The 144,179-nt window shown below is 37.4% G+C and overlaps 2 protein-coding genes and 2 pseudogenes across 7 annotated transcripts; 3 read left to right on the top strand and 1 right to left on the bottom strand.

The window, feature by feature from the left end:
• Nucleotides 1-7,523: 7,523 nt before the first annotated feature.
• On the bottom strand, nucleotides 7,524-8,978 carry LOC102917061 (fumarate hydratase, mitochondrial pseudogene; annotated as a pseudogene).
• A 49,138-nt stretch (nucleotides 8,979-58,116) lies between these two features.
• Nucleotides 58,117-61,423, top strand: LOC143270660 (uncharacterized). 6 transcript variants are annotated; one of them, XR_013047904.1, is made up of 3 exons: nucleotides 58,117-58,633; nucleotides 59,448-59,798; nucleotides 60,206-61,423. XR_013047904.1 is itself a non-coding variant. In XM_076561432.1 (2 exons), the coding sequence occupies exons 1-2, from the start codon at nucleotides 58,569-58,571 to the stop codon at nucleotides 59,701-59,703; spliced, it is 321 nt and encodes a 106-aa protein (XP_076417547.1). In that variant the 5' UTR covers nucleotides 58,117-58,568; the 3' UTR covers nucleotides 59,704-61,423. The 6 variants fall into 6 exon arrangements, 1 of the variants encoding a protein (XP_076417547.1); XR_013047903.1 differs by having other exon boundaries at nucleotides 59,448-59,834; XR_013047902.1 differs by having other exon boundaries at nucleotides 59,448-59,834; nucleotides 60,180-61,423.
• A 15,392-nt stretch (nucleotides 61,424-76,815) lies between these two features.
• LOC102916754 (melanoma-associated antigen B5-like) lies at nucleotides 76,816-78,058 on the top strand. The gene has a single exon (XM_006990131.4). The coding sequence runs from the start codon at nucleotides 76,861-76,863 to the stop codon at nucleotides 77,896-77,898; it is 1,038 nt and encodes a 345-aa protein (XP_006990193.1). The 5' UTR covers nucleotides 76,816-76,860; the 3' UTR covers nucleotides 77,899-78,058.
• On the top strand, nucleotides 77,915-115,488 carry LOC107402840 (fructose-bisphosphate aldolase A pseudogene; annotated as a pseudogene).
• Nucleotides 115,489-144,179: the final 28,691 nt, after the last annotated feature.

Genomic DNA, 144,179 nt, shown 5'->3' with positions numbered 1-144,179 from the left:
GGAAAAAATCAGATCTAGGGCATAAGCCCAAAAGGATATGAAAAGTTAATGTTCAGAAAATTAGAGTTTTAAAGTTATTATTTCTCAGTTCAAATCCATCATTTTATTTTTCTTCAGTTTATTGAAAATAGTTTTTTTCTTATATAATATAACCAGTTTATAGTTTCCTTATTTTATTGCAATTTCTTTTCTTTTCTTTTTTTTTGGGGGGGGGGCGGAGGGAAGTGGAATCAGTAGTATTTGGTTTTACCCTAGGTCCCTGGGTTATCAAGTCTTTGGTTCTTGGTCACCTAAGCACTCTCAAGTTTAGGTTCTACCACGTGGAATGAGCCTTAAGTCAAATCAGATATTGATTGGTTACCATGCAGGTAGGACACTAATGTAGATTGAAGGGTTTGTGGCTGGGTTGGTGTCTACATTTCTGTTTTGGTAGTGTGCAGAGTACATTCCTATACCAAATACACTAAAACATAAGGGTGAGGCTCTATGTAGGCACCAGCTCAACTGCTGAATATTCAATGAGTTGTGTAGATGTTGTTTTCAACAATGACGTCTTGCTGTCAATTTGAGCAAAACAGTCTACAGTCTTGGCAACAGCTTAGGTAGTTTGGGGGTTCCCATGGGACCCCTTTGGTCAACATCTATATTAGACATAACCCAATTGCAGTACTATAAGCTACATTTGGTGAAAAGAGATGGCCTGTTGGGATTCTATCTCCCCAATTATTTGATGATTTCATTAGAAAGAAATTGAAGAAGATACCCATAAAATTGCTCGTGGATCAGTAAAATTAATACAGTAAAAATGGCTACTCTATCAAAAACAATCTACAGATTCAAAGCATTTTTGGTGGAAATTCTAACATCACTCTTCATAGATCTTGAAAAGACAATTTTCAGTTTCTTATGCAAACACACACAAAAAACAGTGTAGTTAAAACAATCTTGAATAATAAGTATTGAAGTATTGAATTCTCTCATTATCAGTGTATGTGGATCAATATGTGATTTAAGCTATGGAAGTGTTTCTTTTATGAATTTAAGAACCCTTGTATTTGGTGCGTAGATGTTAAGAATTGCAATGACTTCCTGGTGGATTTTTCCGTTGATGAGTATGTAGTGTTCTTCCCTACATCCTCTGATTAGCTTTGGTTTGAAGTCTATTTTGTCAGCTATTAAAATGGCTGCAGCAGCTTGTTTCTTAGGTCCATTTGCTCAGAATATCTCTTTCCATCCTTTTACCCTGAGGTGATGTTTATTCTTGATGTTAAGGTGTGTTTCTTGGATGCAGCAGAAGGATGGATCTAGTTTTTTCCATCCATTTTGTTAGTCTGTGTCTTTTATTGGGGGAATTGAGTCCATTGAGGTTGAGCATTGCTTTTTATTTCTGTTATTTTGTTGGTGTTGGTGTTGTGTGTGTGGTGTGTGTGCATGTCTCCCCTCTTTAATTTGCAGATCTGGAATTAACTATTACTTGTGTTTTCTTGAGTATGGTTAAACTCCTTAGGTTGGACTTTTACTTCTAGTGCTTTCTGCAGCAGTAGATTTGTAGATGAATTTCAGTTATGTTTAGTTTTTTTCATCTTATTTTCTCCATTTTTAGTGATAAATTTTCCCTGAGCATAATAATCTAGGCTGGCATCTGTGTTCCCTTAGAGTCTGCAGGACATCTGTCCAGGCAATTCTGGCTTTTAGAGTCTCCATTGAGAAGTTAGGTGTATTTCTAATAGATGTACCTTTATATGTTATTTAGTCTTTTTTCACTGCTGTTCTTAATGTTTTTTGTTCTGTGTATTTAGAGTTTCGATAATTAGGTGCTGAGATAACCTCATTTTCTGGGCCAGCCTACTTGGTGTCCTGTATTTTTCTTGTATCTGGATAGACATCTTCTTAGGTTAGGTAAATTTTCTTCTTTAATTTTGTTGAAAATATATTCTGTGGCTTTGACCTGGGTTTCTTATCCTTCTTCCATTCCTGTTATTCTTATATTTGGTATTTTCATAGTCTCCCAAATCTTCTGGATGTTTCGTGTCACAATTTTATTAGATTTAAGATTTTCTTTGACTGGGGTATTAATTTCTTCTATCAGGTCATCAGTGCCTGAAATTCTCTTTTCTATCTCTTGTAATCTGTTGGCGAGGCTTGCCTCTGAGGTTCCTGTTCAAGTTCCTAAATTTTTCAGTTCCAGATTTCCCCCACTTCAGATTTTCTTTATTGATTTTATTTCTACTTTGGGGTCTCGAACTATATTATTCATTCCCTTCCACTGTTTGCGTTATCATAGATTTCTTTAAGGGATTTATCCATTTCATCTTGAAGGTGCTGTATCATATTCATAAAGGATATCTTAAGAGCTTTGTCTTGTGTTTTATCTTTAGCCATATTGCAATACTCTGCCTACTATGGTAGGTTACCAGGCTCTAGCAGAGACATATTATCCTGGCTGTTATTGATTGTGTTATTGATTGTGTTTATGCTGGCATCCATTTATCTGGGTTTGGGATAATTGTAATCCTAGGTGCTGGTATCTGGTCTTCTTTGTTGAGTGTGTGTTTTGTGCCTTGTATTCTGATTTACTCTCTTTCTTAGAAGAACAGTGTGTGTTGCCTGGTAAGAAATTCTTCTGGGATCCTGCTAGGTGTGGTCAGTCAGGAATTTAGGCAAAATGTGATTCTAGGTACTGGGAGCTACAAATTAGGAATGGGGATGGTCTAGGAGGGGAGGGCTGAGGACATTTGGGAGGGGGATGAGAGCAAGGTGTTCCACCAGGATCTAATTAGTCCCTTGGGAATGGGGGCATAGAGTGAGGAGAGGCTGAAGTAAATGGTTTGCTACAGAAGTGGAATGAGACTGGAGGATTTTGTTTAGGATCTGAGGAAAAGGTGAAGAGTTGCAGTTAGCCTACCTACTTCCCTGGCCTGTGGGTTCCGGAGAATGCTTGCTGGAGTTGGGGGCTAGAATAAAGCAATGAGCTGGAGGAGGGAAGTTAAGAGTAGATCTGTAACACAAATCTTAAAATGTTTTATTAATTAAAAAACCCAGAGCCAGATATTGGGGTGTGTGGTATTGTATTCCCCCAAATATTATGCATGCTAATAAACTTATCTGGGGTCAGAGACAGAGCAGCCACAATATTAAACATAAAGGATAGGCAGTGGTAGCACACACCTTTAATCCTAGTATTCCAGAGGCAGAAATCCATGTGTTCAAGGATACAGACAGTCATGGTGACTCATCACACCTTTAATCCCAAAAAGCAAGCCTTTAATCCCAGGGAGTGGTAGTAGAAAGCAGAAAGGTATATAAGGCAAGAGGACCAGAAACTAGAAGCATTTGGCTGGTTAAGAATTCAGGCTTCTAGCACAGTTTAGCTGAGACCCATTCTGGATGAGAACTCAGAAGCCTCCAGTCTGAGGAAGCAAGACCAGCTGAGGATCTGACGAGGTGAGGTAGCTGTGCCTTGTTCTGGCTCTCTGATCTACCAGCATTGACCCCAGTAACTGGCCTCAGGTTTGATTTTATTAATAAGAACTTTTAAGATCCATGCTACAGGGGTGAAAGCTGAAAGGACAAGCCAGCCACAAGTTCTCACTGCTAGGAAATCCTCAGCCCAAGAGAGCTACTTCCTGTATACTCATGCCTTATATAACTTTCTGTGCCCTGCCATCTTACTTCCTCTCTCTGCCCAGCTACATCACTTCCTCTTTCCACCCAGCTCCATTACTTCCTGTATGTATAGACCTCCAGAGCTCTATGGATAACTAGTGCTGGAATTAAAGGCATGTGCCACCACACCTGGCTCTGTTCTCAGTGTGGCCTTGAACTCACAGAGATCCACATGAATCTCTGCCTCCCGATTGCTAGGATTAAAGGCATGTACTATCACTGCCTGGCCTCTACGTTTAATTTTAGTGGCTGGCTTTGTCCTCTGATCCCCAGGCAAGCTTCATTTGTTAGAGTACAAATAAAATATCACCACAAAAATCTGTGTGATCTACTGGATATAGGGGCAGGGGAGGAAGGGAGGGTGGATGGAGGCAGGTGTTCTGTTGCAAAGATGAGGATGTGACTGGGGAAACCAATTTGGAGGAGCAGAGGGGGAGGTAAAGATCTGCAGTTAAGACCTACTTGCTTCCATGGCTAGACTGGCCCAAGGGTTCCCAGAGCCAATCCTTTTTTAAGCTTTGTTTTCTTATTTACTTTCTGTATAATAGTGTTTGCCTCTATGTATGTGTATGACTTACTGAATGCCTATTGCTTGTAGCAACCAGAAGAGGATATTGGATACCCTAGAACTGGAGTTATGGACAGGTATGACTGCCCTGTGTGTTTTGGGAACAGAACGTTGGTCCCTTTCAGGAATAATGAATGTACTTCAATGCTGAGCTATTTCTCCAGGCCACCTGTATCTATCATTTTATAATCTTCTCTGTGTTCTGTGATGCAGGATCTGAGGCTTTTTTTCTTTTATTGAAAATAGATCTTTTCTCATGCAATATATACTAATTAATTTCCTCTCCCTCTAGTTTTGTGTACATGTCTAGGATTCATTCCAACCTTTGATTCTGGGCTTCTATGGCTGCTGGCCATTTCCTGCAGTTACTAACTCTGTGAGTTTTCTTATTACTCTTTCATTTGCTTTGCCATCAGACCTCTGTCTAGTTAATGCTTTTTATATTAAATTCTCATTATTTAAAGCAATGGAAATAACTTTTGTCTCTTTAAAGAACTCTGTCTAAACACTACATAATAAGAAATACCAAAATCTAAGTAGAGTTATTAGAAGATGGAATGGAACACATTTCTAATCATGGAGCAAATAATTAAGAAATTTGGAACAAGTTTTGATGTAGCCTATTAGTGAAAATAAGAAAACAGAGGAAATAAGTACAACTTTCTCAAAAACTGAAATACACAAATTTTCATGCTTAAAGATTCCTTGGGATATCCAGTATAATACATAAGAATAGGTTAATTTTAAGTAACATGATTATGAATCTTAGGAAAACTGGTGACTCAAAAATGTTGTTACAAGCTTTTCTAAAAAAATGAATGGATCTATAATCATGATAGCTTGGACATCATAATAGAAACATAAATGGACATTAGAAAATATTGTAAAATGTAACTATCAAGCATGTGAAGAAAATAAAAGTAAAAAAAATATTTTTCAGGCCATAAAAATTCTTTAATATAAATTACCCAAGGATATTTTTCAGTAACCTCAGCCAAAGGAAATTTCCAGTAGTAGGATTATATAGGTGAAAAAAATCACAATGTGCAAAAAGATTACCCATTCATATTAAAATATGCTATTCATATTTGATTTAGCTAAGATTTGTGATAACTAACAAACATTTGTAACAATAGAAATACAAGAAATGAACTATAAAGGAAGTACTCTATTATCAGATATAGCCAATTAATGATATAAACAGGGCTATCATATGAGCTGTGTGTGTAAATATATGTATCCTCTCTGCATTTATTGCCACAGTTTCTAATAGGAAACATAAAAATTTAGAACTGAATGACTAGCAAATGTCTACTGAAGCTGAAATTTGGTGATAATTAGGTTATGAATAAAAATGACTATATATCTATATATACCATATTGAATTATAGACATATATTCACATGCATACATATTCTACCCCCTTTCTGCTTCTGCTCTCTCCAGACAAAGCAGTTTAATGAGTGCACTATATTTACCTTTAGGCCAGAAGAATGGGGAAAATGGAGAGGAATGTAATATCTCTATATTTTTGTTTCTGACTTTGCCAATGCATTTAATTTGTTATGCATGTCAATGATAAAATTCCTTAAAAGTAACAGTAGCTGATCAGCCATTAATTACCTTACAAAGCATATGTGCTTTAAGGAGAAAACCTTAGGCCTTTTCCACAAGCAAGATGTCCAACTGAAGAATACCTAACTACTAAGATCATTTCTCAGCAATTATAGCAACGGACAGAAGCTCTAAAACATGAGTGGTGCAATCTCTGATACAAACTAGCCACACAGTAAAAGTCAAGTACACTAATGAAGAATGTTACTCTTTTTTCACAGCTTTTGCTAGTGATGCAGAACACATATGAGGTTTGAGTATGGCTTATCATTCAGCTCAATATCCTTCAAGTAAGCAGAAATATGACTTACTTGGATATCAAAGAATACTTATTCTTCTTGTAGGCATATTTATTACATTTTAAAAATTCCTGTTTGCAAGTACATGAAAAAGAAACATTAAGCTTTGCTAAAAGACTCATTTTTCAGAATGCATAGATTAAGAATGTTAGCATTATAATAGTACCATACATTATTCTAAGATGAAAGGATGAGACAAGAAAGCGACAGCCCTTGGTCTTCATCAATTCACAGTATATTGTTCAATGACAAACAATTGCATCTCATTTTCTTTTGCCTATAGAAAACGGTTCCATTATCTTCACATGGCAGAATATGAGGGACTTATGAATTTGTCTAAAATAGAACGATTTTTAAGTGACAACAATGAGATTTAAACATAAATTTACCTCACCTAGTAGTGTAGGTTCAGGTGGTAGAGATTACATAAATTGTTTTCAGAAATAATTGTTTCAAGGTTTTAAGGGCATAAAATGTTAATAGACATTATTCTAAGATTATCTGTATATATATGTATATATTACAATTTGACATTTCAGCATAGTTAATGAAACTAAGTGTGATGATTTGATTATGTCTGAAATCTAAGACATATTTCTCTGAAGAATGCTGTTAATGTCAGTGGTTGTAGCACACCTTGATTCCTCTGTCCAGCAGGTTCAAAATGCTATTAGACAAAATTTTTATTTTCTGATCATTCTATTGAAAGTACTAATAAAAAGAAAAACTTAGAATTTTAGAGTCAAAAGGAATATTTGATATCAAATAGTCCAACTGCAAATTGTACTAGTAAATAACAAAACAAGCTCTAAAAAAAATAAAGTGACTAATGAAAGATCAGCGTTCATGTGAAAGCAGAAGCTGTAGCTTAAATGTACTTGCTTTCCATATTGTTGTATAAGAATGCACAAGGAAAAGTGAAGAATCACCATGCAGACTCAGTTTTCACTGTTTTCCTGGATTTTGTTTCATAATTACTTTTTGTTGTTGGTTTTTGGTTTTTGGTTTTTTGAGATAGGGTTTCTCTGTGTAGCTTTGTGCCTTTCCTGGATCTCGCTCTGTAGACCAGGCTGGCCTCGAACTCACAAAGATCCAACTGGCTCTGCCTCCCAAGTGCTGGTATGAAAGGCATGCACCACCACCACCGCCCAGCCATAATTACTTTTTAATGCTGTGTTTTTTAATTTTTCATGCAATTTTATTTTAACATAAATTTATTTAAATCACTTTGGAACCAGGTTGTCCTTGGGTTTCACCCCCTCTTCAAACTGCTCTGCCATGAAACAGCCAAGTTCAAAGCCATTTCCTTTAAGGTTAATCCTTTGTGTGTGTGTGTGTGTGTGTGTGTGTGTGTGTGTGTGTGTGTGTGTGTGTATCTTTGATATTTTGCCATATCCTATATAAGGATTAATAGTTCACATTAAAGACTGGTTACTTAGCTTGCAGATCCTTTCTGTGTTGGACTATATCCCCATTCTACAGTTTTCTGTGAAAGAAAGTGAAGCATCCCACAGTAGCTTTGCTGAGTATAACACATTATTATTATTATTATTATTATTATTATTATTATTATGGTTTTTTTTGAGACAGGGTTTCTCTGTGTAGCTTTGTGCCTTTCCTGAAATGCACTTTGAAGACCAGGCTAGCTTCAAACTTACAGAGATCTGCCTGCCTCTGTCTCCCTAGTTATGGGATTAAAGATGTGTGCCACCACTGCCCGGCTGTATAACACATTCTTAATCATTATGGGTTTAAAAATATTCAAATCAAAATGTCTGTTGCTATTTCCAACACTAACAGCAATGTGATTCCCTGTGACATGAGTTGTAACCATAGTCATCACTTCACATTGAGTAGATCTAACCTTACTGGCATGATACTGCTCCCCGGCTCATTTTCAGCCAAGATCACCTCTCTCAGACCTTACCAAGGACCAGAATGCAGAAAATAAGTATCATTTCCTATCTTCATCCGACTGCTGGCAGAAGTGTTCCAGGCCTTACTAAACTTTTCCAGAGCATCATGAGAAGCCAGAGTCTCAAATTTACTTAAAGCAGGGACAGGCCTGTTAGTGTAGCCATTTTTGCAGCCTTTTCTGTGAAGTGAATCCTGGTGTTTAAACCAGTTCCAACAGCAATGCCTCCAGCTGTGAGTTCAGAGATTCTTGCCATGGCAGTTTTTATCCTTGCCACTGCATATGAGACTTGTTACAAATAAACACTGAATCCTGGTCAAAGACTAAGTGGAACAGTATCCTGTGTGTGAGAGTTCACCCATTTTTGATGACCTGTGCAAACTATGGATTTTGCACGGAGCACATCATGCAGCTTTTGTAGTCCTGGTAACAGGACCTTGTAAACTTCCACCATAGCAGCAATATGCATGGCTCTGGAAAAAGTGTCATTGGAGTTCTGGCTTGTATTAGCATGCTCATTGAGATGCACTTGCTTGTTGTTGCCAAGTTGACATGCTAGGGTCTCAATTGCTCTATTGCTAATGACTTCATTTACATTTATATTTGTCTAGGTTCCTGATCCACTCTGCCATACCATAAGAGGAAAGTGATCATTTAATTTACCTTCAGCTACCTCAGGTGATGCCTCATTATTGCACTAGCAATTTTTGGATCAAGACTATAATCCTGATTTACTTCAACAGCAGCAGCTTGCTTTAAGATGCCAAGAGTTTTAATGATTGAAATTGGCATCTGTCCCATCTCCAATCTCCAAGTTCATTGTAGAACTCACTGTCTTGGCACCATAATACTTACCACTTGTGACCTTCATTTCTCTGATGGTATAGTCAATATGGAAGGAATTTTAGCTTGCCATTTGAGTAGTGTTCAGGGCCCAGCACAGAAGAATATCCATGGTCCCTGAACCCACGTCTGAGGTCTATCTGCCTGCAGAAGGTAGAAGAGTGTGTTCTGAGGAATGTGGGTGGAAAACTGAGCCTAAAGCCACATCTCACATAGATTTACGATGTGTTTTTAAGAATAACTAGTGAGAAACCAGAAAAATATTCTATGAGAAAATATGTATGGTAAGATAAGTGACACCTGAGTAGAAATAAATTAATTTTAAATTTTAATAACCATTAAAAGCACTATGGGATGCCAGGCGGTGGTGGCGCATGCCTTTAATCCCAGCACTCGGGAGGCAGAGCCAGGCAGATCTCTGTGAGTTCGAGGCCAGCCTGGGCTACTAAGTGAGTTCCAGGAAAGGCACAAAGCTACACAGAGAAACCCTGTCTCGAAAAAACCAAAAAAAAAAAAAAAAGCACTATGGGACATTGAAAAACAGTTAATTAGCTGTACATAAATTTCTATGACGAATCATTAAGATGGGCTTATGGAAAGAAGAAACATGAGAACCATAGCATTTGAGAATCTTAAAACACACAAAAATATATTTTAAAGATAACATTATAGAATGTAACACATCATTGTTACCCATGGTGGTATGTGAAAAAAGAGAATGGGAGTGTATATTGAAGTAAATACTCATGTAATAACATTTTGAATTAAAGTGAAACAAGAGTGAGGCATTGTACAGCCCAGTTATCTGTGAAGTACCTTTGACGTTCCTGTATGAGTTCCAAAAGCCAATCAAACCATACAAATACCTTTTGATATCCCTTAATATAATAAATGTTTTACTGGAAGGTAATTGTGAGCAATGAATGACAGATTGATAGGGAGACAATGGGAGAAATTATCATACCTTTGGTATAGGCTGGTATTATTGTCTTTGACTTTCCAATCTGTTAAGCCATGAGCCCAAATAAAGTCCTATCCTTTATAAATTGCTCAACCTCTGATGTTCTGTTACAGAATCAGAACACAATCTCAGACACATGAGGAGTCAGATTTCTTGTCTTAGGTTCCCATGGAAACCCTTAAAGAAATTAGGCAATTGTCAAAACTATTGTTTGTTCTCCCAAAACTGATGGTAAGACCCTGTTGCTAAAGACAATGCCTACATATCTCATTGAACATGGAGCAGTTGTGCTGGTGCCTAACTAGAGCCTTCACTACTACTAACTAGTGGAAGGTTCTCTGTATGTTACTGGAGGAGAAAGGTAAGCCCCAACTGAGCTACAAACTCTTACATCTAGAATGTTAAACTGCTTGCACGATACACTGGTGCAATAGTGGCAAAAATGGTATGGGAGTAACTACTGTCTGGCAAGATTTAAGGTATACTCCATGAGATGAAACACATGCTTGACATTTTTCCATGGCCAAGAACCTGAAACTAAAGGCATTCACAAGCTTGCCTGATGTCGTGCTGCTCAGGTGGGCAAAAGACACCCATGAGGCAGGCTGGGTCCTCACAGACTCGCTTGCCTGAATGTGTCCATAATCCTACCATGTACCTAGCATTACTAGGTCTTGTGGGCTGCAAGAATATATTATAGAGATTCAGTTGTGTGTTAAAGCTATACTTTTACTGACCGAGGGTCCGTCAAATGGGAACCCATTTATCACGGAATATTTGGTGTTATACAGCTTTAATATTCAGCTGTACCTTATTATGAATTTCTTGTGGGCCTCCATATTACTAGACCATTTGGCAAATAGTTCAGCTTCTCAGACTTGCTGAACCTCTAAGTAACTCCTCCACTGAGCCTAGGAGATAAGCAGGCTGTAGATGTGTAACTTTGCTTCTTGTGCAAATGAATCTCAGACCATCCATTGCCTTCAGTCCTAATGGCTTTCCAGAGCAATTGACTGAGAACAAAGGAGTTTTTTGCATAACCAGGTGCAGTAAGGACTGGAGCAGAATTCCAGAGGCAGGCACAGAACTTCACAGCCAGAGAGAAGTGAGGAAGACAAAGATTCGGTAGAGTTTAAAGCAGATCTCTTGTAGAGTTTTCTGAGAGCCTGTAGTAAGAAGCTAGAAAGGATAGATGGATGACAATGAAGGAACAGAGGACAAAAGTCAGGTCAAAAGCATAGGAGTTTACTAAAACTATGAGGACAAGAAAACTGGGCACAGAGAGGAGCTGAATGTGAGGACAGAGCTGAAGCTGTATAGATAGATAGAATTTTGTCATAGAGGAATAAAGTTAATGGACAAAAGAGATTGGTGTATCTAGATTTCCCATGCCATTGATAGTGTCTCTCCTGGGGCCCTGGGAAGGAAATTAAGAGGCTGGACCTCAAAATCCCAAAAACCAGACAGGTAGGTGCCATTATGATGAACAAGTATATGGCAGAGAAAGAAAGGCAGAATGGTTCATATGCAGTTCTGAAGAAGTAAGGGCAGTGAGGAATGGGCTGATGTTGGTGGCTTGCTTCCCACCCTGACCAGGCCTGAGCTGCTGCCTAGGACCATGTCTGGGTCTGTGGTCCTACACAGCTGGTGTCTGTTAACATCCATAACCCATGTTGCCACCAGCGCCACAGGGATGCCAAGCGTCTGGGCCATCATCATTTGGTGTCCAAACGTAATGCTGCCCATTGTGCCATGTTGATCGAGTGACCTGTGCTGCCACCAGGGAACATGATTGTGTCTGGGCCTGAGCTGCTACAGAGGGCTATGTCTGGGTCTGTGGCCTTCCAGAAGCCAGGATCTCTGTTGATTTTCTTGGCTTCAGTGATCAATGAAGACCATGTGGATGACCTGGATCTGATCAGACACCTGAGTCCATGTTGTTGTATGAGGACCATGTTGGCACCAGGGCTATGCTAATCTGGATGGTCTGTGCTGCCACCCAGGGCCACTGTGAACATGAAGCCTGAGATGCAGGGTGGAGCCATGTCTGTGTCTGTGGCCCTACCACAGCCAGGGTCTGTGGTAAAATCTGTGGCTCCTGATACCAATGAAGACCATGATGATACCAGGGGTCTGGGCTACCACTTGGAGGCATGTTAGTGTCTGAGGGCCATGCTGCCACCGGAGTCATGCCAATCTGAGTGACCTGTGCTGCCACCTGGACCAGGGTGACATCCAAGCCTAGGCTGTTACCAAGGACCATGTCTGGGTCTGTGGTCCTACCATAGGCAGGTTCTGGGTTGATGTCCATGGCCCATAATACCACCAAAGGCCATATGGATGCCCATGGTCTGGGCCACAACCTGCAGCCATATTGGTGTTGGAGGGCCATGATGCCACCAGGGCCATGCCAATCTGGGTGGTCTGTGTTGCCACATGGGGGCCATGGTACTGACTGGGCCCAGACTGCTGCTGTGGGCCATGTCTGGGTCTGTGGCCCAGCAAAAGCCATGGTCTGGGTTGATCTGTGGCTCTTGTTGGTCTGGGTTGATCTGTGGCTCTTGTTGCCACCATGGGCTGTGAGCTTATCCAGGTTGGTTTCTTCGGGCCTTGCTGTCACCAGGGCCATCCTGATCTGGGTGGCCTATGTTGCCAACAGGGCAATGTTGACGTTCTGTCTGGACTTTCTGCCAAGGGCCATGTCTGGGTCTGTAGTCCTGCTGTAGCTGGGGTTCTGTGATGATGTCCATGGCCTGTGTTGCCCCAGGGGGATATAGGAACCATGCATGTTGAAATAAGAGGACTGTGCTGAGCCAGCTAAGCCCCTTACTGGCCCTGAGACAGCTGTCCCCACCACTTGGGAGGGAGGGTCTCACCCCTCACAACAGCCTAGGAGAGCTGGCTCTGTCCTTGTCTGAGGGGGCTGGTTCCAGTGGCCTAGACCAACCAGCTCAGGTACCACCCAGACCCACATCCTGGGCCTTGGATTGGCCTACCCTAATATCTATCCCAAATGTGACAAACAGAGGAATGATAACCACAGGATCTCCAGGACTGGGGCAATAGCAGGATATTAAATAAAACTACTGTTTTGGTGAGGGTCCAGTACTGATGGTGTACCAGAAGCTTTGAACCAGACCAATGACCGTTGTAGAATATTATTTTAAGGTGTGTTACTTTTGTTTATGATCTGGAACATTTGTTTACTGATGCAAAGATGTGTTTGATTAAATAAAATTCACCTGTGGTCAGGAGGCTGCGTCATCTACTAGCTGACAGGAAGTGGTAGGGAGGAGCCAGGTGGAGAAAGGTTTTCAAGGAGGAGTGAGGAGAAGCTCGGGGGCTTTTTGGAAGATGTGAGCAAGGAGAGAAGATGAGCAACTTGCTATTTAGCCTCTCTGAAGAGCAGAATTTCATCTTAACCTTTGAATTTTAAGTTCTTTAGAGGGAAAGAGGCTTAGTTAAGTTCCCTTCACGGCTTTGAAAGAGTTGGAGCCTGAGAGAACAGAATTCCCTCACTTCCAGGCTGCAGCTTGCCTGCCTAACTGCAACAGAGTTGCAGTTGCTGATTCAGACAGCAGTGACTTAAATGACAGCAACAATTAAATAAAAAGGACAACAAATGACTCATTGCAATGATTTTTTTGTGGGTGGCGCTGAATGGACAAAAAGGTATACTGTATGACACAATGCAGCTCCTGATGCCACTTGGATGAGTGAAGAGGTCAGAAAGACAAGAGGAGAGAGGTGGTTTTTGTTTGTTCTGTTCTGTTTTGTTTTTAATTAATTGGAGAGGTTTCTTTGGGGGACATGCTGCAGAGATGAGGGACAGATATGAAGGAACTGGGAAATGAGTGCAGTTGGGTTACATGATGTGAAACTCCCAAAGAACAAATAAAGAATTATGTTGTTGGTGTGTTTTGTTGTTTTGTTTTGTTTTGTTTTGTTTTTTGATTTTTCGAGACAGGGTTTCTCTGTGTAGCTTTGTGCCTTTCCTGGGATTCACTTGGTAGCCCAGGCTGGCCTTGAACTCACAGAGATCCGCCTGGCTCTGCCTCCCGAGTGCTGGGATTAAAGGCGTGCGCCACCAGCGCCCGGCCTTGTTTTGTTTTTAAAGAAAAGTACCTGAGACTATACAGGCCATGGACCTAATGGAAAACCAGCTACTACTGTTCTGCTAAGGGAGTACAGCAATAAAATGACTGCTAATGACATTCTGGTATACACATAGATCAGTGTCTTGGTCAGCCAGCATTTGTGAAGCTTCCTCCTACAGGAGATGGGTACTAATAAAGGGACCCACAAAAGGACAATGTGCAGAAAGTGAGAGACCTTGGAACACTCAGTTCTACGTGGGATGTCTTTATAAACCCCCTCCCCTTAGGGTTCAGGGAGCCATGTGGAAGAGGAGGTAAAAAGATTGTAAAAACCAGTGGGGATAAACAACACTAAAGAAAAAGTGCCTTCCAGATATAACCGGACTGGCATGCATATGAACTCACAGAGGATATGGCAGCATGAACAGTGCCTGCACGGGTCTAAGCAGATGGAGTCCCAGCACAGAGAAGGGAAGTAGACACAGGCTCTTACTTGGTTAGGATCCTAGCCCTAAACAAGAAACTATCTCCAAGTGTCAACCATTCTCAAAGGAAAAATTAATTTTCTGCAATATGATCTCACCAAGTATACAAACCACACTTAAGGGCATGCCCAGCAGTAGCTGGCCAATGCAAAATAAACTCAGTGGTATATTTTGTATAGTTTTCTTTGTTTCTTAATGATTTATTTGGGCTTTTTAGAAACATTACCAGTCTTTTGCTTAAGTATTATGGTTTCTGATTCTGTGTTTTTATGACGTGTGTGTGTGTGTGTGTGTGTGTGTGTGCATTTCTGAGTGTGTGTTTTTCATGCTTTTTATTCTTTTTGTTTGTTTTATTTTTAGTTTGTTTGGGTTTTATTTGCATATTTGTTTTCTAAAAAGAGAGAGAAAGAAGGCATAGAGTTGGAGGGGTTGAGAGGTGGGAATATTCTGAGAGGAGATGGTGGAGGGGAAACTGATTAGAATATATTGTATAAAAATACTTACAAAAAACCAAACTTTAGTACAAAAATATATATGTATATATGAATAAATTTATTTAATATTTTCTATTTCAATGTACAGCCTATGTGAGGAAAAACTTTACTATGTGTTTTTTTCTATTATTTTATACTTGTTGGAATAAGACAAGTTTGTTTTAAATGATTAATCATTTCCCACATGCTCATACATTGATACCAGATTGATTGCCAAATAGTAAATATCATTATTTCAATATTATAGCATTTATTACCTGAATGATTTTGAAAGAATTAACTTCAAAATCATATCTCTTTATTCTGACCATTGATCAGTAAATATATTTAGAAATATTTATAAACTTATATCTTCCATTTTGAAATGGAATATCCAAAGGTTTTATAGGTTGACAGCAATGAAGAATAAAGATAGATAAATTTAGAGACATAAAAGTATTCCACATTCTTTATTCTCCTTTCTATTTATGGCTGCTAAATTAATCTCATCTTTTAGTCCTATTACTAAGTCATAAGGAAATACACCTTTTTAAAGAAAAAAAATGTAGCTAATGTTAATCTATTTACAGAATGCTAGTTACAGAGTACTTGGAAATGACCAGTTTTAACAAGTGAAATATACTTTGGATTCTAAGGAAACACATACACACACGTTATGTTAGTTGAGTAGATGAGACTTCTAGGTCTTGAACCACATGTTGTAATGATGGATTTAATGCTTTATAATGTGCTAAGTAATATTTACTGTGTATACTCATTTGCATTAAATTGCTTTATGTTAGAGTAATAAAGACCTTATGTTAAGTTTATTGGAGTAGTATTAGGATTAAGACCTCCAGACTTTTCTCCATCTGTTAACTGAAATAACATTTCCTTGTGAAGGCAGAGTAAAATAAATGTATTTCAATTAAGCTACTTGTTTCATAGCCATAGGATTTATTTTTTCATTATATATTTTCAGTGTCTGTGGGAGTTGGAGACTATGCAAGGTAATGATGCTTTTATTAAAATGCTTGACTCTACTCAAGAAAAAGTAAATATTGTTAATGGAAAATATTTTGCAAATTAAAGTCAAGGCACAAAACTAGAATATATATTCAAACATATCATTAAAAAATCTCATATTGCACCAACTTATCATTTTTTATATATCTAAACATTAAAGGAAACAAGAATCAGGCTAGTATGTCTGTTCTGAACTAATTTTTGTCGTTTTTGTTACTTATTTACTTCAATTGTAGTTATGGACAATTGCCAAATCTACTTGAGGATAGGAGTGAGATCCTACATTGAAGATAACCTTAATTAAAAAATATTTTTTGTATGTATTAGTATTTTGCCAGAATGTGTCTCTCCCATGTGCTTGTAGTACTGATGAAGGCCAGAAAAGGACAATAGATACACCAGCTGGTTGTGAGCTACTGTATAGGTGCTGGGAACTGAAACCAAGTCCTCTGCAAGAGCAGCAAGTGCTCTTAACTCCTACACCTTCTCCCTAGCCCCTGATAATCTTAATTTTACATACATGCATGTTCAGCTAAATGAGGAAAATACCTGGCATCACAATTGAATTTGCATTATTTCTTGGCTGTTACTCTTATCACAAAATGATCTTATATGATCAAATACTTCATCAATAAATGTTGTATATCCATTGATTCTGTAATTATTTTTGTTTATCATTTATATTGAATAAAAAACATTTTCCTTGGTAGATTCAGTCCAGGCAGGTCCAGTCCCCTCCTCCCAGGCTGAGCCAAGTGTCCCTGCATAAGCCCCAGATTCCAAACAGCCAGATCATGCACTGAGGTCACTGCCTGGATGTCTCCCAAACAGATCAAACTAATCAACTCTCACTTATCCAGAGGGCCTGATCCAGATGGAGGCTCCTCAGCTTTGGTTCATAGTTCATGTGTTTCCATTCGTTTGGCTATTTGTCCCTGTGCTTTTTCCAAACTTGGTGGCAACAATTCTCGCTCATACAAACCCCCCTCTTTCTCGCCAATTGGACTCCTGGAGCTCCACCTGGGGGAGTCTTTGCCATGGAGGAGATGGGAATGGGTGGGCTGGGGGAAAGGTGGGGGGGGCGGGGGAAGGGTTCGGGAGGGGAAGAACAAGGGAATCTGTGGCTGATATGTAAAATTAAAATAATTATAAAATAAAATTTTTTAAAAAATTCCTGTAATAGTGTAGCTTGAGTTTTCCTGCCTTGCCACAGTCAGGACAAATTTCTGTCACCTGCCAGTCCCACAGCTGCTCAGACCCAACCAAGCAAACACAGAGACTTATATTGCTTACAAACTGTATGGCCATGGCACACTTCTTGCTAACTGTTCTTACAGCTTAAATTAATCCATTTCCATAAATCTATACCTTGCCACGTGGCTCGTGGCTTAGCGGCATCTTCACATGCTGCTTGTCCTGGGGGTGGCTGGCAGTGTCTCTTCCCACCTTCCTGTTCTTTCTTTTCTCTTCTCTGTTATTCCCGCCTATACTTCCTGCCTAGCAACTAGCCAATCAGTATTTTATATATTGACCAATCAGAGCAACACATTTGCCATACAGAACATCCCACAGCATAATAGCTATAAAAATGTTTCTCACACTTCTTTTTGTATTTGTTTTTTTCTGCTAAATGGTCCTTTGACCTCAACATTTGTTGCTATCATTCCTACAATCCATATTTCTTATAGTCAGTATAAATTTTTTAAATACAAAACTAAGCAGCTGCCCATAACTTAGGGAGGCACATGAAGTAAATAATTCAATATTGATTGTTTTCTTTTCTGATCTACATGTCCACAATATTCTTTTTATTTTACTTCCAACAAAATCTACCATAATATCACATCTGTACTTTAAATAGAACAACAGCTATGAGATTAAAATAATGATATTTGAAGTTTAAGAGAACAGTAAATTAAAATTCAGTCATTATGCTCAAATAAGCTATAGCCAGATTATTTTAAAATCATGGAATGCAAGAGAAAGTTCTTCATTTCCAATAGAAAGACACAAAAAGCAGAATCAATTGAAAAGAATATAACTTATTTTAAAGGGAATAGTATTAAATTTTACCTATGATTTAAGTAAATCGTGTGTAAATAATTAAATGTATTTATTTTAAGAAACAAGACTAAAATAATTTGCATTATAATAAAGATTATATAAAGCTCATCTCTGACAAAGTTTCCTTTATTAATACTTTGAATATATCCAGGTAATTGCTTTTTTGCATTTGGTTTTTATATTAAGAAAGGTGGTGACTGTATCTTTTCCCCACTGGCTGAGGTCCAACCTCACAATCTTATTCAACTTGAAAAACATAGGACAAAGGAAATAAAGGAGGATGGGTGAAGAAGAAAACTGTAACTGGTCCAGGCCATCAAATTTGGAATATAGAGCCTTGACTATCTGAGTAAACAAAGATATTCCTAGGTGAAGAGGATAAAATACTTCCAAGTCTTATAAGACAAGTGAGAAAAAATATTTAAATTCCTAGTTTTATATTTGATTATTTCTACAAATCACTCTACTTTTTATCTTAAACACTATTTTCTTCAAGCCCATTAAGAAGCTGGCTCCTTTTCTGTCCTATCTTGGAGTATGAAACTGCAATGGGGAGAGAGTACTCCAAGTAATATTCTTAAAGAGTTTTTAAAATGACTTCAACTTTATAAATGTATTCGCTTTAAAATCTGCTTGCTATTCATGGCTGTCTAGTTTCTTTTTCTCTCTCTCTCCTATTTATTTATTTATTTATTTATTTATTTATTTATTTATTTATTTATTTATCTCTCATACATTATTCTCTGACTGAAGGTTCCACTCCCTCCTCTTCTCCCAGTCACTTGGTCCCACATCCTTTCCTCCCCAGATCCTCCACTCCTCCTTGCCCTTCAGAAAAGGTCAGACCTTCCAGGGATAACAAGTTATAATAAAACTAGGCACATCCTTTTCATGTTAAACCTGGACAAGGCAACCCAATAGGAGGAAAAAGATCCTAAAAACAGGCAAAAGAGTCAGAGACAGCCCTTCCCCCACTGTTAGAAGTCCCACAGGAACACCAAGCTATACAACCATAGCATATATGCAGAGAATGTAGTTCAGACCCATACAGGCTTAATGGTGGTCAGTTCAGTCTCTGGGAGCCCCTATGAGCTAAGATTAGTTAATTCTGTGGGCCATGTTCTTATGGTGTCCTCAACCCCTCTGGCTCCTACAATTCTTTCTCCCCATATTCTACAGGATTCCTGTGATCTGACTAGTGTTTGGCTGTGTGTCTTTGCATCTGCTCCCATCAGCTGCTGGATGAAGACTCTCTGATAACAATTGGGCTGGGCACCAATCTATGAGTATAGCAGAATATCATTAGGAATATTTTTTTATTTTTATTTTTATATTTGGCCAGTTGTGTTCGATTGTATCCTAGGCTACCCAAGCTCTGGGTCCTGGCCCTCCAAGCAGTGTTAGAGATAGACTCCCTCTCATGGCATGGGTCTCAATTTGGACCACTCATTTCTCGGTTACTCCCACAAGTTCTGTGCCACCTTTATCCCAGCATATCTTGCAGGCAGGACCAATTGTAGGTCAAAGTTTTTGTGGCTGGTGTCTGAATCTCTCCACTGGAAGCCTTGCCTGGATACAGAAAATGCCCCCCCCCCATTTTTAGTTTTATGTCCACCTTTACTAGGAGTCTTTGATAGGATCACCATCCTAGATTCCTGTGAGTTTCTATTGCATTAGGTTTCTACCTCGACCCCCAAACTCCCCCAATTCCAGTTGTCTCTCCTAGTAGTCTCTCTCTTGACTGCTTCCCCGACCTAATCTCTCCAGTTCCCATCCCCAGTATCCCTCAGTCTACCCACGAAAACTATTGTATTTCCCTTTCCCAGGGAGATCCATGAGCCCACCCCCACCCCCAGTAGAGCCCTCCTTGGGTCTGTGGATTGTAGCCTGAGCCTGGTTGTCCTTTACTTTACATCTAGTATCCACTTATGAGTAAATACATACCATGTTTGTCTTTCTGAGTCTGGGTTACCTCACTCAGGATGATATTTTCTAGTTTGATGCATTTGCCTGCAAATTTCCTGATGTTATTCATTTAAAAGCTGAGCAATACTCCATTGTGTAAATGTAACACAATTTCTTTATTCTTTGGTTGAAGAACATCTAGGTTGTTTCCAGGTTCTGGCTATTACAAATAAAGCTGCTCTGAACATGATTGAGCAGTGTCCTTGTGGTAGGATGGAGTGCCATTTGGGTATACACCAGCAGATGATGATCCACCACTTATCACTGAGGAATTTAAGGGAAAGAGGATAATTAGATCAAAATCAAATATCTTTCAACATTATACTTATTTTATTTACTTTTTATTAAGAATTTTTTTTTATTTTTTTACATACCAATCACAGATCCCCCTCTTTCTCCTCCTGCCCCTCCAGCCTCCCCCACAACCCACCCCCAATTTCCACCTCTTCCAAAAGGGTAAGGCCTCCCATGGGGAGTCAGCAGAGCCTGGTACATTCAGTAGAGGTAGAAGGGGCTTAGATCAACATTATACTTTTAATTTTCGCTTCCAATTGTCCTCAATGGGAAGAATCTTAAAATATGTACCAGTCTACAGAACTCTGTAAACATGTAGATCCTTCATTGTATGAGAAACTATTTATACTTTGCTCAAAAATGCCAAGTGGGATATGAAATCCAAGTGAATTTCTAGGAGCATTACACATTAGTAAATAAGTACCCTGACCATTTTCCTCAGCATCTTTAAGAGTACCAGAACTATTTTGGTAATGTAAACCCACTACTATATAATAATATCCAGAATGGATTATAGCACATTAGAATGTAGAGCATCAGTGAAGTTGGGTACATGAAAATTGTGAAAATGAATTATTGTCTTATCTTTTCAAAACCATGTGCTTTTTCTAATAATCACTCCTTCTTATTTTGCTTTTCTATCCTTGGAAATGAAAAATGAGAAAACAATCATGGAAAATGATAAGTTAGGCAATAGTCATACTATTGAAGTCTTAGAAATACATGTTTTTTTGGTTCATATTAAAGGGTGATTTGCTATTCTTGGTCAGATGAACAAATGATCTTCAAATGACAACCATTATTGAAAGGGAGCAGTCATAAACAAAAATTTAATGTATTTTATCACATTATTTTCTCATTCCAATGCTTTTCTTTAGGTGTTCTAAATCTGAAATACATATTTGTGTGTATATGTGTAAATTCTGATTGCAAAATTTGGTGTAAATCTCAGTTTCAGCAATGCATTGCACAAATATATGAGTTTAATAATCCTAAGAAGTGCATTTGTTTCAGAGCTAAAGTACTGGAAACATTATTAAAAAATATAGAAATATGACTTTAGATAATAAAGTTAAGATAGAAAGTAATTTAAATTATTACTCTTACCTATATGTGTTATTTAATCTACTTGTTTGTAATTTGAAAGTTTCCCAATTTATGTACAAATAAACTAAGATAATTTATGATTGGTGTATTCTAAGTTTAATGATGCATATTTCAGAAAGACCTTGATTTGATGATATTGCCAATGGCTGGTTACATATTTCCAGGTAAGAATGATTTCTTCCCATAAAGCAAAAGCACACTAAAATTGCTTTGAATCTATGCACAAGTTTTGTACTCCTTTGATTTCTAAATCTAATGAGAGAAATTGCATAAGTCACCTTTGTCTTGGGATAAGTATACCTTCTACTTTATTGTTATATTATATGTGACAATACACTTATGTCTTCCTCAAAGGCTTATCGTGGTGTGTAGTAGAATGATAACTAATATGAGAATTATGTGGTAAAGATATCTAGAAAACAAAATAAAATAATGGAAAAAACATGCATTTAATACTTGTCTCATTGATCTCAGCTTGCTTATAATGCTATAGATCTCTTTAAAACAATATTATACTAAATTATCACAATACTTGAAAAGTAGTTTGAAAGATAAAATAAGCCAATTATTGGTTATCCAGTTCCAAGTGGTCACCCATAATATATATATATATATATATATATATATATATATATATATATCATTATAATTATAAGGACTGAGCAGATTACATTTCTATATTCAGAAATATATATTTGGAAGGAGGAAAGAGAAGGACAAAATTATGCAATTATATTTTAATTTAAAAAAATATGAAACAAACAAAATGGTATACATCAGTGTATCAACTCAAAGATTCAAGTTTTAATGGACTGAAAACATACTGTACTCATGAGCTAACATATGTGTACTATGATAATATGCCCATTTTTTTCCCGAGGAAAATATCCATTGTAGTTATTATAATAACAAAAAGACACTGCCTCTCAAAGTAATATCACCTTTGACATTATAATTATGTTGTTTTTTAAAGAAAGGGTTTCTTTATGCTCATAGTTTGAGACTTCACCTTATTGAGCTAAGGAAGGCATAATAGCAAGAGCTTAAAGCAAACTGGTTACAACGTGTCCCAGTTATAATGCAGAGAGAGCCATGCTTGTACTCAGCTCTCTTTCTGTCATTTACTCAGCTCAAGACCCTAGTCTATGGGATGGTACAACCCACATTCAGGATAGATTTCCCTCCCTCAATTAAATCTTTCTGGAAATACCCTCATAGATAGACTCAGATGTATTTTTCTCTAATGACTATAAATATAGTCAAGCTGACAAGATTAACTCTCTTAGCTACCAACCATCACTAGAAGACTTTCAAAGTCACCTTACCTTTATTATATCTTCTGATCCTAAATATCAAAGTTGTTCTTTAAAAAAAGTATCATTCTTATTTCCATGCACAGAAAGAAACATAGGAATACTGCACAACTAGCCAGTTATAAAGTTAATCGTTTTGAAAGTCAAGCTGAGATTCCCAGTAAATCTGAAAATTATCTTTCACAGGAATGATAAAATTAGTTTTAAATTCATTGGATTTTCCCCTTAACCTATAACTATCCTTTCTTTTAATTCTTATAAATTTATTTTTCCTTTCTATTGAAAATAAATATTTTTTTCTGTCACATAACATGTCCTAATTATGGTTTTCCTTCCTTCTACCCCACCTAGTTACTTCCCACATCCCTAGCAAACCTGATCCACTGTTTTTTTGTTTTTGTTGTTGTTGTTTTATTTTGTTCTTTGTTTTCTTACTGTTTTTCATCTCTCGCATTAGAAAAAAAACATGATTCTATGGAATAAAAATAAAAATATAATAAGATAAAACAAAAACTATCACATCAGAATTCAACAAGAGAAAGTGATGGAAAAAAAGCATAAGAGAAAGCACAAGAATCAGAGACCCACTTATTTGCATACTCGGGAATCCAATAAAAACACTAAACTGGAAGCCATAACCTGCAAAGGACCTGGTGCAAACCTATGTAGGTCCAGTGCTTGCTGGTTCAGTCTCTGTGAGTTCATGTAAGCTTTGACAATGTTGATTTATAGTCTCCTGGTTTCCTCCATCCCTACTGGCTCTTACACTCATTCCACCTCCCCTTCCACAGGACTCCTAGAGCACTGAGGGAAGGGATTACATGGAGACATCCCATTTCGAGCTGACTATTCCAAGCTCTCTCTCTCTCTCTCTCTCTCTCTCTCTCTCTCTCTCTCTCTCTCTCTCTCTCTCTCTCCATAATATCTGGCTGTGGGTCTCTGTATCTGTTCTCATCTGCTGCAGGAGGATGCTTCTCTGATTGTAGCTGAATAAGACACTGATATATGAGAATAGCAGAATGCCACTAGGAGTCATTTTATTGTTTTTTTTTTTTTGGAATGGTATTATTTGGTTTTATAACAATACTTTCAAATGTATTTACCCATAAAATTAAAGAATGAATTTTCTGTTTAGAATATCACTTCTACTGTTAAATAGATCTTTGGTTTTCCTACTATAGGCCAATCTTTGCAGTGTTACATTTTGGATTCTGGGAGGTAAAACTGATACAGTAATTAGTCTGTGAATATTGACATCAGTAAAGGAACAGAAACTTAATTGTAAAGCAGAAGACTTGAGAGAATAATGTCATGATTTTTGTCCTTCAATGATAGCAGGAAGGTTATTTGATGAGAAAAATCAAAAGGACAGTCTTTGTTTCAAATTAAAGAAAATAAAATATTACACAAACCACAAAAGAATTTATAGTTTTGTTTCCTATTTTCATTTACTTTGACTTGCCCTCTACTAACTAAACCTCTGATGTTACTAATAACTTTAACAGTACATTTTGTCTACAAAGAAAAGTAAATCTTTGAATGTCACAGCGTTGTTAGGGAAAACATAGTGTATTTTTGTGAGGAAAGTAATTTAGGTTACTATGAAGTTGTCCATGGCAGCACTCAAGTAAGAAGAAATAGGTGTTGTGTAAGGATTAAAATAGGTAACATAGTAAAAAATTGTTTTAATGTCATTCTGATTTTATTGGGTAAAAAAAAATTGTAATACTGCTGCCCCTATAGCCTCGTACAAGTTGAATTTTTTATGTGTTTTAATAATACTTCCTATAAAAGAAAATGAACATCTTTATTAAAATGAGTTTTAATATTTTTTGAGTCACTAAGACGTGTGAATCAGCCACAGCTCAACCAGTCACAGGACTATTCAGAAATATAAAAATTGCCCCATGTGTCTGTAGGGGTTGATAAATAAAAAAACTAAATAAAAAATAAACTACCTACTGTTTCTTGACTCTGGATTTAAATGCTGTAGAATACCTCCATAGCACCATCTGTTCTGATGGTAGATTGAGCAATGGTATATCCTATTCAATTTGACATATAAAACCTACCACCACCACAATAAGTTAGCATTTTATGCAATAAGTGCTATTTGAACTCAGTTTATGCATTTTGTTCCTAATTATGCTTGTTTCCACAATAGGATTGGTGCTGATTTTTCCTAACTAGTGATCATCAGATTATTACAATGTAGATCCATACAGTAAACAGTTTAGGCCTGAGAACAGTATAGTTAATGTGAGAAAGAACACATATGAGGATGGGCGTGGATGTCTTTCACAAAAATATCACTTAAAAATGACTTATCAGCTCTTAGGTTGCAGTTTGCTCTAAGTTAACATTTAAGTTGTTAATATCATCACATAATTACTATTCTAAAGACTTGTGTACAGGAGGTGTATAAGATACAGTATTGAAACTTAGTCATGCTCACAAAATCAGAGTATTTCAAGATCCTGTGGGAGGCATGAATGGCCTTGCAGCTAAAGAAATACAGGTAGAAATCAAAGAGAATGTATAACGGAGGTCTTCAAAGTGCTTTGAGAAGATACATAGGGATATCCTTAAGCCTCTAGGGAACAAGAAGATTACCTAAAATAGTTAATCCATCAAGAAATGTTTCAATAGAGGTTTGGGGGTTTGAGGGAAAGAAGAGAATTGGGAGATTTTCAGTTAATCCACAAAACTCTATATAGACTCATTATAAAATATATAGGGGCTGGAGAGGTGGCTCAGCAGTTAAGAGCATTTGTTATTCTTACAGAGTTCAGTTCCCAGTGCCCATATACAGCAGCTCACAACCACCTGTAACTCCAGCTCTAGGGGATCTGTTACCATCTTTAGGTCTTTATGGGTACAAACACACACACACAGAGAGAGAGAGAGAGAGAGAGAGAGAGAGAGAGAGAGAGAGAGAGAGAGAGAGAGAGAGAGAGAGAGAGAGAGAGAGAGAACATATATATTTCTTCCTTTTAGTGTATTCAAGTTCTTGCAGAGTATCTGAATTTGATTCCCAGCATCCACATGGCAGTTCACAACCCTATGTAACTCTGGTTCCAGGACAGCCAAACCTCCCTTTCGGCTTCCCCATGCACTGCATGGATGTGGTGCACAGATGTTCATGCAGGCATGGCACTCATACACATAAAATAAAAAAAATACATAAATATTTTTTAAATGTCTAAATAATTTACATTTTTGTCAAATAGTGAGTTCTATATACTCATAACATTGAAAAATAGTGTTAAAACAGATAAAATATCTATGAAAACAACCTTGTTAAAGTGGGGTGAAGCTTAAACAGTAGTGAGGAAAGAATTTTGTTCTGTACTCCTTATAATTTTAATTTGTTCTGCTATAACTCTGATATATATTTTAAAAAATACTTAGGATCTCATGTAAAGCAACCAATGGGAACATATCCACAGATGAGACTTATTTTCAGTTGATAAACATACACCATGGTTCTTTTCTCTCCACTTTTTCTTTCTCCTTTTGACTACAGGGAATGAGTGTTGTTTGCCCAAGAAAAATAAAGTATGCTGCTAGAAACTATGTGTAGAAAATTATTTATTTAGTTACATTCAATGTGTACACAAAATGCTAAAAAGACAAATAACTATAAAAAATGACTTAGTATCGTCTCACAAGAAATTCTGTATCTTGTAACTTTAGTGTACCTGCTGGTGTCTGTTTGCAGTTTATATTTAGCTTCCCCCCCTACTGAGATGCTTTTGATCTGCTAACATTGGTAATTATCTTTAATTATAGGAAGAGTTCTCTGTGTGTATGTCAAACAACCCACAATTTTATATTTCTGTTGGTTGCATAAATTAACTTGCACTGTGCTTCCAAGCATCTGTTGGATTTAGATCATTAACATCTCTACCAACATAGCAATCAATGAGACCACAAGAGTGTCTGCTTGCAGATAACCATGAGGAAAAACACAAAGTACAACAGAATACAGAAAGATGTTTGTTTTATCATTTTCATTTAGAAGCTTATGGGTGAAACTAAGCTAAATGTTCAGCCACAGAGTATCCAGTTATAAAGCAAGTGCAAAGGCAAATTTCAGGATTAATCCTATAGATTCTGGGTGTGTTTTTTCAAGATATACTCCTTTGCACACCACAAAATTTGTATTACATATTTGATCAGCAGATGCACATTTTATTGATACCTCAAAATTAAGGAAATGTAAAGCTTTCAGTATAGAATGGCCAGCTTTTATGGTTCATAAAAAATTCATGCAGAGCTTACTATAATAGAGCCAAGAGAAACTTGTGTAGGTCTTAGAGGTTGACTGAACACTCTCAAATGCACTGATTTCACACTTTAACTCCGTTCATATTGACTCAAAAAATGAACCTGCAACTACTTATGCCTAATGACTTTTCCACACCAGTTTCTGGAGTGGAATTTCTTTGCTATTATAAGAATTCTAAAACTATTCCCTTTGACTTAACATTGTTGATACATTCAAAATAGAACCATGCTGAACTGGAGAGATGGCTTGGAGTTTAAGAATACTTGTTGTTCTTGCAGAGAACTCAAGCATGACTCCCAGTACCCATAAAGTAGTTCAAAACTGCCTATAACTCAAGTTTCAGGTGATCTGATGTCCTCTTCTTACCTCCTCAGTACCACACATGGTGCACATACATACATATAAAAATATAAGTATTTTTATAAAATAAATACATATAAAAATAAATCTCTGGAAAAATGTTACTTTATGAAGCAATAATACTATTTAGTCTTAAATATCAAAAATAAAATAAGTATACACACCATGAAAAATAAATGAGCACTTGAGATTACCCCTGGTAACTTGTCTTCTAATCATCAGTTGACCTGGTTATATACACTCTATGTGTCTTATAATTATTGAATTGGTTGCCCACTTTATTCACCCTTTCGTTTGTCTCTTTATCCTGAACTGTTTTGATTTTTAACATTGGATTGAGTCATGCATTTTTCAATGTTTGCAAATATTATTTAATAAAAGATTTGATAGGAAGGTTCTAAGTCATGAGTCTGTGTAAGAACCTCTTGTCTGTGATATCTTACTGCATGATGTAGTATGGATCAAAAGTTGTTCCCATTGTACTAGCCAAGGCGCTCCTAATGTGACTCAACAGCCAGCCAACATTTTAAAAATAGGAAGAACCTAACCAAAATCAGCATAGCAACTTATATAACTTGGAGTTTACCATAGATAGTTCAAGAGGTTCAAAAAGATCAGTTGAGTGCAATACATGTCAGTTTATTCTTCTAGATGCTTATGTTAAATTAACCTTCATTTTTGTTTGACACTGAATCGTTATTACTGTAGTGTATTACACACAATATTGTAGTAATAGACACATTGTGTATTAAAGCAAAAATAATAATTCTCAAAAGACTTCCTGCATCTTGAAATCTATATCTCTGGTCGAGGCAAATACTCTTTACAGGAATTCTGTTTGAATTTAGTAAAATAAATAAATGTATAAATAACAACGTGCAGGCATGCCTGGATATCATACTTGAATCCTGTGATATCATACGTTAGAAGGATTTTTCAGTGGAAGATGTATTGTATTTTCTTTAATTTATTCTGTAAAGACTTACCATACCAAAGGAATAACAAAACTAATAACACAATTTCTTGCACTTAAGATTTGAAAGTCTAATTTAGAGACAAATTGAAAAACTTTTTGTGAAGTATCTTGAAAATTGAATGAAGTACCTTGGAAAACAAGAATGAGCAACAAAGCTATGTTGGCATAAAGGTACAGGTAATACCCATGAAAAACTTCAGAAACCTTCATTTTACTTTCTTACAATATAGTCCAGGATTGCATGGATTTACTAGATAGCTCAGGCTGGACTTGAAGTTGTTATTCTCCTGCTGAAGCTTCCCAAATGCTGGAATCATAAGCATGCTTTTTAAAAAATGAGTAGTTACATATACCTTAAAGAGAAACATAAAAAAAGAAAGATGGATAGCTGGATATAAAGATTAGCAAGAGCATTTGAAGAATTGCAAAGACATGAAGAAAACTAATGAATTCAATGGTAACCTGAGTAGAGGCTTCAAAAAAGATGATAGGGACATGAGGGCAAGCTAGAAGAACAAAGAGTATTATAGGAGACATTATCATAAAAGCCACATACAAATGTATGAATTGGAGATATATCAAGGTCAGATTGGAATTTAAAAATATCACCCTGGTAATAGTGGATGGTGAACTTGGAATGTGAGAGCCCAATGGCATTTATTCAGAGACTGTACTGTTCAGATGATAGCCACTACCCATGTGTGCCTACTGAGTATTTGACAGAACAGACATGAGCTGTCATTGTAAAATATATGGTGATTGCTGACAAAAATAATAATGAAGTAACATTAAATATCTTAGTAATGTTTGTTACTGACTACCTTTTCATAATGATGGTATTCTGATAAATTCAGTTAAATATTGTATACCATTAAAATGATTTCATACTCCCTTATAATTTGCTTAATGAGTTATTTTAAAAATTTGAATTAAGAATGTGGCTAATCTTATGTTACATAATTGAGGACCTAGGTTTTAACTATAAGCAATAGTACAGGCAGAAGTTTTGGCAGTTATTCAAGGAGGTGAAATGCAGAAGGATCTGTATGACATTGTGGAGGATGGAGAGTACAGCATTGTTCTAAGAAATGGAACACTGTTGAACAAATAAAGTAGAATATACAACTCAAACAGAAATGTTCAAGATGAAAAGAAGGTATTTTGGAAATAGTATGTTAAGTGTGGAATGTGGCTAGAGTTTTCCGGCCTTGCCCACAGTCAGGACAAATCTCTGTCACCCGCCAGCCCCACAGCCGCTCAGACCTAACCAAGTAAACACAGAGACTTATATTGCTTACAAACTGTACGGCCGTGACAGGCTTCTTGCTCACTGTTCTTATATCTTTAATTAACCTATTTCCATAAATCTATACCTTGCCACGTGGCTCGTGGCTTACTGGCATCTTCACATGCTGCTTGTCATGGCAGCAGCTGGCAGTGACTCCTTCACTCAGCCTTCCACTTCCCAGAATTTTCCTCTCCTTGTCCCGCCTACTTCCTGCCTGGCCACTGGCCAATCAGTGTTTTATTATACAGAAAGATATCCACAGCAGTGGAATTCTATTTTCTATCAGATGACAGTAGCAAATAACATTCCTATTTCCAACCCAACAAATATGACATAGAGTTTGCCCATGGAAGAGAAAGGAAATCATAAACAGTGGTGATATCATTTCAATAAGTATCATGGAGAAAAAGATATAAACAATGGGATTTAGAGAACACATGTGTTTATAAGAGAAATGGAAGTTAAGAATGCATTAAAATCAATAATACAAAGGAGGAGGCTGCACACACAGAAGTTTATGAAGTAATGTGATAATACATCAATAATATAAGAAACTGATAGTCATTAGTTTTTTTTAAAAACTAATAGCATGTCACATAGCATTAAGACATGGTCCAGAAATTTAAAAATTAGCACTTCATTGCTGAACTTTTTCTGGTTCTGATAGTTTTCCAGGATTAAAAAAGTTCTGTTAATACATTCATAGTTATTGCTTCAATCTTCTATCACTTTCAATCAATTTATTTTCCTATGAATTGCTATGATCAAACTAGAATTTGAAAACACAATTTCTAATATCAAATTGCATTATTGACTTGATTGACTTGATTTAAAGGTATGGCATGCAAAGATTCCTGACAATTTTGTTTCTTTCAATCATCAAATTGCTTGAGTATTTCACTGGATATATTTCATTAGGTTGGAATTTCATTCAATTCCGTATAGACTGGATTGTCATTTTATGACTTAATTAGACTTGTTGCTGGATGTCCTTTTTCTAAGGCTATCCTTTATAGGCACAGCATTGCTTTAGCTTGTGTTTATGTCCTTTTTTCTTGGGAGGACCTCTTAGAATGGATTAATTTAAAATTTCTTCTCACGATAAGCAAGAGTATCTAAATGTTTATAAAGTAGTCATTCATAAGAGAAAAATGTGAAGAAGAGAACACAGGATCATATAAGGAATAGAACAAAGCCAAGCAAGGTGAAGTTCCATAGGACTTCAGTCTTATCTCATTGGGGGACTTCAGTGTGTTAGTCAAACTTCAGTATCACTTTGAGCATTGGCTACTCCAGGAGAGTGTAAAGTGCCATATACTTCTACTCTATGATGGTAAAGTGGACCTAGAAGACCATAGCATATGTGCACACCAAAAGCCACAGGTGCTAAGAAGCAGAAGTAAAAACTCACAGAAAAAGCTCACAATTAAGTACAAACATGACCCTTATATGAGGGGGTTGTCTTTCACTTTTAATTTTTCTTTTTACATCACTAATTTTTAAGTTAGTATACAAGGTAAGAGATTTTCTTGTGGAATTTCATGTATGTGTATTATTGTGCTTTGTTCATATTCATCCTTGCCCCACCATTCCCTACTCCACAGCCCCTACCTCATCTCTTGCTGGGTCTCCTTTTCCCCAAAGTAGTTTCCTCTCTACTTTCAAGTCACACAGATTCCACTAAGCTTTCTCTTCTTTTCCTTCCAGATTTTGCATATATCATTTTTTGTAAGTCTAATATCATGATTTCATTTTACTTTAACTGAATAAAAATCCATTTTTGTATATGTAACCAAATTTCTTTATTCATTTGTTGATACACATCTAAGGTGGTTGGATTTTGTAGCTATTATAAATAGTACAGTAATAAATGAATGAATGTGACTGTACAAATAGCTCTGAGCTATATTGATTTTGAATCCTTTGAGTATATGCCCAAGAGTGATATAGCTGTGTCATATAGTTGTTTTATTTGATGTCTATTTTGACTGCACAAGTCGAATTTCCTGCTAAAAGTGACAGACATATACAACTAGATAACAACATAACATCACCATCTACAAAGTTCATGTCACAGAGCCATACAATTAATTTACAAAGTGTCTCATAATGTTTTAACTAAGTTTAAGATTTTGTGTTGCGTCACATTCATAGCCATCCTGGGCTGCATGAGGCCACACAGACCAATGGGTTGTAGGGTAGATGTGAAGATTTCCTCTTTCCTCACATGCTGTGTAGCAATTGTCATATGTTTTCTTGATACTACCCATTCTGACTGGAATCTCAAGCAGTTTGAATTTCTATTTCTATAGTGGCTAAGGATGTTGAAATTTTTAAACAAATATTGATTGGTCATTTGTATTTCTTCTTTTGTAAACTGTCTGTTTAGTTCATTTACTAATTGGATAACTATTTTTTAACTTGTATTGATTTTTTTTTTTTTGTGGATTTCACATCATGCATCCCCATCCTATTTATTTCCTTTTCCCCTTGCATCCACATTCTGGCCTTGCAACCTCTCCTCCAAAATAAAACAAAATTAAGAAGAAAATCCAAAAACAAAACCAAACAAACAAACAAACAAGAACAACAACAAAAAAGAAACACTCATTGTGGAGGCTGTATTGTGGCCCGGTGAGTCACACAGTTTACCCACTTGTGCATAAATTTTCATTTGTAAGTGTTCACCTCAATGAGTCATTGTATTGGTTCAAGGCCTCTGGCTTCTGTTACTCATCATTGACAATGGGCTCCCATAAGACTCCTCGTGGATATCCCACCACAGCTGCTACCCTGTGTCACAGAGATCCTGCAGGTCTGGATCTGCAGGTTTGTCCCCTTCACAGAGTCCAGGAGTCCATAGGAGGTGGATGCTGTGGTGGGCAAACCCACAACCCTGGCTCTGCCCTGGGTGGCAGCTGGGCTGGGCAGCCTGCCAGACTTATTTTTCTGGTGTTTAACTTTTACAGTACTGATACTAAACTGCTGTTGTACATTTAGCAAACATTTCTTCCTAGTTTTCAAGCCATCCCTTCACATTATGATTGTTTACTTCACTGTGTAAAAGCTTTTAAACTTTGTGTGATACCAGCACTAAAGTACTTTAGGGGAAAATGCACTTTATAGTATTTTTAGGGCTAAAGGTTCTAATAAGTAAGAAGTTGAAGTGAAATCAACAGGAAGAGAGGCAGTAAAGTATGAGTGAGAGGGACATGTGAGATCTAATAGAGAATATTATGGAATAGGATTTGAAGAAAGGACAGTCATAAAAGCCTATTCAGATACAACACAAGTAAAAAGTATACAGTGATACAGTGACATCTCAAAATTGTGAGTCAGAAAGAAAAAAAACAAGGATTTAAAATAAGAAGGAAAATGAAATAGAAATTATTAGAATATTCATCAATATTTCTTCCTGCTTGGGTTAAATGTGCTTTTCCTCACCTGCTCAATTGTCTTCTGTAGTTGGTTCTGCATGTGTAGAGATGACTGCTAATATTAGTAATTAAGACAGATTAGGTCACTATGTCTTCCCTGCTAACAAATGTTACTCTGCCATACTTAGCTATCTGTATGAGTTTGCCCATATGAGATCCATTGCCTGCCTGTAACAATCTTGTATCTGGAATGGTGATACCCATGTCAATGATAGAAAAGCATCTCACTAGTGACTACTGACTCGAGGCCTGCTTATATCCGTGTATCATTTGGAAGTTGCTCCTTCCTGCTTCTCCTGTGAAAGATTTTTATATCTAGTCACAGCTGCTTTCCTTTATGTTTTTTTTTTTAGGTTTCTTTGCGTGTGTGTGTATGTATGTGTGTGTGTGTGTGTGTGTGTGTGTGTGCGCGCGCGCGCGTGCGCGTGCGCGTGCGAGCTTGCGTGTGCCCCGTACACACACACATGTAGGGAATTGTTAATTTTTGTTTTGTTTCGTTTGAGGCAGGTATTTCTGTGTAACATTGGCTGAGTTGGTATTTGATATGTTGTCCAGCCAGCCCCAAACTCAAGAGATCCACCAACCTCTATCTCCTGAATGCTGAAATAAAAGGCATGAGCCACCATACCCAGTACAGCTTTTCTTAACTCTGCATTGCCCTACTCTTTTCTTCAGTTTTAAAACATCCATACTACCACTACTTTTGTGTGTTTCTGATGTTCTGCTCTTTGTTTCTAACAATTCTAACATGACTCTTATCTTTAGCAGGATACACAGTGGTAGCTTCATATGCCATCCTATCCAGAACTCTATTGGAACTTCAAATTCATTACATGGAAATCTTCAGTATCTAGCACAGATCTAATACCCAACCCTAAGACCAGGAATATCAATGTGGGTCTGAGTGTACATTATCTAGCTTCCAGAAAAGGAAATCTCTGAATTCCAAAGTGTCTCTTTGTCATTCAACCTATGCTACTTTTTTGAGCCAGGGGTTATATTTTTTTGCTTGTTGTTAAAGATCTAGATCTTTTTTTTGAAAAAATGGATATCAAAATGCTTTGGTCATCACTTATGAATATAAATCTCTACTGTCCATTTGGGGCCTGTAATTCCTAGTTCCATCTGCAACCAGTAATTTGATTAACACAAATAGCTGCTTCCTCACTATTCTTTAGCGAAGGAAAACTAGCTTATTATAAATAAATTTATGGGACATTTTTACAACTATCCATGGCTAATTACTGTGTTCCTTCAAGATTATTAGATAATATAGAAGAATAAAATGAGTATGCACAAAAAATAATGTGATCATCTACTATTTAAGAGAAGTTTAGAAAGTGGAAAGTGAATGTGGAAAGTCGAGAGCTTAAGACTTCTTAATATACATAGTAGTTTTTTTCTTTTTTCTTTTTAATCAGTGATTTCACTACAGCTGAAATATCAGTGAGTAGAAAAGCCTTTTCAGGACATCAAACCATTTATGCAAAGGCAAGAAAGATAAAGGAGTTAGAGGACACTGCACTCACAGGCTACAAGACTTTTCCTCTTAAAATTCTATAATATGTATAGTTCATTTCTTCACAGTTCAAAATGCTCACTTTCTCCAATATCATTTAATCTCTATATCATTATTTCACTTTCTCAGAACAAACAATGCTCTTTGTTGACACTTACCTGCCACCTCATTATTTTCTCCCACGCATAAGTATTAATCCTGAACCACAATCTCCCTCTCACCTTCTAGGTCTGTGATTATTCTGGAAAAATTTGAGGATCTACCCAATACACTAGCCTACATCTATTATTAATGCCCCAATCTTTCTTTTTATAAACTATGCAATTAAAAGAGCTTTGTTACTAATTCCAAGAATAATAACTCCCCAAATTGTGGAAATTCTATTTCTCAAGCAGTATCTGACAAATCTGTCCTCTTTCCTTTCTTATTCTTGGTTCCTAATCAGAACATTTATTGCAGTGTAAAGTTGCTTAAATTTTGACATCAGGTCATTCACTCTACCCTTTTTCACAGTCTCTCTTTTTAATAGAGAGGAACTGACTCAAAGACAAGAAATTCATTGCCAGTCGGCAGGCAATCAGAGTGCCTGTTATGATTCTGAATTAGGCACAGTCATTTGTAGCTGAAGCACATCCTGGAATTTGAAAGATCTGCTAAAGTAAAATCCAGAGTTAGTACTGTGACAAGCCAAAAGCTGTTTGTATGCCAAAGTTATGAAGGAGCAAACATTGAAGCCTTTTCAAACATGGGAAGTTTTCTGAAAACACAATGAATCTGATAAAAATAAGCATGGCTAGAAAACACTATGTAAATAAAATATGATGTAGAAATGTAATATATAGAAATGATAGGATAAAATGGTAGATTATTGAATATACTCTGAAAAAAAGAGATATAGAAATACTAGGATAAAAGAGTAGATTATTGAATATACTCTGAAAAGAAAAGAGGGAGGATATGGATATTATAAGAGAGATATAGAAATGGAAAAAGAGAGATATAGAAATACTAGGATAAAAGAGTAGATTATTGAATATACTCTGAAAAGAAAAGAGGGAGGATATGGATATTATAAGATAAAAAGGTAGATTTTTGAATCTACTTTTAAAAACAACTACTTGTTTTAAATATTAACATTGGATTGGATTTTTGCATACTGTATACAAATTTTGTATATTGATACAAATTTCAGATTAATTTTGTTAGAAAATACTGTAATAAATTTCTAATCTTGGTCAAGATATTGTACCTATACAACCCATTTAACAATATAATGCGAATTTCTAGTCCTCGAAAGTTATTATTACCAACTATTATGATGATGAAGAAATGTAAGTTAGTAGTTAATCATTACAATCAAACTTGTAATCAGGTTAGATATGTTTTCAAGGTCAAACAGAGACATATTTTAGATAAACAGGCCATCATCAAACACTTCAGAGATCTACAGAACATGGCATTTAAGATGTTTTAATAACATAGATTCTTTTTCATGATAATGAGACATGTCTGCTCCTGGCAGATCCAATCTACTTCAGAAAAGATAATGGCCATCAAAGAAACTCCACATGGAATTTACTTTCTTTGTGGCAAATGTTAACCACTGGACAAGAAATTGCCCTTGCCTCAACTACTGACAGTATGCTGTCCAAAATGGACAAGCAGGACACAAAATAAAGGTCAGCTGAATCTTGCCAAGACAAAATAGAAAGACCCTATAGAAAATCTTGTTTCACAGATGAGTCTGTCATATATTCTAGGGCAATAGGCTGAAGATGGATGTCCCAATGTTACAGAGGAACATTGGGTGACTGTCCAGGCAGCCATCTGTTTCTGTCATTCCTCACATTTTTTGGAAGTCACTTGTTTGCACTTCCTATTATTTCCTTCTTGGATCTCTGAGGAAGTTTATGACTAGGTAGTTATCATATCCTTGTTAACAGATTCAGAAAAGAAATTCATTAAAGAGGTATAAATTGTATAAGTTTGAAAGGCAACAAAAGATAGTTTTTGATTGGTAATACAAGTAAAGATAGAAACTGAATTAGGCACAACATTTTGGACTCACCAAAATAGGATAGATAATGAAGTATTTTCTCTGAATTTCTCAAATGTTTATGGACTGGACATTGTTAATGTAATTCTTGACTATATATATTGTATATACTTATTGAACTTAAGGCAAAATTTTCTTTCCTTCTTAAACATTCTTTCTAAAGTATCTACATTTGAATTGGCTAGTAAAATGTCATCCATGTAATAGTAAACTATAAATTGAGGAGATTGTTTATATATTACTTCCAACAGCTATTTGCAAAATATTAGCTCAGTGTTGGGCTGTTTAACATTCCCTGTGGGAGAACCCTCCATTTATATCTCTTAACAGCCTGAGAATTATTATAAGTAGGTACCATGAAGGCACATTTTTCTGTCTTTTTTCTTGTAAGGTCATTGAAAAGAAATAGTCTTTTAAATTGATAACTATAAAAGGTCATCCTTTAGGTAATGAAGTAGGCAAAGGAATTCTAGATTGTAGAGAGACAATTGGCTAAATTTCCTTGTTAATAGCTCTTAGATTTCTTACCATACTCCACTTACCAGATTTCTTTTTAATAACAAACACAGGAGAATTCTAAGGGCTGGTTGATTCTTCAATATGCTGATCATTTAACTGCTCTTGTACCAGTTGTCCTAAGGCCTGTAGTTTCTCTGTTGTTAAAGGCGATTGCTGAATCCATACTGGCTTGTCTGTTAACCATTTTAAAGGTAGGACTGTTGGTGTCTTTGAAAGATCAGCAGCTGTTGTGCTCTGTTCTTGTACAGTCTGAATGGTCAGTGAATGTTCTTTGTAATACCTTCTAATATTTTTCTCGAGAAACATATGTTAGTTTATGTTTTGTTTCTGAGATTGTAGGAATGTTAAACTGGGTATTCCATTGTTGTAATAAATCATGGCTCCATAAATTCTTAGCTATATTAGCTACATGTGGCTTTAATTTTCCTCTTTGTCCTTCTGCCCCTATACATTTGACCCATCTCGTACTCTGGATCACTAGGGATAATGTCCCAATCCCTAAAAGCTGAACATTTTATTTACCTTCTCAAGAGGCCAATTTGGATGTCAAGATTATAGTGCAATTATTGTTATATAAGCACTGGTGTCTACAAGACCTTCAATGACAACATCATTTATTCGTATTTTTAATTTTGGTCTTTGTTGATTTATAGAAGTTCCAAAAAATTAGCTTTATGGTTTCTCCTGAATTTTTTGTTCTCTCTTCTGCAGCCATTCTATCACCATGAGATGTATTTTTTTTAACATAGGCATTAGGTCCTTTAATTGCTCTGGGAAGGAGTTTCTTCCATGGTTACCGGAAAGGATTGAACCAAATTTGACATAGGGGCCTGTGAGAGGCCCCTCAGGGAGTTTCCCAATGGCAAAGGCAAGGGATTACATTTTCTGTCCCTTATTGATCTACATTCCTTAGTCCAATGTCTGCCTTTACTACACCTTCTGCATAATCCAGAAGGGAGGGGCTTCTGTTGGAATTATTCCTTGATAAAACATTGTTTCTAGGAACGCTATGTTTGCATTCCCTTCTTAGGTGACCTTGTTTACTGCAATTAAAACATTTGACATTACTATTTTTCTTCAAACTTCTGGAAATCACCTCTCCTATCCAAGCATCATCATGATCATGAGATTCAATATTAATTGTATCATGAATCCATTTCTCCAGTGGGGCTGATCTTGCCTTTAATGGCTGAATTATCATTTTGCATTGTGCATCAGCATTTTTCAAAGCCAGAGATTCAATTATTATCTGTATAGCTTCTGAATTTGGTATCACTCTATTTACTGCTGAAGTCAATCTTTGTATAAAATCAGTGGTTTCTTTTGGGCCCTGTGTAACTTTAGAAAATGACTCAATTTTCTTTCCTACTTCTTCAATTATGTCCCAAACATTCAAGGCTGCCATGCAGCATAAAGCTAGGGTATGGTCATCATATAAAGATTATCTTTGTATATCAGCGTAATTGCCTTCTCCAAGAAGTTGATCTTAGGAGATTTCCATACTTCTAACCCTACTTTGTTGTTCAATGGTCTTAGATTCATCCCTCCACCAGATTCTCCATTGTAATTGGGGACCAGCCTCTAAGACTGCTGTAACTAAATCTCTCTAGTCTTGAGGGATAATTCTATTACAATTTGATCATGAGTCAAATTACAATTTAACATCTGATTCATGAGAGATCAGTGGATGCCATATGAGACTATTGCTTCTTTGAATCTCCTCAAATCTAACATTTGCACAGGACTCTACTCAGCTCATATAAAGCCTTGATGCTATCTATCATGTGGCAGTTACTGTATGGTTACTAGATAGATTAAGGTTGACTGTTAGAAAAAATTGGGCTGCTTCTCTTTAAATTTATAATACAATGCTGAGATTGGTTCACCTTTAAATTCTTCTGTCTGGGTCTGAATATCTTTATGATTTGTTTTCACAAGTTTTTCTAAAACTTTTATCTTGGCACTCATATTAGCCAACATTTTTAATGAAAAAAACCAGAAATGATCAAACAAATAATATTTATAATTGACATTACATCTATCCCATCAGCATTAATTATCCTCTCATTTAATTGTTCCATTTTTAGACTGTTTAATATATAGTCAAACAGAGACCAAATGCCTTCCATTGTAAAAATGTTCCCCATTTTTTAATGTGGGAAATAACTTTCTTTTAACTAATTCCTCCATTTAAGAAATTCCAATTAACTCATCAAATCTGCTGACAATGACAATTCAGATGACAGTGTGGCAGCAGCCTGAGGAGGTGGCCCAGAGAAAGCCAGAACCTAACAAGAGAGGAAATAAGTGGAAGATCCAGCCATCTGCATGAGGGAAGTGTGCAAAAGTGGCTAACTCCGATGGTTTTTGGAGCCAAAAAACCTATAGATTTTTCTGCAGAGAGGCTACAACAAAAACTTAGCCAGCAGGTTAGGGACTCTGGCCCAGGTAGGGTGGAGATTCTGGCCATGTGTAGCTCAAGCCTTAGCCAGGGACTGCAAGGCCACAGGTAAGTGGATTTTTGTGAATTTGTGCCCCACAAGTTGGACACTAGATGTTGCTCAAATTTCTAAAGGTCTTTTAATTAAAAAATAAATTAAAAAAAAAACAGAGCCAGTAATAGGGATAAATGCTGAAAGATCAGAGAGACAAAGGAACAAGCCACCTCTTACCTCTAGGACTCCTCAGCCAAGGAAAGCTTCTAGTTCCTGTCTCCTTATGGCTTATATAACTTTCTCCACCCAGCTATCACTTCCTGGAATTAAAGATGTGTGCCCTTTCCAAGCAAAGGCACGAGATCTCAAGTGCTGGGATTAATGATGTGTGCCTAGCTCTGTTTCTTTCCTAGACTGAGTCAATCTCACAGAGATCCAGATGAATCTCTGCCTCCCAAGAGCTAGAATTAAAGATGTGTGCCACCACTGCCTGGCATCTATGTTTAATCTAGTGGCTTGTTCTGTTCTCTGATCTTCAGGCAAATTTTATTAGGGTATACAGTATATCACCACAAAATGTGAAAAATAAGAGTGTACATATTTGATGACTCTTTTATTACTGTAAAGTTCAGTAGTATTTTCTGTTTTGGAATTCACTGAGAATCATTTATTTTTTTTCTATTAAACTTTTTCTTGACTTTAACTTGCCTAAGAAGGACTGCTGCATTTTCTCCATTGATAATCTCTAACAAAGATAGACTCTCTGTCCTTAGACTTGTGAGGCACCAAGATTGGTGATGCAGAGGCTTTCTCAATCTTTTCCATGATAAAAGGGAAAAGCAATGTAGTTAGTCATATGATTTTAGCTTTACAATCCCTAAACAAATTGAGTTCTTTCCTATTAACTACTAAAGCTATAGAGGGACATTTTTCATTTTGGTTATCTATAAAGCAGTGGTTTTCAACCTTCCTAGTGCTATGACCCTTTAATGCATTTCCTCATATTATGGTGACTACCATCTATAAAATTTCATTATTACTTCATAACTGTAATTTTGCTACTCTTATGAATCTTAATGCAAATATCTGATACACAGAATATCTGATATTAGGATCCATGACAGAGCATTCCTATTCCAGAGGTCATGATCCACAGGTTGAGAAACACTGCTATAGAGTAACATTATCTTACACAACTTTAAATATTCTTGAAAAAGTGGAGTGTATTTGTATTTTGCATATTTCTGGTATATGAGTTTGCTAAATTGAAGATAGCAATATAACTTCCAGCTTTATATTGCAAAAATATTACTAATATTCATAATTTAATTTCAATACTGGGAATTATACAGAGAAATTTATCAAGTATTTGATGTTCTATAACTGATGTACAAATGGGGTCTTCAAAATATGCTGTTTGGAGATGGTTCAATGGGTAAGAATGTTTATCGCACAAGCATGAGGATCTGAGTTCAAACCCTGCAACCCATGTAAGATGCTAGTAGTTGTAGATGAATTTCTAAAAGGTCTTATTAAATAAAAAACACAGAGCTAGATATAGGGGTGAAAGCCTGAGAGAGATCAGGGAAATAGGGAAAGCCGCAGCTAACCTTACCTCACCAACTCTGCAGCTTCCAAATGTGACTACTTCCTGTCTACCCACACCTATATGCCTTGCTGTTCTGCCATCTGATTTGCTCTCTCTGTCAAGGTACATCACTTCCTCTTCCTGCCCAGCTTTGTCACTTCCTGTCTGTCTATACAGACTTCCAGACCTCCATGGTTAACTAGTATTGGAATTTAAGGCTTGTGTCACCACACCTGGCTCTGTTTCCAGAGTGGCCTTGAACTCACAGAGATCCAGACAGATCCCTGCCTGCCAAGTGATAGGATTAAAGGCATGTGCTACCATTACATGACTTCTTTGTTTACTTATAATGGCTGTTTCTATTCCTCTGATCTTCAGGCAAGCTTTATTTATTAAAGCACAAATAAAATATCACCACATTTCATCACAAATAAAATATCACCACAAGTAGTGGTCACATATGCCTATAACCTCAGCTCTGTGAGATATATGAGACAGATACATCCTTGAAGCTTGTATGCCCCCAGCCTACTTTCAGAATTAGATCCTGTGTCAAGAGAATAAAAAAGTTACTGATGGTTAGGAAACCTATGGTCTTTGTCTGAACTCTACCTGTGCTTACACACACACACACACACACACACACACACACACACACACACACACACACATATAACCCATGGACTAGATCCAGTCTGGTGTCTTTTTGTAAATAATATTATATTGAAATAAAGTCAGAGCCACTCTGTGAATTATTCGTGGCTACATTCATGATATGATAGTTGAGCTGAGCCATTGCTTCAGAGATTTCATGGGTAACATGCTTCCTGTCTACTCCTATGCAGAAAAAAAGGCTTATCTCTGATGTAGAAAAACTTGTCAGCCTCAGAAAATATTCTAAAAAAAGACAGAAAACACATAAAACTTAAATTTCTATATGTTCCTTCAGTTATACACTTGATGCTCAACTTCTACTAAAGGAAAATTAAAATGAATTGTTTTTCCTTTGTGAATCCATTATAAGCAGAGAAGAACTGACTGATAGTCTTACATAGAATATATCTTTAATAAAAATGATCACAAGAGATGGTATTTTTGTATCTAGGATAAATAAAGTTATCAAAACAAAGGAATCAGTTCAAAGAAATGGAATTCATTAGGGAAAACAAGAAATGGAAGAATGAAGTTGTATTTAAAGGTGCCAGTTGTCTTCAAAGAACTTAATAATAAGCCAACAGTCATCTAAAATTAAAATGGACCTATCAGTTGAATAGAAAGTAAGCTAGGGTATTAAAAAGAGGACAAAGCTATTTTAGGATTAAAATTAAAATTAAGGTCAACTTGTTTAAAAATATGAAGTTTTAGAACTGAAGAAACAAACTAAAATATCAAGTTTATGTTTCTAAAGTCAAAAGTAGTATAAAATGAATGAAGTAATTTGTACATAAAAGTACATGAACATGATGGTAAATAAAACAGTCATTATAAATTCTATAGTTAATTAATATTACAATATTCTAATAATTATTCTCTTTGCCGTCAGGCTCCTTCTCCAATGTCCAAACTATTTGCTATTTACTATTTTTGTCAGTCTTCCCCTCAAAACCTTTAATGACTTCCTGTTCAGCCACCATATTTTAGAACTGAAAGTACCGTTAAGTGTCATGAATTGTATGATAACCATATCTTCCTGCTGAGATTGTGCAGTTAAAACACATAAGATAAAATCATCTATATGATGTTTCTCAACAACAGATAATAGTTGAATACCAAGCACCCTGACAACCACACCTGTTGTATTCTGCAGCACGGACATGACTGAACATAACCTCCATAGTATTTTCATAATGCCCAAACTATCAGGTTCCTTTTTCTCTCATCTTTGCCAAAACATCTTACCTTTTATCTTTTTTAGGAACCATACTAATGTGTGATGTTTTAACACACTGTTATTTTGATTTTTATTTCTAGGATGATTAGTGAGATTGGGTATATTTTTATATGCTTATTGATAATTTCTTAGCATTCATTAAAAGTTATGTAGGACACAAATAATAAATATATTGTATTTGGGATAATCTGAATAATGAATATTTGTAGATCATATTTTACCAAAGTAATCTACAGTTCTAGTTCAAGTTATACTAAAATTATAATTCAAATGTTTACTATAGATTAAATCCTAACATTTATATGAAAGCACAAATGCTCTCAGTAGATACCAAAGCAACATTGAGAATAAATTAAGCAAGAAGTAATATTGATTCCAAAATATATTACAAAACCATAGTAGTCAATACAATATGGTACTAAAATTAGACTTATTTACCAATGAAACACAAACCAGAAATTAACAATTGCATAAATAATCAATTTTGCACACAATACTGCCCCAAATAAATGAAATGACAATCTCTTCAACAAATGATATGGGAATTGAAAAATCAATAAATTATTTTTTAATGAATGACTTCCTGATATTTGTAATGACATAGAAAATGGAGGATGGTATGCCCAATGAAATAAGCCAGAATAAAGGTAAATAATACACAATCTCACTTAATATGTGGAATGCATTGTTCTCATAAGGAGGCCTTGCAAAGTTCTTTAGGACCTTCTGCCATGTAATGGTACATGGGAGAAGAAAAACTGGAATTGAGACCTTATCAGACACTGAAATTTCTGAACCTTTTGGATTCCCCAGCCTCCAGAACATCAATAATAAATTCCCATTGCTTGTATACCACTGAGACTATGGAGACTTCCTTATCACAACCTGTAGAATGAATCCTAATTGGTCTTAATAATAAAAACCCGGGGTCAAATATAGGGCTAAATTCAGAAAGGTCAGAGAGACAAAAGAGCAAGCAATAGCCATCACCTCTTACCATGACAACCCTTCAGCCTGAATAAACCATGCTCCTGTCTCCACTCCACCTAATCACTTTTCTGCACCCAGCCATATCACTTCCTGTTTCTTCCTCCCAAGTGCTGGAATTAAAGGTATGTGCCACCAGTGCCTGGCCATTAGTGGCTAGTTCCAAACACTGATCTTCAGGAAAGCTTTATTTGTGAGAACACAACAAAATATCACCACAACAACCCAAACTGTACTCATGATAACTACAGGTAATACTACTTTACCATTTATGTGGCATTTTTAAAAATAAGGACAATTATGTCAGCTTCCTTCTCCTTTTCTTGAGACAGTATTCCCTTCTATTTCAAAACTTTACTGTGTTCTCCTTCTTTTGCATTCTCAGAACCCTTTCCATGTTTTAATTAGTATGAAATGCTGGCCATGAATCAATTTTTCATCAGTATTAAAAGATTAAAAAGAAATCGTTTGGATCTGGCATGTTGGCACATACCTTTTATCTAAGCACTAGAAAGGCAGAGTTGGGTGGATCTCTATGAGTTCAAGGTCAGCCTGGTTTACATAGTGAATTTGAGGCCAGCACACACAGTAAGAACCTGTATCCAAAAAAGCCATTTCAGATTATAATGATGACATGGAAATGGGCTGATCTATTTTCCCCTCCACTTTAGTAACAAGCAGCTAAGAGGATCTGGAGTACTGGAACATGATAAAGAAAACTTTCTTCAAAAGGTTAATTTAATACATTTTCTGGACATATAACTATATGTTTAGCAAAAATTATTGTGGAAATTGTTGTAATTACACTGTAAATGTGTTTATAGTACAAAATACACACTTGATCTTGCATGCCCTAAGAATATTTCTACCCTGTATTTTCTAAAAATATGGATATTCTCATACATAACAATCATATTAGTATCACACCCAACAAACTCAACAGTGATGCAATTATACTCAATGGAGTCTCTAATCAATTTCCCTAAAATTGTTTCAAATATTCTACATCAGGTATTTTGGGGGAACATTTCTCGAATTTTATTGTCATACTCCTTCCAATTTCTTTAATTTCAAAAACTTTATATTCTTTTTGTCTCGCTTTCATGATGGAAATATTTTAAACCATTCACATCAATTACCTTGTAGAATGCTACATGTTCTGATTCATCTAAGTGCTTACTAATAATTAGGCTTATGTGAATTTTGCTTTACAAGAATTTCATACTTTTAATATCAGTATTTTATATTATAATATATAAAAATGTACATAATGTACTCTATCCTATTGTGATCATACCATTTGAAGACTGTGTTGAAATGGTATTTCCTACCTTTCTTCACTAGAGTGGTATTTTCCCATTGTTATTAATAATAAACACCTTGTGACTTCATACAATGAAAAGTTAATTTATGGTCTTCCTATATTTTCACATAATGTATTGTTGCATTTGAATTTATTAACTAACACTTTCTGCCACAAATAGCTTCCTGTTATCTTTTTGAGTATTAATATAAGTTCAATGAATATTTTTATATTAAATATGAATTGAAACATATCTCTTAAAAATTAGAACAAAATTTATTATTGCAGTTAAAAGCTGTCAATTGCTTTGGTATTGCCTATAATAAGTGAAAAATGATAGACCTAAAATATTTCTTAATTTAATGCAACATAATGTGTAAAATAAAAAAGAATTTATTGAGTTGCTTTATGTACAATAAACTATTCTGGACAAACCAAACATCAAGCACCTGTGTCTCAGCTGTTCTCAGCTGCATTTATGCCATTTTAAATTCTTTTGACAAAGCTACAGCCTCTTAATGAGGGCTAATTATAAAGGGAGAAATTGTCACAGAGCACTTGAGAAGACTACTAACGTTCTTGAATAATATCAGGTTGTGAGTAATGGTGATTTATCACTTGACATAGTGCTGATAAGCCATTTCTTACTAAAGCCTTGACAACTTGTTTTCATTTATATAAAGCACAATATTTTTAATTGGCCATGTCTTCCATCACTGACAAGCAAGTCACACTATCAAGTAGAAACTTTGTTTAAGATTGATGCTGTATGCTGTACTATTTGCTTAATCTTTAGTTTTCTGTGCCCATTGAAATTGGCTATTTCACTACTTATATGAAGAAAAACAAAGAAAAAAAACAGACAAAACATGTTCTTCATTCTTCTTGTTTGAGATAGGGCTTCACTATGTAGCACAGGCTGAACTCAAAGTCTTGATCCTTCAATCTCTATCACCATACTGAGCCAAAGAAGTTGGTCATCATTTCAAGCAGCTGTTTTTGTTGGTATGTTGTATAACTATATTGAATATTTACTTCCACATGCTTAGCTACCTGAAATTACTTTTGCCACTTTGGTATTAATTTTTCAACTAAATAAATAATTTCCAGTTCCATTTTCATGCATGGCATCCCCAGATATTCAATAAGGATTTACATAAGAAAATAGATGAAGAATTAAAGAAAGGTAGCAAAAGGTGTAATATAGTATTATAGTTTCTAACAGAGATGTCCCTTGTATTCTTGGCTCATCTTGTCTCATAGCCAGAGAGGTGGATCTCCTTTCCTCATTTCTTTGTTGTAAAGCTTGACTTTTTTGTTGTTGTTTTTGTTTGTTTCGAGACAGGGTTGCTCTGTGTAGCTTTGCGTCTTTCCTGGAACTCACTTGGTAGCCCAGGCTGGCCTCGAACTCACAGAGATTCGCCTGGCTCTGCCTCCTGAGTGCTGGGATTAAAGGTGTGCACCACCACTGCCTGGCTAAGCTTGACTTTCATTAAGCTATAGTAGTCTAGTAGATAGTAAGGGAGATTTGGCAGTTAATCAGATAAGACCTTGACCTAATGTGAAAGGGATGGGGTCTGGATATAGGCGATGTGAAAAATAATTACTTAATTTTCCTAAGTAAAGAATATCATAGTCAAGGAGACAAAGTATACCAATCTAGAGTTAATGGATTTAATGTTGGAAATTAGCCTTTCTGAAATATTAATGATCTAAAGTCAAGTATTTTTCAGTGTTTTCTGTACTGCTTTTCTCCTCCTGTCTTTGGCTGAAGATATGTCCTTGCTGACTCAATTTCTATAAAGTCTAAACTTTATCATTATTCTACTGGGCAAAACAACTTAGAATATCAGGGTGATTAATTTCTAAATATGTTTTAATCTTTTAATCATAGCTATGCCCATAGTAGGAACCACAGATAAAGATGACTCACAGTATTATGAAAGATGGAAATGCCCACTGGAAATTAAGTACCCTGGGTTTTCTCTTACATGCTGGGACAGCAGAGGTAGAGTGTTAGAAGTTAAAAACTATCTACATAGTGAATTTGTGGGCAGTCTGGGCTTTAGGAGAATCTGTCTAAAATGATATAAACAGCTTTTAAGATTTCTAACAGTGCCTTCTCTCAGGTATATTTCACTACTTCATTTTCATTTTAAACCCCATTTGTCTTTGTGATAATCTTGATATAAAATTATAGAGATATATACCTAAAAGCTTTTAAAAATATTTTTTCTTTGAGAAAATCAATAAGATCGACAAATCCTTAGACAAAATTAACCAAAACACACACACACACAAACACACACACACACACACACACACACACACACACACACACAAACACACACAACATATATATTACATCTATACATACATATATATATAACATATACATTACATATATACATATATATATAGAGAGAGAGAAAATCAAAGTTAATAAAATTAGAAAAAAAAGGGTAGACATTACAATAAATACCAAGGAAATTCAGAGAATCCCAAGGACATATTTTAAAAGCCTATTCTCCACCAAACTGGAAAATATAAAAGAAATGAATGAATTTGATATATATGCCCTACCAAAGTTAAATCAAGATTAAATAAACAATTTAAATAAACACATAGTTCCTAGTGAAATAGAAGCAGCAATTTAAAAATATCTCCCAACCAAAAGAAGCCTAGGGCCCAGGTACACATAGATTCAGTTTACATTTCTACCAGAGATGCAAAGTGCAAAAAAGAGCTAATTCCAATATTCCTTATCTTAGTTAGGGTATCTGTTGCTGTGAAGAGACATCATGACCATAGAAGCTCTTATTAAGGAAAGCATTAATTGAGGCTGACATACAGTTTAAGAGGTTTAGTCCATTATCCTCATGATGGGAAGATGGCAGCATGCAGGCAAACATGCTACTGGAGAGATAACTAGGAATTCTACATCTAAATCAGCAGGCAGCAGGAAGTGAAAGTGACACTGGTCCTGGCTTAAAAATCTGAAACCTCAAAGACTACCTGCAGTGGCATACTTCCTCTCACAATTTCACAAGGCTTCACCTCCTAATTGTGCCACTCATTATGGGCCTATGGGGGCTATTTTCATTCAAACCTCCACCTTCCATTCCCTGGCCCCCAAGGGCTTGTAACCATATCATATTGAAAAATGCATTTAGTCCAGCTTCAAAAGTCCCCATAGTCTATTACAGTATCAGAACTGTTTAAAAGTCCAAAGTTCAAAGTCTCTTCTGACACTCATACAAACTCTTAACTGTAACACCTGTAAAATCAAAATAAAAAAATCATCAAATACTTTCAACATACAATGGCACAACATATACATTACTGTTCCAAAAGAGAGGAAAGGGAGCATAGTAAGGAAATACTGGACCAAAGTAAGACTGAAAACCAGCTGGGCAAACTCCAACCTCTGCATCTCCATGTCTGATGTCAAAGCCCCCTTCAGACCTCCAACTCCATTCAACTTTTTTGACTTCAACAAAATTCTTTCTCTTGGGCTGTATCCACGCCTTGTTAGCAGCTTTCCTTAACAGGTATTCTAAGGCTCTGGCATCTCCAAAATCTTGGGGTCTCCAAGGTATCCAGGCTTCACTTTCACAGCTTCACACAATGGCCTCTCTAGGCCTCCATGCAGAGATACCTCTGACATATGCCTGCCGTTAGTGGCTTTTCTTAGCAGAGGAGGGAGAATCGATAACCCCTTTCTTTTAACCTTGTAATCTTCAGCCAGAACCATATGACTGAAGCTGCCAAGTTCTGCCACTTACTGGAGATGGAACATTCCCTCCTCATTCAAGTAACTCTTCACCAGCTTTCTCTTTTTTGATGTTTTCCTTCATTGCATAAGCTTGAATGTGTTAAAACTTGATCTGTATACAAGGCTGGCCTCAATCTCAGAGATCCCCCAGCCTCTGCCTTCTCAGTGCTGGGATTAAAAGTGTGTGTCACCATACCTGGATGTAAGCTTGTCTTTAATTCCTTTTCATTTTTCTTTAATTATTTTCACAAGTTGGAAGCTTAACTGGATGGGGTCTTTTCATGAGGTCACCACTCCCTTTATTCCATCTGGCACCACACTGTTCTTTTAATCTTTTTATTTCTGTGAACACAGGATTTAGTTCCATTAAATTTCCTGGTGCCCCCTTTCTCCTCAAATTGTACAGCTTCTATTTTTCCTTGCCCAACTTGTTCCTTTTCATTATAGATCTGCATAAATGTGAACACTAATAATCACAGTGCACAGTCCTAGATTGTTTTGTAATTTTCTCTACTAAGGCAATTAATCCAAAACTTTTCAAGTTAGCCTCGGCCAGGATTTTTGGACAAGGGTAAAAAGCAGTCACATTCTTTGCTGGAATATCACAAGAACAGTCTATACTCCACATGCTAAAATTCTTCTCCTCTGAAACCTCTTGAGCTGGGGCCCCCACAGCTCAAATCATGCTCAGTACCACTGTCTTCTATGCTCCTATTATTATGGCACATTAAATTTGGCTTAAAGCAGCTGGGTGCTGGTGGCACACACCTTTAATCCCAGCACTCGGGATGTAGAGGCAGGCAGATCTCTGTGAGTTTGAGGTCAGCCTGGTCTATAGAGTGAGTTCCAGGACAGCTAGAGTTGTTACACAGAGAAACCCTGTCTCAAAAACAAACAAACAAACAAACAAACAACAACAACAAAAATCGGCGTAAAGCATTCCACCGCTTTTCTAACCCAAAGTCCCAAAGTTGTTCACATTCCTCCAAACAAAAACGTGGTCAGGCCTATCATAACAATACCCCAGTTCCTGGTACCACCTTCTTAGGGTTTCTATTGCTGTGAAGAAATACCATAATTATGGGAATTATTACAAAGGAGAACATTTAATTAGGGCTGGCTCATAGTACAGAGGTTTAGTCCATTGTCATCATGGCAGAAAGCATGGCCACATGAAGGTAGACATGGTACTAGAGAAGAAGCTGAGAGTTCTATATCCTAGTCTGTAGGCAGGAGGAAAAAATAATGAACCACTGGGCCTGGCTTGAGCTTCTGAAACTGGAAAGCCCTCCACCAGTGACATACTTCCTCCAAGGCTACACCTACTCCAACAAAGCCACACTTCCTAGTAGTGCCACTACCTATGGGCCTAGGTAGCTATTTTCCTCCAGCCAACACACTTTTCAAAATATTATGCAAAAGAGTACCTGAAGGAACATTTCTTATGTTTTTATAAAGCCACAATTGCACTGATACCAAATCACACAAAGACACCCCAAATTATAGACCAGTATCCTTTATGAACATAAATGCAAAACTTCTTATCAAAAAGATCATCCACCTTGCTAGAGTAAGCTTCATCCAGAGATGCAGGGAATATATATATATATATATATATATATATATATATATATATTCATAATTTATAATATATACATATTATATTATATATATTCATAATTTATAATATATACATATTATATTATATATACATATGTTATATATGATAGATGATTAGTATCTAGAATATACAAAAAACTAAATATAAAAAACTAAAAAAAAGCAAAAAATCTGAACATCAAGAAAACAATCCAATTTAAAAATGAAGTACAGACCTAAACAAAGAGTTCTCAAAAGATTAAACACAAATGGCTAAGAAACAAAAGTTCAACTTCCTCAGTCATCAAGGAAATGCAAATTAAAATTACCTTGAAATTTTACCTTACCCCAGTCAGAATGGCTAAGATCAATAAAACGAGTGACAGCACATGCTGGTAAGCCTGCAAGGAAAGGAGAACACTTATTTATTGCTGGTGGAGGTGCAAACTGGGACAGCAACTATTGAAATCAGTGTGGCAGTTCCCTAAGAAGCTGGAAATTGATTTTCCCCAAGATCCAGCTATACCACACTTTGCCATATACCCAAAGTACTCTACGTCCTACTACAGCGATACTTGTTCATCCAGTGATAATTTATTTATCAGAGACAAAAATTGGAAAGAGCTTAGATGCTTATCAACTGATGAATGAATACATAAAATGTGGTACATTTACATAGTGGAGTATTATTGAGTCATAAAGAAAAATGAAGTTTACAAGTAAATGTTTAGAGCCAGAAATAGTCATCCTGTGTGAAATAACCCAGAACCAATAAGACAAATAATGGTTTCTCTTATATACGCATGTTAGCTTTTAAGATTTTGGTATGTATGCTAAAATGCAAATAACCACAGAGATTTGGTACTGAGTAAGGTTGAAAGGAAAGGAGAGGTTCTTCTAAGAAAGAAGAAATTAAATAGAGTGCTATAAAGAGATAAAAGAGAAACTAAGAGGATTAACTAGGTAAGAGGTTGGGAGAAAGGGGAAAGGGAGAGAATATGGTGAGGGACAATTAATAATAAAGACCCTTTAAAAAATACATGGAAACCTACCACTGTATAAGCTTCCTAAAATATATACACATATGAAAGGAATTAAACATAATCACCATGTAATTGGAGAGACAAAGCCCCAAATAGACATCTTATACTACCCAGTAAAACCTCACAAGTAATATCTTGTTGAGTCATTGCCCAAAGAGGTTATGTACCTCTACCCCAAAAATCACAAGCTATTTCTAAGGCTATTGGTTGCTCTCCACAACCAAATGGTAAGGTCCTATTGCTGTGGATAATGCTTACTTATGTCATCAATCAAGGAAAATTCCAACTAGTGCCCAACTAGAAGCCTCATTTCTACTAATTGGCACTCATGGTACTGGAAGGTAATCTTCACACTGCTGAAGGAGAATAACAATCAATGTCATCAAGCTACAAACCTGTGACCTACAACAATGACTTGCCTGCAAGATGTACTGGAACAATAATGGCATATATAGCCAAGAGTATGAGATTGGATAGACTGTGAGCCTAAGGGAAAACTTATTTACTTACATTCCGCTAATGGAACATAGCAATAAAATGACTCTTAATGACATTTTGCTATACCCACAGATCAGTGCATCATTCAACCCTCATCAGAGAGTTTTATTGCAATAGATGATAATTAACACATAGATCCAAAACCGAACAATGTGCAGAGAGTGCGAGACTTTAGAGCACTCAATAGGATGTCTTTATAAAACCCTCCCCTCAAGGATTAATAATCTTGGCAGAAGAGAAAGTGGAAAATTATAAGAGTCAGAGGTGGTGAATAACTACAGGGCAACCCTGTTTTCTAGACACAAAAGGACTGATGTACATATGAACTCTCAGAATCTGTGGCAGCATGCACAAGACCTGCATACTTTAAGCCAGACAAAACTGCAGCACTGAAAAGGGGAAGTGGACACCAAGAAGTGATTGGCAACTGATACCTATAGGGACAGAGAAAATCAGTTTTATCCAATGGAATGTTACTATGTATATAAGAGTCCAGGGCAGGACCCATGCCTGAAAACACAAACTGAACTCCATGTTTTTTTTGTGTGTGTGGAGGGGGATTTTTGTTTCATTTTTGTTTTTTTCCCTTTTAGAATTTTTTGTCTTACTGAGTTTTTGTTTGTTTCTTTGTTACTTTGTTTCGATTTTTGTTTTGGGGGTTGTTGTTTTTGAGAGAGAAAGAAAGAATTTGAAGTTGAGTGAGTAAGTAGGTAGGAAGGATCTGGGAGGATTTGAGGGAGGATAAAAATCATGATCAAGGTTGGGTAGTGGTGGCACACACCTTTACTCTCAGCTCTCAGGAGACAGAGACAGGTGGATCTCTGTGAGTTTGAGGCTACCTGATTTACAGAATAAGTTCCAAGACATCCAGTGTTGTTACATAGAGAAACTCTGTTTCGAACAACAACAACAACAACAACAACAACAAAAATGACCAAAATTAATTGTTTGAAAAATTTAATTAAACATTTTATTTCAATGTAACAATTATACATTATTAGTGGGCTTCATAATAAAATTTGTATATGGAGTTTGAAAGAAATTAATATTAAAACAAATGAGCACAAAGTTTAAAGAAGGAGGAGACTCAAAGTTACAAAAACATACTATACTTGTGCACATATGTATATATATACACATGTGTCACACACAACACAATAAATTTTAAAAATATTCTAAATAACAGAAAATCTTGAAGATGTTCTTGATGACAGTTACAGATTTTCACATCCTGTAAAAGCTTTTATAATCTAATATAAAATTTTTATATGGGGGGATAAAGAGATGGTTCAGTGTTTAAGAGTACTCATTGCTCTTGCAGAGGACCCAAGTTTGGTTCTCAGAACCCACGTGGCAGCTCACAATTGTTTGTAATTCCAGTTTCATGGTATCTGATGGCTTCCTCTAGCCTCTGCAGCCATCAGCCATCCACATGGTGAACATGCAAAGACACACACACACACACACACACACACACACACACACACACACACACGTAAATTAAAATAAATAAATCTTTGATGATTTTTTCATAAGAACCTCATTGCCCCAGTTATATTTTAGATTATTTTAAATATGCTCATTTATGCCTATTGACACTTCCAAACTATATTCCCTCTATCAGAATTCTTTCCTGTATTTACTTTCTTTTGTGAAATCATTATATTGAAATTTATATGAAGTACTTATTAATGTCTATTCATGTATGCATGTAATACATAAAGGTAACAAACAAGTCTTTTCTATCAATTTAATAATAGTTATTAGTAAGTCTCCAACAGCATAAAATAAAATGATGAACTTATCTAATGATAGAATAGGCATTTCTGTTTCTTAATTTCATTTGTTTCTAAGGCCTTTTTCAATCCTTTTTCCCTAAGGTGATATTTGTCTTTGATGGTGAAGTGTGTTTCTTAGTGGCATCAAAAATATGGATCCTGTTTTATAACCCAAACATTTAATATGTGTCTTCTTTTGAAAATAAATATTGAGAATTAATATTGAGAGTTACTGAAAATGTTTATTATTATTTCCTATATTTTTCTTTTTATGGGATTACTTTCATAGTCTTCTTTTGTTTAACTGTTCTGGTATTATTAATTCCTTGTGTCCCCTTGGATATTTAATATTTTTTTCAGAGTAAAGTATTTTCTTCATTATACTCTAAGGAGTTGAATTAGTGACCATATGTTCTTGCAGTCTATTTTTATCACGAAAAGTTTTATTTCTCCTTTGATTATGGATGATAGTTTTGCTGTGTATAATATTCTAGGCTGGTATACATGGCCTTTTAGGACTTGGATAACATCAGTCCAGGCTCTTCTGGGTTTTGAAGTCTCCATTTAAAAGTAAGGAGCTATTCTGATGGGTCTGACTTTATATATGACTGGTCTTTCTCTCTTGCAGATTTTAATATACTTTCTTTGTTCTGTTCATTCAGTGTTTTATTATGTGTAGCAACAAATTTCTTTTCCTTTTTCTGTATAATGGGTGTTCTGTATGGTTCTTGCACCTTGATAGGGATCTTTACTTTAAAAGATAGGTGCAAATTCCTAGCCTATGTATAAACCTTAAAAGGATAGGTACAGCATTCTAATCTGTGAGTAACCCTTCTATAGTTTTTAAAAATTCTTTTTACCAGTCTTAACAAGACTGTAGAATGCTTACTGGGTTATATAGATATTCTTTGGTTAGCAAGGGAGTGGGAATGGGCAGTGTTCCATAGCAGTGAGTACAGGATGGTATACCATCTCAGGTAGTGAGATCTGACTTGGGGTCCTTATTTGCCTTTCAGTCCCAGGGAAGCTTGGTGGGTATGGTTGTTTGAATGAGAATGACTCTCATAGTATCCTATCTTTGGGTTCCTGGTCCCTATGTGGTGGAACTATTTTAGGAAGGATTAGGAGGTACTGGTTTGTTTTAGGAGGATTGGGATTGGCTTTCAAGTTTCCAAAGCCCACTCCAGGCCAGTCTCTCTTTCTGCCTCCCAGTTGTGGTTCAGGATGTAAGTTATTAGGTATTGTCCCAATGCCATGCCTCCTTGCTGCCATGCTTCCTGCTATAATGGTTTTGGATTATCCTCTGAAATTATAAGCAATCCCCAAATTAAATGTTTTCTTAATAAGTCACCTTGGATATGATATCTCCTCACAGCAATAGAGAAGTAATTAAGACACTGGTTGTTGGTTTTGAGAGCTCAAAGACTTTCACCATTTCCAGTTTGTTCTCTGCTTCCTATTGGCTGGAACAAGAACTATCTCTAATGTGAGTTTAGATGTAAGTTCTTAGCTTGCTGTCCCAGTCACCATACCTACCTGCTATTAGACTTCTCTGCCATGATGATAAACAGCTGCTGCAAATGTGATTCATTGGTTCCAGGGTCCATGTGATGCTGGCTTTAGAGTCATGAAGGATACAAGAGTAAAGGAGTCATTCAATGTCCATCCTAGGTCTTAGAGAGCTGCTGATCCTGGGTGTGTGGCAAAGGAGTCCCTGCATGAAGGCTGTGAGAGCATAAGAGGACTCAAAATATGATTGCATGGATCTGTGGAAATGAAGCCTGGCTTACAATGGTGACTCTAGGATGTTGGCATGGTATATCTGACATGGAGAATACACACAGGGAGTAAAGCCAGCTCAGGGCAGTGATGTATCTTGTGGGCAACAAAGCTAGAGGGGGAAAACCATTTAAGACCCTTTACACTGGAGCCTTGCAATTTAGTGTTTGCCTGTTGGATCCATGTCCCATTTTTGTCCAGAATGTCCTCACTATGTCCTCATTCCTCCATTTTGGAATGGTAATGTATATTCTGTGTTATTAAATGTTAGAAGTATGTAACTTTCTTTTTTATTTTACAGGGGACTGCCATTAAGAGATTGTCTGGGGCTGGAGAGATGGCTCAGAGGTTAAGAGCACCGACTGCTCTTCCAGAGGTCCTGAGTTCAATTCCCAGCAACCACATGGTGGCTCACAACCATCTGTAATGAGATCTGGTGCCCTCTTCTGTATACATAATAAATAAATAAATCTTTAAAAAAAAAGAGATTGTCTGGATGCTGAGGAGAGTCTTGAGACTGGATTTTTAAACAGTGTTGGAAATGAAAGAGTGTAGGAAATTTTAAAGCTGGGCTAAATCCTTTTTATAAACATTACAATGTGGCCATGAACCTTTGGAGGCCAGAGTGTGCAAAGTGGTGCTGTTGGGGAAGATATTTGGGTAGGTTTAAGAGATGTGGTATTGTTGAAGAAAGTATGTCACTGGAAATGGGATTTGAGAGTTCAAAGACTTGCATCATTCTTATTCTGTGCTCTGCCTTCTGCTCGAAGTTTATGATGTAAGTTCTCAGCTTCCTGTTCCAGTTGACATGTCTGCCTGTTACCACACCTCTCAACCATGCTTATGATAGGTGATAGACTCTTATTCCTCTGGAACTTTGAGCCCAAATTTGTAAGTTACTCTGGCCATGGTTTTTACCATAGCAATAGAAAGTAACTAATAGATGAAACGATATGGTGAGCTGGATTTAGGGGTCTTTATCTGGGGCCATTTGCTTGACTCCAACCTTAACTATTGTTAAATTATCAGTTCATTAGGTTAAGAAAATCCAAGATTCCACATAGTTCCTTGGAAGAATTGTGAGGTTTGGTGTTGGAATGTGGGAAGAATTGGAGTCCTTAATCTAGTATACAGTTCAAAGGACACTATGCCAGGCCAGAATTGTGTGGTGGATGGGGTGGATGGCAGGCTGGCAGGTAGGTGGGTTTGGCTCTCCCTACTAGAGATTCCTTTTTGGGATCTCTATGCCATCCCATAGTGGCATAGTGAGCATAGTCAAAATGTTCAATTTAGACGTATTTCTCAATAGAGAAGCTCTGCTCAAGAAAATGATAATTATTATTCATGAGATTGAAAGACCCCCGCTCCATTATGAGGACATGGGGCTTTGGGCCAATAAAATGCGCCCCCCCCATAACTTAGCCTAAGAAACGCCATTCTAAAGGAATCAGAAAAACAGGAGTTCACAGCCATAGCCAGCCACCCGGCCTTGACAGAGATAACTATGGCCAGCCTTGAGAGAGATAACTGTGGTCGGCGGCCTTGAGAGAAAGACAGTTGAGTCGAATCAGGATATTTTATGGCTGGCCCCCTGGCCTTGAGAATAAGCAGCTGGCCTGGACAAGGCCAAATCAGCCACACACATATGACCCCAAGTTCACCCTGGCCTTCTTTAAAACAACCAATAGGGACCCTGTAACTATGCTTCTCGCTTCTGTAACCGCGCCTCTGCCCCTGGGATCCCATAAAAAGTCCCCCTTGCCCTAGGAAGGCGCGCAAGTCCTCCAAGAGACTTCGCCCCAGGTACCTGGTCTAAATAAACCCTCTTGCTGTTTGCATCTGATCTGTGGTTTCGGTGTGTTTCCCGGGTCTGGGGTCTCTCCCTGAGGGAAGATCTCCCCTGGGGGTCTTTCATTTGGTGGCCCGTACGGGGATTGAGACCCCTCCCTGGGACCACCGACCCACCATCAGGAGGTAAGCCGGCCGGCCTTGGTTTATGTCATCCCTGTCCAGTCTGAGTGTTGTCTGTTTGTCTGAATGTTAAATGTTGTTTATTTGTCTCCGCGCCTGCGTCTGATAATCTGTCTGTGTCAGTGGATCTGAAAGAGGGGGCCGACGGGCCTGGACTTCGCCACTGAACCCTGGGAGACGTCCCAGGGGAATCTGGGAACCTGGAAGACGTTCCACGGTTCATCTGTAGTGCCCTCTGAGGCACGATCTGAAGACCCCTCTGGGGGCACGGTTTAAAGACCCCTCTGGGGGCACGGTTTTTCTGGTTTTGCTTTCGGTTTGGAACCGAAGCCGCCCAGCGAGTGTTAGTCTTATTTATATTGGTCTATCGTTTTTTGTTTTCTGTTTAACCGTTCTCCTCCTAGAAACAGCCATAGGACAGACTGTCACCACCCCCTTGAGCCTCATGCTTAAACACTGGTCAGACGTAAAGACACGAGCCAACAACAAAGGAGTCGTAAAAAAAAAAAATAGATCACTCTTTGCGAGGCCGATTGGGTTAAAATGAATATAGGATGGCCTCGTCAGAGAACCTTTAACCTCAGTCTTATTTCACAGGTGGAGGGAAAAATTTTTGCTTCCAGTCCCCATGGCCACCCGGACCAGGTCCCATACATTGCCATGTGGAGACTCCTGACAACAGAACCTCCCCCATGGGTTAAGCCGTTTCTCTTCCCCTCAGCCCCCCCCCCCCGACAGCGCCGGAGGGACCGGCGGCTCCTGCAGCGGCCCCCAAACAGCGGAGGATGAGGTTCCTGCTTCCTCCCCAATTGCCGGTCGCCTACGAGGAAGGCGGGACAAACCAGCGAAGGTAGGGAACACCTACGTCTCTATCGCCAGTTGCTCTTAGCGGGTCTCCAAGGGGCTCTAGACCCCCTACCGATTCGGCTCAGGTTACCAGAAAGAGACGCCGGCAGCGCGTTTTTAAAAAAAAAAACTTAGAGAGACACGGAGGGAAAAAAAAAAAAAAAAAAAGTCCTGGCCACTGTAATGTCTCAGGGACAGGTCAGAGAGGGAGTTAGAAAGTTAGGACGGGAGATCAAAAAAGAACACTGCTTGACAAAGACAAAGTGCTTACTGTAAACAGAGAGGACATTGGGCTCATGACTGATCAAAAAAAAGCCTCAAGGGTCTCGGAGACCTAAGCCAAGGGTCCTCAATCTGGAAGATTGGGAAGGTCACGGCCAGGAGCGCCCCCCCCCCAGCCCAGGCTAACTCTCAAGATGGGGGGGCAGCCAATGACCTTCCTAGTGGACACCGGGGCTCAACATTCAGTCCTGACCCATACCGGAGGCTCTCTCAGTGACCGCACAGCTTTGGTCCAGGGGGCCACAGGTAACAGGAGGTATCGAAGGACCACCGAGAAAAAGGTTCAGCTGGCATCTGGACAGGACCCAAAGGGACCCCCCTACAAGTCCTAGCCCTTTAAACTGTTCGTGAACGAGAACTCAGGCTTTGCAAAAGAAATGTTGGTACAGAGATTGGGGCCATAAAAGCCCGGTAGCTGCAGGATGGCCCGCCCCCTGTCTGCGCGGGGGTAGCCGCCATTGCTGTTTTGCTCAAGGATGCAGGGAAACTAACTTTGAGACAGCCATTAACTGTGTTATCCTCCCATGCGGTAAAAGCTCTGGTCCAGCAGCCCCCAGATCGAGTGGTGTGCAGACCAGTTGTCTCCCTCAACCCCGCAACCCTGCTGCCTGGTACACGGATGGGAGCAGCTTCCTCCAAGAAGGAGAACGGAGGGCCGGAGCAGCCGTCACCACCGAATCGGAGATAGTTTGGACCTCACCACTGCCACCTGGAACATCGGCCCAAAAGACAGAGCTGATCGCGCGGACCCAGGCCCTCCGGATGGCGGAAGCCCGGAGGACCAGGAACTAACAAAAGAAAATGGGGGCGGAATGGAGCCCCGAGCGACAAGCTTACATCATAGATGGACAGAGGCCTTGCCTACCAAGAAAAAGACCGCTAACGTGGTAACCAAAAAAACTCCTAGATGACATCTTTCCCAGGTATAAAATACCCCAGATATTGGGGTCAGACAATGGGCCCGCCTTCGTCTCCCAGGTAAGTCAGGAGGTGGCCAGGCTACTGGGGATTGATTGGAAACTTCATTGTGCATACAGCCCCCAGAGCTCAGGACAGGTAGAACGTGCAAATAAAACCATTAAGGAGACTTTAACCAAATTAACGCTTGCAACTGGCACTAGAGATTGGGTGCTCCTACTCCCCCTAGCCCTTTACCGAGCCCAGAATACTCCTAGGCCTCATGGCCTAACCCCGTTTGAGACCATATATGGGGCTCCCCCACCAATTGTAAATTTCCTTCACTCTGATATCTCCTCTTTTGCCACTAGCCCTACCCTAGAGGCACACCTCCAAGCCCTCCAATTGATGCAAAAGACGGTGTAAAAACCCCTGCCTGCCGGGAGCAACTGAACCGCCCGGTGGTGCCTCACCCATTCAAGATTGGGGACTCTGTCTGGGTCCGACGCCATCAATCTAGGAACCTAGAGCCGAGGTTGACGGGACAGCGGCTTGGGTCCACACGTCGCATGTAAAGGCTGCCAAGGAACCCGACGAAGCTGAGGGCACCGAGACATCTAGTTCAACGCTCTCCAAACCCACTAAAGATAAGACTCACCCGGGGGTCCCCTTGATCCCCCTAATAGTCCTCCTGACATAAGGAGGGACATCACCAGAGAGCCTGTTTCCCTGACGCTGGCCCTGTTACTGGAAAAAAATTACCATGGGCGGAATAGCTGCTGGGGTAGATACAAGACTGCAGCCCTTATAGAGACCGGCCAATTCAGACAGCTCCAAGTAGCCATGCTCAACAGAAATGATTTAAAAGATAGTTCCAAAGGTCACCATGGTTTACGACCCTTGTCTCCACCATTATGGGCCCCCTAATCATCCTTCTGCTCATTTTATTGTTTGGGTCATACATCCTCAACAGATTGGTGCAATTCATCAAGGATAAGGTTTCTGTTGCCCAGGCTTTGATCCTAACCCAGCAATATCAGAGGCTCAGACAGTCAGAGATAGAGCTAACCCCTTATTCTCCATCCTAAAATGAAAGATTTCATTTGGTACAAAAGAAAATGGGGGAATGAAAGACCCCCGCTCCATTATGAGGACATGGGGCTTTGGGCCAATAAAATGCGCCCCCCCCCATAACTTAGCCTAAGAAACGCCATTCTAAAGGAATCAGAAAAACAGGAGTTCACAGCCATAGCCAGCCACCCGGCCTTGACAGAGATAGCTATGGCCAGCCTTGAGAGAGATAACTGTGGTCGGCGGCCTTGAGAGAAAGACAGTTGAGTCGAATCAGGATATTTTATGGCTGGCCCCCTGGCCTTGAGAATAAGCAGCTGGCCTGGACAAGGCCAAATCAGCCACACACATATGACCCCAAGTTCACCCTGGCCTTCTTTAAAACAACCAATAGGGACCCTGTAACTATGCTTCTCGCTTCTGTAACCGCGCCTCTGCCCCTGGGATCCCATAAAAAGTCCCCCTTGCCCTAGGAAGGCGCGCAAGTCCTCCAAGAGACTTCGCCCCAGGTACCTGGTCTAAATAAACCCTCTTGCTGTTTGCATCTGATCTGTGGTTTCGGTGTGTTTCCCGGGTCTGGGGTCTCTCCCTGAGGGAAGATCTCCCCTGGGGGTCTTTCAAGATATACTTTTTACTTAACTTTATAATGGGCTTTGTATTAATAAAATGAGCATGAATAAGAATGAAGAGTGATCTTTTCTCTATTGCTTTACTCCAACCTTAACTATTGTTAAATTATCAGTTCATTAGGTTTAGAAAATGCAGATGCAGGTAAAATACAGTGAATCCTATGTACACTGGGGTCCTCTGTTTTCTCTTAACTTATTCAATCCACCTACTTTTATTGTGTGAGTGTTGTTTGGTTTTGTTGTGCTTTTTGCTTGACCTTTGTCAGTTGCTGCTAAAAACAAGAATAAATTATGCCCAGTATTATGCCATGGTTTACATTTACCCCCTTCCATGGGGGGGAAATAACACTCAAATAAAAGCAAATTGACAATCAATGAAGCTGATGAGAATAACTTCAGTCTAATAAAATGATACTCAATAAAATATGCACAAAATTTCCTCATTCTGAGGTTATTATCTTTCTCATTTCCTTTTAATGTTAAAGAGAACTCTCTTTGAATGACATTTACCTTTTGTGAAACTGAATGTTTTTTCTCTATTACAACAAGCCAAGCATAATTTAGGAAAGTAAAACCTTAGAAATTACTTTAAAATGGTGAAATTAGTTTTTCTTTTAAATAATGACTTTATTTGAAGTACAATTGACAGTTTATAAATGAATAATAGTCATGTCACAATGAAACAGTGCATTTAAACAAAGATGAGCATGCTACCCAAATAGAACTTCATCCAAAAAAATTTAATTGTAAGGAAATTAACATTTAACCTATTTATTCTAAAGTGATCTTGTGTTATTTTTTCCATCAACTATTATTATGCTCATGTTTCCTATTGACAAAAGCTGACTAAATATTATCCCAGTGTAATTTTCCTGTAGCATTAATTATAAATGTCTCACTAGAATAATGTGAAAGCAAAATCTCATTTGGAAAGCTGATCACATTGACTGCATACTAATAAATTAAAATCAACAGCTGAGAAACCAACCCCTTTCTCACAAATGGAAATATCTTTCTTCATCCACTTGAACTGACATGTCACAAATTCACAGTATAGGGTTTCATTTCTGCAACACATTAATATTATTAATATATTAAACGCACTGTTCCAAACAGTATAGGGTAATGTAGCATATTATCTCCATATCAAAACTGTTAAATTATTTCTGTAATTTAGATAACATACATCTATGTTTGATGTTCAGTACGTAACTAAGTTTGAAGGAAGGAGAAAAGATGGATACAACACACATTCAAATAAAACTTGGAAAAATGAACAAAATTAATGTATTATATCAAGATAAATTTTCTGGTTTTGTTTTTCAAGATTCTGTCTTTGAAGGAACCTAGGGAACAGGTTTAGAAGCTCTTTCTGTATTGTTTCTTACAGCTACATGTGACTCTAAAATTATTTCAAGAAAAAATGTTTTTAAAAATGTAATAATGACCCCAGGACACTTATCCTGGGTGGGCAAAAATAAGCACCACCTGCCCAGCACCATGAGGCCAGGGTGCATGTAGGACAACTTCATCTCTGCCCCAGGACACTTGCTCTCAATGGGCAAAGATCAACCATGAACCTGCCCAGTGTCTGTGGTACTGGGTTATTGGGTACCATGATGGTGAGCAAGTATATGGTGAGGAAATGGTAGATAAAGAGACAGAAAGGTTCATTTGCTGAGGAGAAAGGCAGGTCTGAAGAGTCAAGGGCAGTGAGGAAAACAGCTGATTAGGTGTCCTGCTTTCCACCTGGGGCCATGGTTGTGTCCGAGCCTGGGTTGCTGCCAAAGGCCATGTCTGGGTCCATGGCCCTGACATAGCTGTGGTGGTTTGTATTGATGTCAGTGGCTGCCTTTAACACTGAGGTCCCTGTAGATACCTGGAGGCTGGGCCCCCATCTGTGACTATGCATGTGTCCAAAGTATGTGCCCCTAGAGGGACCATGCTATTCTAAGAGACCTGGACAGCCACCCACGGCCATGGTAACATCAAGCCTGGACTGCTACAGAGGGCTATGTCTGGGTCTGTGGTCCTGCTGCAACAGAGCTCTGTCTTGATGTCAGTGGCTTCTGTTGACACTGAGGGCTATTCAGAAACCCATAGTCTGGGCCGACACCTGAGGCCATGTTGGTGTTTGAGGGCTATGCTTCCACCAGTGCCATACAGATCTGGGTGATCTGTGCTTCCACCCAGGGCCATGGTGATGTCTGGACCCAAACTGCAGCCAAGGCCAGCCACATCTGGATCCATGGTCCTGCTGCAACTGAGCTCTGTGTTGATGTCAGTAACTCTTGTTACTATCAAAGGATGAGCAGATGTCTGGGGGCAGGGCTGCCACCTGGGGACATGTTTGGACTCAGGTGCTATGCTACCACTGGGACCATGTCAGTCTGGGTGACCTGCAATGCCAGCTAGGGCCATGATGACATCTGGACCTGACTGCTGCCAGGGACCATGTCTGGGTCTATAATCCTACTGCAGCCTGAGTCTATGTTGATGTCCATAGTCTATGTTGCCACCAAGGGGCACATGAATGCCCAGGATCTGGGATGCTACCTGTGGCAGAGTTGGTGTCTGAGGGCTGTGCTATTGCAGGGCCATACAGACATGCACTGTCAACCAGGGCAGTGGTGTCATACAGGCCAAGCCTACTGCTGAGGGCCCATGCCTGTGTCCATGGGCCAGGTGAAGCCAGGGTCTGTGTTGATGTCCCAAGCTCCTACTGCCGTCTGGGCTACCACCTGAAGCCATGTTGGTGTTCAAAGGCCATGAAGCTGCTGTGTCTATGCTGATCTGAGCAATTGACACTGTCAAGTGGGGCCATGGTGATGTCTGGGCCTGGGGTTGTGACATATGGTCCAAATGCAGTCAGGGTCTGTGTTGATATCCATGGTGGCCCATGTTGCCACCAGGGACCATGAAGATGACCAGAGTCTCAGTCACCACCTAGGGCCATGTTAGTGTCTGCTGCTGCTGGGGCCATATAGATCTGAGAGGCCTGTGCTGCCACCCAGGACCATAGTATCATCCTGGCCTGGGCTGCTGCTAAGGGCCGTGTTTGGGTCCATGGCCCTGACACAGCCTCTGTCCGTGTTAATATCCATGACTCCTGTTACCACCCAAGACAGTGAGAATAGGGCCACACAGAGTTGGCCACGCCCCTCACTAGCTACAGCACTAGGAGAAAATGGTCCTTCCCTCCACCAACTGCAGCACTTGGGAGAGTGGCCCTGTACCTCACCTGAGCAGCACAGTAAAGCTGACCCCATTGGCAGGAGTGTAGGTAAGCCAGCCCCGAAGGTATGAGAGTGAGAGAGCTAGCCCACTCTGTCACACGGTAGTGTGGGTCAGGGAGAGATGCTCCCCTCACCCCTTGCCACCTACTGCAGATAGAAAAGCCTGTCTTGGCTGCACGAGAGTGGGAGAGCTGACCCTGCCTATCATCGGCTGCACCACTCAAGAGAGTGGGCCTTGCACCTTTCCTGGGCATCACAATAGAGCTGACTCTATTAATGGGGGTGCAGGTGATCTGGCCTGCAATAGGGTGTGAGAGACCTGGTCTCACCTCTCATCTACCATATGGTGGAATGGGTGAGCAAGAGATGCCCTCCCCATTCTCCTAGCCACCTGTGGTGTTGGGAGAGCTGAGCCTGAGTGCTGGGGGATGTCTTTCTTTATGCTGTGAATATATGTTATTTCCACTGGTTAGTAAATAAGCTGCTTTGGCCTATGGCAAGGCAGCTTAGAGGCAGGCGAGTAATTCAAGGAGAGAGAAAGGAAGGAGAAAGGCAGAGTCTAGGGAGATGCCAGCCCTGCCAGGAGAAGCAAGATGTGAAAATATCAGTAAGCCACAGCCACATGACAATTTATAGATAAATTGAAATGGGTTAAGTTATAAGAGCTAGCTAGCAAGAAGCCTGCCATAGGCTATACAATTTATAGCTAATATAAGCCTCTGTGTATTTACTTGAGTCCGAGCAGCTGCGGGACCTCAGGTGAGAGAGATTCACCTGGACTGTGGGGGCCGGGCAGATCGAGAAATTTATGGCTAAACCTAATGTCATGAGTGTGGGAAAGCTGGCTCTGCCACTCACAAGCTATAGCACATGGGAGAGCAGACCCTGCACCTCACCTGGGCAGCACACTAGAGCTGACCCTATGGGCAGGAGTTCAGGTGAGCTGGTCTTGAGGGCATGAGAGCAGGAGAGATGACCCTTCCCCCGCCTGTTATGTGGTAGGATGGGTTAGGGAAAGATGCCCTCCCTTACTCTGCTCTTTGTCACCTATGGCAGATAAGAAAGCTGGCCTCAAGGGCACAAGAGTGGGAGAGCTGGACCCACATCCCACTAATAACAGCACTCACTCAAGAGAGCAGGTCCTGCACTTCATCTGGGCAAAACAGTAGAGCTGGCCCTGGTGGTGTAGGTGCAGGTGAGCTAGCACCGAGGGTGTGAGACAAGAGAACTGGCCCTACTCCTTGCTTCCTACTGCAGTGGGTAAGCTAGCCAGGGTAGTGCTGGAGAGCTCGCCTGGGTGGTGATGATGAGGGAAAGCTGGCAGGCTGACCAATTCAGCTACCACCCAGGCCCAGAAACAGGGCTATGAGTTAGCCACCCCCAACATCCACCTCATCTATAAACTTCTGAAGCATGTGAAGGGGCTGGACCTGCAGATACAAAGCTTCAGGATCTCTGTGACATAGGGCAACAACAGGAGCCTCAGTGAGAGCCCATTATCAGTGATGTATTGGAAAACAGAAACCTTGAGCTAGATCAATGACTCTGCAATGAACACCTATAAGTAAAAATGTATGAACTAAAGAGTATACAGTGTGACTCACTGCATCACACTACAGCTTCTACACCAAGACTTTTTGTTTGTTTATTCTTTTTCTTGTATGTTAGTTTTTGTTTTTCTTTTAAATTTTATTTTGTTTTTTGGGGGGGAAGTTGCAAGGCCAGAGGGTAGATATGAAGGGGTGGGGAGATGAATGGGATCAGGATGCATTATGGGAAATCCACAAAGAATCAATAAAAAGTCTGAAAAATCAAATTCAATAATAAATATATCTTGTAGTTGATGAAAACAGTGAAAGAGCTAGCAAGAGCTGGGATATAAGGGAAACCAAAATTGCACAATTTAACAATACCTGACATGCATAGTTTCATTCATAAGCCAAGATTGCTCTGTCAAAAGTAGTTTACAAGATCTTGAAAAATTTAATTCCACTCTAGCATGAAGTTCTAAAGGCTTGAGTTCATGGTGTTCATTATAATTTCAGTAATATACCTATGAATTTCTTGTTTTAGTTTTTGTTAAGGCATAAGAAGACTAGCCAATAAAAGCGTAGTCTAAAACACTCATGTTACTTTGTACTTCAGTGTCTGTGGAGATTTCAATGAGAATAACTGCCATAGGCTCAGCTATTTGATGGTTAATTTCCCAGTTGGTGGGCTGTTTAGGAAGGATTCAGAAGTGCAGCCTTGTTGGAAGAGGTATGTCACTGATGGTGAACTTTGAGGTTTCAAATGTGCATACCAGGCCTAGTCTTTCCATATGCCTGTAACTTTGGAATCAGATGTGATTCTCAGCTATTGTTCCATTCAGTACATGCTTGCATTCCTGCCACCATGCTCCCTGCCATTATGAGCATGGACTAACAACCTGAAACTGTAAACCTGCCCTCAATTAAATACTGTCTTTTTTTAAGTTTCCTTAGACATGGTGTCTTGTATCAGAAATACAACAGTAAAGACAATGTCCATGTCAGGAAATAAAAATTAATAATTATATTATTAATTTAAAACATTGTATGATATAAAACATTGTATGATATTAATAATATAATATATAATTATATAATATAAATTAATAATATATATATAACTATATATAACAATGCATGTGAAAACAAATTTGGTTATTATATACTTTCTCATCTTGCCAATACATTTTAATTTTATAATTGCTTAATAAAAAATATTAATTCAAACTAAGTATATAGCTTACTGTTAGAGAAACTGCCTAGGATGATAAAGATTTAGATTCTATACTCAGTGGCACAAAACTATGATACTAATTTTATAAAGATATGCTTTTATTGTAATATTAATTAAAAATATGAAGGTTATCTATTAGAGAAATTATCCAACTATGTGTATCAAAATTCTATTTGGAAAGAGAGGAAAAGATGTGAGAAGTGACAAAAAATTTAAAGAGAACAATATAGGAAAAGTTATTTAAAGTGTGTTGTAAACCATGCATGTTGGACCATGCCCATTATCATATTACATAGGAAATGGAGGCAGGATGATCAGGAGTTCAAAGTGAGTCTCAGCTAAATAACAATTAGTTCAAGGTCAGAAGAAAGAAGAAGAAAGGAGGAAGGAAGAAAAAGATGTCATGTTAAAAGTGAATTTGAAATAAGTAAATGGTATACTATAAAGCAATTTAATTATTTTGAAAGACAATTCTCATTTGAATGATTTTAATCAATAAATAATAATTATCATATACGAAATAATTAAATTTCTATTTATTTATTTAATTATTCATTTTTTCTGAAGCAGAGTCTTATATAGGCCAACCTGATATCAAACTTTCTATATAGCACCTCCTGAGCCTTCTGCCTCTTCTTCTAAGTGCTGGAATTATAGATATACATGCACTAGGATGCCCAGATCAATGCTGTAAGTTGGTTGGCCTTGAATATGTGATCCTCCTGATTCATCCTCTTCAGTATTTTGCATACCAGTATGTACTACCCCCATAGGCCCAAACTATGTTTCTAATGCATTAGTTAAATATACAAATAGAACCGTGGAGATTGCTTAGTAAGTAAAGTTCTTCTCTTTTAAACATGAGAACCTGAAATTGAGCCCCAGAACCCACATTTTTAAGAAAGTCAGTGTATAATAAGTAAATACATTTTCCCATTTTATACTAAGTCTATTCACTTGGATTATGGTGTCATTTGCTGTACAAAAGCCTTTGTTGTTATTGTTTCAGGTAATTCTGTTTGTTAGCTGTTGGTGTTAATGCCTATGCAATCAGGGTCCTGTTCAGAAAGTCTTGTCCTGTGCTCTAAGTTCAAGCATACTCCCTTGCTGTGGGATGTTCTATATGTTAAATGTGTTGCTCTGATTGGTTAATAAATAAAGACTGATTGGCCAGTAGCCAGGCAGGAAGTATAGGCAGGACAAGGAGAGAGGAGAATTCTGAGAAGTGGAAGGCTGAGGCAGAGAGAGGATGCCAGACGCTGCCATGAGCAGATGTTAGGATACCAGTAAGCCACGAGCCACGTGGCAACTTATAGATGAATAGATATGGGTTAATTTAAGATAGAAGAACTATATAACAAAAGCCTGCATGGCCATACAGTCTGTAAGCAATATAAGTCTCTGTGTGTTTACTTGGTTGGGTCTGAGCAGCTGTGGAACTGGTGGGTGAGAGAGATTTGTCCTGACCATGGGCCAGGCAGGTAAACTCTAGCTACAGTCCCTATTTTCTCCTCTATCAGATTCAGGGTATCTGGTCTTATGTTGAGCTCTTTGACACTGTCAGCAAGGCCAAAGACTGGAGGCCCTAGAGGAAAACTTACTACTATTATTTTGCTAAATGAACATAGCAATAAAATGACTCCTAAAGACATTGTTATACATATAGATCAGAGTATAACTCAACCCTTATTACAAAGAATCATCTTGCAGTTTGTGGCAATTAACACAAACCAAAAGCTGCTCGACATGCAGAAAATTGTACCCAGTGCTAATTGGTATGTCTATATACACCTCTCTTATCAAGCAGGCTCAGGGATCTTCACTGAAGAGGGAAGGGAAAGACTGTATGATACAGAGGTGATAGATGACTTCAAGGAAACATGATTTTACAGACACAACAGGGGAAAATGTACATATGAACTCACTGAGACTATGACAGAATGCAGAAGACCTGCACAAACTCAAACTAGACAACATTGCAGCATAACAGAGAGGAGATGGGCACCAAGTCACACCCATAGCCAAGGAGTTATTGGTATTTGGTTGCTGCCAGAAGAGGAAAAATCAGTTTTCTTCAATAAAAGTAACACCTGGTTACTGCCCATAATCCAGGCGGGCCCCAATCCAGGAATAGTTGAACAACAAAAACTGAACTCCATGGTTTTGCTTTAGGTATTTTGTTAATTTGTTTTGTTTTTAAAAAGAGGGAACATGGAGTTTGGTGAGTACCGAGGTGAGGGAAGACCTGTGAGGAGTTGGAGGAGGGGATGAATATAATCAAAATATGTTGTAGGAAATTCACAAGGAATAAATAAAAAGTATTATTTTTTTAAAGTCTGGTATTAGGCTAGCACATGCTTATAATCTCAGTTCTAAGGAAGTAGAAATGGGAAGATTCCTAGGGCTCCAGACCAGCATGCCTGTGTTACTAAGAGAGCTCCAGGCCAAAGAAAGACTGTTTACAAAAAGTGGATGGACCTAAAGAATTACTGTTGAGGTAGTCCTCTGCCCTCAGCATGTCTATCCATGTTGACATGTACTGGCACACACACACACACACACACACACACACACACACACACACACACACACCAATACCATTTTTTTAAATGCTAAGTACAAGAAAAATACTGATTAACATTCTGAATGTACTTACTCATCTTCACTAAGCAAAACTCAGTTAACAGAGTCACACAGAAGAAAAGAGATTATCACGATATAAGTTTTAGAAGAACATAAACATTCATTGAAAACTAAAGCATAAAATACAGAACTAGTTGATAAAATTCTCATATTCTTAAGTAGTGAATTATAGAGAGAAGGTAGTTTTCTGGTGGTGATTTGAACATGCAGATCCATTACCTCAACAGTGAAGCTGACATTTCAGATTTGTGAGTGTGTAACATGTATGCTAATATGTGCATGTATTTGTGCATGGATATATGTGTTTGCATACTGAGGACAAAGATGAACATCAGGTGTCTTCCTCAACCACCCCACCCTTTTTGATTGAAAACACTGTCTTTCTCAGATCCTAGAGCTCTCTGATTCAGCTAGAAATCTCCGGGGATCCTGCTATCTCTGAGTCCCCAGTGTACTCTGCTATGTGCAGTTTTTTACTTGAGTGCTAGGAGTCCAAACACGGCTTTAGTTACCCCCCAGTCAGTCTGGCCTTTACAATCTGTATTGAATCTTTTTCCTCACTCCTCCTAAGTATATCTGAAATTATTTTTTCAAATGTACACAAAGTGCTGGGGGGTATACTTTGCCAGAACAATAAGAACCAAAATAAATGAAACATTTTAAAAACAAAATGCCAAAAAGAATATGCCATAACAACATGAACACATACATGTGCAATGTGCAATGAAAGTATCCAAAGTATTCAAATGATTGGCATCTGTAAACTCTTATATTTCTACTCTTTGCCTGCAATATTTAAATATTTCAGAACTGGGATGTCTAGATGGCTCAGAGTGTAAAGATGCTTGCTGCTAAGCCTGAGGACCTGAATTTAAATCCCCCATGGGTCCCACATGGTGGAAAGAAAAAAAACCTGATTCCTGAGCGTTGTTGTCTGAGTGGCACACACACCACCTCCCCGCCCCCCTCTCTTTCTCTCTCTAATCTTTCAGCAGTAACAAAAAACTGAGTCTGCAAGATGAGGAAATGTAATATATCACCATTTGCTATGAAAGCCACTTCCCAGTCTATGCTCTCTGCCTTGTTAGCCTGCCTTTTTACCCCATCACTCTGAAGACACAGAATTACGTTTTCTAGTATTTGAAGGCACAACTCACGAGTTTGCAGGAATGTGGCATTTGCCAGGAAATTTCTTAAGAGATGGGAACCATTGTGTAGACTCAAATAATTATGACCTGAGAACACCATATCCCTTTTTGCAGTCTTTTCTTCAAGTATGCTTATGGATGAGGTGCCTCCATCAGGTAGCCTTCTATGAGAAAGCTCTCAGAGACTAAATATCTTGCAGTAACCAGGAATGACTAAGGGCATGGACCAAAACGCTACAATGTACCCAATGAAGTCTTCTGCTGGCCTGAGAGAATTATACATCCCATGCCCAAGGAGGCGCCAGAGATGTGGGGCTGCCCGTGGGCCTCTCTCCAGGACTCTCTCATTGGTCTTAGTGTTTGTTCGTGTTTCGGACTTACTGCTTCAGATGCCCGTGGGGTGAGGCGCGGCAGTATCGCGCTCTGTCCAAGGCTGGTTGCTGTCCTAGCAGAATCAAGGAACAAGGCCAAGAATCTTCCAGAGTCAAGGTAAGTGAATGAAAATGAGTGTGATGCCCACCCTAGAACAGAAACCGCTCTAAAAGGCGCATCTTTGTTCTCAGTCTATTGTCTCCAAGAAAGCGGCTCTCCTCAACCCTGGGGCCATAAAATGGCGAATGGTGACTTCAGTATCTTTCCTCTTACCCCTCGAGCCCACTCACAATGAAGGGAACCCTCTGCAGGGAGATAGTGGCACACGCCTTTAATCCCAGCACTTGGGAGGCAGAGCCAGGCGGATTTCTGTGAGTTCGAGGCCAGCCTGGTCTACAGAGCGAGTTCCAGGACAGCCAGGACTACACAGAAAAACCCTGTCTCAGAAATAAAAAATGGCGGGGGAAGGCGGCTCCTTGTTCCCCTGCACTCCCACGCCCAAGCTAAGCATTGTAGTCATCTAAGAGAAGGTCTTCCTCCCAGATGGGGGCACCACTATTTCTTGTATAGAATAACCTCGGGAGGGAAGATGCCCCTCTCTCCTCCTAATCATCTCACTTACCCCAACTCCTCCTCGTCGTCCCCTTTACCTCCTTCCCTTATCCCATCCTCTGCTTCCCTCACACCCTCGCTCCCTCACTCCCCATCCAGTTCTTCACATCTGTCCAGCCTTCATTTTCCTTTGTTGCTCCCCAATCTTTCCCACTAACAAACCCCGCCTTTTGCCAGATGCAGCACTTTCCCTATTTTTGTCTACTCCCGCTTCTCCGGTCTCTCCTACCTCATCTTTTCTTCCCACTCCTCATCTTCCTTGCCTCTTTCTTCCACTATGCACCCCTGCAATTTTTCTCAGATTTCCTTTCATTTCTCCCTCCCTTCCTTCCTTCCTTCCTTCCTTCCTTCCTTCCTTCCTTCCTTCCTTCCTTCCTTCCTTCCTTCCTCCCTCCCTTCCCTCCTTCCTCCCTTTCCTCCTCCCTCTCTTTTCTATTTCCTCCTCCCTCTGCTCTCTATTACCCCTCCTCCCTTTCCCCTTTTCTCCTCCTAACCTTCCCATTCTCCATTCTCACCCATCCTCCCTCCCTCCCTCATCCCTTCCAACTTCCACCTCCTCTTATCCTTCCCTATCACCCCCTTTCTTTCCAGTTTCTCCCTCCTCCTTTTCCCCATGCTCCCTCTTCCTCTCCTTCCCTATTGTCCCTCCTTTCCGTCCTCCTTTCCTCCCCTCTCCTCTTCCCTTATCCCTTCCTTCCTTCCTCCCATCTCCTCCTTTTCCTTATTCCTCCTCTCTTACCAATCATCTCTCCCTTCCCCTCCACCCCTTCTCTCTTCCCTCCTCTATTTCTCTCTCCTCCCACTTCCTCTCTTTCTCTCTTCTCCCTCCCTTTCCTCCTCCTCTCTCCTCTCTTCCCTCCACCCTCCCACCCCAATTTCCCTTGTAGGTGGAGTTTTTGTTAGCTCATTTCCATTTATTTACTTGCTCCCACGTGGCTCCTGGCTCCTTACTTCATTTTGTACATGCCCTGCTTCCTCTGCATCTGGCTGGCAACTCCTCCCTCTGCCCTTCCCCTTCCCATCATCCTTAGTTTGTTCACCCTGCCCATACTTCCTGCCTGGCTACTGGCGAATGAGCATTTTATTAAACCAGTTCAAGTGACCAAATTTTACAGTGTGCAAGAGGATCATTCCACAGTACTCCATCCTTTCCTTTCTCTGTTCTTTCTTCCTTCATCTCTCACTTCTCTCCTCTATCTTTTCCCTTTCCCTCTTCTCCCTTCCTCTTGCTCTTTTTTCTCTCACTCTTTCCTTTTCCATCACTTTGCTCTCACCCATCACAGAAGAGAGCCCTACTGCCATACAAGGTGCACCTTTGTGCTCAGTCTTCCTAAGTCCTAAGAACAATGGGAGAGCTGGCTCTGTAGTCTCAGGGAGGTGAAGGCAAATAGAAATGGCGAGCTTCATTCAGTAGATCAAAAAGAAGCCTACCATAACAACAGGAAATGGGAAGAAATATAGGTAGAGATAACAAACAAGACCCTGTTTTGATTTTCAGAAGCCCCCAAATGGCACTGGAATGTACATGAGTCCTCTGCTCCTTTTTTTATGGTATTACCAACCTGAGCACCTAGGAGGCAAAGGACAGGGGACTTAGTTCAGCAAAAGGAGTAACACATTGTGCACAGAATTAGAAAAGGAATGCTACATGAGTGGTGAGGGAATCAACCTGACTTGCCATAGGCCAAATGGCTTTATTTATTAACCAATCAGAGCAACACTTATTCACAGTGTACAGAAAGCCATCCCACAGCACTTCCCCTTTCCTGTCTAACCAAAAAGGAAGGTTTTAACTTTAATGTAGTAAAATTACATATAATAGAACAGTTATCAAACAAGAATTACAGTTATAATATCTAGTCTATTTATATTTGGCAAATTCAAAGAAAATCTTCTATTTATCCTATATTTGTGAGTCTAAGGTTTCATACCTAGCATTTTATCATAACCAAGGAAAATTATAATTATAACTACTTATTCTTCAACTACATCAAAGACCCCAGAAGGATATAATATTACCTAAGTAAATAGGAAGTGAGTTGTAAGCAACTTCCAAAAATTCTGGAAATGACAGAGACAGCTGCCTGCCTGGACAGTCATCCAAAGTTCCTCTGTAATGTTGAGGCATCAATTTTCAGCCTATAAGCCTAGGGTTTTTCAGTTGCTTCTCTCTGTCCTTTAGAATATCTGGCAGTCTCCTCTGTGAAGCAGGATCCCGAAGAACCCATTTTGCCTTGCAAAGTACAGTGGTCACCTATGAGTCCTGCATGTCAATTTTATATAACATATCAGCAGTCCAGGCAAAAGCACTTTCTTTCCCAAATAGCTATTTTTGCCAAGAGGATAAACTCCATATGGATTGTCTTCGATGCTCAGCTTTCTCTTTGAAGTAAATTGGTGCTGCCAGGAGAAGACATGTCTCATTGTCCAGAAAGTCTAAGTTTTTGAAACATTTTAAATGCCATATTCTGTAGGTCTTTGAAGTGTTTGAACATTACCTACCAAATTGAATTATATCTTTGTATATCTAGAAAACAACTAACATGACTATAAGTTTGAATATTATAGAAGACTAATTATTAATCTGTGTTTCTTAATTATCCATTGCAATTTAAATGAGTTACAAAAACATAATACCTTAAGTGAGAGTAGAAATATAGATACAATATAACAAAATTAATTTTAAATTTGTAATAAACTAAAATCTATAGCAGTGTAAAATACTTTAAACAAGTTGTTGCTGTTTAAAAGTAGTTTAATAATGTACCCTTTTATTCTATCATATTTATATTATCCTTTTTTCTTTTTTAGAAAGAGATTATATCTATAATCAAGCCCCTTTAAATAAAAATAAACATTTATGAACAATATTTTGAAAATTTGGTCGTAGCTTCTCATACTACTTCCTGCTGGATGGGGGTGCTGGCAATCTTATAGGGATCCTGAGAAAATTAAGAATTGTGGTCAAGTCATGATTGGAATAGTCTGTGAAGCTGCATTGTCTGAGCCAGTTGCCTTGAAGCCATTCTGGATGTTGGATCATCTTGGCCATGATATAATTGGAGACCTTTCAGGGGGGTCTTGGCTGATAAAACCATATTAGCCTGGAAGCAATCCACAGGTTCTCATCCTCTGTGGAAACAAAAGCAGAACCTCTTTTCCAAAGCAACGTATCCTTAGCCATAAATTTTGAAGTTAAGATACCTTTAAAAAAAAAAAATATATATATATATATATATATGTTTAACTGAGCAGCCTTTACAATCAAATGTCTTTCTGCAGTTAAAAATCCCAAAGACAATATAATCCAGACTTTTTGTGTAATATCCATCTTTATGTGACTTATTTTTTATATTATTCTTATTGTCTCGTTAAAGACTTTATTTTTTAAAACTATTTCTTTATATAACTGTCTATCCTCCTTTTCTTCTCTCTTCCAAGCCTACGTACATTTTTACACATACTGTAAACAGTTTAGAGTTTTATTCCATCTGAATCTTTGTCGTTGTGAATCTATAATCTTTCTCTGACCAGGAGAGATTTTAAACTGTTAAATTGTGTGGCTAAGATAAAAGCAGAAGCCCTGGCTGCTGACTCCACCTGCTTCAGCTTTCCAACATGGCTGTAGTATGTTTACTGCCAACTCTGGGAAGCAGTGGGTCTATGCCTCCTTCCAGCAGTGTGTAGCCCAGAAACCTCTTTTTTTTTTGTCTGTACTAGCAAAAGCTAAATCCATCATGCAGCACACTGTGAAGCTTGGAGACACCACTGTTTATCGCTGTGGGAATCCACCATGCTATTTAGCTCAAGCCTATACGCCGTAAACCTGCCATAGTGCAGCTCACGGCTTGTCTGAGCAACACATTTAGGAAGCTGTTTTTAGCTCCATTTTAGAATCTTTTTTAAGATCTCTCAAGTTTTAGGTGGAAAGTCGAGCAGAACACTTTGGGCTGGCAAATATAGCCAGAAGTTTTCTCTGGTCTCATCTGGTCCCAGGGTCCCACAACCACTTATAAAATAATCATTTAGAGGCTTAATATTAATTACCAATTGCATGGCCTAGGGCAGGCTTCTTGCTAGCTAGCTCTTATAACTTGACCCATTTCTATTAATCTGTAAGTTGCCATGTGGCCATGGCTTATGGGTATTTTCACATCTTGCTTCTCCTGGTGGCAGCTGGTGTTTATCCCCTCTCCTTTCTTCTTCCAGTCTCCCTCTTCAATTCCCCACCTAGCTATAACCTGACTTGTCATAGGCCAAATGGCTTTATTTATTAGCCAATCAGAGCAACACTTATTCGCAGTGTACAGAAAGATATCCCACAGCAGATAAGCTTTGTCACTGCCCAAGCAACAGCCTAAGATGCACTTTATCTTACTCCACTGAGTATGAGCGAATTATAACAGAAGCCCTCTATGTTCCTAGAGCAGTATTTTCATAAAAGCCGTAGAAGAAGAATTAAACACGAGGAGGTCTCCTCCTAGTGAAGCTGCTCATATTATTTTCTTCTGTCTCCATTAGGTACCTGAATCTCCAAAATCCTGCTATTATCCTTGCTCTTGTTCTTAATCAGTCATCATGCCTCGAGGTCAGAAGAGTAAACTAAATGCCCGTAGGAGACGACGCAGAGCTCGAAATGATGCTCAGGCTTCTGAAGGTGCACAGAAAGCAGTAGAGGCAACAGAAGAATCCTCTCCTGAATCATGTGGTGCCTCTGAGATGCCAGAGAAACAATCAGTTTCCAGCATAACTACTGGTGTCCTTTCTTTCAGTATATCAGATGAAAGTTCCATTGATGATCTAGATGATGAAGAAAACCTTTTGAGGAATTACCATTCCATTAATCTCCACCAAGATATTCTAGCCAGAAAGGTCTTCGTGCTGTCGCAGATTCTCCTTGACAACTACAAAATGAGGAAGCTTACTACAATGGAAGATATGATGCAGGTTATTGATAAGGAAGAAATCAATGCCTTTCCTGAGATCCTCAAGAAAGCTGCTGAGAGACTTTCAGATTTCTTTGCAGTTGAAGTGAGGGAAGTTGAATCAAGCAGGCAAGTATATGATCTTATCAGCAAGCTGAAACTCCCCAACAATGGGAGGGTTCGTCCTGGCCAGGGCTTACCCAAAACCGCTTTCGTGATGACTGTCCTAGGCATGATCTTCATGAATGGCAACTGTGTGCGTGAAGAAGATATTTGGAGAATGCTGAGATCTATGGAAGTGTATCCTGGGAAGAAGCACCGCATCTTTGGTGAGCCCCGGAAGCTCATGACCCAGTATTTGGTGAAGCTGGAGTACCTGGAGTACAGGCAGGTGGCCGGCAGTGATCCTCCACACTATGAGTTCTTGTGGGGTCCCAAAGCATATGCTGAAACCAACAAGATAACTGTCCTCAAGTTTGTCGCCAAGATCTATAAAATCCCACCCCGTTACTTCTCAGATCTTTATGAACAGGCTTTAAAAGAGGATAAAGAGAAGGATCAAGGCAACCATGAAATCATCCCTGACACTCCTGCCAAAGCTTTTTTCCAAAGTCATATCGCCAGAGTTTTCTCCCCTGCCCAAGTCTGGAGATATTTTATTTTCCATAAAGAAAATGTAGCAGCAAAATAAGGATTTTCTTGAAAGCATGAAAGAAGCCCGTAGTAAACAAGGTAATGCAGGGAAGGAATAGAACTTAAAACACGAGTAAGATTTGTTTTCTGTAATTGCTTTTGTTCTATTTGATAAAGTTAACTGTTTGAAAACTTTCTCCTTGGCTGTTGTAAAAAAATTAGAAGAAATTAAATGTTTATTAATTAGATTTCATTTGTGGACTCTCATTCACTAAACATTCCTGTTACCATGTTTTATTTTTGTGACAGGGTCTCATGTAGTTCAAACTGGCCTCAAACTTGCCGGGTACCTGTGCCTGGGCTTAAACTTTTGATATTCCTGCCTTCCCATCCCATGTATTGGGATTATAGGTATGAGCTGCTACACCTGGCTCACTAAACACTCCTTGAACATGTGCTCTTTGTAGCAGTATTGAAATGCTAAGATGAAAAACCCAGATTCTCATAGAATTTGTTTTTTATTGAAAATAGATTCTTTTTTTTTTTTGCTTGTTTCACTCAGTATTTTATTTGTGAGATTCCTGCATATGTTTCTTATGGTAACGAGAATGCATTTTTTTAAATTTATTTTATAATTTAATTTAATTTTACATATCAGCCACGGATTCCCCTGTCCTCCTCCCTCCCTCTCCCCCCCCCGCCCCCCGTATTCCCCCCAGCCCACCACCCCATTCTCTGGAGGAGATGAGAATAGATTCTTTCTTATACAAGGTATCCTGATTAATTACATTTCCCCTCACTCAACCCCTCCCATTCAGATCCACTCCCTTTCTGTCTCTCATTAGAAAATGAAAAGGATCCCTTGATATTCCTGGAAAACCTGTTCTTTTTATTTTTTTAAGGGAAAGAAGAGAGGTGGATCTGGGGTATAGGGAAAGTGGTGAGTTGTGGAAGAACTAGGAGAAGTAGAGGGAGGGGAAACTGCAATTGGATCGAGATGTAATGTATGAGAGAAAAATAAAACAAAAACCAATGGGAAGAAACTGATGAAGCTTCTATTAGATTATAATATAATATGATAAAAACAAAAACTAATGCATCAGAATTGGAGAAAACAAACAGAACAAAAAGATCCCAAAGGACAGCACAAGAAATAGAGACTCATTTGTTTGCACACTCAGTAATCCTATAAAAACACTGATACTGAAAGTCATAATGTACACAAAGAGGAGCTGGAGTATAAAATGAGAGTATAGATAGATAGATAGATAGATAGATAGATAGATAGATAGATAGATAGATAGATAGACAGGTAGATATAGATATAGATATACACATATATATGTTATAAATTTAAAATATATTTTTTAAAGAAGAGCCATGATATGACATTATGAAACAAGGAACCTCCAAAGATGCCACTGATTCTGTTTTTTGTTGGTCATCTACTGCTGGTCATGCAGTCTTCCCCGAAGAGTGTTTTATTTCCCCAGTGAGACTCCCTTGAAGAAAATTTGTTTTCATTTCCTAGTGCTTATCAATTTCACCTCATAGAATTTTTGAATGTCTGAACCAGTTTTATCAGTAAGATGATGTAGATCCTTATGCCTTAAGATAACGTGAAAAGAGGGAGTAATGATGAAGGTGTTTCTAATGAGTATTATCAAGTAGAAAGTCTCAAAGGAAAGTATTTTGGATGTTTGTGAAAGAAAAAGTCCCCAATGGAAGGCCAATTCCATTTATCCTGGGTCATGGGATAATTATGCTTGTAGAAATGGTGTGTAACTGTCAAGTCTTCAGATACTGTGCCGCACAGTTGACAGACAAATCCCCTAAAGTCTGTGCTGGCTGCTCTAGCAAAGTGGGGCAGGTATGGTGTTGGTGGGGACCATAGCCTTAACAGAAATTTCATTTTCACAGTCTGATGGAGTACAAGATGAATGGGGTAACAAGTCCAGTTCCTGAGGAAGCTATTCTCCTGTGCTGGCAGACAGTTGCATTCAAGTTTTTGCCTCAGTAGGAGACAGGAAGCAACAGGGGGGAAGGTCAGAGATGAAGGAAATAATATATTTTATAATATTCTACAAGTTCAACTTTCTGAAAAAAATTAAAGGTTGGTTAATGGAAAGAAAATGTGTGAAACTATATTTGCACCATATATAAGAGATAAGGTCCTTATAACGTCCTTAGTAGTTTAAATCAAGCAAAAGCTCACACAGACATGGCAAAAGCCGAGTACAATGCAAACTGTAAAACAGTAAATGGAAAAGGGAAAGAGACCTAATTCTAGAAGTTAGTAAAACACAAGCTGCTCCATTTGCTCTGCAGAGGCATTTTAGTTTGATAAGCTACATTTGTTTACTTCCACTTTTGTTGCGTCTGCTTTTCTTGTCATATTCAAATGACCATCACTATGCATAATGTTAAGTTCAGTTTTCTCTGTATTTTCTGAAAGGTTTTCCCCAGTGGGACTTTAAAATTTAAGTAAATTGTTTTGATAATTTTTATATAGTGTAAGACAAGGACTCAGTATCACCCTTTTGCATGTATATACACTTACAAAATAGCTCTTATTTAAAAGACTTCAGAATTTGCCTATTCTTGTCACCTTTGTTAAAAATTATTTGACCACATATGCTGGTGAGTTTTTGTCAATCTGATACAAACTAGAGTCACTTGGAAAGAGGGAACTAGACTGAGGAATTGCCTAAGACATTGGTCTAAGGACATGTCTATCTGTGGGGCATTTTGTTGATTAATGATAGATATGGGAGTACCCAGTTTACTATGTACGGTGGCATCCCTGGGTAGGTGGTCCTGAGGTGTATAAGAAAGCAGACTGGACAAGCCATGGAAAGCAAGCTAGTAAGCAGTGATATCCCATGGTTCCTGCCTGTTTCTGCTTGAGTTCCTGTCCTGACTTGCCTCAATGATGGACTGTGACCAAACGTGTGAGCCAAATAAATCCTTTTCTCCCTCAAGCTGATTTTGGTAAATGTTTTAACAGAGGAACAAAAAGCACACTAGGGCACCACGTATAGGTGGATTTATTTCTAGGTTATGTTCTAAGGCAATTTATAAGTGGACAAATAACTTGAGTGCTTATCTTTCCAATAAAAACATACAAATGAGTCGCTGCTATATGAAAAGATACTCAATGTCAGTAATTGTCAAATAAATGTAAATGAAACCCACCATGAATTTTAGACATGTTAGAATGCCTATAATGAAAAAGCAAGATAGCAACTATGCTCAAGGGTATGGAGAATAGTGGCAAATACACTAATACACTGTTGGTGGGAATGCAAATCAGTACAGTTAATATGGAAAACATCACAGTTTCTTCAAAGTAGAACTATCACTAGTAATACCCATCTTAGGAGTATATATTTTAGAAATGTTGTCAGGGCCAATGTCAGGACTAAGTAGGTAAAGGTGTCTGACAAGACTGACAACCCGAGTTATATCCCCAGGACCCAAATAATGGAAGGAGGTACTCTGACTTCTAAAACGCCATGGCACACACCCTTTCACCCTGAAAGATGCATACAAAATAAATAAATAAATAAATAAATAAATAAATAAATAAATAAATAAAATGAACAACACATTTTTAATATGGTCTGTATATTGAAGAATTTAACACTCCCATGTTTAATTAATATAGCATTATTTACAATAATGAAGAGGTGAAACAGGTCATTGAGAAGTTATAGACTGCACATGTTCACGTTTACTTTCTGTTGCTATGATAAACTCCAAGACCAACAGCAACTTGGAAGAAAGATTTTATTTCATCTTACAGGTTACAGTAAATTTTTGAGAAACGGCAAGATGGGAACTCAAGGCAGGAATCTGGGACAGAAACCTCGAACAGATACTATGAGTAAGCCCTGTTTACTGCCTTCCTTCTGAACTTTTACTCAGCTATATAGCTATTTTATACAGCACAGGATCTCCTGCCTAAAGGTGGTACCACCCACAAGGGGCTTCTGCATCACACTCCTGTATCAATTAGCAATTAAGAAAATGCCCCACAGATATGCCCACAGACCAGCTAATCTCATCAAGGCAAATCTGAAATTGATTCTATCTCAGATAATTCTGAATTGTGTCAAGTTGACAGCTGACACAAATTATAATACTGTTATTTTCATTGTGTATATACATGCATTGTGTATACATATACATTGCTTATATGTATGCATTGTGTATGTGTATTCAGTATATATATATAGTGTTTATGCATGTATGTATATAGTGAAACATTATTTTACTATAAAATTTAAACAGTAATATCAAAAACCAAATAGAAAATAACGCTAAGAGAAATAAGCCAAGCAAATATTGTACAATCTCATTTGTATATGAAACCTAAAAATATTGAGAACTCAGAACCAGAGTAGAAAGGTAGGTGATTACCAAGAAGGGCATGTGAGACAGGAGTGGGGTGTTGGAGAGAGATTTGTGTTAAAACAGGAACTCAGTTCTAAAGAATAATTTGAATTCTAATGGTATATGGATAGGAATTAATATGCTAACATCACTGTATTAATCATTGTAATATACATGAGATTATTTAATATAGCTTGACCATATCCAATCTTTATCATTTAACTGTTCTCAAATAGAATAAATTCTAGTACAAGTATCATTTATTTACTCTTTTCATCCAATCCCTTCCCCATGGTTTCCCAAACTATTAACACCTGGTATTAGTGTGGTACATTTGATACAACTTATGAGAAAACATTTATACATAATCTGTAGCTAAATTCAATGGTGTGCATTAGGGTTCATTTTGTGTTATATAGTTCTATGTCTTTTGACAAATGTATATTGCTAATATACATGTCTACCATCATGATGTCACCTAGTTTTACTATCCCTAAATTGCCCGGAGTCTACCTGTGCATCCTTCTCTGATTTTCACCACAATATATAATCAGAATCATACAATATGGAGCCTTTCAGGTTTGCGTCTCTCCTGAGTAATGCACATTTTAGGTGCCATTGTTTTATTTAATGACTTTATTGCTCATTTTTAATTATTTATGTTCCACTGCCTGGAAATAGTATTGCTTGTTTATACACTCACCTACTCAATGTATTCTGTGTTGCATTCCATTTGGAGCAGTTATGAGTAAAACTGCTGTAAATGGCCATGCATTTACATAGATGTTTACACAAGTACTGAGCATCATCACTGTTAAGTCATATGATAAAACTATGTTCGGCCTATAAGGAAATGCCGAACTTCTCCAAAGTGCCTGCAATTTCGCATTCCAAACAGCAGTAATTAGAAGCTTTTAAATAATTATTTTATTTTTTATTTATGTGTCTACATGCATGTGGGTAACCATAGAGTAAAGAAGAGGGCACCATATACCCTGGATCTGGATTAACAGATATTCGTCAGACATGGGTGCTTAGAACCAAACTGGAGTCCTCTACAAGAGCAGTGGGTGCTCTTAACTACTAAGCCATCTCTTTGGCCTTAGAATTAGAACTTTTCGTGATCCATATAAAGATAGGATTTTATTTATGTTTCAGATTTTAGCAATTCTAAAAAATTTTACAAGTGTATATTTGAAATAATAAATTATAGTTATAGAATTTGCCGGGCGATGGTGGCTCATGCCTTTAATTCCAGCGCTCGGGAGGCAGAGGCAGGCAGATCTCTGTGAGCTTGAGGCTTGCCTGGGCTACAAAGTGAGTTCCAGGAAAGGTGCAAAGCTACACAGAGAAACCCTGCCTCGGGAAAAAAAAAGAATTTAACAATGATGTTTTGAAATTGAACAGAATGTTTTCAGTTTCAAATTAAGAACATTTATTAATTATGTCATACAAAGGAGAAATTCCAGAGGCACACATGCATATACACTAAAGAATACCTAGTGGAGAACAGAATAAGAAGAGTGTTCAGTGGAAGCACAAGGGTTAGGATTTCAAGGCTAACCTTGGAAATACAGTGAATTTGAAACCAAAATGTGATACATGTGAATTTGTCTCACAAAACAAAACAAAATACCAAAAACAAATGAAAAAAAATGTCAGTATTTGTAGATTCCCATTGATTGTCATTGGATGAGAGTGTTTCATACATAAAGACAATTATATACAAATCAGACATATTTTTTTTTCTACACAGGGTTTCTCTGTGTAGCTTTGTGCCTTTCCTGGAACTCACTCTGTAGCCCAGGCTGGCCTCGAACTCATAGAGATCCGTCTGCCTCTGCCTCCTGAGTGCTGGGATTAAAGGCATGCGCCACCACCGTCCAGCCAGACATAAAATTTTGTTCCAGCGCCTGGAGAGATGACTCAGCAGTTAAGAGCAGTCTGTTCTTCCAGAGGATTGGAGTTCAATTCCCAGCACTCATATGAATGCTCATAAAGGGCTGTAACTCCAGTTCCAGGGAAACTGATGCCCTCTTCTAACCTTAGTAGAGTCTGCATGCATGTGGTGCTCATACATACATGCAGGTAAAACATCCATACACATAAAATACATTTAAAAACTGTTTCATATTTCCACCCACACTGAAAGTCAAAATATGTTAATTTGAGCTTAGCCACATTATGATTATGGCATGTATTTCTTTCTTCTTATATTCTTTTCATTCATATTTCCCATTCTGAATCACTGGCTTAAAGACTGATGTCTAAGACACAGGGTAATAAGCATCTATGCACTGTGGTGGTATTGTGTTCCCAAAAATATTGTGTACTCTAATAAATTTATCTGGGGTCAGAGAACAGACAGCCACTAGATACAAAGGCTAGAAAATGGTGGCACTCACACCTTTAATCCTAGCATTCCAGAGATAGAAATCCCTCTGGATCTCTGTGAGTTCAAGGCCACATTGGAAATAGCCAAGCATGGTGACACGCCTTTAATCCCAGAAAGCCAGCCTTTAATCCCAGGGAGTGGTGGTAGAAAGCAGAAAGATATATATAAGGCGTGAGGACCAGAAACTAGAAGAATTTGGCCTGGTTAAGCTTCAGGTTTTGAGCAGTAATTCAGCTGAGACCCATTCCGGATGAAGACTCAGAGGCCTCCAGTCTGAGGAGACAAGACCAGCTGAGGATCCAGCGAGGTGAGATAGCTGTGGCTTGTTCTGTCTCTCTGATCTACCAGCATGGACCCCAATAACTCGCCTCAGGTTTGATTTTATTAATAAGAACTTTTAAGATTCCTGCTACAATGCACAATAACCCTAGGGCTTTATATTTCCTGATATTGAATTATTCTTATATCCACAATACAAATCTACAAAGAAAAATAAAACCACAGAACTTTCTGAATAAAAGCTTCAAAATGTCTGTTAAATAGACAAAGCCAGCCATATTATGAAATATATTAGAGAAAAATCTTGGTTGAAAATGGGAAAGATGTGGTGGTTCACACCTTAAGTCCCAGCACGTGGGAGGAAAAGGCAGGCAGATCTGTGAGTTTAAGGTCAGCCTGGTCTCCCTAGTTCCAGCACACCCAGGACTACACAGCAAGATCCTGTCTCAAAACAAGAAAATAAAAAATACAAAGCAAAACCATAAAACTTGGTCTTTGATCTAGAGAGATGATTTCATCAGTTAAGAGTGCTTGGTGCTAGTGCAGAGAACCCACATTCAGTTCTCAGTTCTCCTATCTGGGTAGCTTAGAGCTGCCTGTAACTAGCTCCAGTGGATTCAACATCAGTTTCTGGCCACTAAGGCACCGAACTCATGGCCACATACCCCTCTCCGCATATTTAAACATAAATAAAAAGAAAAGATGAAGTGCTAAAAGAGAAGAAGCAAATATTCACAAATATAAACTAAATATAACCTGAGCCCTTTAGTCCAGTTCTCCCTCAGCCATCAATTGTTAAGTATAAGTGTTTTCATATTTTTCAGATCTCAGGATTTTAAACCATGGTAAAGGGTCAACTGTCATAATTAATGCTATTAAAAAGACTGAACTCTGTTTAAAGAAGTGAACAGTGTTACTAATGTGAGAACTTTAGCACTAAAATTGCATCATTCATGTAAATAACTATAGTATATATGAGAAGGGAAAGTGATTTAAAATCTTTGATATTTCATAGTATAGCCAGTTTGTGTGTTTATTGTAAAATACGTGACTAAAATTAATAGCTAATTCAGGATAGATGTTGGAGGGATTAGGGGATTAGATAGGAGTATGACAAAAAATCTATAAGATATATATATATATATATACATACATACACACATAGTGTACACTTAAATGAAAGAGCACAAAATGCATGTATGTCTATATTATACAATCTATATAATTATAAAGATGTAATGTATGTTTATAAAAAGTAATTAATATAATCATGCATAAATACAATATATAATAGTATATTCACATATATTCTTTATATAATTAAAGATACTCATTTAAAATGTACAAGCAACATATGGAAGAATAGAAATAAAACAATTAATTTCAGTACTAGCTAAAAATTATAAAAACCTAATAAAAGTGATGCATATAACTAAGTTGATCCTATTGAAGTAAATCAATTGAAAATCAAACATGTTATTAATTATGAATAAATATTGTAGGGAGAATAGTTAACATAAAACATACTAAACCCATGCTGATCATTTCTTTAAAAAGATTTAGTTTTATTTATATGCATGAATGTTTTGCCATCATGCCTGTATGTAAAATATGTGTGCGTGTGGTGCTCCAGTCTCCTGAAACTATAATTACAGATGATTCTGAGCTCCCATTTGGGTTCTGTAAACCAAACATGAGTCCTCTGCAAAAGCAGCAAGTGATCTTTACAGCTGAGTCATCTTGTCAGTGGCCATGTTTGTTAATATCTTAGAAGTCAGATCTTCATATTTGTTTTTTAAGTTTTTTATTAATTTTTTTGTTTGAGAAATTCACATATGTTTATGACATTATATATATATATATATATACATTATATGGTATATGTACATACATATAATGCATTCTGACTCCTATTACTCTCATCCTCTATTTCCCTTCTATCTTTATTATCAGCCCAGATTTTCATATTTAATTAAAAAATTAATATTTTAACACAATTTTTTAAAATGTGAAAGTAAATGAATGCGTTTAATTTCCTTTTCTTTTTAAATTGCATAATTATATGGAATGTATGGTTCACTTTTCTACTTCACTCATGTTATTGTTGACATTAGTTCAGAAAAAAAGGGATGTCCTGGATTAATGATTACAAAAGCACTTCCATTCAGTTTCCTTTGTTGTGGGGACCTGCCCCCCTGGGAACTTAGGTCACCTGTGAAGAGGTGCCCTGGAACCCAGGAAAGGCAAGTGCATGCTGCTGGCCCATTCCCCAGCCTCCCTCTTACAGGGGGACAATCAGAAGCATCAGGGAGTCAAGTCAAACAAGAACTCCTTTATTGATAGGCAGTAAGCTTCTTTTATACCAGAAAACCTCCAAACCCTAGAAGGGGGTGAAGGAACAAACCAATCATTTTAAAGGGTACCCTATTTACAAGTTGTTTATGTCCTGACACTATCTCTTGTTTTTTAGTATCTTATCTTAGCATAAATAACTTGAGCTAACTTCTTTTCTCACCATTCGTACAAACAACCCAAGCTAACCTTCTTTTAGCCATCCTTTGTATCTATTCTCTGTCCTCTGGTACCATTTGTATCCACTCTCTGCACAAACAGCTTCTAGATTTCTTTTGGCACTCTCTCTTTGCAGCCCATGTATGTCCCAAACTTTGTGTGCTTTATGTTGTCTTTGGGACCCTAATAAGAATGTGACTAACATGTATTCATTTATTTTTATATTCTTTGTCTTTCCCACTAGTGTGTATCTCCATAAAGCAGTGCTTAATATGATTCTTATGGAGGGAGGATGACTTCCTTCTGAGGGATACAAACAGCAGGCTGTAGCATCTTTTAGGTCCTCTGCAATCTGCAATCTAGGGATTGATCTTCCTATTGGGTCCCATGCCACTTCCTGAGTCCTAACTGAAGAAATTTTGAGTACTGATATCCAATTCTTACTACCAAGTTGATATTAAATAGTACACAGATTTAAATTACCAGTCTTTCCTCTAGAAACTTGGAAAAGTATAAATTTCAGTGGATTCATAGAGAATATTTTATCTTCAAATGGGAAAGAGGTAGCCCCCCTTGATACTAAAATAGTGGCCACCACTGCTTGGTATATGGTCCTGGAGGGCTGTTATATATTGTTTTCACAGAAAATTCCTCCAGTTATCCATTTCTTGCCATTCATCCAAGATGACATCTATTACTCTCCAGTGCTGAGAAATCCATGGACTCAAATTCATTTCTCACCATTGTTAGTTATTTGGCTGCGTTGTGTTCTTGCCCTGCAAGGAAATGTCACGAAACATGACAGAATCTACTAATAAGAGTTTTATTAGAGATAAAGGGACAGAGAGTGAGCAGGCCTGCAGGAGAGACACGTGTGTGGAGAAGAAGAAGGAACCAGGAACATGGCACTCATTTTTTAAAGGCTGGGTGTGGCCAGGTCACGTCACTACTCCACGCATGTGCGTAGATCACATGGCCATGTTGTGTGCTTATGTTGCCATGAAATGTCACAGATCCTGGTCACGCGAGACACCTTGACCTGGAAATGGCTATCTTGACCTGGAACTGGCTAGGCAGAAGTGTCCAGGTCCACCAGCATCCTGGTTACAAGAGACACCCTGACCCCGGAAATGCCTATCCTGACCTGGAACTGGCTAGGTGGAAGTGTCCGCCTGGCATATGCGACTGTGGGGGTGTGTTGTGAACCCTTCAATCATGAATGCCAATTAATTGGTCTCTTAATCCTCTTCATAAATTTATTAAATATTTGATTTTCTTTGCATTTGTCACATTGATGAGACTACAACAGTGTGTACCTTTACTAAGGTCTAATTGATATTCAAGATATTGACCTAAAATATGTTGAAGATAAAGCTAATCACATATGCTTACAGAGGTATACAACAAATACATACCACAAAAGAAAACTAGTTTTGCATCTACAGTTATTCATATCTTCTAGCTCTGCTTTTTTCATCATTTTTGTAACTTCTAATATATCAGGCATTTTATGTTTTTAGATTTGAGTTTGACAAGGAGCTTAAGAAAATATATGTGCTTGTAGATGACAGTCTTGAATAAAACATATCTTGCATTGGGCAAAGGGACTGTTCTTGTCTGCAGATTTATATTCTACCATATTGTGATGTCTTAAAGTAAGAATGGGCCTCATAGGCTGATATGTTTGAATATTTGGTCTCTAGTTGGAACTGTTTAGGAAGGATTAGGAGGTATGGCCTTGTTGGAGGAGGTATGTTACTAGGGATGGGCTTTGAGGTTTCAAAATCCCGAGCCAGGACAAGGCCTGCCCCTACACATCCAGCTTGCAGATCAGTATGTAAGCTCTTAGCTGCTGCTCCATCACCATGCTTGCCTGTTTGCTGTCATGATCCTTGCCAGGATGGTCATATATTCACCCTCTGAAACTGTAAACAAGGCCTAATTAAATGCTTTCTTTTGTAAGTTGTCTTACTCAGTATCTCTACACAGTGGTAGAAAAGTAACTAACACATTTTTGCACATCTTTGTGCTTATTGCATTCTAAAATATACTAGAAAAGAGTGAATACTACTAGTAAAATGTATTTAAAACATTCTTGAGAATTACATGCAAAACTCTGGTCAGTGCTGCACAACCACATTCCCAGGACTCTGGAGACTAAAGCAGGAAGATCACAAATTTGAGGCCAGTCTCAGCTACACAGTGACACCTAGCCTTACACAAGTAAACCTAAGAACAACAGGAAGAAAGGAAATTCACTTTAAAAATAAATTTTGGCTTATATTAAAATAATTTCAGATATAATTAAGTTAAAAATATTGGAATTGTGTTTTCTGAGATAAATAATATGTCATAATTTCTCAAGAGGAAATGTACATAATGTATACGTTCAACCTAAACTGAACTACCAACCATTACATAATATTAATAAAAAGAATATTTTGGGGGAAAAAGGAACTCAAAATTTTAGAACCTTTGGGAAATAAATAAAGATAATGACACCCTTACTGTGTTGTGATGTTTTTCTCTTTTTGGGGGCCTGCCACCCAGCTCCGAAAATAAATCACACACGGAGGCTTATTCTTAGTTATAAACACTCAGCATTAGCTTGGCTTAGTTTATAGCCAGCTTTCTTAACTTTAAATTATCCGATCTGTCTTTTGGCCTCTGGGCTTTTCCCTTTTTTTACTTATGTAAATCTTACTCTTACTCCATGGCTTGCTATGTAGTTGGGTATGTGACCCCTGGAGTCCTCTTCTTTCTCTGGCTACTTCTCCCTTTTTTCCATCTCCCAGATTTCTCCTTCTATATGCTCTCTCTGCCTGCTAGGCCCACCTGTCCTTTCTCCTGCCTTGCATTTGGCTGTTCAGTTCTTTATTAGGCCATCGGGTGTTTTGGACAGGCAAAGTATCACAGCTTCATAGAGTTAAACAAATGCAGCATAAACAAAAGTAACATAATATTCTATAACATTGCCATCTAAATTAGTATCGTAATTTTTATACAGCTTCCCATGCTTCTAAGTATGTATGTGTTTGCTATTAAGGAGTAAATAATGGACATAGTTTAATGCCTTCAACTCTAGAGTAGTAAACATTTCTGTGATATCACAGAAACAACTTAAGGGAAGAGAGATTTATTTTGGTCACATTTTCAGAGGTTTTGTCCATCATGGCAAGGAGGTCATGGTGCAGCCAAGAAGTTCAACTAATAGCAACCAGGAAGCAGAGCAGACAGAAAGGGATCAGGGCATGCCCTTCAAAGACATGTCATCCAGTGACTTAATTCCTCAAACCAGTCTTTCTTTCCCAAACTTTCATCACCTAATCTAGAGTTGCAATTCGACTGTAGGCTGCTGCAGAATCTCTGTGGGGTTTGAATCTGAAACTGCAGCTCTGTAGCTCGGACTTGAGGACCTCGAAACCACCTGATTCAGCAGCGCCACCTGTATCTCCATGAACATTGCAGCACCACACAGGAGGCCTTTAAGGAGCCTGACTCTAAGCAGAGGCACTGGCAAACCCAAGCCAGGCTGCAGCTAATCAGCTGAATTTACAAGACCAAGAAAGACAAACATGGTATGTATTCACTCATAAGTAGATATTAGCACCAGGCAGTGGCCAAGAAGCAACTATTTCAAAGTTGGAAGAAAAATATGATTCTAGTCTCTCTGGATCTGTGGATTGTAGAATAGTTATCCTTTATTTCACAGCTAATATCCACTATGAATGAGTACTTACCACGTTTGTCTTTCTCCATCTGGGTTACCTCACTCAGGATGATTCAAGGAAGGTTCACGAGGGTGACTCCCGGAACTTTCTGGGTAGGAGAAATAGAGTTTTCATGAGTGGACTGAGGGTGGGTGGGGATGGGAATATGAGCAATCAGGTTTGCAGTGGGAAGGGGCAGAGGGGGAGAGTACTGAAAGAGACTACTGGAAAGGGGGGAGGCATTTTGGGGTTAGATGAAAACCTGGAGCAAGGGAATCTCCCAGGAATCCACAAGGATGACGCAGCTAAGACCCTTAGCAATAGTACATAAGTAGCCAGAACTGGCTATCTCCTGTGAACACATTGGTGCCCAGCCCAGTCATCAGAGAGGCTTCATCCAGCAACTGCTGGAAACAGATGCAGAACCACACAGCCAAACATTATGTGGAGTTTCAGGAATCCTGCAGAAAAGGAGGAGAAAGGATTGTAGGAGACAGAGGGGTCAAGGACACCACAACAAATCCCACAGAATCAACTATACTAGGCTCATAGGGGCTCACAGAGACTGAACCAACATCCAGGAAGCTTGTAATGGATTGACCTAGGCACCCCACATATATGTTACAGTTTGTGTAGATTGGTCCTCTTGTGGGACTCCTAACAGTGCGAGCAGGGGCTGCCTCTGACTCCTTTACTGACTTTTTGGGACTCTACTTCTCATACTTGGTTGCCTTGGGCAGCCTTAATACAAGGGGAGGTGCCTAGTCTTACTGCAACTTGATATGCCATGCTTTGTTGTTATTCATGGGACACCTGCCCTTTTCTAAACACAGAGAAGTGGATTAGAGGGTGGGAACAGAAGGGGATGGCGGGGGAGGGACTGTGAAGAGGGGAGGGAGGGGAAACTGAGGCCAGGATTTATTTATTTATTTATTTATAAAAAATAAAAAATAAACCAAAAAAATAAAAAAGAAAAACAAGATTCTAGAAAAATATAAAATATATAAGGGTAAAATAAACCAAAGAACAAAGATGCAGATATAATGGTTTTGATATAACAGTGGCAAGGAAAAAAAAATAAAGGAGCTGAGGCTATGGCTTAATATGCATCGCTTGCAAGTATGAGTTTCTGAGTTCTACTGAAAAAACACACATATGTGGTTAGTGACACAGTTCAGAGGCTAAAGGTGTTTACAAACAAAGCCTGGTGGCCAGAGTGTGAGTCCCATGACTCACAAGCTATGTGAGTATACTACCATTCATTAACCTGCATCTCTAACTTGTATCTATTGTGTTCTATAAACATATATGCTATAAATATTTCATTTTGAAACTTAAGGGAATTGGATACAAAATTCACTGTCCATAAATATACCTAAAATACATTATTAAACATTTACAGAAAGTTTAATATTAATATTGTATAATCATGAAAACCTAAGTGTAGAAGATTTTCATTACCCACTAACAATCTCCATCCACATAATCAGACACTCTCTATTTGCCCCTAGACTCCAATCCACAAGAACTACATTTCTAAAATATGGTTTTTCTATATGTATGAAATAACAGTGTGACATTTGTGCTTGGCTTATTTTATTTATCACATCATTTCCAAAGGTTACCAATACAGTAACATTTACTCATTACTTCATTAGTGAATAGCACATTTTCATTATATTTTATGATTTTTGTGTGTGTCTGTGTACCACATGCATACCTGATGCCCAAGGAGGCCAGAAAATGACATTGGATTCTGTGGACCTGGAGATACAAATAGTTTTTGGTCACCACAGGAATTGAACCACTAAGCCATCTTTGCAGCCTGAATAACACATTTTATCAGTTTACAGGTATTAGTATGTTTCCCCTTTGGCACTATTATAAATAGTGAAGTCATGGCTCTCTCTCTACAGGCTTTTGTATAGACATACATTCCAGCCCTTCTGGTTATACACCTCAAAGTATAATTAATGGGACAAATGGTAACTTTATATCTAATAGTATGAGAAAACACCAAATTCGTTTCCAAATTCCAAGCAGTATTTTACACTACCATCTGCAAGGTTACAAACATTTCAATTTATCTACACCATCCTATCACATAGCATTGATAGTCTTTTGATCAAATTTATATACCTGATAAGTCTTATTCCTTTGGATACTGTAAATAGGTGTATTTCTAGAATTATTTTTTAGCTAGTTCCTTTTAAGTGGCTATAATCCCAACTTATTTTAAATATTAATTATTATTCTGTATTTTATATAATTATTTTGTGTCTTAACAGTGTTTTACTGCATTCCTTAGTGTACTCTATATATAATATAATGCCATTCAAGCTGGGGCAAGGCTCATTCACAAAGAACATACCACACAAGCCTGAGGGCCTGAGTTTGATCCCCTAGAACCTATGTAAAAGAAGACCAGAAGTAGCAGTACAAGCTTGTGATCCCAGCACTGGGATGGCAGAGACAGATTCCTGGGGCCTGTAACCAGCTAGCCTAGTCTAATCAATAAGGCTCAATCCACTGAGAGCTCTTGTCTCAAAATACAAGATGATGGCCCTTGAGGAACAACATCCACAGTTTCCCCTGCATGTATGAGCAAATAAGTGTACACACACAAACATAGGCATATTTAGTGAACAAAAAGAAAGTTTAAAAAAGATCATACCTTTGACAGTAGAAAAGATTTAACTCTTTATTTCCAACAATTTGTATACCTTTCATTTCCTTTGTATATTTGTTCTTTTATTACCATATTAAACTGTATTACTACAAATTCATTTTTAGTATTTATTTATTTTAATTTATGTAAATATGTGTGCACAGTAGTGTGTATGTGTGCACCACTAGCATTTACGAGCCTGGAGAGGTCAAAAGAGATTATGGATCGCCAGGAACTGGAGTTATAGAAATTCGTAAGCTGCTGTGTAGGTGTTGGGAAACAAACTGGAGTCCAATGAAAGAACAGTAAATATTCTGAAGCACTAAGCCACCTATCCAGCCTCCAGCTAAAATTTCCTTAGCAAAACTTTGAGCCATCTCTGGATTTTGCTATTTGTAAACTTATATTTGTCTTTATTTTCACTCCTTGTGGGGGAAAGGAAGATAAAATCTGCTATGTGTTCACATCACTCTCTCATTTGGATGTTAAAATAAGCCAGAAATGGCTATTTCATAGTTTTAAAAACATGTAAAAAGAAGATATTATGTTAACAAAGCATAAGATAGCCAGTGAGATAGTAATGCTAAAACAAAATAACTGTAATTTGAAAGAGCCATACTTACTGAAGAAGAAACAATCTAAGTTTATCCAAATTTTAAAATTACTGAAACAAAAATAAGACCTAATTGACACCAACTTAATTAATATTAACTCATTTTTGGCACTGAAGCCTACCACACAATTTTATCAAAATTTGCCATTGACATCATCTACAACACAGAATTGTATATTTTCTTCACTAAGTGCTTAAGGTTTCACTTAATCATAAAATAATAAAGTGTCTTAAATCAGAGGTAGTATCTTTAATCAACATGTATGAAAGTTCTTGAACAACAGTACAAGAATTCATTATTTTCAAATGTCAAATGCCTTATCTTTATATCTCAGAAAACTTGTAAATTATGATTCTTTTGAGATGGTCATGCCTAATCAGAAACCTTAAAATAACTTAACAAGAAACAATTTATACTGCATTACAGGCAGTTGTGAGCCACCCAATATGAATGCTGGGAGTCCTCTGCAAGAGCATCATATGGCCTTAACTGCTGAGTTACCTTTCCAACCCCAAAATACTTCCTTCTTTATTTTAATTACCACCCTACCATCATTTCTCCCAGAAAATGCATCTTGATGTGATCTTCTTTCTGTTTATAACTCATACATTGATTACCTTGTCATATTCCAATGGAAAATGTGGATGTTTTTAAATAATATTAATTTCTAATAAAGGTTTTGGGTATTTATTTTGTGAATAGACTTGTCACTATTATTTTAAGTACACAAGAAAAATATGTACATAGCAAAATTTCAAGACAATTATTAAAAATGAAAAAAGAAAAAGATCAGCTTACTGACATTTGCTTCCTTACAAAACAGATAAGGTTACTCTTCCTACTTTTTAGTTTGTAATCCTGAATCTATATTGTTAAAATGAGCCACAATTGAGCATGTATTTTGTTTATTTCAAAAGACATAGAAAAAGAGAAGTTCTGCTTTATCCATTCAATTTTTTGAAGTTCTCCAAAAGTAAATGTAAGAATAGCATAGTGATTCAACATGAAATGACAACTTAATTAGATTCCCCTTTAATTTCTTGAAAAGCAGTGAAGTAGACATCAGTTGCTTTATAAAATGATTTGTTTGATAGTAATTAGAGTCATTCATTTTACTCAAACCACTATGATTATGAAACTAGAAATTCATTGTTTTAAGAGACCAGTGCTGATATTTATGTAAAGCACAGTCTAGTCTGAAAGGTATGATCAGAAAGAACAAGAACTGGAGCAAAAAGGGGAATAAACCAAAATGGCATTGATGGATACAAGAGAAAATAATCCATGAATGTTATCCAGGCAAGCGTTAATGCTACCTTTCTAGCCCGAGTTTTGGTCACATTTGTATTAATTCCCTAGAATTTAGGAACCTGGAAGATATGTCAAATACTAATTCTTCCTAGAAATCAGTGAGCCACAGAATAAGCTTCTCAAAACTGCGATGGCAAATTAAAACTGTCGTTTGAATTTCACAAGGCCAGAATACAAAATTTCTCTAAGAAAGATTATTGATTAATTATGTGTAGTTTTTTAAAATTTATTTTTATGAGTGTTTATCCTGCATGTATGCCCATGAACCAGGTATTTCCTGGTGCCTGAAGAGAATTAAGAAGGGTGTCAGATCCCCTAGGATTGAAGATGCTGACAGTTGTTAGGTACCTTGTGTGTATGCTGGTAACCAAACCCAGGCTCTCTGGAAGAGCACAGAGTGCTCTTAAACACTGAGCCATTTCTCAAGCTCCAAATATATGCAGTATTTACTGATTAAATTTTCACTGATAATTTTATACATTTATATAACATATTCCTGCTATATTCATTCTTTGGACAAGGTATATATCTGGAGTTACAAAGAATTGTTAGCTTCTATGTGAGTGCCTGGAATCAAACCTAGGTCCTCTGGAAGAGCAGTAAGTGCTCTTAAACCCTGAGTCATCTTTGCATGGGCTAACTGACTATGGAATAGTGGACTGGAACCCCTTGCATGAATTAACAATCAAGACAATCTTCCCCAGACATGCCCACAGGTAAATCTGATCTATATGTTTCCTCAATTTAGGCTTCCTTTACAGATAATTCTAAGTTGTGTCCCAATTAATAACAAAATCACCACTTGAAAAATTATAGAATAATGTAATTTGGGAAAGTGGGAGAATGAATTGGCTTAGAAAATATGAAAGTGCAAAGATATTACTTTTAGGAAACCTGTGACTATAGGAAAACAAATGTTCCACACTACTTCACAATAGATATAGTCTCTACCATCCCCACCAACACAGACAGTAGCTAATACCAGCCCACAGGCAACATTTTCCACAAGCTTTGTGACTAAGAATAGCTGGCATCAATTTCATAAGCAAGCGTTTCCAAGAACAGCAGAAATGTTCAGACAGTTGAACACAAATCACCGATGCAACAAGTATATGCAAAAAGGATAATGACTAATTGTTAAAGCTGTGACATTTGTTTCTCATTGTGCTGGTATGAGTGAGAAATATTCCCCATAGAATCAGGTATGTGAACACTTGGCTCTCATTTGGCAGTGCTGTTTGGGGAGATTTACATGATTCAGTCTTGCTGGAAGAAATGTCACTGGGAGCAGGCTTTGAGATTATATAGCTCAATCCATTTCCAATTCACTCTGTCTGCTTCCTGCTTGAAACTATGATGTGATCTTTCAGCTTCCTGCTCCTGCCTCCATGCCTACCACTTCTTGTCAAGTTTTCTAACTAAGATGGATTATTAGCCTTCTAGAACCAGTAGTTCAAAATACAGTCTTTCTTCCACTAGTTTTCATGGTCATAGTGTTTGATAGTCAAAATATTTGATTTTCAAAGTAAAAGAAAAAGAATTAACAAATCTATGTTGATTATTGATAACCAAAACACAATACTTGCTAAAGACTGATTTCTTTTCAATTATTAAATTACTTTAGTATTGATCACAGATTATTTGGAATCAATATTTAGGGCTGAAATTTATGTCACTGAAAAATTATGAGTCTTAGACAATCCAGAACAGTTGTTTACTTTATAAATTTTAAAAATTTTTTATTCTATTTACTATTATTATTTGAGATAAGTTTTAACTGTGTTGTGTTGACTGACCTGGAACTCTCTGTATAGACCAGGTTAACCTCAAACTCATGGAGATCCTCCATCATCTGCTTTCTGAGTGCTGAGATTAAAGATGTGTGTTAACACTCTTGGTCTATTTATTGTTATTATAATTATCCATTATTATTATTATCGTGTATGTGTTTGTATGCTGTGTGTGTGTGTGTGTTTGTGTGTGTGTGTGTGTGTGTTTGAGTGTGTATGTGTGTCAGAGAGAGGGGAAAGGGAAGGAGGGATCATGAAAGAGAAAAACAGAGATCGATAGAAAATGACATTACTTGTTCACATTGTTATATGAATAATTAAATGAATTGATGTGTGCAAAGAAAGCATTGTCATGTCTATATCAAGTGTTACCAAACTGCCAATTAATTTGTGAGCAGAAGTTTATTGACATGTGTGGACCAACAGATAATACTGGTTTCAGAACTATGGATACTGTTTTCAATAATACAGCATGCAAGTGATCATTTACAGAGAAAACTATGACATTTTAGCTTTAGTTGAAATCTAGTATTTCAGATGTCTGATAATGTTAAATTGAAGTAATTTAGGAGAAGAGAAGGCTTTGATTCAATATTTGATAAGTTTATCTTGGATAGTACAAATGGCACTGCTCATGTGTGCCTAGTGAGTGGAAGTTATGAATTTTAAATAGTCAAATTTAGTCATAATCATAGTAACTCATCTGTGTATTAAATATTAATACTAATTTTCAAAAATAATGAGTATTTTGGTAGAAGTTAGAAGCAGCATTTGGATATATTAATACACCTTTCAAGCAAAAGAATAGATTTAAACAGAAATGTCCTTATTACTTTTGAGAAGAATAGTAAATATAAATTTTACCATTTTATCAATATCTTTGAAATTAAATTATAATTAACATCTTATTGCTGAAAGACCTATTTTACATCATTCACAATGCTAGCCTGATGTTTATATGGATTTGACTTGCTCATAGAATGTGACATGAAAGAGAAAATAAAAAGGAAATAATTCTGCTAATTAAGTGGGTTCACAGAGGGAAAGAAAAAATAGCATCAGAGAAAAAAGGCAAATTTATATTAAAAAGTAAACTCATTTTTGAAATTTTTGGATGAAAAACACAGTGAAACTACACAGAAACTCAATAAAGCTATCTCCAAATTAGTGATATGGGGCTTTCTAAAAATGGTTAATTATTCTGATCCTGTCCTAATTGTTCTAGGACATAGCAGAAATACTAAATATTTTCTTGTATCTTCCACATTGAAGGGGAAAAATTTAAAAAGAATGATACACTTGTGAATAAAAAGGGAAAACATGCATGTTATGTTTGAAAAGTAAATAGAAGCGTAGTTTACAATGGTGAGTCAATAAATAAGAATTAGAGTAAGAAAACGTATGTGAGAATATGGAAAGAGAAGACAGAGAAGGAGCCAGTGTTGGGAATGTATGAGTTAGCAGTTATTTGGACTGATATGTTGTCATGAATACTAAGTATACTTTACTACACATCGCAGGGCAGCTTCATTATGATTTTACAGTAGTTTCCACTTTGCTTAGTTTTAGTAGCATAACAAAAATGATCACTTAATTCTTCTCCCTGATACACACAAATAATTGAAGGCTCATTTTTCTCCAAGATTTTTTGAGATTATATATATATATATATATATATATATATATATATATATATATATATATATAATCTCCAACCAGGTAATTATGTGTTTAAAACTGTGCATAGGTTTAAGAAAGAAAATAAAATGAGTATAGACAGTCATAGAAAAAGCAAAATTAAACCACCTAGAGATGGGATATATAAAGGGAGTCTGGATCCTGTATGATGTTGTATTAATTTTGAATTTTTAAAAGCCGATGAGTGAATTATATCTGCTGAGAGATGAGGGATTTTAAGAGAGACTGATAAACTGAACTAACTTAGATACTTTAGAAATGTGTCAACTTTGAAACAGAAGTCAGAAAATGTATTATTGCATTGGGAAAGATGTTATAGAGTAAACAAAAGGCTTTGGATTCATTCAAGGTTGATAGAGATCAGATTTGATCAGGGAAGACCCCTTGAAAATCCTGTCTATGGAGATAAATAAATCCAGAAAAACTACAAGACAGTATTTCACCTGCTCAAGCATAAAACAAAAAAAATCATCTTTGGCTGGCTTGTGTACAATGCACAGTCCATACTTGTGTTAATGCAAATATGTATGTTACCTTTGAAATTTTGTGAGCTTTCAAAGCAAGGGGACCAGACACCAATGAAAATGGGTGGCTCAGGTGATTCAGCCTCTTAGAGTGCCTCTGTTGTAGTTTCCTCACAGTTCTGCATCCAAAACAGCTTAAAGGATGCTGGGTAAGGTAATCCAGCCTCATAGACTGTCCTATCCAGGACTGCAGATAAGCCTTGTGCTTTTCCACTGCACAGAGAATGTACAACAAATGTTATAACTAGTTTTCCCAGGACTTAATCATTATCTCAATTTTGTCAAGTTCCCTAAATATGTAATAATTCACAGACAACAGGAAGTAGGCTAGAGAACATGATGCCCACATTCCCAACAGGTGAATTGGGTGTTTTTGGTCATTCAGTGAGTCATGGATGTTTGTCACCATTTAGGGGGAATATAAGAATATAGGATAAAAAGACAAATATTAACTTGAAATATTTCATTGGTGTAGATTTTAATATATTGATACAAATTCAAAGTTATTTTTGTTATGCTGAATGTATGTTTCTACTCTTGTTTATGATATTATTTTTATGCAGCTCATTTTAAAAATGTAATATATAATTAAGAAATGCAGGTTAGTGTAGTGAGTATCCATTCCAGCTTTGACCTAGAAGTTCCAAGCCCCACTGAGACTTCAGTAATGGTCACGCCTACAAGGCGGGGCTGAGAGAGGTCGCTGAAGACCAGAGATCCAGATGCAGGGGTTCTCTTGGTTCCTGGACCCTGGGAGCTGGAGCTAGACTGAGCAGAGTTCTCCAAAGAACACCGCAGGACTGTACTACAACTTTCCCAGACCCTGTAAACTATCCCTTCACTTGTAAGTTACCCCACAAAATAAACCTCCCATTTATTTATTTATTTATTTATTTATTTATTTATTTATTTATTTATTTATTTATTTATTTATTTTGGTTTTTCGAGACAGGGTTTCTCTGTGTAGCTTTGCGCCTTTCCTGGAACTCACTTGGTAGCCCAGGCTGGCCTCGAACTCACAGAGATCCGCCTGCCTCTGCCTCCCGAGTGCTGGGATTAAAAGCGTGCGCCACCACCGCCCGGCCAAACCTCCCTTTTAACTATGTGGAGTGGCCTTAATAATTTCACCAATAGGTTAGTAGTTAGTCATCTGTAATAATCAAACTTGCAGTCATTTTAGGTATGTTTTCAACATTAAATATGTAAATATAAATAGATGGATGGTCTTCAAACACTTCAAAGATCTATAGAATATGGCATTTAAGATGTTTAATAACCAGAGGCTTTTCATGACAGTGTGACACATTTGTCCCTGACAGCACAAATTTGCTTCAAAAAAGATGATGGGCATCAAAGAAACTCCATATGGTATTTGGTTTCATTGTGGTAAAGTTATCCACTGGGCAAAGAAACTGTTCTTGCATTGACTGCTGACAGTATGCTGTAAAGACTGGACATGCTGGACACAAAGGAAAAGATTGACAAGCTTTGCCAAGATAAGACAAGACAGTCCTTCAAAATTCCTGCCTCATGTAAATGCCAGATATCATGCAGGACACACAGGAAAGTGACTGCTGAAATTTGACAAGACTAGACAGGACAGTCTCTCAAAATTCCTTCTTCATAGTAAGTCTGCCAGATATTCTTGGCCTGTAGGCTGAAGATGGATGCCCCAAGATTGCAGAGAAACCTTGGGTCACTGTCCAGACATCGAAACATCTCTGTTGTTTTTGGAAGTGGCTTGAACTGTGCTTCCTGTTTTCTCAGGTAATATTATATCCTTCTGGGGTCTTTGATAAAGTTGAATACTAGTTATAGTTTTCTTTAGTTATGATAGAAGGTAAATTAGATACCAAACTTTGGACTCATCAAGATGGACTACATAAGGGAGGATTTTCTCTGAATTTGCCAAGTTCAAATGGACTGAATACTATAAACATAATTCTTACTTAATAATTGTTCTTATTGTTTATAGTTTTAATATGTTAAAGTTAAAACTTTTCCTTTCTATTTAGACTAAAAGGGAAAAATGTGGGATATTTAACTAGCAAAGATGTGTTATATTCATTTATGCTGCAGAACATTACTTTAACTGCATAAAGGTGTGTTATATTTGTTTATGCTGCATTTGTTTAATAATGTAAGGATTTGTTTTTAATTACATAAATATGTGTTGCATTTGTTTCACCTTGCCCGCCTCAAGTACCTAATTTGTCTAATAAAGAGTTGAATGGCCAATATCTAGGCAGAGAAAGGATAAGTGGAGCTGGCAGACAGAATAAGTAGGAGAAATCTAGGCTCAAGAGAGAAGAAGGAGAAGAGAACTAGGATAAAGAGAGGGACATGCACAGTACCAGAAGCCAGACAGCTGTCAGCCAACCAGAAATAGAAACAGCAGGAAATGTAAGACATACAGAAAGAAAGGATAAAAATTTTGGAAGCAAAAGGTAGATAAAGAGAAACAAGTTAATTGATGTTAAAGGAGCTACCCAGAAATGAGCCTAAGCTAGGCTGAACATTCCTAAATAATAAGTCTCCATGTCATGATTGGTTGCTGGTTGGTGGCTTAAAAGAAAAAAGTTTAGTACAAAACCCTTTATTCATACATTTTTACATGCAGGCACTATACCTTGCCTGGACAGCACAATAGAACCAACCCCATTGGTGGAGGCGTGGGTGAGCCAGCTCTGAAACTGTGAGCATGGGAAGTTGTCATGTGGCAGCATGGGCAAGGGAGAGGCACCCCCCTAATCAATGCCTGAGGAAGGTAGAAAAGCTGGCCTTGAGGTAATAAGAGCAGGAGGGCTGTCCATGCCCCTGACCAGCTGCAGCACTCAGGAGAGTAGCCCCTTTGTCTCTCCTGGGCAATACAGTAGAGCTGGTCCTGAAGATTTAGGGGTGGGAGAAACAACCCTGAGGATGTGAAAGCTGGAGAACTGAAGCCACCCCTTGCTTATCACTCACTAAACAGAGAGAACTAGCCAGCACAATGCTGGAGGGTTCACCCTGGTGGTGAAGTCAGGGGACAGCTAGCAGGTTGACCAAACCTGCAACTGCCAATAACCAGGGTTATGTGTTGGTCCACCCCAACAACCCCCTGTCTGTGATCTACTGGATCATGGCAGGGCAGGATTTGGTCCTTAGGACTGTGGACTGCAGGGTCTCCATGACACAGGGGAGCAAAGGGATGTCCATGAAGAGTCACAGTGAGGGCCCAGCATCCAAGTTTCTTTCTTTTTTTGTGGTGTTTTCCTTTTTTTTTTCATTTTTCTTTATTAAGAAATTTTCTACTCACTCCACATGCTATCCACAGACCCACCCTCCTCCCACCCCCCAGCCCACTTTCCCAAACCACCCCCCACCCCCCCATCCCCCAAATTGAGGTCTCCCATGGGGAGTCAGCAAAGCTCAGTATACTGAGCCTAGGCAGGTCCAAGTCGCTTCCCACTACACCAAGGTTGTGCAAGGTGTCACACCACAGGCACCAGATTCCAGAAGCCTACCCATTGACCAGGGACAGACCCTGATCCCCCTGCCTGGGTGCCCCCCAAACAGTTTGAGCCAAACAAACGTCTTCCATATCCAGAGGGCCTAGTCCAGTCCCATGGGGGCTCCACAGCCACCAGTCCACAGTTCATCCTCCCATTATGATCTTGACTCCCCTCCCCTGCAGTATCTCTCCTCTCTCTCATCAATTGGATTCCCTGAGCTCAGCCTGGTGCCTGGCTGTGGATCTCCGCATCTGCCTTCGTCAGTCACTGGACAAAGGCTCTAACCTAGATGTCCCTCAGCTGAAGAATGGATAAAGAAAATATGGTACATATACACAATGGAGTACTACTCAGCAGTAAAAAACAATGATATCATGAAATTTGCAGGCAAATAGATGGATCTAGAAAATATCATCTTGAGTGAGATAACCAGACTCAGAAGGACAAACATAGTATGTACTCACTCATAAGTGGATACTAAATGGGAGAGAAGGGATGGCCAGACTGCAACCCACAACTCCAGAGAGGCTAGCTAACAGGAAAAGACCTTAGGAGGGACACATGGATGATCCTGTGAAGGAGAAGTGGATGAGATCTACATGAGTGGACTGTGGGGGGGGGAGGATGCAGAGGGCGAGGAGTGGGCGATGAGAACATAGGGAAATGGGAGGGTCAAGCTGGAACAGGGACAGAGTGGGAGGGCAGGGAGGAAGATACTATGATAGATGAGGACATCATGGGGATAGGAGGAGCAGGGTGCTGGGGAGGTTCTCAGGAATCCACAAGGTTGACCCCACTTTGGTCTGCTGGCAGTGGTCCAGAGGGTGCCTGGACCGGTCTACTCTGGTGACCAGCCTACCAAATAACCTAGCTGTTATCAAGTTTCTTTTAAATCATAATTTTCTTTAGAAAATTTGGTTTTCTATTTCACAAGTTCCCTTGGAATTTTAAGTTTAGATTTTTCTGTTTTGTTTTGTTAATTTTCTTTCCCAAGGCTATGTAGAACTGTAAACCCATATATAATCTTTGTAGACAATACAAGTCTTTGTTTCATGAACCTTCTCTTTCTTTTTAAAAAATATTTTTATTTTATAATTAATTTAATTTTACATATAAGCCACGATTTCCCCATCCTCCCTCCTCCCACCATCCAGCCTTCTTCCCCAATCCACCCCCATTCCCATCTCCTCCAAAGCAAGGTCTCCCCTGGGGAGTCAGCCCAGCCTGGTAGATTCAGTTGAGGCAGGTCCAGTCCCCTCCTCCCTACATCAAGGCTGAGCACAGTGTCTCAGCATAGACCCTTGTGCCTGAGCTGACCTACTCTGGTGATTGGATGGCTGAACACCCTATCTGTCATGATCTCTCATCCAGTGACTGATGGAAACAAATGCAGAGACCCATGTCCAAGCCCCAGGTGGAGCTCTGGAAGTCCAATCAGTGAGAGAGAGGAGGGATTATATGAGTAAAAGATACTGAGACCATGATTGGAAAAAGCACCAGAACAAATAGCCAAACTAGTGGAAACACATGAACTGTGAACCAATAGCTGAAGAGCCCCCATGGAAATGGATCAGGGCCTCTAGATAGGTGAGACAGTTGATTAGCTTGAACTGTTTAGGAGGTCCCCAGGTAGTGGGAATGGGACCTCCTAAACTGGGACTTGGTGCATGAGCTGGCTTTTTAGAATCTTCTCTTTCTTAAGATTTATTTTCATTTTTAATTATGTGTATGCATATATGACTATTGGTGGTATTTTCATTTGTTGTGGATACCTTCAAAGGCTAGAAGGCATCAGATTATTCGGAGCTTGAGTTCTCAGTGGTTATGGACTCCCTAATATGAGTCCTGGGAACAAGACTCAGATCCTCTGCAAGTGCAGTATAGGGTATTAACCACAGAGAAATCTCTCCAGCGCCCTTGAATCTTCTCTTAGAAGACTTTTCTGTTGTGTTTAAAACCTTAATTAAATTTGTTCTTTGATAATTTCATGTATGTATGTAAATACATTCCTGTTGCTCTGACCCTGATCATCTCCTATTTCCCTCCATCCCCTGCCAACCACCCTTTTCCTTACAAATCCATTTCACAAATTTATGTACTTTGTTTTGTCTTGTCTTGTGACTCACTGGGTAACCAGTGTTTTCTGTGTGACTATAAGTTTCAAACTGTCTATTGGAGACTTGTGGCTTCACTGATAGGTTATTCTATTGTTTTAAATAATCTTAAATATAGATTATTTTGACCCATTTCATGGCAATGCATATGCCTTAACATGGATTTCCTAGACTGCACTCTGTGTAATCCTTTTGTTTATTAACAAATTATATTTATACTGACAGTGAAAGAAATATATTGTTATTTTGGGAAACCGAAATATTTTATCAATAGATAATAAGCAGATACAATATAAAAATAGTGGCCAATTACTATCTATCTTAGCTTCATTCTTCTAAGAATATTATTATAAATTTCCACAAAAATAGTAATATCACTGATTTATAACATAGATTCTGCACATATTTTAAGACACAAGTATTATATTGTTACCAGCCACATAATGATAATGATGGTCATAATACAATAAAGGCCAGGTCCAATTGAATATAAATGATAAGTAAATGTCAGTAATCTGCTGCGTAGTGGTGGTGCACGCCTTTAACCATAGCATTTGCAAGGTAGATGCAGGCAGATCTCTCTGAGTTTGAGGCCAGCTTGATCTACAGGACAAGTTCCAGGACAGCTAGAACTGCTACACTGAGAGACCCTGTCTCAAACAAAAGTCAGTAGTCTGCATCATAATAATAGGAGATGAATAATACTATCTTTGATTTAAAATAAAAAAACTAAACTTTTAAAGAATAAGTAATTTGCTTCTCCCTTCACAGATAATATGTGGTAATGCACTGATTAAAAAACTGGAATGATAGCTTACAAAATATCAATTTTTACAACTCATTATTAGTGCCTTCTGATAATAATTAAATGGATGAAAAATTTATTTTACTGGTTTTCTTCTATCAACTATTTGTAGTATTTTCAAATTTTCAGTGTTGTGCATATGAGTAACAGTGATTATGCCTTTAAGACAAATTCCTACTAATGTAATAACTAAACTAAGACTCTGAGGCAAACTACACTAAATAAATTAGCTTTTTTTCAAAACACTTATATTTCAGTTTTACTATAAAGATTTATTTTCATATATTATTTTAATATTTAAATGTTATATATATACTATCTGTATTTAGACAGTCAACATTCATAACTTCCTCATCTCAATTACTAAAGAAACATATATATGTATGTGTACATATATATTATGCATTATATATTCACAAATAACTTCCTTGTATTTACACTGTATTCTTTATTCATTTAAATTTTGTTGAGTGTAGCCATTTTCAATTTCTAATTCGTACACCTTTCCTCCTTAAAATTGTGAATTTATATTTTTTACTAATTTAAAAAATCAACTCCTTTATTTAATTATAATTGAATGACATAAATGTTGAAGGTCATTCACTTTACCCAAAGCCTAAACAAAAGAACAGGCAGATGACCTCCCGGTATAAAAAAAAAGACAGTCCCTTGCAGCTGATTGTAAGTATGTAATTAAAATTCAGGTCAAAAGGGTATAGTGAAAATGTTAAGTAAAAAAGTCTCAGGGCTCTCCACTTGTGACCCAGACCTGGAATGTGACCTTCAGATCCATTCACAAAACTGAAATTTGTTAGTCAACTTAACATTCAAATTTCAATTGCTTTTAACATATATTTCTTGTGGATATCTGAGTTGGCTGTTGTGGCTCTACACAGAGTACAACAGCAGGTTCAACAATGATTCAAACATCTATAATTCTGAAAGTCAAGATGAAGTTGTAACACTCTTCTAAAGATGAATGATGGAAGAAAAAAAAAGAGTAAATGGCAATATAAGATCCTTATTACAGCAAATACTGACAATTGGCATTTCCACACTGGTTTGGTCAAAGAGGATGGAATGGAAAATCTTTTTTGCTTCATTTCTGAGAGGTAATTTTATATCACATGAAAGAAATTTAACCTGAAAGGAGGAAAATGTTAAAAGCTACCCAATATGCCACACTCAGATTGTACTCTCTTCTTATACATGTACTGAGGATAGTGTGAAGCACTTGATTTTTCTATAAGAATTCTTCTCTCAGTTCAGCTAGAAGGGTTTCTACTCTCTTTAGAGAAACTCTGTTTTCCCAGAACATTTCTTGACTCATGTGCAAATTTTTGGTGAAGCAGCAGAAAGGATAAATGACCACCTAACACTACAGTCAACATGTTCATCATCTTCTACTTGGCAAAACAGTATGCCATCTCACTATTTCTGGGATTTAAGTAGGCTGGGAATCTTATCTGTGTGATGCAGTCATAAACAAACAAGTGGATCACAGTGGAACAATAGTGTAACACAGTGGCACAATCCTATGGATCTTTAGAAAAGGGGAAGAGATACATTTTGAGCCTTTGGAAGTGACCAGAAAGACTACTTAAAATGTATATCTGGATATGCATGTAGGTATTTCTAAATATAGCCCATCTTCTGAGTAGTGAGAAATCTAGCTGGTTTTCCAGAGAAATTGTTTTAATTAGTATTATAAAAATCCTTAGATGAAAGAAACATATGAGATAACAAAATGTGAATAAAAGAGAAAACTAACAAAAGTCATAGAGGGGAAATAACATCAAGTTGGTTCAAATTGAGAAATATGATTTGGTAGTTATTGTTTTATGTATTCACTTTAGAATGAGTGGTTTTCTGTTCTAAATGTTCTGATTTTTTCTTTAATCAACCCTATTATTTATGTAGTGTTAAAATTTTCTCTTTTATTTGTCGTTTACCAACTTAAGCCTAACATAATATTACTTCCTATCAAAATCATATGAGATTCAAACAAATACAGCTTGAGAAGCAGTAAGAAATGTATTTTCAAATGATACTCTGGGGTAGACATCTTTTTCTCAATCACAAAATATGTGTTTCTAGAAGCATATGGGAAAAAACAATGTTTAATTCAGTAATAAAATCAATGTCATGACCAGGTATGATTTTCTATAAACTGATTCTACAATAGCAATTACCGACATGATCTTTAACTTTTATCTTTAATGTACCTGATACAACCATACATAATTAATGGCTTATTGGAGTAAACAATCTCATTTTTTTGAAAAACAAATAATTTCATTTAATTCCCACTATAATCCAGTTTATAATTAATGAAACTGAACTTTAGTTAAATTAAGGAGCCTGCCTAAGACACGGTGGACTTTAAACCCACAAAATAATTATCAAAGCCAGTGAACTTGACAATGAAATGTGCTTCTTAAAGCCATGCTCAAGACATTTCTTTTTTTCCATAGGTAAACAAAATAGTGTTCTTTTTTGTATTTTATAATTTAATTTAATTTTACATATCAGAAGCAGTGCAGAGATCCATGGCCAGGCCCCAGGTGAAACTCCAGGAGTCCAATTGGCGAGAAAGAGGAGGGTTTATATGAGCAAGAATTGTTGAAACCAAGGTTGGATAAAGCACAGGGGCAAATAGCCAAACGAATTGAAACACATGAACTATGAACCAAAGGCTGAGGGGCCTCCAACTGGATCAGACCCTCTGAATAGGTGAGACAGTTGATTGGCTTGATCTGTTTGGGAGGCAACTAGGTAGTGGGACCAGGTCCTGTACTCAGTACATGAGTTGGCTGTTTGAAACCTGGGGCTTATGCAGGGACGCTTGGCTTGGCCTGGGAGGAGGGGACTGGACCTTCCTGGACTGAATCTACCAGGTGGAACTCAATCCTCAGGGGAGTCTTTTCCTTGGAGGAGATGGGAATGGGGGGGTGGGCTGGTAGAAGGTGGCGGGGAGGGGGGTAGGAGGAGGGAGAACAAGGAATCTGTGGCTAAACAATCTCATTTAAGAGAACTAAATTCAGTGTGTACCTATTTTTGAAATACTGGTATATTATATAAAATGACAATTTTATTTCTTCATATTATTTAAAGAGATCTAAGGGCTTTGAATTGTGTTAACTACAAACTAACAGAAAATAAGAGACAGACATATTGTTCCTTAGAAATTAATTATAATAGGATGATCAAAAGACAAATAAAAAATGTTGCTGAGAGAGCTGTGATGGAAAAAATAGAGATTTATTACATCTAGAATCTATGAGCTGGGGTAACAAATGGGGTGAAGAACCAATGAGCTAGAACTCACCCACATTAACTGTATTGTAACTATCATAAAAATACAATTTGATTAAAAGAACAGAATCCAAGCTGGAAACAAGGCTCAGCAGTTGAGAGACTTTAAAAGAGAGTTTTTTTCTAATAGTTAACGGCACACATAACAATTATTCTCTGACTCACTTTGCTCTCTGCCAGAAGTGCTTCCTCTTTTTTTCCCCTGAGTATGTCAGTATATTTTATTCTTAATTCAGGGCCTTGCACAGTATGCCTGGAATGAGCTTCTAGCTATCTTTATGGCTTATTTTTTTTTCATTTTCTAGAAATTTCAAGTCTAATATCTTCTCCATGACATTTTTTCTCTAGAAACCTAATTGTGATGGTTAATCTTGATTGTTAAGTTTATTGAATCAACTAGGACTCAACTGGCCCAATTTTTGAAGGTACTTAATGGAAGGACTAAAGAGGGTGGACCCTCCATCACAGAGAGCAGCACTTTCTGCACTCAGCTCATATATAAGGAGGCCTTAGAGCTTTGGTCTGCTCACCTTTTTCCTTGCTGTTGAATACATCTGTTCTATTGGTGCTGTTACTACTGTTGTCCTTCACTGACATAGAACCCAGCTACTTTAATGTTCTAATGACTGAAGAACAGTGACTACACAGGGATCCTACAGGCCTTCAGCACCAGATTGGTACTGTTGAGGCATCTAGCCTGGTGAACTGAGCAGCTAGCTACTGGGTTCTCAGACTTTCCCTCAGTATAGTCTAAGCCAATTGAATAAATCCCCATTTAAAAACATATTCATTCTATCAGTTATGTCTTTCATGGGCATCTTTACTATTAAATTCATTTATTTTTTCTGCCCCTTACACTTCCAGCACTCTCCAATTCAACATATTTTTTCTATCTATCCATTTTTATATATCTGTTCTACTTAAATTAAATGCTACAGTATAGCTGTGAATTTAGTTGATTATTTCACATGTCATTATTTTGTATACAGTTGTATGAAATAGTGTGTTCTTACGTGAAGTTGTAGCATAGACTATATTGAAATAATATTAGGACTTTCTGTGTATTGTTTATTTTTACTATAGTTATATCATTCACTAGCCATACATTATATTTTCTAAACTCGGTAATATGTTTAAGAAGTTATATTGAGTTAAATCTACCATATTTGATATAGGTATACAAGATTCCAGATTAACAAAAAACTTACTTCCAATGCAAGTTATGACAGAGATTAAGTAAATATTTTGAAAGAATTATCCTATAATCTTTCATTTGAATTATGAATGAATGTTGTCATTTTACATATAAACCAAATTTTGATTTTCCTTGTTTTAAAACTTATATCTTGTTTAAAGAAGTTATTCCGTATTCAAGATCCTAATAGTTGTCCTTTTAACATTTTAATTTTCTTTAAAAATGTAATTCTTTCATAAATCTGCTTTTATGAATTATAGAATACATAAAACTACATCAATATACTTTATTTTCTGCAAGGTAATATCAGATTAGCTCATCTTTTAAGTGAACATATATTTTTCTACTGATAACTTAATTTTTAATCAAACACCAAACCTCCATAAACACATGAATTAAGATTATTGCCTCTCAATTCTATGCTGTTCATCTACTTTCCTTTCTCATGTTAAACTGATGCATTGATTTCTCTGGACATGTTATTCAACTCAATTACCATAGTTCCTGAGATATAATGAAAAGATGGAATATACTAAACAGATGCTTTTCAGAAGTTTGTAATTAATGTTGTTTAATGCTCAATGAGTGTAAAGAAAGGTCAATTGGTGCCTCATAACTAATCAAGTGTTTATATACTTTTCAAGAGACTAGCCATTACAGATGCAGGATGTGTTCCTCTGAGCTGTTCAGTCCCTTCAGTGTGTACTTAGAATGACAAGCTGAAAGCATCTGTAACTTCATTAGCTTCCCACCTATTTTCAATCATTATCAAGTAGCAAAGCCAAGAGAAAATCAATTGGTTCCCTTTTCCTATCCAACAGGGAAAGGCAGTTGGGGAAACAATCACCAGTATCCATTTGAGATCAGCATTTTATGGCAACACACGACTTCTAAACTGACTTGTCTTTGAATTACCTGAAAAACTTAGGCAACTTTAGATTTGAGAGAATCTAAATTTATTTAATCAATCTAAGCTTTGTTTAATTTTTATGGCAGCACAGATATCAGTGTGCATAAAAAGAATTATTTAAATATTATATAAAATATCATTATATCAGAAATTATTGTATCTTTATAATATGTGTTATAGTTAATGTGTATACATACAAGCTATTTCCTAATAATAGACAATGGCATTACATTAATTAATTTTCTATTTTCTCAATTATTCTACTCCCTTCTTTGAAAATCAAAAATTTGTTCCACTGCAGATTGATCAATATTTTCAAAAATATAATTATGTTTATTTGTATAACTTTGAATTTGTAATACTTAACAAATCTTTCTTTTTCTATAAGTATGCTCTATTAAAACTATAACATGTACAATGCATTAATTGTATCTTATGTTTCCACAAAACTGTAAATATTTATCTTATACTTTTGAATATAACATTTTTTCAAATGAGAAATAGGCATTTATTCAGTTACTAAAACAATTTTTTTTATAAAGAATCAAGATTTGGGTGAGAATTTAATAGATTGATTCCTTTTATTCTATAGTGTCATCATTTGAATATGAAATGTCCCTCTAGTTTCATATGTTGGAACATGTGAGCCAGAGCTACCCACATTGTTTTGGAAAGTTGGAGAACCTGTGGGTCAGAAGACATGTTATTCAGATGTAAATCACTGCTGGAAGAACTTTGAAGTGATATCAAATTTCTGGTGCCAGGCTGAGTGGATTCCTCCTAACAATTAAAGTTTTTCTTCCTCCTGTTTCCTAAAGCAGCTATCTTAACTTTATCTGAGTCCTCAACAGAAAGGCTAGAACTAAAGAATTACAATAAACATTTCATTTGTTTAGTAGTAATTCAAACATTAAAATGTTATGTGGGAAAGAAAGGCTTCATTGTCGGTTTGATATCTTTCCTAATCCATAATTTTTAGCATTCCATGTTTTCTCTAATGTGATTATTTGGCAGGTGTGGTGGGGGCATGGGAGGGAGAATCTGGAACTTTACATTCGATGCAAGTGTTCTAGTATTGAGCTATATCCCTAGCCCTTCCACACAATGCCTCAATGTTTTGGCTTGTATGTTATAGTAAAGGAATAAGACTATTAAAATCATTGTTTTTATCATTACCTTGAGTGGCCTTATTATCTTCAAATGAGTATGAGATGCAACAAAGAAATATAACTTCAAATTAGGTAATATTTAATTCTTAAGTATAAGTAAAATGAATGTTCAAGAAGTAGGTACATGTTTTATGGGGCAATTTGAAAGGAAAACCGTGTATTTCATTATTAGAAGTCTATTTCAGCTCTACAAACTGTGAGAAGGTTAAAAATGTAGTGCAGGGCCCCACAGCCATTAGGATGAATGTTAAAAGAAAATGAAAATGAATGGAATATTAGGCAAACAAAACCATCTTTCTTATCACAGGGTAATAACAGCATCTACAACAATAACAAGAACAACAATAATAGATTGAAAATATCTTTCTTTTATATCATCTATCAGCCCCAGTAAAAAATGTAAATATAGTGTTAAAAATGGGCAGTGGTGGCACATGCCTTAAATCTCAGCACTGGAGAGGCAGAGGCAGGCATATCTCTGTGAGTTCAAGGCCAGCCTGGTCTGAAGAGTGAGTTCTAGAATAGTTACAGCTACAGAGAGAAACCCTATCTCAAAAAACAAACAAGCAAACAAACAAAACAAAGTACACACACACACACACACACACACACACACACACGCATGCACAATAGCCAGGGAAGAACTTTCTGGTAGACACTATTACTCATTCTGCTATATCTATATTATGTACTCTATGTAGGCCCCTCAAGTATGAATCCTTTATTCCCTCAATCAGGTATATAAACAATGGAAGCCTGTTGTTAAATAGAATACAAGGGCACCTATTGACAGGTAGCTCCCGGTGTACACTGAAGAATCATTTCTCAGAACAAATAAATACCAAAGCTTTCAAAATGATTTTTCTAAACTGGATGTGACCTTTTCTCTTCCAACAGAAGAATATTTTTCCATACAGAAAATATTCTCATCAGTAGGATATGTTATTAGGTTATAAAAGCAGTTGGCTTGAAAAGACAGAAAATAAAATCTATCTAATTGTTGCAATCATTTATCTTGTATCTTGAGAGGTTCATTATATTAACTAGTCCAATGTATTTATCTCGGTCTTTGTAACTTTCCATGGGTCATAATCAGATTAATTGGCTTTCTTGGCTGAGATTCAGCAGTCAAGTCATTTCATAGCTTTTCCAACTTTTATTGAACTTACAAGTAGGGGTGTAAAGAGTTCTGAGCAAAACTCAACTCTTAATGCAAAGATGACAATTTGATTGGCTTGAGATAACAGGAACAAATAATAACTGTCATGTAGATGAAAGACTCTTCAGGACCTATTTGACTTTAATGCATGTTTAAAGGAAAAGTGAAAGGATCTATAGATGAGAACTTCCTAAATCAATGAAGCATACACCCAATTTTGTAAAAGAAATAGGAAGGAACCCAAATAACTCAATGGACAAGAGAAATACTATAATGTGTAGATAAAAATTTATTTGCTATTCATTTACCTTCTGTTCCAAAGAGCAGTCTGTAGTGATGTATAACAGAAGAAAATGCAAAGCCCCCCCCCCAACTCCCCTCAGCTGAATAGGCTGCGTTCTTTTGGAACTCACTGAAGAACAGGGTTCTGGTGACTCTAGCTGCATTTGCTCCTCAGTCCTTTCACTTACCCACCACCATACTCAGCAGATCCACCCCCTCCTGTGCCAGGAACGTGCTAAGACTAGCACCATGGCTACCCATACCCAGCACTGACCCAGGAGCAGAAGAAGGAGCTGGCTGACCTCGCTCATAGAATTGTGGCTCCAGGCAAGCGCATCCTGGCTGCAGATGAGTCTACCAGAAGCATTGCCAAGTGGCTGCAGTCCACGGGCACTGAGAACACCGAAGAGAACAGACACTTCTACTGTCAGCTGCTGCTGACTGCCGCTGACCTTGTGAATTTCTGCATTTTGGGGTGGTGATCCTCTTCCACAAAACACTGTCCCTTCACCCAAGTTATCAAGTCCAAGGGCAGTGTTGTGGGCATTAAGGTAGATAAAGGCGTGGTGCCCCTGGCAGGAACCAATAGCGAGACCACCGCCCAAGGGCTGTATGGGCTGTCTAAAAACTGTGCCCAGTATATGAAGGATGGAGCTGACTTTGCTAAGTGGTGTTGTGTGCTAAAGATTGGGGAACATACTCCCTCAGCCCTTGCTATCATGAAAAATGCCAATTTTCTGGCCTGTTATGCCAGCATTTGCCAGCAGAATGGCATTGTACCCATTATGGAGCCTGAAATCTTCCCTGACAGGGACCATGACTTAAAGCACTGTCAGTATGTAACTGAGAAGGTACTGGCTGCTGTCTACAAGGCTCTGAGTGACCATCATGTCTGTCTGGAAGACACATTGCTGAAGCCCAACATGGTTACCCCAGGCCATGCCTATACCCTGAAATTTTCCAATGAGGAGATTGCCATGGCAACTGTCACAGCACTTCGTTGCACAGTGTTCTCTGCTGTCAATTTACTGTCTAGAGGACAGAGTGAGAAAGAGGTGTCCATCAACCTCAATGCTATCATCAAGTGCCTGCTGCTGAAACCATGGGCCTTGCATTTCTCTTATGGCGGAGCCTTGCAGGCTTCTGCTCTGAAGGTCTGGGGTGGGAAGAATGAAAACCTGAAGGCTGCCCAGGAGGAGTACATCAAGTGAGCCCTGGCCAACAGCCTCGCTTGTCAAGGAAAGTATACCCCAAGTGGTCACTGTGGAGCCGGAGCCAGTGAATCTCTCTTCATCTCTAACCCTGCCTACTAAGCAAAGGTGATCTAAGGCTGCCCCATTGACATCAGGGCCTACCCTCTTGATATTGAAGAGGGGGCCTTCAGGATCTTTCCCATCACTCTTATACTACCCTTGTGACTGTGTGTGGTGTTGTCTATGGGGAAAAAGAAAGAAAATGTAAAACCTTGTAGTTGGAATTTTCCTGTATCCTGCCCTGTCCATAGCTGCTCAGACCCAAATAAACACAGAGAGGCTTATATTAATTACAAGCAGCCATTAGCTAGGGCTTATTATTGACTAGCTATTATACTTCAATTAACCCATAATTCTTATCTATGTATAGCCACATGGCTTGGTGCCTTTTCTCAGTTCTGCCTTGTCATCTTGCTTCCTCTGTGTTTGACTGACATCTCCTGACTCATCCCTCCTCTTCCCAGAATTCTCCTTGTCTGCTTGCCCGGCCTATATATCCTACCTGTCTCCTGGCCAATCAGCATTTTATTTATCAACCAATCAGAGCAACACATATTCACAGCATACAGAATGACATTCCACAGCACTTCTTTTCTGTCTAATCAAAAAGGAAGGTTTTAATTTTAACATAGTAAAATCACATATAATAGACCAGTTATCAAGCAAGAATTACAGTTACAATATCTAGTCTATTTGTGTTTTGTAAAAATTAAAGAAAAATTTTATCATCTATCCTATATTTATAAGTCTAAAGTTTCATACCTAATTTATCTTTTATCATAACCAAGGAAAATTATAACTATCTAGTCTTCAACTATATCAAAGACCTCAGAAGGATAAAATATTACCTAAGTAAACAGGAAATGTATTTTAAGCAACTTCCCAAAATCTGAAAATGACAGAGACAGCTGCCTGCCTGGACAGTCACCAAAATTTCCTCTAACATTGGGCATCCATCTTCAGCCTATAGGCCTAGAGTTTTTTATTCACTTTTCCCTGTGTCCTATAGAATGCTTGGCTGTCTCCTCTGTGAAGCAGTAACCTGAAGAATCATTTTGTATTGCACAGTTCAGTGGTCATCTTCCTATGGGTCCTGCATATCCAGTTTATACAGCATATTGTCATCAGTCAACACAGGGCACTTTTTTGCCCAGTGGCTAACTTTTGCCACAAAGAAGGCAAACTCCATAATGAGTTTTTTCAATGCCCATTATCTTCTCTGAAGTAGATTGGTGCTGCCAGGAGCAGACCTGTCTCACTGTCCAGAAAGTCTAAATTTTAAAAACATTTTAAATGCCATATTCTGTAGGTCTTTGAAGTGTTTGAAGATTACTTACCTAATTGAATTATATCTATGTATACCTAGAAAACTTAACATGACTATAAGTTTGACTATCATAGAAGACTAATTATTAATCTGTATTTCTTATATATCTATGACAATTTAAATGAGTTACATAAACATAATACCTTAAATGAGAGTAGAAATATATTATAACAAAATCAACTCTAAATTTGTATCAATAAACTAATATCCATAGCAATGTAAAACATTTTTAAACAAATTTCTGCTCTTTAAAAGTCGGTTCATTACTCTACCCTTTCATCCTGTCATATCTATACTATCACCTTTTCTTCTCTATAAAGAGACTGTTTCCCCTTTTATTCTTTAGAAAGAGAGTCAACCTGCTTTAAATAAAAATAATCATTCATAAACAATATCTGGGGAATTGGGGAATAGCTCCTCATACAACTTCCTGCTAGACGATGGCACTGGTGATCTAGTGGGCATCCTGAGAAAATTAAAGATTATGGTAAGTCCTGACTGTAGTAGTCTATAATGCTATATTCTCTGTGCCAGTTGCCTTGAAGCTGTTTTTGGATGTTGGATCATCTGGGCCTCTCAGGGGGTCTTCCTTGATCAAACCATATTAGCCTATAAGCAATCCACATGTTCTCATCTTCTGTGGAAAAAAAAAAGCAGGACCTTAGACATAAACTTTGAAGTCCAGATACAATATATATATATATATATATATATATATATATATATATATATATATATATATGCTTTAATCAACAGTTTTTACAATCAAATGTCTTTCTCCACTTAAAAATCCCAAAGACAACACAATCCAGACTCTCCGTGTGATCTCCATCTTTATGTGGCTTATTTTTATATTACTTTTACTGTCTCTTTAAAAACTTTATTGTTTAAAACTATCTAATTCTTTATATAACTGCATGCACTCCCTTTCCTCTCTCTTCCATGCATACATACATTTTTACACACACTGTAAACCATTTAGAGTTTTATTTCATCTAAATCTGACTTATTGTGAAGCTATAATCCTTCTCTGACCAGGAGAGATTTTAAACTACTAAACTACTTGGCTTCTGACTCCACCCTCCTCAGTTTACAAATATGGTGGTGATACACCAGCTCTGGGAGCAATGTGTACCACCAACTCTCAGAAGCAGTGGGTCTGTCTCTATCAATGAGCATGTAGCCCAGAAATCTTTTAATTTTTTTTGTCTGTACTAGCAAAAGTTATATCCACCAAGCACTATGCTGCATAGTTTGCAGATGCATCTGTATACTGCAGCAAGAATCCGCAGCCATGTCCCTTAGCTCATGGTGGCTGGCAGCCAGCTCTGTTTTGTAGGCAGCTGTCAGGAGATGAGTCTGCACTGCTGCTGGCATGAGACTGTGAAGCTTAATGTGGCTCCATTTCTGTGCATTTAGAATCCTTAAGTTTTCTTAGGTTTATGTGGATCAATGCCCAACAGTGAGGCACCAATTGTAGTTGGAAATTTTTCTGTGTCCTGCCCTGTCCACAGCTGCTCAAACCCAAATAAACACAGAGAGGGTTTTATCAATTACCATTTATACGACTATTAGCTTAAGCTTATTACTGACTAGCTCTTACACTTAAATTAACCCATAATTCTTATTTATGTTTAGCCATGTGGCTTGGTAACTTTTCTCAGTTCTGCCTTGTCATCTTGCTTCCTCTGTATCTGACTGGTGACTCCTCACTCTGCCCTTCCTCTTCCCAGAATTCTCCTTGTCTGCTCACCCTGCCTATATTTCCTGCCTGGCTACTGGTCAATCAGCATTTTATTTATCAACCAATCAGAGCAACACATATTCACAGCATACAGAATGACATTCCACAGGAAAGCATCATTAAGAAACACATTAAGCCGGGCGGTGGTGGCGCACGCCTTTAATCCCAGCACTCGGGAGGCAGAGCCAGGTGGATCTCTGTGAGTTCGAGGCCAGCCTGGGCTACCAAGTGAGCTCCAGGAAAGGCGCAAAGCTATGCAGAGAAACCCTGTCTCGAAAAAAAAAACAAAAAAACAAAAAAAAAAAAAAAAAAAAGAAACACATTAATTCTACTAATTTTAATATTTTTATTACCTTTGGATTTTTCTCCATTAAATTTACTAATTAAAAACAATGTGATGCCGGGCGGTGGTGGCGCACGCCTTTAATCCCAGCACTCGGGAGGCAGAGCCAGGCGGATCTCTGTGAGTTTGAGGCCAGCCTGGGCTACCAAGTGAGTTCCAGGAAAGGCGCAAAGCTACACAGAGAAACCCTGTCTCGAAAAACCAAATAATAATAATAATAATAATAATAATAATAATAATGTGTATATGAACATTATTAGTTGTAATCCATCTGCTTTATTAAAATAGGTAATAAGCCAAATAGACCATATAGTAAGAATATGAGTAAAATACTCAAAGCTGAAATAAACAAAAAAAATATTGGTTAAAAATACAACATCCACAGAATAATTATTATTTTAATAGTGGTTTCATCTTGTTGAGAAGCTGCTATTGCATATTTTCTATTAGAGAGCTTGATACTATCTGTTGTCTTCACTACAATTGATGTTAAAGTTTTGTTTTGAAATGATTTTCTTCATGAAGCTTTGAATTTTGCTTTAATTTGGGAGAGAGGAAGAGCAGGGAAGGAAGATGGAGAGAGAGGGGTGTTTAATGCGCCTTATTTGAAAATCCCAGTGGATTTTAAGTTATACATTGGCATCTAAGCATGTTTTACAAATGAAGACCACCTCTTAAAAAAGAACTGTATTATTTATCTAATGTACAATTTTAACTGCTACTGATTTTCTTCCGTGAAAGATATGACTTCTTCCATGACCATGCTGTTTACAGCTCCAGGAAAAAAAAATACATTCTTTATTTTCAAGTTTACATTAGTTAAATATATTGAAGGCTAGTAAAAAATGTATATTTCAAAGTTCTAAATCAACATTATTTGTTATATGTACATGATGCTTTTTTCATTAAATTAAAAGAACTAATTTACTCAGGAAATTAAATAATTTTAAAGGGTAATGACATTCTTTTAATTACAATCTTTTATTAATGATTAATAATTTTAACAGGTAATTTGATTTTACCTCAACTTTATCAGCTATACATGTACTCTCTCTCTCTGTCTCTCTCTGTTCTCTCTGTCTCTGTCTTTCTCTCTCTCTCTCTCTCTCTGTATACATCATATTTACAGGATAAAATTTCACATGGCTTGATGGTGGATTTCTGTATATATTTTTAGAAAACATTAAAAGGCATAAATGAGACTTTGAAATACAGGGTGTTTTCATTGTTCTTGTTTTTTCGAGAAAAGGTTTCTCTGTGTAACCCTTGCTATCCCGAACACTCTCTTTAGACCAGATTGCCCTCAAACTCAGAGATCTGCCTGCCTCTGTCTACCTAGTTCTGGGATTAAAGGCTGCACCACCACTCCCTGCTTTTGAAAGACCATTTAAGTAATAGTGAATACATTCTTACATTAGAGGGGCATCTGGGGGAATTCTGTGAGGGTTTTTATTCAAGTTTCTAATGTTTCAAATGTCATGAGTAGGAGCAATGAGCTTGTATTATATCAGAGTCTAGTAGCCTGTGGCATACGTTTCTGAAAAAAAAACTGTATTATATCACATGTGTGTTTGCTTAAGTGTATGAACTCAAAGTGCACTTATTTATATGTGAATAAGCTAACACTTTGACAACTCTTAATTTTACTTCTATCTATGTAAATCTAAAGGACAGGTAAAGACAAGGTAATGAGCTTCAGCAAAGGGAAAAATACAAGGAGGACTTAATATGCCTTTTAGGCTTTGATCTTTTCTACTCCCTTGAACTCTTGATAAGTTCTAGCACAGTGAAACTGTGAACACAAACAGAGCAAAACAAACAAAGCACTTAAAATTTAATTAACACAAGAAAGAAATGCATCATTACAGCAGTTTTTGTTTCTCAATTAATGGAATAGAGTGTTTTCTGAAGAGTGATATTAACATGTTTGAAGCTTTGCCAATGACATGCAATAATATTCTCATCTCAGATGTTAATCAATCTCAATTCCCAACACTAGCCAGCATGGTAGAAGGATCAGCAGGTACCAGTGGTGCAAAGGCACATTTGGCAGGCATGAGCAACAGCAGTAACTTCTGGGGAAATTGACAAACTTGCTGCTGTCTCTTAACATCAATGCAAAGAGGAAACTCCCCTAGGCAACTAGAGCATAATAGTAAGATGATCACTGCTGCCACCTTTTGGTAAAAGAAGAACATGAGTCTGGGTATTCTGGAATCATTATGAAGCACAGTTAACTATTACAGACTTTTCTTCAAATGTGTGGATGGCGGTACAGGCACCAACTTACACCTGCTATTTTGATCAGATTATCTCTTCAGAGATCTGGAATTTCAAAAGCATAGATTATATATAGTTTTAAATATATGGAATCCATGGATTCTTAATTTCCTAAAAAAATGTGATATCCTAGTATTATTTGTCAAATATGCTAATTTCATTATTTTTCAAATTGCAATGTATCATTTATTACTTTGTTTTCTATGAATACAATTAATTGTAAAAAATCAAAAATATATTATTACTCTTTCAATATATTCATTAAACAACTTTGTAAAGATTGTTTCATTGCACTCGATATTTCAGGCACATGTCATATCTGCCAATGACATGATGATCTTTATACATTAATATTATAAACTATCTTATCCTGCAGGAAATTTGTAAGCACATTTTTTTTTCTGAATTATGAAAGAGTAGGTTGTTTGGTAGCATGATAGGTTATATGTGAGTTTGAATGTAATTGCCCTCATAAGCACATGGGGAGCGGCACTATTAGGATGTGTGGCTTTGTTGGAGTAGGTGTGGCCTTGTTGAGGAAGTGTGTCACTGTGGAGGTGAGTTTGAGTTCTCTCCTATGTTCAAGATGTGCCTAGTGTCTCAGACCACTTCCTGTTGAGTGCAAGGCAAGATGTAGAACTTTCAGCTTGTTCTCCAGCACCATGTCTGCCTACATGCCTCCATGTTGCACCATGATGATGATGGACTAAACTTCTGAAATTGAAAGCAACTCCAATTAAATGTTTTCCCTTTATATGAGTTGCTGTGGTCGTGGTTTCTCTTCACAACACTAGAAACTCTAACTAGGACAGGTTAATAGCCCCAAAGTTTGTATTCTAGTTTCACATAATTGATATAGGGTAATGACCTTCTTGACAGCATTGTACATAAAAAAATTATTATTAAATAGATACTACATAATTTTCAGTTGTCATTCAATTAATAATTGTCTCAGTGGTATTCATAACAAAAGAATCCATTTCAGCATTAGATACTGTAATAAATTCTATCAGCTTAGAGTTCTTTAGTCTAAAATACCTGCTCAATAACTCTTTTTCATGACATTGATATTTTTGAGGATAAGTTGATTACTTTCCAGAATTTCCATCAATGTGGGTTTGATTAGTGTTTCTTTATAATTTAATTCAAGTTAGAAAGTGATGTTCTGAAATCCTCAGATCTTCCTAAGAAGAAGCACACAGATTTCTTTTTCAATCCTTACTGATAATGATGACTTTGTTAGCTTGAGTAAAATGGCATGTATTAAGCACTAGAATGCTGTTCTTTCCCATTGTGATTAAGGGTGATGGACCTTGGAAACTTTAAATGTTTCGCTCAACATCAAAATTTACTCCTTTATGTAAATACATGAACTTATATTCCCTGTTTTATTAATCTACTATATTTTATTGTTACTTTATTATTTATTTATTGTGTGTGGGCATGCAAGGACAACTCATGGGAGTCACTTTTCTCTTTCCATCATGTGAATTCTAGAGATTGAACTCAAGTCATTGTGCTTGGTGCCAAGTGCCTTTACTTACTAAGTCATCTCACTATCCCTAGTCTACTGTTCACATTATCGATCTTAATCAAAGCTTTGGTATATTAGAGCCTCTTTTACCTTGTATAATTTCAAAATAACTCCATGATTTTTGAGCAAATACTTATGGCTATACATGAGGGCATATTAGAAGTCTGTCTTCTCCTTTGTATACCCTAGATACTGAATTATGCATCTTTCAAACTTCTTGGTTTCTTTTGGTGCATAACATTATTCAAAAGCAAAAGGGGAGATGTGGATATTTGACACAACTGTGTGAGTTGCTATTCCTTTTTTGTTTTTATTGGCTTCTAATACATATTGAAAAGCAATTCATTAATAAATTTATTGTGTATTCATATAGATTTGCTCTCACTTTTAGACATCAATTTATAATATTCTACAACATATATCATATGTCCAAATTTTATCTTGATGTACTGTTTTGATCTTGCTCTACTACCTCTCACATGGCTTTCCCGTATGAAGATTGCCTAATTTTCCACTCAGAGTTCTAAAACCTGTACTGGATAGCAGCTAACTATCAGCTTCTTTACACTATGTGGACAGATAACAAATACTTAGAAAAATTAACTTACGAAGAGATTGTTTTGCCAGGTGTGGTGGTGCACACATTTAATCCCAGCACTCTAGAGGCAGAAGCAGGCTGATTTCTGTGAGTTCAAAGCCAGCCAGTTATAGCTTGGTCTATAAGTGAGCTGCAGGCCATCTGTGGATCCATTGTCTCCATCTGTCTAAAAATTAATAAATGACTCTTTCCTTATGGTCATGGTTTCTCAAGTTTCAGTCCATGATAGTGTTGATTGGCCTCATTAATTTGGGGCCTCTGTAAGTCAGTGTATGAGTGGTGAGTGTGTGATAAAACAAAACTTAACTCATGATTGCAAAATGAAAGAGAAAAAACGAGAATGACACTAGGAGTTCCAAACTCCACTTAAGGGACACATAATCAAGGACCTAAAGATTTGTTATTACCTTCCACCTCTTAAAGGTTCTGTGACCTTTCCGGTAGAACCAAGTTTGGGATGAATCTTTTAGCACATGGATTTTGGGGTGACATATCAGATCTAAACTGTGGCACCCCACTTGAGTCCTGGCATGATACTATGGACCACCTTTCCTTACTTGGAAGTGCTTCTCATTGCCATAGGATCTATCGGATACCTCACTGCATACTGCTCATATGCCTAGACATCATTTTAAATCTTCCTAGGATATTTTCTCCCATTTTGCTTTCCCACAGTTGTGAAACAGATCAATCTTGGGTTCTAGCTCCACATAACAGAACACTCCTCCTCACTAATTTAGTCTTATCAACAGTTACCCAATAGATTTCCTTCCTGAACTAGGGAAGAAGGAAAGAGAAAGAGAAAGGAGAAATAAGTTATCTGGTGAAGAGAAAAACCTCTAATTATTTTTATTATTTATTTGTATTACTGATTCCCTCCAAATATTTGAAAGGAGCAGGACCTCTATAGCTAGAATGTTAATACTAAAAATTGCCTGCAATTATGAAACGACAGATATCACAAATGATGTTGATTATTCTATTTCTGATTCTTTTTTACTATTATTTGATCCTAATTTTTAAAATGAGACTCCTCATTAGGCAGTATTATGCATTCTCAATTTTGTCTTTCTGTTTACAATCATATACTATGTTTTATAAAAAAGGATTTTATTTAACACATTATTAACTTGAAAACATTGCAAGGGAGCTGACAGCAGGAAGGTAAGGAAAAAGAGAAAAAATGTGTAAATTTAAAATCAATTGTAATTGTATGGCTTTACTATACATTGTTGCAAGTAGTAGTTTACCTTTGCAGGGAGAAGGATCTGACACTTCCTGGTATAGCAGGGACCTCAAAAGGGAACAAATATTCCAGTGATGTTTATGATCTTAAGTCCATATTTTGGTTCTTGATATCCCCATCATTCCAATGAATCACAACTAAACTTTAAAATAAATATAACTCAAAATACACAGATACTGCTGGAATGATAGAGAATCAATATATGGCTAATTTACAGCCTTCCAAAAGACCTCAGATCTAGGAATCATTAAATGAAGAATATAAATTATCTGTGTACTAAATACTGAAAAATAAACAAAATGAGCAAGCAACAGGAAACTGTCAATATCAGTAAAATCCATTAACAATAGCAATGAATAACCTGTTATAAACTTAAAAGTTATTAAATTATAATTCAAGAAAACTTAAGATAGCTCAGTACATGCATCAGAGAAATGGAACAAGTTTTCCCTTAAGGAAAGTGTAATGCCGGATTTATGAGCAATTTCTCCCACTTTTAATTGAAAGGCACAATTTTCTATAAGTTTTTTAGAAGATAATTAAGATTATTCTGTGGTTGGTATTCATTGACATTATAACTTTCTGTGAGTTAGGCAGCTTTCTTTGATTCATAAATGCTGTGATCCAATTCTTAGAAGAGACTTGAAAAAAGTATGTTCACCTCAATGTTGTAGATACCTTTGGCCCAAAGCCTTAAATGATCAACCCTTTTTGGCATTGTCTCTAATGATGCGATATGTTGAAGGTTAGCCCCATCATAGAGCAGCACATGCCCAAGTACTGAATGACTTATGGCTATGAGGAGTCAATTGGCTTGGAAGGAACATCCTAGTAACGTATACTTTTTGAGTTATGGACACGGAGAAGCACTGTAGATGGCTTTGCATGGTGATTTATGATTGGAAGTCATTATTTATTCCCAGAAGATGTCTATTTAAAGTCTTCCTAGCCAAAGTGGCCAATATTCTCTTCCAAAGCCCTGTCCTTTACTGTATGTGGTCAAAAGACAGCAGTGAGATCAGGATACATCTTGGATTGCTTTTTGTCACAAAAAATACCCGGGAAAATTAACCAGTCAACAAGTACCTCTCTTCACTTAGGAAAAAAAATATACAAATATCAACCACATCTGCATAATCCTAAGGAAAGCCTTGAGTACACACATAAAATAAAAATTAAGGGATTATGGGTTAAAATTAAAAACTAAAAGCATTGTCAGGCAGTGGTGGTGCACGCCTTTAATCCCAGCACTTGGAAAGCAGGGGCAGGTGGATCTTTGTGAGTTCGAGGCTAGCCTGGTCTACAGAGCGAGATCCAGGAAAGGTGCAAAGCTACACAGAGAAACTCTGTCTCAAAAAAAAAAAAAAACTTAAAAGCTTCAATTATGCCTTGTTCACTGCATTAATCATATATACATAAAAATCAAAGAATGTGATTTTCAGAATTAAGAGACATGAAATTGTTTGATGTAGTATTATCAACAAACAAAAAGCAGGAATGAAAAGTAGCTCAAAATATTGTCTTTAAATATACTTCCACATCAACAGCAACATTCCCACATAGAAGATATCCAGCAGTAAATCTATGAAGAGGTATCTGAGCTTCACGAGGATTCATTTGGTTTCCAAAACAAAAAATAGATGACAAGTGAATGGATCACAAAACATGTAAGTTCTCCTCTAAATTCTGTTCTGTACAAAGTGAAGCTTATAAGCCTCTTAATATTTCTAATTAAAGGACTTGGAAAATTTTTAAGGAAGAACAAAGATGAAACAATTAGTAACATATTAATCATTGAAAGCAAATAAGACAACTAATAATACCTTTGAACAAAAATATGTGTTTGAATGAGAATTCCTGCAAAGAAGCTGTGTCTACAGAGGTTGTTGGCTGATTAGAATGGCAATGAAGTGAAGAGTTCAGAATGTTGCAAGTCCAGAGTCAAATTATCTTGGACCAATTTGTAGCCCCTATTGATAGCTACTTCTTACTCTTCTCTGTACCTAATCTCACATCATTTGTGACCATTACATAAATCCTTTGTAATGTATGAGCAGATCCACCAACTAAAGGGTGAAGAATTCTGTCTAATGCCTGTAGCTGAGCTTCCTCTAATTTGCTGTAACCTACCTACCTGATGTTCACAAGAAGATATTTAAAAATCGTGTTGTCTAATGACTTTGTTTTTCTATTACTCTAAAAAGTTAATGTAGTTGCTACCTCATTGGAATACGGTGTTTGAGGAAACCTATTTCTATGTTTCTAGACCATGATCACTCATATTTGGCTCAATAATAAAACATATCTTTTATTCATTTGTGGTGAGAGCTATTTCCTTTATCAATAGTAGTTTTGTGCAGAGCCACACTACTTCTTATTTGAAATAGAAAATAAACATGGAAGTTACTATCAAGTGTGTATAATGTGTATGTGTTTGTGCACGCATGCATGCACATGCATGTATGCATGTATGTGTAACACAGGTTCCATAAAGATCTCTAGAAACTAGCTAATCTCTCAAATTAGTGAAACATTCAGTGCTCCATGGACAAACAGAAGCTGTCTCCACCACACAAAATATACAAAAATTTAGATGAACTTATTAAAAATAAAAAATACTGTCTATATACTTTCAAATGTTTTTAATTGAAATAGAATTACATGGATTTCCCTCATCTCTTTCCTCCCTCCAGCTCTTCTAAGTTAATTTTTCTGTAATCCCTCTGATGTCCCTTCTCAAAATTAAAAAAAATCAGTAAGAAAATTTACTTTGAAAAGACTGAAGTTAACAATGGAAAAAGGCACCTAGGATTAAGAGGTTAAGAGCACTGGCTGCTCTTCTAGAGGTCCTGAGTTCAATTCCCAGCAGCCACAGGGTGACTCATTAACCATTTGTAATGAGATTTGGTGCCCTCTTCTGGTATGCAGGCTACATGCAGGCAGAACACTGTATACATATTAAATAAATATATCTAAAAAAAATGACAATGATGGTTTGGTAGGGGACAGAACCTGTCTTGAGTAGGGACTGCTTCAATACACATAGATGTGGCCTTCTAATTAATACTTTAAAAAATGTTTTATCTATTTAAGTTTTTTTTTTTTTTCATTTTATATACCAACCACTGTTCCCCCTCCTTCCCCTTCTGGTCCCCTGACCCTCCCACCTCCATCCACTCCTCATAGTGGGTAAGGCCTCCCTTGGATAGTCAATACAGGCTGGCATACCAAGTTGGGACAGGACCAAGCCCCTCCCCAATGCTTCAAGGCTGAGTAAGGCATTGCACCATAGGGAATGTGTTCTAAAAAGCCAGTTCATGTCCCCAGGATAAGTCCTGGTCCCATTGTCAGGGGCCCCACAAACAGGTCAAGCCACACAAATGTCACCCACATTCAGAGGGCCCACTTTGGTCCCATGCAGGCTCCCTGGCTGTCAGTCCTCATTTCAGTAACTAGAAGAGGAAGATGGACTTGGGTCATGGTGCTCACTGGATTTCTTTGTCCTTTCCAGTATGTCCACATTGAATAAACCTTTTTCTGCTCTTCACTATTAACTTGGCTGTTTTAACTGGCATGTCAAGGATGAGCAGCTACATCTAGCTTATTGGGATTTGATCCCCGTGGCCAAAGCAATATCACTAAGCAAAATTTAAATTATTATAAAAGTTCCATTTGCTTTTGGGATACCATCATACAAGAACTCCAATTTGCAGTAAGGCTGGTTAAGGAAGAGAAAGGCTCAGTTGCCTTTAGCCTACTGGCTATGGGTGGGATAGGACTTCTGTTGGTCTTTTCTGTGTTGAACACACAGATTGCAAGCCTAGCGCCACTTTGAGATCTTTGGCAGCAGTTAACTCTGCAGCTCACATACAATTGAGCCTGTATGATAATGAGTATGCCTGGGGGGTGCTCACCAACCTAAGACAGAGCACCTGTGTGGCCTGGGCAGGCATCTCCATGACCGGTAAGGTGACCTGCTGACATCCCATACAACCTAAGTCAGAAGCTCATTTATTAGTAAACGGGGGACCTGTAGGCCCTGGCCCCCATTTTGGATAACTGTTGCCTTGCTTGCTGACCTTGACCTTGATATCCTCCCTATGCTAATTCCCTCCCAGGTTTCACCCTCCTGAATGCTTAAGGGAAGTTCCTTGTCTATGTATCCTGCATAATGGGCGTTAACAGCTTAGATGCAAGATTGTAAAACATCTGTAGCGAACTTCTACCCTCCAGGGTTCTCCCATTGTGCTGTAAGCCTGTATTTAAGACCTTGTCCCTCCTTCATTAAATGGCATTCAGCATTAAAATAAATAAAGAAAGAAAGAAAGAAAGAGAGAGAGAGAGAGAGAGAGAGAAAGAAAGAAAGAAAGAAAGAAAGAAAGAAAGAAAGAAAGAAAGAAAGAAAAAGAGAGAAAGAAAGAAAGAGAGAGAAGAAAGAAATGGGAAAAAATTAAATTATTAGAAAAGTTGTCAATCTATAAATATACAAATATATTAACTCTAATTTATAAGTGTTATATAAAAGATATTTTCTTTTGCAAAGTTTAAATTAAATGTATTATTTCATATGTGTGTTTAATACATTCTGATCATATTTACCTCCACCCTCTGTTATCCTCTTCCTTCCCTCATTAGCAATCTCTTTCTCTCTGCAAGACCTCCCACCACTTATATTTCTTTTTGTTTTGTTTTGTTTTCCTTTATTTTGCATTGTTTTATGACAAACTGAGTTTAACCAGGGCCATCCACATGAACATGGTGTGGAGCAGTTTTCTAGAACATGGGGGACTCATCAGGGGCTACAAAACTACTGAAAACATCAGTTTTTCCTTCTACTAGCATCCATGTAGTTCCCCAGGGAGAGGTTGGCAGTACCTGATGAGTCCTTTCCTGTCCAGCACTAAATGTTGGCAGGTTCATTCTTGCACAGGCCCAGTGTAGGCAATTTTAGCTGCTGTAAATTCATGATTGTAAGCACCATGCCATGTCCAGAAGATAATATTTCATGGACCCTGGTATTGTGATTTAGTTCTTATAGTCTTTCTAAATTCTCTTCTGTGATTTTCTTAGAGTCTCAGAGGGGTGATACAGATGTGTAACTGAGCATACAACAGTCACTTATTTTCAGTATCTTGAGTACTGAGTAACCTCAATGCCATTTGCTGCCAAAAGAAGCTTTTTTTGATCCAAGATAAAAGTATCATTTGTCTAAAGGCATAGCATAAATATAGAAAAGGCAATTTGACAACATTACCATTAAGCAAAATAATAGTATTAAGTCCCCTTACTCATGATCTATTATATTTTCTAAATAGATTAAGAGGGATAAATATGGGTAACAATCTTAGTAAACTTAAAATATCATATAATACTCTTTAAAATCCATTGAAATTAAATTGTTAATAATTCTCAAGTCAAAGTGTCATTTCTTTATATTTTCCCCTCCTAATGGTCTACTTTTCCTGGTGGGACCTGCACATAGGATGATACTTGTCTTATGAGAAAACTCTTCACTAATTTGTTCCCTAGAAGAGTAGTGTTTGTTTCCAACTTTGGCTAGTACAGAGGGTACCAAAGACGGAGTCTCTGATTGTATCCAATGGAGGACACAGTTTCACAATATCTGTTGCCTTCCTTCCTTCAGGAGGTAACTGTTAGAGATGGAAAGAATGGCAAAATATTCTTTCTAATACACTGGGGACTGTTAACTTGTTTTTATGGGTTGAGTTATAAAAACAATAAATGTCCTCTTATATTTTTATATTTTCTAGACTTGATGCTTAACAGTAGGCATAAACTGGGACCCTTTTCCTTCCACTGAGTTGCCTCATTCAGCATTGATATGAGGGTTTGTGCCTAGTCTTAATGTAATTTGTTATGTTGTGTTCAGTTGATATCCCTGGAGGCCTGCTCTTTTCCGAAGGGAAACAGAAGAGGAGTGGATTTGGGGAGAGAGGAGGCAAGGAGGGGAAACTAGGAGGATTGGAGGGATGGGAAACTAAGGTTGTGATGTATTATATGAGATGAATAAAAATATTTCATTGAACTCTGATATTATATGTACCCAATCTTATGTTCCATTGGATAGCAAAAAAATTTCTTCTAGAATTGAAATAGACTTTATTGAAAAACATGCCCAAATGGTTTTAGCATAAGCCAGTGAATCATGAGAAGTAAAAGTTTACATGCAGCATGATTAGTGGAGAGAAAGGGGGGAGGGAGGGCTTCCACAACTTTTCTGTGAGGCAAACATTTTGGGGAGAGGATCAAAGCAAGCAAATATATTGCCACCATTCTGAAAATGATCATTGAGAAACTACACATGAAAAAATGACTCATTCATTTTTCATTTTCTTGTTTGGATAGTATAGAGTTGCAACCAATAAACTCTGCTTAATTTAGAAATCTTTGGGAGGTCATTAAATTATAAAAACTTCTTTAATATTTCTCTTCTTTCTTGTCATGACAGTACCCTTGATTTCTTGTTCTTACATACTTAAAATGGAATTATTTTAAGTGTTTAACTTCAACATTTCCTCCTTGAGTCTTATAACTGAAGTTATTTTACTCTTTAAAAAGTCATCTATTATAAAAAGGAATTATAATTTAACTGAAGACTATAATGTAGAGAAGGAGAAATGGATTGATTGAATTAGGACAGGAAAACTGATTGAGGCTTAAATTAAAGATGAAGTATAAATGACATAAAAGTAATGCATTTTCCAGAACCTATACTCTATATTTGAAGGGAGCTTTTAGTGTCTAGCTACTTTGGTAGTTTTTAAATGAAATATATCCATTTGGAGGATTAAAGGGGTCAGAAGTATTGGAATTTTCAAACTATGTTAATATCTCTATTATCACTCCTACATGCTCAAGATGACTCAACTTCCAAGGTATTTATTTTGCAATCTGTCTATTTTTCCCATTCCTGTGATAAAATATCCTGACAAAATCAACTTAAGGGAGAAAAAATTCTGGCTCACTTTCAGTGTATAGTTCACTATTGTAGGCAGGTCAGGCCTGTAGAATCTTGAAACAACTGGTCACACTGCATCAACAATCAGAAGACAGAGAAATGGATGCATGCCACTGCTCAGCATAGGTGATCTGATATTAATTAATGCAATCAAGATAATCCTTCTCAGTATAATCAAGATAATTTAACAGAAGCCACTCTAGCAGGTGATATTCTAGATTCTGGGAAGTTGACAATTAATGCTAACATTACCAGGTCCTAAGGACATTTTATAGTCTGGAGTACATTTGTGTTGATTTGAAAGATAATAGCCACCAAAGGGAGTAGCACTATTAGGAGTTGTGGCCTTGTTGGATTAGGTGTGGTCTTGTTGGAGGAAGAGTGTCTCTGTGGATGTGGGCTTTGAGGTCTCACGTATGCAAAAGCCACTTCCAGCATCTCAGACCACTTCCTGTTGCCTATGAATCAGGATGGAGGACTCTGAGCTACTCCTTCACCAACATGTTGCACTATGATGAAAATGGACTAAACCTCTGAAAATGTAAGCCACCTTAATTAAATGTTTTTCCTTTATAAGAGCTACTGTGGTCATGGTGTCTCTTTACAGCAATAGAATCCCTAACTAAGACAACATTGGAATTATCTAGTCAATTATCTAGTCAATTTTCTCAAGTAAAATACTAAGTTATAAAGTAATAAGCATTAACTTACTATTGCAAATATAATATGATTATACATATATATGACTTTATTAGGACCAAAAGAAATTGATAGTCATATACAAATATAAGTGAAATTGTGTTTTTTCATATTTCTGTATTTATTTATTTTTATTTGTTTTTACACCCTGGTCAATTTCCCCTCCTTCCTCTCCTCCCAGTTCCCACCACCACCCTTCTCCCTCCCCATCTATTCATCCTCCTCTGTTTTTCTTCAGAAAAGGACAGGCCTCTTATGAATATCAATGAGCCATGGTATACTAAACTGCAGTGAGACTAGGCATCTCCTCTCCTATTGAGGTTGGAAGGGGTAACCTGGTAGGAGGAAAGGGTCCCAAAAGCAGGCAATAGAGTCAGATATGGCCCCTGTTTCCACTGTTTGGGGATCTTGCAAGAAGTCCAAGGTACACAGCTGTAGCATGTATGTAGAGGGTATAGCAAATGTATGAATCTAGAAAAGATAATCATGAGAGAGGTAACCCAGACCCAGAAAGATAAACATGGTATGTATTCACTTATAATCAGCAGTAGCTGTAAAGAATAACTATGCTACAATCCACAGACTCAGGGAAGCTAAGTAACAAGGAGGGCTCAGATGGGGGGGCATATGAATCTCACTGTAAAGGGGAAATAGAATAGATGTAACTGGTGGTTGGAGGGAGAGGTGTGGATAAGCTAGAGAGGATGGGAGAAGGAGGGATCGGGTGGGGAGAAGATGGAGAGGGAAGAACTGGGAGAAATAAGTAGAATGGGCAGGGGCATCTCCAGGATGAGGTAGAAACCTAATGCAATGGAAACTACCAGGAATCTATGAGGATGACCCTAGCTAAGACTCCTAGTAATGGGAGATATAGAGCCTGAAGTGGACAGCTCCTGTAACCAGGCAGTACTTCCAGAGGAAGGACTAGGACACCAAGCCAGCCATGATATCGTTGATATACAATGTGTCCTACCTACTTGATGTACTAAGGTAAAGGTGGAACAGAAATTGTGGGAGTGGCCAACCAAGGACTGGAACAGCTTGAGAGGGAGCCCACCCCTGACACTGCCTGGAGGGCCAGGACCCAAAAGCTGGATAGCCCAGGTAAAAAAAATTCAATGAAATGATTGCTAATGATATTCTGCTATACTCATAGGTTGGTATCTAGTCCAGTTGTCATCAGAGAGGCTTCTTTCAGCAACTGATGGAAACAGATGCAGAGACCCATAGCCAAACATTAGACAGAGTTCGGGGAATCCTGCAGAAGAGAGAGGAAGGATTATAGGAGCCAGCGGAGTCAAGGACACCACAAGAAAACCCAAAGAATCAACTTACGTGGGCTCATAGGGGCTCACAGAGAATGAACTGACAACCAGGGAGACTGCATGGGAAATTGTATTTTGTTAAAATACCTAGAATTTTGCTAGGTTACCTTCAAGAGATTGAATACTTTCCCCTCCTTTTCAACCTCAGACGTGACAGAAGACGTTTTGTGTGTGCTTCCATCAACAGAAAGAAGTAGAACTGATATTTTGTGACTTCTCAAGCTCAATCCGTAAGGATATGTTGCTTCTGTCAGTGTCTTTTTTCAGGACACGCACCTTAGGCACTGAATGGACATTGAAGAAGTCTAACTCCCATGAAGCTATTGTTCTGGAGAGACTGCTGAAAGATCACTTATGGTAAAGAAAGAAGTCAATGAAGCTACACTGTATCAGGCCTTAGTTGTTAGATTTTTCTATGTGTCGACATCTGCTATGAGAAAGAATACGCATTTGCATGATCCCAGTTTCCATCCTTTACAAAGACCTCACTTAAGCTGTCTGAAGCAGAAACAAGTTGTCCCTGCCAAGCCCTGCATACACTGCTGATTTGTGAGAAAAATAAATGTTGCTGTTTTAAGCCACAACATGTTGGAGTAGTCAATTATATACCAACTTTTTACTAGAAAAAAAATGTTGAATTCCAGTTATTTCCATTTACTGTTTGAACTTCAAGGAAGTCAATACAGGATCTCTTTGAAAGGTAATACCTACCATGGAATTCATAGGACCTGAAGGAGGACTTCCCAACCTGTTATGCAGGCACCTCCTAAGGAAATGAGGAGGAAAGAATTGAAATATATGCTTTTAACAAATCACCTCTTGCTATTTTATCCCCACATCATATCCCAAATATTTGCTATTATCTGTGAAATGTTTTCCCCATTCTCTAGCTATAAACAATAGCAAATGAGCCATAACAAATGAAAGTGCTTTTTTCTTTTCTTTTCTTTCTTTCTTTCTTTCTTTCTATTTTTTTTTTTGGTTTTTCGAGACAGGGTTTTTTTGTGTAGCTTTGTGCCTTTCCTGGGACTCACTTGGTAGCCCAGGCTGGCCTCAAACTCACAGAGATTCGCCTGGCTTTGCCTCCCAAGTGCTGGGATTAAAGGCGTGCGCCGCCGCCGCTGCCGCCACCACCACCACCCGGCTAAAAGTGCTGTTTTCTTAAAGCACACACATACACACTAAAAACACAAATTCTTAAACTAGGGTGATAATTGAAGTAAATGTTAAAGTAGGGTATATGTCAGTAGTCAGAAATATGGTTTGGTAAAAGACTCAATGGTTCACTAATGATCTATCAAGCAAAGAAGTAAGCCACTTATAAATTATAAGTGCACATTTGAAAGGGGAAGCTACGGTATGTAAGGACTTTAAAATTTGTTCATAAGATATAGGATCTGTAAAAAAAAAATGAGATAGAATTGACAGATAAGCTATGGCTATGTCATAAAAGCCAGTAGATGTGAACTGCAAATTCTGTTTTGATAGTGAGGTTACAGAAGTGACTTTTGGTGTTGTCAACATGACCTTTATGTGAGCAATCTCAGCAGAAAGATGCAACTAAAACCCAGAATTAATGACACAAAATTGGAGACTGTACTGTGGACAATCTAACAAAACCCCTTTTAATGGCTGGAATTATCAAAGTAATCTTTCTTCATCATGATGCCTCCCTATCACACAAATCTTCTTTGGGTTTAATAAAGAATAGAGGCTGGCAAGATGACTTAGCAGGTAAGCCTGAAGAATTCAGTTTAACATGATAGAAGAGAGAACTTACTCTTATAACTCTGACTGCCACACATGCCCCATAACACACATGTATTCACATTTATATAGATACACACACACACACACACACACACACACACACACACACACACTCACACCAAGTAAATATTTGAAACATTCTTAAAAGTACTTTTAAACCTAGAAATGAATAAAGAGGGATCTGGAGAGAAGATTCAATAGTTAAGAGTGTTTGCTATATAATCATGAGGGTCAGAGTTCAGATTCCAACATCTGTGCAACTAGCTGAGCATTCAGTAACTCAAGGGCCAAATGTGTAAGATCACTTGACTTGGTACCTGAGAAAGCATGAGCCTCATGTTCAAAGACGCTGGCTCAATGGAATAGGCAAATAGTGACATATGAAGATATCTGATAATCTCTTCTGGCCTTGGCACTCATGCACAGATACACAATTGAACATATACACTCATAGAATAGATAGCTTGATAAATACATATCTTTAAAAATAAATAAAAGAAATTAAGAATGCCCTGATGTAGAGGTGGAAGGTCTTTTATCTTCTATGGTCAAGACTTTGGTTCAATAATTTGAAAACCCCAATTTAAAAAAGGGGAAAAGAATACATGACAGGAAGACAGTAAAGTAAAATAAAAGGAGCAAGAAGAAAGCTAATGCTAACAGTTTGTGCATTCTCAGAACCTAAGCAAATGAAAAACCACTCTCCCCAAATAGAAACACTACTCCCCCTTCTGCTTTCTTTCCTCTCAAGCTCTAAATTCTTCCTACTGCTACTCTGCATTAGCAGAGCATCCACTTAATCTTCTTAAGCAAATTCACCTGGGAGAACTCTTTTGAAGTTCATCTTAGTCTTTCCAAAATTCAGGATAAAAAGAAGAAAACTTAGTTTAAAGCCAGCAATCTAAATTAGAATGTGTATGTGTACTCACAAAAATAATCATAGAACACCATTCCATGGTGAAGTGTTCATCTGGGCGTCCAGAATGGCAGTTGTATTGTGTGACTATCTAGATCATGCCAAACTATATAAATCACAATTTGGATAAAGTGTTAAATAATTTCAAACCTGGTGGACTTAGGAAAATATCCCTAATGGTTTATTCAAAATAATCACACATAATCTAACCCTAAATAGTATTTGAATGTGACCACAGGCAGTGATTTCTAAAATATCACTTAATGCATTGAAGCTCCATTCCCATTGTACCTTGGACCTAAATGCCAACACCACACAAATCTTGGTACACACATGGCCCACAGACTTTCCAGTTTTCTGTCCTATCATTACACATATTACAGTGCTAGCAGCTTCTCATTTGATTCTTGGTAATAAAATGAAGCTTTATTTTTTGTAACATGTGTCACAGCCTCACTCTTGAGACTATACTCCACATAAATTAGTAAATCCAAAAATGCCTGTGCAGTTTGTAAAAAAATATAAGAGGAGATTAATATCTATAAAAAGATATTTACATCTTCTTCCTAAGAATTCACCCTACATATTGGACAATAAAATTTCCAAGAGGCTTATGTTAAAATTATCTCTGAATTTGATTATAACTTTAATATATTCATTAACTCTAGAAAATGTTGTCCCCCCAAAAAAATTATAAATGAGTTATCTTATGCATTAATATTTGGGTTGTCAACTGTTACTTAAAGCAAGCCTTTTCAACAAAAAGCTAATTTGTACACATGGTAAAGCATATATCCACAAGACATTAAAAAATAAGATTTATTTTTCTCTTTAATTATACGTAAGTGTGCTGTGCCTGAATGTGGGTTTGTAACTGTGAGTGCTGTTTCCAGAAAGGCTAGAATAGCATATTGAATCCCCTGGAACTGAATTGCAGGTGGTTTTGAGCTGCCTGATATGTGTGCTCGGTACTAAATGTGGGTCCTCTGCAAGAACAACGGGAGATATTAGCTGCTGAGATAACTGTCAGTCCCACCAAGGGATACTTAAAATTTTCCACAGCATACAAATAGCTATCCGTGTCTTCAGTTAGTATTTGCAGCAGAATATTGTTGTAAATAAAAGTGATGGACATAAGCCATACATGGTGGCCCACACCTTTAATCTCAGCATTTAGGAGGCAGAGGCAGGTGAATCTCTGTGAATTTGAGACCAGCCAGGTTTAAAGGCTGAATTCCAGGACAGACAATGCTACATAGAGAAATCTTGCCTTAAAAAAAAAAGATGAGCAAGCCGGGTGGTGGTGGCGCAGGCCTTTAATCCCAGTACTCGGGAGGCAGAGCCATGTGGATCTCTGTGAGTTCGAGGCCAGCCTGGGCTACCAAGTGAGCTCCAGGAAACGCGCAACGCTATGCAGAGAAACCCTGTCTCAAAAAAAAAAAAAAAAAAAAAAAAAAAAGATGAGCATGTGCTCCAGAAAACAGAGGAATGGGCTATAGGAAAGAGATCAAGAGAATGGGGGATACTAATATTTGACTGGCATTTGAAGGAATCTAATTAAATTATTCTATAAGTTGCAAATCAATATTTTAGAACTTATATGTAATATTATTATATGCATGTAGCTTAAGTTTGTCCAAGGTTGTATATTTAAATTGACTAAAATATTTCTATCCTAATACATACATGTGTACTTCTCATTGGCATAATAAAGGTGCCATCTGCACATGTATGGCATACTTCAATATTCACTACTATTGTAGATTTCTCTCTGATCATTTTCACTGGGAGGAATAAATATCACTGAGATTTATAGAGCTCTTCTCTAATTATTCAAATTATTTTATTCTATATGAACTTAATCTCTTCAGTGTGGGACAAGCATGATATCTCCCAGGGATAACAATGAAAGGCCATAATGCTTAATGAATGCTAATGAAATTTAAAATATTATTTTTTAAATAACTAATCTGTTTCAGATCAACTTGAATGCATAAGTAATTTATTCAGTAATTCGGTTTAGATACTAATTGTGGTGGTATTGTGTTCCCCAAAATATTATGTACCCTAATAAACTTATCTGGGGTCAGAGAACAGAACAGCCACTAGATATAGAGGCCAGAAAATGGTGCCACACACGCCTTTAATTTTATCACTTGGGAGGCATTGATCCATCTGGATCTCTGTGAGTTTAATGCCACACTGGAGACAGGCAGGCATGGTCACTCTCGCCTTTAATCCCAGGAAGTGAGCCTTTAATCCCAGAAAGTGATAGCAGAAAGCAGAAAGGTATTTAAGGCGCGAGGACGAGGAACTAGAGCTGGTTATGCTTTTAGACTTTGAGTAGCACAGTTCAGCTGTTATTCATTTGGACGAGGACTCAGAGGCTTCCAGTCTGAGGAAACAGGATCAGTTGAGGAATTGGCTAAGTGAGGAAGCTGTGGCTTGTTCTGATTCTCTGATCTTCCAGAATTCACCCTAATACGTGGCCCTGGGTTTGATTTTATTAATAAGAACTTTTAATATTCGTGCTACAACTAATGACTTTGAAATTCTTAAGATGAAAGGTAGTATAAACAGACTTGTAGATGAAAATCATTTGTCCTACCAACTTAATACTTTTAATATTTCCCAGTTTTGGAGGAATAATCAGGAGATCCTACCCCTATTATTAAACGTCTAAGCATGTAAAGTTTTAGAAATCATTTTTAATTCTGTAAAAAATGCTGTGAATTCAGTTTTCTTTGTGTACATAGAATTTTTTTTCAGATTCTCTGTAGGGATCCTATTATGCCACTGTTAAAATCTTTCAAATGTATATTTCTATGCCATCAACTCAGAACATTTTGGAGTAATTAATTACTAAATATTAGCTGAGGTTTATTTTTCACTCTGTCATTTTATATGTTAGAAAGGTTATGACTAAGTCTTATTGGTTTTTGTCATAGAAGAAGAGCTATAGATACCATGCTAACCAATTATTTATATAATTTATGAGATTCATTCAGGTATTCAATTTAGTGATTATAAAGGGACAGTGAAGCTTGGGAGAAACATTGAAATAGTCTCACCATAGTCTGTACAAATAAGGCAGGTAAAATCATTATAAATAATTAAATGTTTATTATATATATAATTTTATAATAACTTGCTACATTATTTAAAACTATGATCATCAAATTGAATAATTTTGTTGCATATAAATAAATAATAAAAATTTGGAAAATTAGGAAAAAATAAAGCAATTTACATAAATATTACCCTTAATAAATAACTATTTTATTTAATTATTTAATAATGCTTAATTTTACATGAGATATTATTTATTACTTAGGTACAACATTTATGACTTTTAAATATGCTTATTGACTACTAATTCTTATGATGCTATGATCAGTGCTTCAAATCTTTAAATTTTTTTATTCAATCACTCAACCAATAGCATTGTTACAGTTGTCACTTATTTTAAGTTATTTCTGTTTCAGTTAACTGTTTTATAATTCAATGTAGTTAGTGTTAAAAATGATAACTATAGCCCTTAGCCAAGAGTTCATAAAGACACTGAAATTTCAGTTAAAATTTTATTAAGCTTGCCAAGTGATAGCTTGGTGCTTCTCAGCATATAAGTAAGAGTCAACAAATACCTTAATATTTTCTCTTTCTTTTCCATGGAGATTCAATCATTTGTTATAAAAACACTTTTCTAGAAATTTTAGTATATAAATTGTTAAAATTCATGCTGAAATATTTTATTTTCCTGTTAGTACAGAAGAATTGGCTTGAGTAGGAGGTTCTGTGTCTCTCAGTCCTCTGAAATTGTCATTTAATATTTACATGAAGTTTTCTATCTTTTTGTTTCTTTCCCACATGAAATACCATGCCTCAATACCTGCTCTATGTTATTCCAAAACCCAAAAAAAAATCCTAGACATGTTCATTAGCATCCTGAAGAGAGAGAAAAATGTTTCATAGTTACATGTTAATAACCCCTTAGTATTTCTTTCTCTGTTGTTGCAAAACAAGTTTCAAACTGTAGACATTAACTGAAGGCCAGGTCCTTCATTTTCAATAGTACATCAGCTCCCTCTATAGGAGACTTGGAGCCATAGGCCAGTCTGCTAATGTAGAGAACAAAGCCATTTGCTGTAGACTTTTCCTCAGCCTCTCCAGTGCCTGCTTGTTTTATTCAGTCATCCATTGATTTGTTTTGTTTTGGGTTGGCATTTTTGCAGAATTTATCGCTAAAGCAGTGTTCCTCTGAAAATGGAAGAGGAAGGAAAAGAAGGAAAAAGAGAGATACAAAAGCTATTAAGAAATAAATTCCTTTCTATAGTCAACTGAACTAAAAATAGAAAGTCAGATCTATGAAATACATTTTTACCTGTTTCTAATTCATGCAGGTGTATACTGACAATAGATTATCTATAAATTCATTTACATCAATGTTCAGTCCAACAGACTACAAATGTAATAATGGCCAGTTATCATAGCAAATCTTATGAACACATTTAGATTTCTGAGTACTTTGCTTCATAGACAGCATAAAAAATGAAATCCTCAACATATAAAAAAGTTTAAATGAATAAAATAAGTTCAATATTTAGAAAATTAATATTACATCTTGAACATACACATTTAAAATTAACATTTTGAAAATTAATGTCAAGAATTACTTTTACTAGACAAAATTTATGCAATTAGTATATGTTTATGTTTTGATAGAATGGCAATTAGATATTAATAACTGTTCTTTCCTTATATATGTCAATCATTCTGAAATCTTACATAGTAATTCAACTGTCTTCGTTAGGAGCACAGAAACCCAACTTATTCACTGTGGCATGGTTCAAATTACCGTTAATTGTCAATGACTGAGGTTCTAATGAATGAGGATTATTTGCATAATGTTATTATGCTAGGGTACTCAAAGTAATTTTACTTTACTAGAAAGCCAAAGTAGTTTATAAAACAGAACTAGTAGCCTGAATTATGTATTCAGTCTCCAACCTAGCCTAAGTATCCTTTTAATACCCATTTCAGAATTAACTGCTATTCAGACAACAATTACTCCCTTTCTCTTTACCTTAATAAGTAAAGAGATGATGAGTTAGTCCCATCACCATTTCCGTATGTGCTAATCAAAAAAGTATAAAACTAAACATGTAAAAATTGATGTTAACTTTCCTGAGTCATAGACCCTGTCAGTTTTTCATTTGTAGAAGCAGTGACAATACAGAAAGAGAGAGTATTGTGTACCTGTTTTTTCAACCTCTCTTCATTGTAATTGTGTGAAGAAACAGGTTAAGAAACTTGCTATGGTTAAAAACACTAGAATTTAGAAGCCCTTGTGGATAAGCTTTCCTAATAGATATACTGGAATGTCCTTTCAAGTTATACTAAGTGATGCCGTTGAAGTCATGTGTTTTATCATACAAAGTTTTAACTTTATTCAATTACATATTTACATGTTTTAATTTGAAAGAATACAATTATCTACAATTAATTATGTCATTTTCTTCAATTTAATGATTTGAAGTGGAACGATCTTTGATATAATATTTCTGATTCTTACCTTGGGCTTTGCATTAATTTGATATTCCCTGAGATATGTCTGTGAAGCTCCAATTTGGGAAATACAACTAAAATAATTATTTTATGAACTTCACATATTTCCCAGCAGGGGAACAGGTATAGCAGATCAACATTTGTTTGACATTTAGAGTGCATTTCTCAATTTCTCCATATTCAAAATGGTAGATCCTAAAATCTATAGTAAAACCTCTGCATCAAAATACATAGAAACTGGAGTCAATAACTTTTACAATTTGTTTCCACAGATTCTTACCAGGGACTACATTCTACATAAGGATAATCCTATAGCATTCACAAAATCATGTGCTCCTTTAAAAGGGAGGCTGTTAAGAGGACAAATTGTTCTATGTAAACTGCCGCTATTGAAGATCATTGACCAGTAGTTCTTGTAATAGATTTCTTCAGAGAAACCTAATCAAAATTAAAATTTTACATTAAAATAAAGCAATTGTTTAGCTAAGTCTATTGTTATAAACCAAGTACACCACTTAATTCTTTGGGAGTACATAAAAATTATATGAATATTTTATAGTTTGAAGTAACACTAAGAGCAATTTTTAAGCAAATACTGAAAGTGTTGATATTAATGACAACATCAAAGCAATCCCCAAGACTAATTCTAACCTTTCAGAGATCATGATCATAATGACAATATTTTGTTAATACCTCACCACCAGCTTTTAAATGACATGTTTGATTTTTTCATTATCTAAGCTACATTGCAATAATAAATGAAAGGTAAAGATAAGGGTAGGTAATGCATAATGAACTACTCTGCAACAGCACATAAACAAGAGTAGGATGTGTTTCTTTCACACACAGAGAGAGACATAAATGGTTATATTCTTAGAACTGCAAACTCAGAGTAAGATGAACAAGGAAACTTTTCACATTTTCGAAAAGCCAGATTATTTTAACTAAGGATTTTAGTCAAGTAAACACGGAAAAAAGTACCCCAAGTAAGCAATTAATGAGAGCACATGTAAATAAACCAGGCAGTAACTTGGATTTACAACCAAGGAAAAGTCAAGTATCCATTCCCCAAAGCATGCAGTTACACAGATGGGGATAATAGTAGGGAAGGGACTAAGTACAGAGTGAAGCAATTGGAACATATGGCATTCTTAAAGGTTCATATGAATTGGAGAGCAGGGAGCATTTGGGCTGTAAAAGAGGCTAACAGATCACCGACATAATTGGCTGGCTAATGAGATATCTTTGAACAAAGGAACTGTGGGCACCAAACCTACAGGATATTGTGCACAATAAACAAATAATTCTACAATTCCCTGAGATGTCTGTTCCCATTTTTTTTTAAAGAAAAATTGACTAATTCCCTGGAAGTTCTTATAATACAGGAAATTATCATTTGAGTGCTGAGAACAATTGTTGTAGCAGACTCACCCTATGATGACTGGACACTACTGGAAATAAGACTGTAAAAGAAAGATATTTATAGATTATATACAATGCATATCTTTTTACCACACATTCAAATTTCATGACTACTTACAAACATGGACAGAATGAAAATAGCATATGTTGGCTCTCTACCAAGTGCTACATTTGATGTGATAGTCTCATTTAAACTATTTTTTTAAACATACTCTTGTTGAATTTTGCAGAGAAAATAAAGCTTATAGAGACTGACTTATTTTAGGAACTTTATCTAATACATATGAAAATGTAGATTTAAATTCTTTCAAGCTTCTCTTCTTCCCTCTAGAGCTTTGTCATTAACAGATAATACTTGCAGGCCACACATTTATCATTCATCACTCTCATGTCCATGACCTTTACTTGATTATAATGGTTTTACCATCAAACAAAATAGGACCAAGCAGTCATCTATGCCGAACATGGCATTACATGAAATTAAATTTCCAAGTTGAGGAAAACAATACTCTAGCCTTGAAAGTTGAGAGCAGAAGCCCAAGGAAGTCATCAGAACCACTCCTTTGAGGACATTCTCCCCAGGGCCTCGGTTTTTCATATTGCAGTGTCTAAGAGCTTTTATAATTAATCATTTTTTATTTCCTTTCTCATTCTGTCCATTCATTTTTTTATGCTGGAGATGGAGCCCAGGACTCTGAGCATGCTAGGAAAGCATTTTACTACTGAGGTACATCCCTGACTCTTCAGTATGGACTTTTGTACTTAACTATGATGAGTTATCAGTAGTATGCTTTCTTCAACAAGTACTGTCAACATTATACAATCTTTAAGATCTTTAAATCCTGAGTAACTCTTCTAAGAGGAGTAGGAAAGCAGTAATTGAAAATTGCAGCAATTTATTTTGAAAGCCCAGTTTCCATGTTACTTTATTTTATTTTTGCTTATTTTAAAGGTTCAGTGTCAATTCTGAGAAATTAGGGTCTACTTAGCCAATTAAAATGAT

The sequence above is a fragment of the Peromyscus maniculatus genome, chromosome X, assembly GCF_049852395.1.
Source record: "Peromyscus maniculatus bairdii isolate BWxNUB_F1_BW_parent chromosome X, HU_Pman_BW_mat_3.1, whole genome shotgun sequence".
Classification (NCBI taxonomy): Eukaryota; Metazoa; Chordata; class Mammalia; order Rodentia; family Cricetidae; genus Peromyscus; species Peromyscus maniculatus.
Note: the sequence above shows the minus strand (reverse complement) of the source record. Positions and strands in the feature narration are given on the sequence as shown.

Excerpts from the sequence above, each read along its gene's own strand:
- LOC143270660 (XM_076561432.1), top strand. The coding sequence starts at position 58,569 with ATGAGGTTCCTGCTTCCTCCCCAATTGCCGGTCGCCTACGAGGAAGGC. Across the intron at positions 58,634-59,447 it reads GGCGGGACAAACCAGCGAAG|CTCTGGTCCAGCAGCCCCCA; the intron begins GTAGGGAACACC and ends ATGCGGTAAAAG.
- LOC102916754 (XM_006990131.4), top strand. The coding sequence starts at position 76,861 with ATGCCTCGAGGTCAGAAGAGTAAACTAAATGCCCGTAGGAGACGACGC.